Source organism: Theropithecus gelada, chromosome 2 (assembly GCF_003255815.1).
Source record: "Theropithecus gelada isolate Dixy chromosome 2, Tgel_1.0, whole genome shotgun sequence".
Taxonomy (NCBI): Eukaryota; Metazoa; Chordata; class Mammalia; order Primates; family Cercopithecidae; genus Theropithecus; species Theropithecus gelada.
In genome coordinates, this window is record NC_037669.1 from 104,310,891 (window position 1) to 104,455,069 (window position 144,179).

Here is a 144,179-nt window from a genome sequence, read left to right on the forward strand (position 1 = left end):
CACTACACACACACATTCACCACCACCACTCACCACACACACACACCTACACCACACAAACATACCATCACCACTACACACACACATTCAACACCACCACTCACCACACACACACAGCCCACACCACACACACCACACAAACACCACCATCACCACTACACACACACATTCACCACCAGTCACCACACACACACTCCCATACACATACTCTCCTGCACCACACACACACCCCCACACCACACAAACACCACCATCACCACTACACACACACATCCCTATACCCACACACACTTCTCTTACGACACACACTAAACACCACCCATGACCATCACTACCATACCCACACACATATTCACCACTGTCACCACACACTCCCATACGCAAACATACTCCCCACACCACATACACACCACATACACATAACCTACACACACAGAGGCCCATACACACCATATCCACACCACCCCACACACCTCACCCTTGCCCACATACCCCACAACACACAGACAGAATAATGACCTACCTCAAACACTTCGTCTCCTGGGTTCTGAAGCTTATCTTTGTCACCTTGATTTGATTTATTAATATACAGACACTGCTTCTCTCCCCTACCTGATTACGAGCCCCTTGAGGACAGAATGTGTTTCTCTCTTTATTTCTGTAACCAGCATAGTGTTTGGTATATCGTTGGGGCTCAACAAATATTCCTGAATCAATAAATGACTCAACTAATCAGCTCATAGGTGTCTATAGGGCCTAAATGAGGTGAGTGCAGAGAAGCAATTATGTGGAACCAATTGTGCAGGCGCTGAGCAGGCCCAGCGTGGGGCCTGGGGGCCGTCTTTGGTGGCTGGTCCTGCCTGGTCCTGCTCCACTGCCTCGGTCTCATTCCAAGGGAAATATTTGTTCTGTGAGCAAATAAATTGTGAATATGTTCTAATCTGTTGCAAAGATACACAGAGCTGCCTTAGATCTCTGAGGGCAGTTCAAAGAACTGCAAAAATAAAATGTCCTCTGTGGAGCGGGAAACATGGAACTCTTTCCTGCCCAGAGAGAAGGGCAAATGAAGACTGGATGACAAGTCTCCCGCTTGAAGATATGTAAATCAAACCTGCTGTGGGCCCGTCAGGACCCCAGACAAGAGAGGTGATTACAGGCTTCGCTTTCCTATCATGCTATGTACTTAGAAGCGCCGAACCTGCCGTTTGAAAACACACAGGCACACACACCAGAAATCTTTACTTCATGCCCATGTTTAACTAATGAGGGAGAAGTTCCAGCTCCCAGCAATGTGTGTGTTGAACCACATCTTGTCTGCCTTGCTGGCCGGCTGAACTAGCCTTCTGCCCACCCAAGTATCACACACCGTGGACCCTGTGTGCCTACATTTTAACAAACATGCCGAATGGATGGGAGAAGTGAGGAAGAAAAAACAAAAATTCCCAGTCGCAGAAAATTAGGAGGATATCTTTGTATTTTGTTTGTTTCCTACTAAGGAATTCTTAGAAGTTCAGAACCTTCCATAATAAGCTGTCATCGGATACACTGGTTTCCGAATAGGGCCTCGGGTTTGATTGCAGGGTTTTTAAGCTTCTGACAGAGGAATGCAATGTTTCAACCTTGCCTTAGCCCAACCCCGTCCCTTTTCACAGGCTGGGGCAAAAAAAAGAAAAAACAATAGTGTTGAACTGTCCAGTGTGCAAATTAAATCATTTATTCAAGGCCTGAAGAGAGAAGGTTTAAGATCCCTACAGTGGATTCTGAAACTATAACCCAGGACTCCATCTTTACATCCATGTTCTGTACGTGCGAGTCTCCTGTGTTGTGCTGTCCTGAGGTCAGGCAGGCCTGTTTTGAATTCTGGGTTAAGAACAAGCCTCAGCCATCCCTTAGGCACAGCCTTAGTTGCCATTTACTAATCCTTCCTTGGTGTTTAAATCCTCTTAACAACAAACTGCGGGTGAGAAATATTAGTGTCATTATCCACCTCATTTTGTTAGTGGGGAATCTGAGGCTCAGAGACACCAAGCAACTTGCCCAATATGGCCCAGCTAGTGTCAGAATTCTGCTTTTCTAACTCCAACAGTCCTCCTGTTACCCTGGTGAACTCACCAAGGAAGTCAGCCTGCCTGGAACTTCACTAATACTATTCCCACTAGTTTATCATTCAAAGTAACTTCTATTCTCTACTTCATTAGATCCCCCATTTTTTAACATGTGTAATTTAATTTAAAAATCACACAATACTAGTCAAGTCCATTCAAAAGGCTTTTTGAAAACGTCTGTTTCCTTTGAAAATGGATTGCTGTCTATGGCCATACCACCCTGAACAAACCCGACCTCATCTGGAAATGGATTGTATTTTAGGTTCCTCCATTTCAAAGTGGACGCAAGACCTCCCTAATGTGTTTACAACATTCCTGTGCTGAGTGTTATCCCTTCTCCCAGGAGCCGGATTGACAGTCTCTAGTGCAGCCCTCCCTTTGGCTGACAGCTGTCATTCATAATGGCAAGGGGGCAGTCCCATCCCCATCTAAAATAGGCAACAGAATGTAGCCAGATCTCCTGCTGTCATACCTATACTAAAACATACACACACACACACACACACAAAGATATTCATGGTAGTGTTGTTTTTTAACCTCAAAAAATTGGAAACAGCCTAATACTCAACATTGGGGAAACAAGCAAATCATATTATAACTATAAGAAGGTATATTACACAAACCTTAAAAATTGAGTTTCTGAAGAATGTTTAATAACGTAGAGCCACTCCTATGACATAATACTGGGAAAAAATACAAAACTTTTTATCTTTTAAAATCCCCATTATGTAAAACAGCAAGGAAAAAAGACAGGGAGGAAATATGTTTAAATGTTAACAGTATTCATGTCTAGAATGATGGATGTTTAGTTTATTTTTAATTTTTTTTATATTTCCCTAATTGTATACAATGGATATAGAATGATTTTACAATTTAAAGTGTCTTTATAACTCCCAATTTGGGTGAATTGAGAAGATTGATTTTAAAACTTAACAAAAACAAATGCTTTTGGAGAAACTGTAACAAGTGAGATTATTAAATATCTGAAACCTCTCTGATTGGAATTAGGCCATAAGTTTAATTTTTTAAAGTATCATGACAGATAGGCATGCCTACCAGTTGAAAGAACTATTTTACTTCCCACAGCACTCCCTTACAAATAATGTACCAAGTCTTTTTAAAACAACAAATGTAACAGCCTACAGGATTCTGTTACTTGTTTACCCTAGAACTAGGCTCAAAATGGCTTGAATCTATCTCTACCATTCAAGATCAGCCCTGACGAACAAATCCCTGGTGTGCCTAGGGGGAGGGAGGGTGGAGAAGAAGTCAGGGGAGGAGCAAATATGAACTTCCCCAGCCCCCCACTCACACCTGGTGTGGAGCTTAGTCAATTACTCACTGAAGGAATGTAAAACTCTGTTCTTCCTACCGGATCCAAGCTAGCAGAGGCAGAAAGCAGCAGCAGCAGGACGTGCTGGGTTGATTCCAAGACACTCAGAGTGTTGATAGCCCAGACAGCCTTCCCTGTTCTTCCTTGTGAACCCAGTCCTGCTCCTCTGAGCTTTGGGGTGTTCTGAGCCGGGACAAGAAGGCATCTGAAGAATGCTTTTTCTGATCCCCCATCTCTTCAGCCAGGTCTGTGCTCTCTTTCTCTCACCTCTCTGCTCTGATGCGCTTCAAGCCACCATTTACCCTCATCAGGTTTGTCATTCCCAAATTTCCCCCTTCCATTTGTCACTCCTTTACTCTACAACTTACCATGGCTTGAAGAATCAGACCCAAATTCCTCAGATCCCCAATATACAGCCCCCACCCAACTTCCTCCAAACTCACCTCCCTCTGCCAGGCTACCCTCACCCCCACCCCATCCCACCTAACTCCCACCCCACCCCCAGCACCCAACCCAGCTCTCCCTGCAGACTGAACTTCAGTGGCACTCCGAAGTTGGAAAGAAATGTTCCTGCACTAAAATAGAATAGTGGAAGCTTGTCCAAATTATGCTCAAAGATACAATTTTCTCAATGTTAAGTTTTTCCCATCAATTTTTGTTAAACCTTTGGCACTCACAGCTCTGCCTATCTCTAGTGAGAGCCCACAGATGGCAAGGCGAAGGAACAAGTCCCGTGTGAATAATCATGGAAAAGCCTCAGGAGCAGCCCATCACATGTCCTTCAACAGCTTGTTTATTTCAGACACGTGCTCATGGTTGTGATCTTACATGTACACATAAAATAAATTCCCATTCTCTACTAATAAAATTGTTTTGGTTCATACGATAGAATTATATACCACATACTTTTCTGATAGTCTTTTTTTTTTAGAAAAAAAAAAAGTCATAATGTTCTACTAAGAAAATTGTGATTGCTGAGAGCCAGGACATCTCAGTGACTATACAAAGTATTGCCTCAGACACACTCTTCTTCTTCCAACATATCAGATTCATACACATTTATGCCTTCATCATACCATTCTTCTTATGGTCTCCATGACCCCTTTTCTGCCAGAGAATACCTGGGCATTCTGCGAGGTCCCATCCTCCAAGAAAGCTTTCTCATTTCTGTCCTGAGATCCACTAGAATCCCTTTCATTTCTTTGGAAATCAGCGAGGAAGACAGAAACACTGGACATCAGAGAAAAGTAGTAAAGAAGAAAACACTAAGTGAAATCTACAAAGGAGGAAATATCACATTGAGAAGGAAGGTGTGGGAACTATTTAATTTACCCCAGAGAAGACCATTGTGGATCTTACTGAAAAGGTCACTGGTGGTCATGAAAGGTGAGCTCCTAGCGACAAGATTCATTCAGAAAAGTTGGGAGACAGCACAATGTATTACATTTCTACTCTATTCCAGATACTCTGCTAGATGCTTTTCAAATATTCTATTTATTCCTTTTGGAAACTTTAGGGTTTGCATTATTATCCCTGTTTTACAAATGATAAAACTGAGGCTCAGAGAGATTAAATTATTTGCTCAAATTCATCCATTTCACAAGATGGAAACCAGTTTCCACTGCCCACATCTACCTGGCACTGGACATCCTCACATACATTATCTCATTGAACAGTCAAACAGCCCTATAAGACAGGAGTTATTATTCCCATTTTTCAGATAGGAGATTGATGTGCAGAGAAATAAAATAGCCTGAACCCACAGTCCCCTAATCAGTGATGACAGAGATGAGATAGGATATGAGGGTTTGGTTCCAAGTTCATGATCTTTTCACCATACCCCAGCTGCTACAAGGAAGCACAGGAATAATTTAGTAGCTTTGAGAGAAAACAGTACATCCGGGAAGCAGGGGGAGGTGGTTTACGCCACTGAAGATCTTTGGATAAATAGAGAGCTTCTTCCAAACGAGAGTCTATAGAGCTATTACCATATTACCATATGGATTACCTAGTTACCATTTACATTTACAAGGTGTACACATAGTTGTAAATGAATGCTACTCGCATTCCAGTCAGGCATGTGTGGGTTGCAATGGGTAAAACATGGATCCTGTAATGAAAAATTGCATCTTGTCATCGAAAGCAGTTTAACTAATAGGGAGGAAGGGGAAGTCCATATTTAGCTGGTATATTCCCCTGTGACGGAGACAGACCCTGTTGGAGCAGGCCTAAGGTCAGCTCACAGGTTCAAGATGAACATTCCTAGGTGAGAAGATCTAGATGAAACCCAGATAAATATACAAAGCAATTAGGTTATGGAGCAAGAAGAGTGAAGAAAGATTTCAAAGGTAGTTCAAGTCAAAGGCATACAAAATTCTCCCAACCAGGATGCTACTTGATGAAGAAAATTCCTTGATGGTCAGGCAGAAAGGAAAGCCTCGGAATGTTGATTTTTCTTGGCTGCCTAAAGACCCTCCAGATGCAAAGGAGTGTATCACAAGGAAACTGGCAACAATGGTGAGGACCAGGAACACCAGGGGTGAGTGAGACACTCTTTTTAGGGGGGACACTGAAGCCTCCCAGTCTTCCCAGACCAAAGGAGAAGTGGAAAGTGGTTCTTCCAACCTGATCACTATTGCCCAGTCCCAGTGGATAAAGGGGCACCTGTCAGGGAGGGAAAGGGACGTAGGTGGAATGAGTCAATGAGGAGGTAGAAGTCCTCCTTCTGAACAAGACTTAAATGAAGACATGCAAATGGGAGACTTGGGAATTTGGGTGCAGTATGAACTCCTTCTGAGTCGCTAAATGCTAAGATGAGACCCTAGGGTCCCACTGAGCTTCATGCCATTCCTAATCTGACCAAAACGAAATTCTGTGTCCCAGGGTCCAGGTACTGCTGCTAAGGAAATGCGGTGCTTCCCTCCACACACACTCTGAGCTATTGCAGAGGCCAGGTTACCAGTTCCTCATTCCTCTTCCACCATGTGAGCAAGGCAGAAGCTGCGCACCTGTAAAACTTACGTCCACAAAGAGAAGGTAACCCAGCCACCCCCTTTCTCAGGCACAGCGTTTTGCTGTGCAGTAGAAATCACTTGCTCATTTGCTCATTCACATTTTCATTCATCTTTTGGTGACCACCTCCTAAGTGCCAGGTGCTGTATTTGAGGCTGAAGGATTCAGACAAGAGTCTGAGAGGTTCCCTGTAAGAGGAATTTGTGTCACAGGAAATACAGATGCACAAATAATGTGATCTGTGCTTTAATTGAAGACATCACAAAGGCTATGATGTTTGAAGAGGTTTTTATCTTTTGGTTGATTGGTTTTTTGTTTTGTTTTTTGTTCGGTTTGTTCGGTATTTGTTTGTTTGTTTTTTGAGTCAGGGTCTTGCTCTGTCGCCCAGGATGGAGTGCAGTGGTGCACAATCTCAGCTCACTGCAACCACCACTTCCTTAGATCAAGTGATCCTTCCACCTCAGCCCCCCTAAGTAGCTGGGACTACAGGCGCGCACCATCATACCTGGCTAATTTTTGCAATTTTTTGTAGAGATGAGGTGTCGCCATGTTGCCCAGGCTGGTCTTGAACTCCTGGGTTCAAGCCATCCACCCGCCTTGGTCTCCTAGAGTCCTGGGATTACAGGTGTGAGCCACCACGCTCAGCCTGGTTGATTGTTTTTAAGTACCTAAGAGATGTATTAAATGATTCCAAAATGTGAATTGTCACTCCTTTAATGATTACCTAAGACCCTTGATGTCCTGTCCCTAAAATACCCATTCTAGCCCTTTCTCAGTCGTATCTCCCCCCGAGCTAACATTCTACAGTTTAGACACACATGAGGAATCGACAGTCCCTAGATGCGTCAGCTATTGCCAAGCCCCCATATATTTGTGTGTGCTGTTCCCTCTGCCTGGAAAACTACTTGCTCTGCAAAGCAGAGTTGAGTAATTAATCATTCAAGGGCTGTCCCAAATGTCAACCCTCTCTAAAGCCTTCCTTGACCCTCACAGGAAGTACTCACTGCTCCTTCATTTGTACTCCCAGAACCCATTTACAGGGCTCTATTACGACACCTGTAAACATTGTACAATAGCTATTTGTTCCTGTGCCCTTCTTCCACCTCCCACTAGATTGTGACCTTTTCTCAGACAAGTCGTAAGCTGAGGACACCAGCAACTCAACAAATGCTTCTAGAAGTGAAAATGAAATTTACTGCTGTGCAAACTCCTATGTGTCTTACCTTAATAAGAACCCATTAAAGGTGATTGCCCAGGCCAGGCCCCGTGGCTCATGCCTGTAATCCCAGCACTTTGGGAGGCCAAGGCAGATGGATCACCTGAGGTCAGGAGTTCAAGACCAGCCTGGCCAACAAGGTGAAACCCTGTCTCCACTAAAGATAGAAAAATTAGCAGGGTGTGGTGGCGGGCATCTGTAATCCCAGCTACTTGGGAGGTTGACATGGGAGAATCACTTGAACCTGGGAGACAGAGGTTGTAGTGAGCCATGATCATGCCATTGCACCCCAGCCTAGGTGACAGTGTGAGACTCCATCTCAAAAAAAAATAAATAAATAAAAAGTGATTGCCCAGCCTTATCTGATGGAAGGAACAGTCACTTTCCATGGTCAGATACACTCACCCACTTATTGCTGGGACTCTATAGTGTTTGGGGTGGGGTGGAGGGGACCTAAGGGCAGAAATACAGTATAATAAAATTTAATTTATATTTTTAAAAGGTTGTAACACATAGATATAGTTGTTTAGGCAATAAAAAACAGAATGATACACAAGAAACTGTTAATCATGCATGAAAATGGATACAGGCTAGGAGGTTATGTACGGGCTTTGATTTTTCATTCTACACCTTTCTGTGATGCTGAAATTTCTGTCATGAGTCTCTGACACTTTTCGAAGAAATAAGAGACTAAAACAATTCCTGTGACTGCATCTTAAGTGAACCAACTAAAATTAGGTTGATGTTTACCAAAAGATGTGCTAGAGTCTCACTACAATGTTCACAGCAGCATCATTAAAAATAGCTAAAACTGGAAACTGCCCAAATGTTCACTAACAGTAAAATGGGTAAATGAGTTGTAATATACTCATACAATGGAATACTATACAGCAATGAGAATGAATGAAATATAACTACATACTACAAAATGAATGAATAACCCAAACCTAATGTTGAAGAAAAGAAGCCAGACACCACATTATACACTGTATGATTCCATGTATATAAAGTACAAAAACAGGCAAAACTGAGTGGTGATGTCAGAAGCCAGGATGGTGGCTGTCCTCATGGGGAAAGGGATTTAGCAATCGGTAAGGGCTATGAAGGCGGCTTTTGGTGGGATGAGGAAGGGAGCCGGGAGTGTTCTATTTCTTAATATTGGTATTGAATGCACATAGGTGGGTTACTTTGTGAAAACTCATAGAGTTATATATTTACAATTTGTGTATTTTCCTGTATATGTTATACTTCAATTAAAAAGTAAACATGCAAAATAGGCCCAAATTGAGACGGCTGAACATTCCCTTACATCAAGCTAATAATCCCTCTTGAGAGCTGGATGCTGATCTTCCAGCCTCCTAGAAATAAATACAGGTCAGCAGGGAGATGGGAGTGAAACTGTGCCCCCTGATCATTTCATGAGCGCTAGTGTCTTGCACCCAAGTAGAGCCTTAGGGCAGGAAGGAACAGACAGAGAACCTGGATGCCTTCAGGGCTGTCCTGGGATGGGATGCTGTTCTCATATTGTATATCTTTAGGCATATAGTTTGGCCTCTTGAGAGGAGAGAAGGCAGAGAAGGGAGAGGAGCGGGGATGAGAAAAGGTTTTCAGATGGGTCTGGTTTAAATTGAGGCTGCCTCCTGCCCCAGAGCCAAGAGGCAGGCAAGACAGACTATTAGCAAGAAACATGATGGGGAGAGGAGGGAAGAGGATGTATACTTCCGTTTAAACACTCACTGTGGTTATCTGGTTTGACGTGGCCATGAGTGGGAAGATGCCTCAGGCGAAAAGGGCAGACTGGACCCTCCTTTGAAGCCAAGCGATCAAATCCACTGATGGGACATTTGTTCTGGGGGCTCACTTGTCAGTTGGCCATGGTTGATCTTCCCTTTGTCCAACTCAAAATAAATACAGCCCACTCCACAGGCCCAGCAGAGCCTCAGCAGAGGTGGGCGTCTACAGACCAAGCCAAGAGCTGAAAGAACCACCCGCCTTACCACCCGCTCTCCAGCTGCCACGTTGAAGCAGGCCCATGAAGAAGCCCCGCTCCAGCCCTGCCAGCCCCTTAGTCTCTTCCAGTGGAGCTGCGGGAGACGCTGAAGCAAGGCCTTTCGTAGCTTGAGACAGGCAAGTTCTGAGTCAGCCTGTTCCTGCTGTAGGCACCGAAGTCCAAGGAGGGCACCGAAGGGGTTAACCCCTGTTCACATAAAACTCGCCACCAAGGGCATAAAAGGAAGCAAAAAGAGGACTCTGAGCGGTCAAAATAGATTTTGCCAAGTCTACACATCCGAGTTTGTCCACTTCCTCATTGGAGGGGATGCTTTTGCTGCCACTCAGAACCTGTGGACTCTTTCTCTATGCCCATTGCAAACATACTTGGTTTGCTGGTTTCCACGCCCATGGCAGATCACAGGCAGAAAATTACAACAGATGTGAGGGGCTAGAGAAGCATGTGCTGAATGCATCGTGATGTTCTGATTAACAACCTGACATTGAAAAGGGAGCAGGAAAACTCGGAAGATCCAACACAGGATCCACCAAAAGTCCAGTAGCCCGAGGCTCTTTCATGGGGGACAGGCAGTCCTTCAAATTTCTCAGAGGTACGGAAGGATGCAGGCATGTGACTGGCTCTAGGAGCTCTTCCCTGCATGGCGAGACCAAAGGACTCAGGAGGCCTGGGAGGGATTGCAGGGTCCCATGGGTGCTGCAAAGATTCTGCTGCAGAGCTGGACTCAGTTTTGAAGTCAAGGAGAAGCCATGGGAAGTTTCCTAAGATTTCCACCTCTTTCTCTCCCTCCCTCCCTCCTTCCCTCCCTCCCTCCCTCTCTCTCTCTCTCTCTCTCTCTTTCTTTCTTTCTTTTTTGAGGTGGAGTCTCGCTCTGTCTCCCAGGCTGGAGTGCAGTGGCATGATCTTGGCTCACTGCAACCTCCGCCTCAGTTCAAGTGATTCTCCTGCCTCAGCCTCCCAAGTAGCTGGGATTACAGGCGCACGCCATCATGCCTGGCCAATTTTTGTGTTTTTAGTAGAGATGGGGTTTCACCATGTTGACCAGGCTGGTCTCGAACTCCTGACCTCAAGTGATCGGCCTGCCTCAGCCTCCCAAAGTGCTGGGATTACAGGTGTGAGCCACCATGCACGGCCGGTTGTATCTTTTTAAAGCTGTGGGCTTAAGAAATAAACCTGTCAGCCATCAGAAATCTAAATAGGACATGCTCTTCCAGGTTTTCTTGATAGTGGCTGTTTCGTAAGAATTGAAAGTCAGAAGGAGACAGGAGAAAGGATATCTTCAAGCTCAGTCAAGAGCCAGGAGAGGAATAAGGTCCCCCAGGCTGGCTGGATCTGAGGGTCAAGAACATGTATTCTGTCAGAGACCTGACTTGCTCCTTTCTAACTGAGAAAACTCAGACATGGTTTTAAACCTCTCACTTTGAAACTAGTTTTCATATCAGCAAACTGGGTATTATTACCACCTCTAAAAGAGATTGGGCATATTAAATGAAACACTGTAGTATGTAAAGTGTCTAGCACAGAGCCTGGCATATTGGAGATGCTCAGTAAACATCATTTCCATTCTCTTTCTAAAGTGGCTTTCATGAAGACAAATCCTTGCCAGCCCAGGACAATAATTCAGAAGTCTGGCTGGAGTTGCTGAAGCAGGTTCCTAAGAAAGCACAGCAGCTCTCATTGGAGTGGCAAGCAAGCAGCCAAAGCCCTGAGGGCAAGGTGAGGGGCAAGACAACAAAGGGAGAGATTGCAGGAACTAAGGCAACAGAGCAGAGCGAATAAGAGCAAGGACTCTGTTCAAGATCTACATTCAGTGCCTAACTCCAACTCTTACTAGCTGTGTGACCTTGGGCAAGTTACCTAACCTCTCTGTGCCTCACTTTCATCTATAAAATGAGGAGAATAATGATATCTGCATCACAGGGTTATTAGGATGACCAAGTGGGTTAATATAAGCAAAGCCCCTAAACAGAGCCTGGCACAGGGAAGTGTTCTTGCAGTGCTGGCTGCTGTCATTAAGCACACACAGCTTCCACAGGGCAGCAGAGTGGCTACTGGGCAGGCCCTAGGGGAGCGGGCTCTACTGCTTGGGCACACTCCCTTTTTTACTGTGTGCTAGCTATGTGGCCTGGAACAATTGATTGAACCTTTCTCTACCTAAACTTTCTCATCTATGAAAAGTGGAGGTGATGATAATAGTACCTCCCTCAGAGGGCTGTTGTTGGGACTAACTGTGCCAAGGTATGTGGAGTGTTTAGCAAAGTGTCTGGCTCATATTAAGTACTCAGTAAATGTCAGCTATTACTATTCCCCAGCTAGAAGGAACCCTGAAGACAATATGGCCCTATTTTTTAAAGAGACATTGAAGCTAACAGATGTTCTTTTCCCCCTTAAGTTTCTAGGGCCTTTATTTCTGAATTTTAGAAGGGAAGATAGGATTCTTTATGTCTCCCTTAAATAAACACATTTCAGTACCTTTTTTTTTTTTTGAAACGAAATCTCACTCTGTCTCCCAGGCTGGAGTGCAGTGGCATGATCTTAGCTCACTGCAACCTCCATCTCCCAAGTTCAAGCGATTCTTCTGCCTCAGTCTCCCGAGTAGCTGGGATTCCAGACATGCACCACGACACCTGGACAATTTTTGTATTTTTACAAATACAAAAATTGTGAGACGGGGTTTCACCATGTTGGCCAGGCTGGTCTCAAAATCCTGACCTCAGGTGATCCGCCTACCTGGGCCTCTCAAAGTGCTGGGAATACAGGCGTGAGCCACCACGTATGGTCAACATTTCAGTACCTTTTTGACCCTTTCCTCAAATCCCTTCCTTCCCCCCATACAAGAATGGGAAAGGACTCCAGGAGCATTGTAGCCCACACCCCAACCTCTAGGCAGGCCTACACTCACCCCAGCATTTCTAACAGAGAAAGAGGAGGCATTTTCCCAGTATGAGAGACCAAGATCATGATGCTTCCATATTTCCTACCATCATTTTGGTGATCAGCTCAAGACAGGGTTGCCTGCCTTATACGGTAACTTGTTTTTGGCATTTTAGGGGAAAATTCTAAAAGCAGTCCTCTAAAGGGTAACGGTTCTCAGGCTTGGGGCAAGGTCTTTCTTTTCTATTCTTCTACACTGTTTCCCTCTAGACACATTGCAAATTGAGTTTAAAGAACAAGGGTGTGATTATCAAGCTGTGATTGAGTTTTGCTACTGCCAGAGGACAAAGGCTAGATTGACATTAGATGAATGTTCCAGAGGACTGGTCTCTCTTTTTGTTTTCTTTTCCAATCCTGTTTCTCTCCTGGAGGAGAGGGAATGATAATGAGAACACACGCTTGTTCAACAAAACCTCCCATGTAAGCAATGTTCCTAGGAGGGAAGACTCAATGTAATAGACAAAGAACTTCTAAACCCTTAACTCTTATAAAGGCAAAGATAACAAGAGAAGAAGAGGAGCCGGGGGGGTAAATCATAAAGAGAAGCAAAGAGAAGAAGGAAGAAGAGTGGAGAGAAGATATCAGTAAATATTTAACAATGAGGAACCCACCCTGGGCCCAGGAGCTGGCTCAGGTCATCACAGGTTGTACTCTGACTTTTAATGCTTCGGCCAAGATGGCTGTGCCAAGAGTTGTACCCCTTGTCCAGCACAAAGCTCCAAATTCCCAGAATCAGAGACTCTGAGAGATGCAACAATCCTCGGAGTTCTTCTATCCTGGAAAATGCGTTAGTCCCTCTACCCTATCCCTAAATCTTTCTGCATAAATGCTTCCTGTGATGGGAGACTCATGGCCAGATACAGTCTTCCTTTGTTGGACCACTCCAAACATCCCAGAGTCCTTCCTAACCTATTCGGAGCTAAAATCTGCCTGCTTTCACTTTGACCAGCTCTGTCTTTTACCACTCTAGGTTGAAATGATGTTTCCTGGTGGTCGCTGAAGAGAGGCACATGGTAGGTCTCCCATATATGGGCTCTGGAATGTGACCACCTTGTTTCCTATCCAAGTTCAGCAACTGACTTTCAAGCACTGTGACCACTAGCAAACTACTTAATCTCTCTCAGCCTTAGTTTCTCAACTATATATTATAGAATGGAGATATTAATAGTCTGACCCGACCACTTTGGTACTATTATTATGAGAATTAAATGAGATAATCTGTGAAGAATTGTATATAACATGAACAAGTCATATATAAAGTGCTGAGTAAACTTCAGATACTGAAGATACACAGTAGACTGTGGGCTCCTCCAAGGCAAAGACTGGATCTTATTCATCTCTGCAACTTTTTTGCCTGGCACGAGGTCTGGCTGAATATTTGGTACCAGATAAATGTTTACTGGATGACTAAATAATCTAAATAATTAATTGGCAATTACTCTATTCTGGTGTAAATCCCTACACATGATCAAGACAAGCTTTTTTGAAGAAAATCTATCACCCAATCCTCCCCTGCCCTAACTGAGCCACTATTTGTTACTACTCAACCCAGAACTATCCCACTTCTCTTTCCAAGGTGGAATGGAGAGACTTGGCTTGAGGCAAAGGTCACAAGAGCCAAACTCCAGGCATCAGGTCCAACCCTGTGAGGAAGCTGCTGTGAAGCATGCTGCACTGTTTTCCTGTAGCCAAAGTTATAAAGTGTGATTGATGTGTTACGGTTTAGATGGTGAGGATACGTGGCTCTGTGGGCTGTAAGCCTTCCGGAGGGCTGGGGCCTGAGAGACTTAAGGGAAGAGGAGTAAGAAAGCCCCTTTGGAAAAATGAGTTTAGAGAGCAGGATGTCATGGGATGGGATAGGGGAGGAGTGGGAGTGGGGGTAGACAAAGTTGGGGAGGAGGAGGATCTGGGAGCTTACCTGAGCCCTTCATCTAGCTAGGGAGATAGAGCTCTCAGGAACGTCAGCAATAAGCTCGGAGCACAACTGTAATAGTGTAAAATCTCCAGCCACCAAACAGAAACGGTACCACCTGGAGAAAGAAAAAGGGCACTGAGGGAAAACTGGAGTCAGAAGCAAAATGTTCTACCAGGAAACTAGATCTCAAGGAACCGCTAGTTACATGTTTAGAGCACTTTCCATCCATCAACTCATGCCCATTTCAGTCTTTCCAAGTCAACAGCTCCAGCGTGCCTGGTCAGTGCTGAGCCCAGGACTCAACACCTGTGCTGCAGGTTGCTTAGGTGCACGCCAACATTTCAAAGACTATAAACGACAGACCAAGTGTCCACTCTGTTTAAGAGACACAAGTGGAGATAAGAAAGAAGGTAGGCAACCTTTGACTTAAATGTGGGGGTGGCCCCAGAGTTGGCCACCCTGGGACCCCCATTGCTAGGGGCTCTCTTTATCACTTAGCATCTTTCCTCCCCACCGATGGCATGCGGCGTGAATGGCAGGGCACTCCAGCAGGACGAGAACAGAGCTCCGTCACAGGCCCCAGCATCCCCGGGGAGAAGATAGAGCCGCCCGGCGGCCTTTACAGGAGGGGGTAAGGGGGCGGAGAGGGGAGAGGGTTGTTTGTTTATTTGTTTCCTGGAACACCGTGTTAAGAATCTCAGCAATTGCAGTTAGTGCCCTATCGTTTGGCAAGCAGAGCCGCTTCTCGTCGTTCCAGCTGCACGGGATCTAATTCGCAAATACACCATCTTGCATTCAATACTTAAATGGAAAACAAGCAGCCCGGGGAGGGAAGCAAAAAGTCTAACTCTGCATGCCCGTTTCGGAGGGATTTAGGTTTCCAGGTCGGTGGACTGGCTGCTGCTGTCCCCGGAGAGGATTTCTTAGAGCCCGAACCCTGTCTCACCTCGACTACAGAACCCACTCTGGCGGAGGTTACGAGCCGCAATTAAAGAGAAAACGGGATTTGGTTGGGCCTTAGGCCTTGCCAGTACAAAATAGTAACTAAAATCTGTTTGGGAGCTGAGATTTTAAAAGGAGATGCTGCTTATTCTTCCCACTGGAAACCTGGTTAAAAGAAATTAAGGCCTCTCTTAAAGGTAACTAAGATTAGAGGGCTCCGTTTCCGTTTTCTGTGTTTCTGTGGGCTAAACGCCCAGGTCGGTCAGCGAGTTTCTCTGTGTGGAATGACGAATTCCTCTCCCCTGAATTCTAAAATGATAACTTTGCTTGGTGCTGCAGCTGCGAACGTCTGGCGCCAAGCGACCCAATTCTGGTCGGGGCTTTGCTGGATGGAGAAGTGGGGGTGAGTGGGTAAGGGGGAAGAGTCGTGCCTCGGTGAAAAGTCGGCAGAGCGGCGAGAAGGGAAGTAACGGCGGCTCCTCCCGGCCTCGGCCCCTTTAAGTGCTTCACTGACTCAGCTAAGCTTCCCCCTCAGGTCGCGTTTTTTATGAATGAAAAACGTCCTTACATTCATTATATAAACAAGCCTGTGCTGATTGGCCAATGGCCCCCGGTGCATAAATTATGTAAAACAGACCCCTGAGGGGGTGGAGAGAAATGCATCGTTGGCCAATGGGGGCCGGAGTTAATGGGGCGGCTTGGTTGGATTTGCCCGCAGACAGGGTAAACAAGAGGTGATGGACAGCCGCGGGAACGGCCTCGGGCCAATGGGAACAAGGCTGGGCTAGGGCCGCGGGCCAATGGCGGCGGGCGGAGCAGCGGGCCGCGGGGGGCCGGGCCAGCGCTCCAGCCTGGTTGGCAGCTGCGGCGCAGAGTCCAGCCGCTGGTGCGCGGAGCGGTTCACCGTCTTCGGAGCGGTTCGGCCCAGCCTTTTGCCCAGGCGCCCAGGCCCGGTGCGCGCGTGCGTGAGCGCGCCTGCGCCGCCGGGGCCGCTGCGAGGGGAGGAGAGCAGCCGCCTCAGGTGAGGGGGCTTTGCGGGGGCAGGAGGGAGATCGGAAGGGGCGTCCGGCCACGGGTCCGACAGGCCCAGCTGGCTAGAGTTTACGGGTTGATTCAGAATCTTCAAAGTCGGGGTGCAGTACCTGGGGTGACCCCCCCCGGGTTGACCGCCCCCTCCCCCCGCGGCTCGGTCCAGTTTGGTTCCTGGGAGGCGCCCGGCGGGTGCGGCTAACGGTTCCGGAGCGCGGGGAGAGCTGCTTTCCACACGCCGTGGGGGAGGCGCGCGGGAGCGCGAGTGCGGGGGCTCCCGAGTGGATGGGGGATCGCGGAGTTGCGAGGCTTTCACAGTCTCTGGAGATTCGAGAGCCCCGAGGGGACTTGGAGGCTCGCGAGAAGAGACGCTTGGCGGAGCTCCGCAGTTGGGAGGAGGGGGCGGGAAGCAGTTTGAGGGGAATGTCTGAGAGGCGCTGCCCCCCAGAGCACCGGGAGGGAGTAAATGACACAGGCAAGTGCAGCCTGCGGGGGCGGGGGTCGATCAGGAACTTACGCAGGCCTTGCAAGTTTCAGGTAGTGGAAAGTGGACATGCAGTCGCCCTGCTCCCACCTAGCAGGCTGAGGGCGTCGGGCTGTGCTGCGACTCGAGAAAAATCGGGGCGCACCGGAACAGCGGCCTGGGGATGGTGGGGATAACACGGTTGTGGAGGGGGCAGCATCGAAAGATGCTGGAGCCTCGCGGTGGATTAGGGTTCTGGCCGCATTTTCAGAAGGTGGAGAAAACTCGGGGCGGGGAACTGAACTCCTGGTCGAGGAGGGGGCGCCAAGGAGAGATGTTGGGGGTGGGAGGGATTGAAAGCGGTTGGTAGCGCCGGCCGCAGCACCTCGTTTTTATGAATGTGGGTGACTTTATGAATGAAGCGGGTTTCTTTCGTTGGCTCGCTGCTCCCTGCGGCTTTTTTTTTTTTCTTCCCTTTTTGTGAATGAAGCATTGAGCTTTCTTCCTAAAACGCTGGGGTGAGGGGCCTGCGTCGGAGGCTGGGCGTGCGTTGGAAGTGGGGGCGGGGGCGCAGCTGAAGGAGTTTTCATGAATGGGGAAGGCTGGGAATTGGGTGGAAGTGTGTCTTATTTTGTGAATGGGGCCCAGCGCGAGAGATCCAGTTACAGCCTCTACCTGATGTGGCGGCCGCAGCTCGCTCTCCCATTCATAAAACCGGGCCCGCTGCGCGCCACAGGGGAGGGGCCTGGATCGCGCCGCTGCGCTGTGCTAAAGTTTTCCTGGGGGCACCCGGGGCGCGGGTGGGGGGGGGGGGCAAAGGAAGTGGTTTAAACTCCTGGATGAACTCGAGCCTTTCCTTCAGGCTTTTTAAAAAATTATACTTGGAATAAAATTTTTCTAACCTTGGAATGTCTCTTTTCGGTTCGTTTGTGGCAGTTTATTTCTTTTAATTTTTTTCGAATTTTTTTTGCTCTTCCGGGTGAAGTATTTCATCATGAGACTGAAAAATATCTCCCCCTCCCGTCTTCTACTGGTTGTCCCCTTCCCCCTAACAAACATTCACAAAATGTCTAAGGCCACGATTTAATCTGACAGATTTTCATAAGCGACAGAGCACACTCTTTCATGCCCCCTCAACTCACTGCTGAGGTTTCTCAAATTGTGTATACGGTTTGGTGGCATTTGAGAGAGGTATTATTCTGAACGTTTCTTGTGCTGTTTGGACGGGGCACGCAGGCAGGCTGGCGCGAGTGTTTTTCTAGGAAGTTACGAACTGTGTGCTATTTTGCTCCTCTCTTTCCTTTGACTTTGAAAATAATCTGATTCCTTGGGCCAAAGTGCTGAGGAGGAGGCTGGCTGTGAAGGGTTTCCTTGTATCCTGCTCACTTATGAAAAATTTGATATGTTACACATAGTGTGAAAAACAAATTGGATGGAATTGCTTACCGGGGAAAAGTTTCCTGTTTAAAATTTGTGTATATGTTAAACAAAAGAAATTAGCCTTTAAGCATTTTGAATTGCTCAGAGCTGGAGTGAGTGAAATTAATGTTTTTCCACCTTTTGTTGACTTAGCGATGTTTTTATTTGGAGAATAAAAGTGTTTAGGAAGATGGTACCTTCCTAAAATTGTTACTTTATTCCACTCACGTTAGAAGTTTTCTCCCTTCTAACCCCCACCCCTCCACCCCTTTTTCCCCAGACTTAACACTTAACCGGTCCTGAAATGAGTTTCATTTGGGGGTGGGGTGGGGGGGTATGTCTAGAAAAAATGACTCCACTGTAAGAAACAGCCTAAGTTTTAAAAGACCTTTGGTAGAGATGCATTGTACCACATGCAATGGAATTAGTTTTTTTAATCCATTACTTTTCATAGGCATTTTATTCTTTTAGAAGTTGGAGATGTCACAAATATCTCTGGAAGTAACCAGGGAGATATTTGTGACATTACAGATTGCTATATCTGTTTAGACCTCTTTTAAATAAAGAGTTGTGTGTGAAGATAAATATACCTCTGATCAATTTATTCTAGGAACTATATATAGTGTTTTAACACTGACCTACAAAATGCTTTTAGAAACACCATGTATGTCAGGTGTTTAATTGCCAATAATTTGGAATACTTAAACCCAATTTCTCTGCTTCCTGACACTGTACTGTTAAAAATTAAATTATCTCTTTTTTAAAAACTCTACTACAAATGCCCTGGAGTATATGAGAGAATCTTGAAATCACCGTTTTATAATGAAAATAAGGGCTTTTGGTTTGTTTTGTTTTGGTAGAGGACAGACAGTAGCAAATCTGTAATTTTAATGATTTAAAAAACAGAAAAAATGATGACTGGGTAAATGGATTTGGCACGAAGTACATCATGTACCTCTGATACCATTAATCAAGCCTGTCTTTGGTCTGTAAAGCTTGCACCTTGAGTAAGTTTTAAGTACTTCGCAGAAGGGTAATAATTTTGCACAGGCCCTAAAAAAAAGGCAATCTAAAATTGTTTCCCCCCCTTAGTTTATTTTCCCCCCTCTTAGTTAAAATCTCCCAAATTCATATTACAGGAGGATCCCTTTTCCCCCAGAAATTACTCAATGCTGAAACCTCTCAAAGTGGTATTAGAGACGCTGAAAGCACCATGGATGGGTTTTATGATCAGCAAGTCCCTTTTATGGTCCCAGGGGTAAGTTTATGTGGCTTTTGGTTTGTTTTGTCCTCCCTCTCCAATATGACTCTTCCCCCTGTTGGTTTAGTGAGTAGACCCCCTTTGGACCTCTTTACTACACTTGAGCCTTCACTTTCTGTTGGCCTCTTTCAGAAATCTCGATCTGAGGAATGTAGAGGGCGGCCTGTGATTGACAGAAAGAGGAAGTTTTTGGACACAGATCTGGCTCACGATTCTGAAGGTAGTAAAGCTTTCCCTGCCTATGTCGTGGCTTCCCTGCTCCCAGTGACAGTAGCATGTAGATTCTTCCCTGTCTTCTCCCTAGCAGAAGAAATATCCTCATTCTGGGGTCTTCTGTTTTCAATTTCAGAGCTGTTTCAGGATCTCAGTCAACTTCAAGAGGCTTGGTTAGCTGAAGGCAAGTTTCATGGATGTCCTATTTTCCATATAAAACATTTTACTGTGCTTTTTAATAAAACTTAAAGGTCTAAAATAAAAATCTATTTTCCAGCACAAGTTCCTGATGATGAACAGTTTGTCCCAGATTTTCAGTCTGATAACTGTAAGTACCTTTCTGGTGATGGCACATTTGTTCTGAAATTGTTTGGTCTTGGATCATCCATGTCTAGAATATGCTTTTTTCAGCTATGGCCAGATTTAGACAGTAGTATGCATTTAGTTTCTTCTAATAATTCAGAATTAACCCTGAAAACTTTTATTTCTTATTAAAATTATTTTCAAAGTGTTTCTACTGTATTGCAGGTAAGACTTACTGAACATAATTTTATCCTAAATTTCTTTTTCCTTAAGAATATTGTAAAGCTGACTGGGCGCAGTGGCTCATGCCTGTAATCCCAGGACTTTGGGAGGCCGAGGAGGGCGGATCACTTGAGGTCAGGCATTCAAGACCAGCCTGGCCAACATGGGGAAACCCCATCTCTACTAAAAATACAAAAATTAGCCAGGCTTGGTGGCGGGCACCTATAATCCAAGCTACTTAGGAGGCTGAGGCAGGAGAATCACTTAAATCCAGAAGGCGGAGGTTGCAGTGAGCTGAGATCGCGTCACTACACTCCAACCTGGGCAACAGAGCAAGGCTCCATCTCAAAAAAAAAAAAAAAAAGAATATTGCAAAGTTTTAAGCTCAAAATTATAAATTAACTGACATAATATATATGGTGTTGGGCCAAGCATCTATTAATCACACATTGTTTTGTGGCTTTTTGGGGGTTTGTTTTATAAATTAAGTCCTTGATGTGAATCATGAACCTGATATTTCTCTTTTTCTTAAAGGTGCAGAAAATAGTTAATGGAAAACTCCAGTTAACTTTGGCTTCATCCAACAGTTGTCAATTTTGTCTCTACTCCTAAGCTGACAAGGGGTGGTCACAGAGTGGCCTGATTTACTCTTACTTTTCATGTAGTTGCTGTGGCTTTTCTGTTCAGAGAAGAGAAACTTTTCCTTAAAATGGCCACTAAGCGCTCATTACTAGAGATAAAATGCAGTGGGAAGCTCAAAAGATGGTTTTCAGCACTGGCAGGGGCATGGTTACTTTGCACTGATCATTTGGGGCTGTCCTCAACAGGTTTGGGAGCTTTTATGGTCTAGGCGGAGTTATCAAGGACAAAGCTGGCTGATGAAATTTGAGCAGCACAGGGCTGCTCTAGAGAGCATTAGTCACTGGCGAATGAGCAGGTTTAAGAGAGGCCTGGAGAAAATGCTGCCTCTCTTGAGAGTTGCATCATAGAGAAATTCATGTCTCTTAGTCATAGTTTATAATAGCAAGCACCTGAGCCATGCAAGGACTCAATTTCTCATTTTGGACCAACAGATTCTTCCCAGCTTTGTTTTATCTCTGGGTAGGTGGGTGTATGTGTGTAAAAATGCCACTGGAGAGACAGTATCTTAGGTCTGTCTCCAAGTAAAAAGCTGGGTATTCCAAATCTTTTAAATGTAAGAACAGAGGTAGCAGCTAAACATTCCTTAATGATAGGCCTCATGTCCAAGGCACAATGCCATGACACTGTAAAAGGGAATAAACTGTAACACACACATGCATGGTTACCTTAGCTTTGTCACAGCTTGCTGTGGATGTGTTCTATAGGAGAGTAAATGCATGTTAATTATTGCCCTTTGATTGCTTTCAAGTGATGGGGAAGCCTGCCACTGAAAGACTAAATAAAGATAACCCAAATTTTGTGTGTGTGTGTATGTGTGTGTGTGTGTGTTTGCAAGATGAAAGACAGGGTTTGTAATCCAACTTTGTTCTGTGTTGACAATTTGGCCCAGCCTTTCCAGTTCTTGCTCAAAGCAGCATAAACTGCAGTCTGTTTGGGAGGTGGCTTTCTTGGCAGAGGTTCTTTGAAATGCTTTTATGACACTTTTGTTTGTTTCTCTGTAACCCAAAAGAGTTAAAAGGGAGATGAGATGGCTGCATTCAGATTGATTGCATGTGCTGAAGCAAGGGTATGTTCTTTGTCAGCAAGCAGGATTTATATTTGGAGAGATTTTTATCTGTGGGAATAGGCTAAAGTGAAGAAATCAATAAATGTGTTTTGGCTCTTTAGAAATAATTTCTGCTCAGCAAATAGAATGTTCTAAGTTCTTTAATTAAAATTCTGTACCTTAAATGGAGGTAATTTGGGAGAGGTTTCTGCTTACCAAGTATGATTTTTTTTTTACTTTGCTTACTTTTTGTTTTAACTGCCTAAGGTTGAGCCTTTCTATCTTATAAGGATATAAAAGATGGTTGACTAGCCTAGAAAAGGTCTTCTAATGATTCTTTCCCTCTGACTTTATTTCTTGAGGTAGAGCTTCAAGAAGGGATAGATTCAAGTAAAATAACTTGCCTAAGAAGCAAGGCAAGAACACAAATGTGGGTGGTGCATATTTGAGCCATTCATTCTTGCTATTATGTTTTCCTGTAGTTCAGACTGACAGCCAGAAGCATGAGGAGGAGCTGGCAGAGCCCACAGCCGGCTGCATGCACTTACTTTTCCATGAGCACTTTCCACAGCCTTGAGTTCAGGACCAGCTTCACTCCAGTCATTTTCTGGAAGAGCCCATGATTTTTTTCAGGGGAGGGAAAAAACTCATTCAAATTTAATGAAACCTTATGAGTTGGTTTGACTCACTTAACCAATGAATATTAGCCAACCTTAGATTTGCCAGGGGAAAGCAAACCTTTTTTTTTTTTTTTTTGAGAGAGAGTTTTGCTCTTGTCACCCAGGCTGGAGTACAATGGCGCAATCTCAGCTCACTCACTGGGATGTCCGCCTCCCGGGTTCGATCATTTCTTCTGCCTCAGCCTCCCAAGTAGCTAGGATTACAGGCACCTACCACCACACCTGGCTAATTTTTGTATTTTTAGTGGAGACGGGGTTTCACCATGATTTCCAGGCTGGTCTTGAACTCCTGACCTCCGGTGATCCGCCCACCTCAGCCTCCCAGAGTGCTGGAATTACAGGTGTGAGCCACTGTGCCCGGCCTGTAACAAATATTCTTACTGGTGGCCACTGGTAATAGACTTTCCTATTAATAGTGATTTGAAAATTTTCCATTGTATATATATAAATTTATTGTAAACATAAAAGAAAGAGAATAGAAATGTAGGTAATATTTTTATTTTGGAATGTCAGTTTTAAAGATTATGGCCTTTTTTTTTTTCTCTAAACACTAAAAGTTCAACTTCTAAAGAGATTATATTTTGTAAGTTTCTCAGAATTGGGTTTCCTGCCCATAGGGATACCCTTAAGTCTGATTTGAGTGAAAGAAACCATTGCTTTTATATCTTATAGAAATGCCCAGCTTACTTCTAGCTGTACAGATTTCACCTCTACCTCACACATATAGATATCAGTAAAGCATGGAAACTCCTAAAGGTCAAATTCAAGGGATTAGAATAGAAATCTATAGATCATAGGGATTCTACCAGTGTACCTCATTATCCTTTGGTCCTAAGAAGTAACCCTGAAGATCTCAGATTGCTTGAGTTGGATGTCCCTTGTAGAGACAGTCTTGCCCAGCCCCCTCCTTTCACAGCTATTTCCAAATAGCTGGAGAGACTGACCAGTAGTGGGGGCAAATGGGAAGGGTTAGGTGACGTAAGAAAAAGATAAATATTCTTAAAGAAGCTCTCACAAAGCTGCAGAGCCAGGGAGTAGTGGCATGTTCAAGTGTATTCAGGGCTCTCCATTATTTCAGATATCTAGAGATGGCGTTCAGGAAAGCATCAGGTAGACCTCTGACTGTCCAATTCAGCAGTCACTTCTCTTCCTTCTATGATCCTGAGAAAGTTACTCAATACCTTGATGCTTTGAGTTTTTCTGTCTAGGATTTGGAAGAGAGAGAACAATTATAAAAGAAAAAAATTATTAAAAAACTGACATTTAGGCTCACACCTGTAACCTCAGAGCTTTGGGAGGCCAAGTCGGGAGGATCACTTGAGCCTAGGAATTCAAGGTTACAGTTGCAGCAAGCAGTGATCACACCACTGTACCCCAGCCTAGGTACCAGAGCAAGACCCTATCTCTAAAAAACAAAAACAAAAAAAACTGCCATGTTTCCTAGAAGACACCTTTAGTGTGTATACAGATAAAACTGTGTACATATGTCCTACATATGAAGAAGTGTTTGTGCATGTGTGTATATCTACGTAAGTGTGTATGTAGCTAAATGTGTACCTTAACACATAGAGCTACTAAACCAGGGAATCTGGGTCAGTGCATAGATGTGTGTACATCTTTCCTACACATTTTCATAGAACTAACTATGCCTTGGATAAGATTGGAACTCAAGAATGTTTCAAAGTGGGGGTAAGGCGATGTGTTCCATTCATTTTTCTGAACTCTTTGGGTACTTAAAGAGTGTATTACTCGATTTTAGTATATATAAATAGCAGTTTTTTTAATAGACATTTCGGGTCTGATTTTTAATCTCACTTATTTATTTCAGTTATGATATTGTAAATATATACCTGTTAGCATCTTGAATAAGATATTTTATGCTGAGTAGAGAGCATGATAAAAATCTTATTTCAAAATCATGGCCTCTATACCAAATATAGCCTAGAGAATTGTTTTAAGATCCAGATGACCCCATTTTCCCCTTGAAGTGTTCTTTTAAGATCTGTGTTTCAAAAAGAATGGAACAACTGGAGGAAGTACAAGTAATTTCCTAAGGACCGGCTAATTAACTGATAAAATCGACTTTTCATAAATACATTGCAATAGACGGCTGGGGAAATAGGATTAACTGTTAATGACAGCCCTTGAGCCTAAAACACATTGATCTTAATCCTGTTTCACGATGAGATTATTCAGCTGGATTTCTTTATTAATGTGTGAGGTTAGTATAGTAGAGGCAGTGCCTTTCCTTTGGACAGGGTACATCATTTTGGTCTTTGGTCCTAGGTGTGGTGTAGCAAAACACATTTTCCTGCTTGGGCCACCTCTATTCAAAAGGATCATCCTAAAGTTTTTTGTTTGGCAAGGTAAGAAAGAAAACAGTGGGCTTTTAAAAATAAGAGGTTTGAGGGAAAACAAGGCCATCGGTTTATACTTTTCAGGAGTCAGTAGTTCTGAAGGTAGAAAAGAATGCTGAAGAAAGTGTGAAGAAAACACGGAGGAGAGATTCTCTGACTCCAGGTTTTACAGTGTTACTTTCAAAGTCTTTGTTAGCTAGCCCACTACCTTACTGCTGGGAGGGTGCTAAATGATTTGAAATCCTTCCTGTTTTGATAGGCTCAAAGATTCCTAGACTCAGTATTCTCAAGGACCCCAGACCTACAGTACCCATTTACTTAAAGGAGCCATCTGTTTTACAAAATCTGCTTTCGTCTACCTTTAATTCAGTTAGACTTATTTAAACTGAATTTTTCTCTTACCCTTCTGTGTCTCTGTGCTATTAGTCATCTAACAAAACCCAGTAGGCTTACCAGTCCTTTGTATTTGGTGAGAAAGACTTGGGATGGGGAGTTACATCTGTGTCAAGATCACTTGTGTAGGTGCCAGAAGTAACAAAATCCTGGCATCCATCAAGAAATTACCATTTATCCCCTCCTCTTTCAGCATTCTTCAGTTTTACAAGAGTAAGACATGGGTAGCATAATGAAGCCGAAAATGTGTACTGTCTCCCATTTCTACCATCTAGTAGTATCATTGTTTTAATTTCAGCCCCAGAAAAAAAAGTTTCTCGTGGGGTGGGGTGTGTGATTCTCTGCCGAGAAACTGTTCCCTCCACACATTTCTTGGGTTTTAGTGGTGGTAAAGTACATCCAGCCTCAGAGGCTGACAGCCCCCTCTCGGGCATACGGCTGCCCTTGAGGCAGCTTGGGCCCCATCTGTGCCCTGGCACACAGTGCTTCTCCACTTGGAATCCAAGGAGCTCAGAGGCTTGTCATGTTGCAGCTCCCAGCTCTTGGACAAGTGCCAGGCATGCTGATGCCATTACCGGATTAGGTTGCTTTTTTAAAAATTCATTTTGTGAACTCATCAAGCTCATTTAACAGAGGCTTTGGTCGTCAGTTTCTATCATTGTCCTGTCCCTCTAGACTTGGCTTAAAGGAGTGGCAAGATACCAGGCCCCTAGTATGTGCCCGCACTAGTTAGAGGGTGTATGTATAAATTATAACCATAATGTAAGTACACCTTTGGGCCTGGCAGGCAAATGACAGTGGGCTAGCAACTCAGATGTTAAAGGGAAAAGAATTCCACATAAGAGGACTCTGCATAGAAAATAAAGGGCGCTCCCTTGTTTAAAAAGAAAGAAGCATCTAGGGAAAAATTGAAGCAGAGAGTGCAAGATTCCAGGGAGCAGGATAAGATCTAGTTATTAAAAGGCCAGGAGTTTGAGGCTGATCTGAAGAGCCAAGGCATGGATTGGGGATTCTGTGGTCAGAAGAACTTCTTCTTTTGAAGAGAAATGCTTCCAGTGGCACTGAGCTCACTGGAGGGGACATGAGGGCAGGCAGTGAGAAGTATACATAAGACATTTGAAAAGAGCCAAATATGTAATGAAAAAAAGGAAACGACCATGAGCTCAAATGTATCCCCTGCATTTGCTTTTCATAAAGAAGTATGCTTTTCCTTGAAATAAAGTGTGGTTGTCAGACCGGCTCCATCAGCTTTCCCTCAGGGTGATTATTGAAGGTTTGGAAAAAATACCTAAGAAACGAAACCAGTTTTTTTGCCTTGTACTTTGCAAAGTCTCGGCGTAGATTTCACCTTCCAACCTTAGATCTCCACATTCTTCCCTTTTGATGTCTCATGAGCATTCAGGAGGGTATTCCGAACTCTTCAGGCTGGATCCAAAGCTAAAAAAGGAACTGTGAAATTGTTGTAATAGGTAGCTTGTCCCCTCCTCTGCAGCCAGAAAATCTAGTAGTGTCTCCAGAGCCCTCCTCCCCTGGGGAGGAAGCCAGGTGGCGCCCGGCGCAGCTACCAGCAGTGAATGGGAAAGAAAGTCTGGAGAGGCAGGCTTCCAGAGAAAGCTGTCCCCTAATGCAAACCAGCTTACCCTGGGGCAGGAGAAATACCACTGAAGTCTCTTTCTCTCAGCTGGTGGCTACAGCCAGATTCTGAACCGAGTGGCACATGATAGTTTTTCTTTTGCCTTTCCCCTTTTGCCAGAGGGCACTTTCTGACCTTACTTCTAGCGGACTTTTGCACACCCTTGCAGATTTCCACAAGGGTCTTGGCTATTTGAATCCTAGGAAGGGTGCACAGCAGGCAAGAGCCCCTGCAGTGTCTGAATTTCTTACATAAACACAGCGTACTGAGCGAGCAAGCGTCCCTGCGGCGACAGCTGGGCGCTGAGCACTATTAGGTCTGCCCCAGCTAGCAGAGCTGCAGATTCCCCCTCTTGCCTGAATGGAGCATTCCAAATTGGTTGTGAATGGAGGGCGGGGCTCACTTGCAGACTTTTTCAATGAATAACCAGACCCCATTGTGCAGCCTGTGGAAAAACAACCAACTCAAACAACACTGGGACTGTTAGAAATATGCTTGTGATTGGCAGCTTGGAGAGCCTCCAAAATTAGTTTCCTTTGGCTTCCCTGCTGCTCCCTGTTCTCCAAGCCTGGGCTTAATGGGGTTTGAGTTTTCTTTTAAGTGCTCACTTTAACCCTTAAACTGCCGGGCTGATGGCCTGGGTTTCTGGGGAAGAGCTGCTACTGACCTACAAAGCCAGTGAAGCCCACTCCCCTTTCTTTGTCTCTCATTTTAGACGGTAGCTGTCTAAAGGGAGTGATAATAGAGGAGAGGCTGGTTTAGCTTCCCCTGGAGAGGGAGGTGTTGAGACTTGATCTGAGGCTGTTACCCTTTTATCTCCTTCACGTGGGGTTGTGGCTTTAGCTCCCCATTGAGGATTCCTGCCTGCTCTTCTCCTCTGACCTCCAGTCTCCTCCAGGCCTGAGTAGCCCAGGTGTTTGCCTGCCACGACACAGACACTTCTTGCTTAGGCTTACAGTTTTAACATGGGGGAGACAAAGTTGTAGTTTCTCTACTCCTTTGCCTTCACTCCTGTTTAATTTTCCTCTGTGGTCAGGTAAGTATCATTTTTTAAACGACCGTACTCAAACTCTGGTACTGAGCAATGAGGGAATCTCACTATGGCTGTAAACCCTTCCACTGGACACTAATCAAATGCAAAACCTCCCAAAATGAACATCCTTGGAAGTACCAGAAAAACCCAGCCTCTGAGCAACCCCCAAACCAAAGTAGCCTCATCATGCCAAAACTAGGCCAGGTTTTAAGGGTGCACGTGCCTCAAACTAGCATCCACCCTTGATTGATTGATTGATTGATTGGCCAAGGAGGTGGGGTGGGGGTAGTCTTGCTGTGTTGCCCAGGCTGGTCTGGAACTCCTGGCCTCAAGCAATCCTCCCACATAGCTGGGATTACAGGTTCGAACCACCACACCCACCTGCTTCCACACTTAAACATCCTCCAACATCTTACCCGGTAGCTCACCGGCAGCTCACAGATACATGTCCAGTGTGCTCTGTGGGATAGCCCAGGGATGTATGATGAGCATAAAAAGGACAATCAGTTAAAAGGCAAAACAAAACGTAATAGTAATGATCCAGAGCAGCTTCCTCAGGATTTTAAAGAGCTTTTCTTAGTTCCTACTCTTCATCCTCACAACCTTAATAAGGCAGTTTGCACTCGTGTTTTGCCTCAAGGATTTTTTTTACCTTGCTGTAAATTGGCCTTGCAAGCATGCCTTCCCTTCCCTATTAAAAAAGAGCAGGCCTGGGCAGATTGTCCTTTTGTGAGAGAGTTTGAAACCTCTCAGGAGGTAACACTAGATATCAGCTATGTAGGAGGATGCTGATATGTGTGTTTCTCCAGAGGGACTGAGAAGGACTTCGCTTACATAAACACTTTCAGCTGAGTGCCTGGAAATGCTTTGTAATGGCCTGCAAGAGCACTTAATGAGGGTCTTTTATACTTTTTCCACAGAAAAGGTAGAATAGAAGAGGAGGGGATGTCTCTCCCACATGGTCACCCACAGTAAAGGCCAGATCCTGGAGCCTACCCCTAGTTTCCTCATCTGAATTTTAATAGAGAATAATTGAGGGGGGATAACTTTGCTGTGCTGAGGGATATCTTGACTCGAAAAATTTCTGCTTCTCAACTCCATCTTCATTTTTTTTCTTCCCCAGCAGCCATGGAATTTTATTTCTTGCAGAGGAAGGTGGAAACAGCATAGGGCTTTGAGAAGTATTTAGTATTTTGACAACTAATAATCATAGTCCCTGCTTCCCAATTTTTATTCCTATTGAAACAGGAAACAAATCACGTTTCTTAGGCTCTGAGTGTCTGCAAAAGCAGAGGAGCCCTGTCACGTGTTTATGTCCGCCTCGGCCACAGCGCCTGCTCTGCACACTGTGGACACCTGGCGCATACAGCCCGCACACCACCGCATTCCCTACCACAGGCCCTTCCCATCCCAGCTGCCCCAGCCTCCAGCTGGTGGGGAAGTAACACTGTAAAGGGTCTCAAACCCAGAGTTCTGAGTCCTTGGGATGACCTTCTAGATAAGTAGAACAAAAGCTAGTTAGGGCTATTTCTCATTTTCTGTTTCCTCTTTTAAACACATACACTAGCCAAGTGTTGCTAGGCTGCATTTAGACTTTGAGCAGCTAATGCTATGTTTCCCAGTAAGACTGCATGTGCTAGAGTGCAAGTCACAGTTTAGGCACCCTTGACGTACTTGCTGAGTTTCTGCTTTTAGGAGAAGTGGGGCTATAGATAGAAGGGAATGGTTCTGGGGGAAGAAACTCATTTCCCTAGGGTTTGGATTTTCTTCTGTCAGATTTTACGGATGAATTTTCAATTTGAAATTAAAGATAAGATTTTCCACAGTGCTTAAATCCTATTTCAAGTACTGTTAACATTTCACTTTAGTGCCAGTGTAGATGAGAATTATGTAAGTTGGGAGTAAATTATAGAAGGGATGTTAAAGCTTAAGGTTTAGTTTTGCAATTTTTTTTCCTTTCAGGAAAAATGTCCTGTTTCCCCTTATCCTGATTGCGTGATCCACTGAGAGCAGCCCTTCATGGTAAAATCCACTGTGATCGATGTAAGGGCACAGTAGAGGAAGCCGCCCTGTCATCTCTAATGAGTTGGGAGAACAAGGGTTTCCTTAGACCTCTTTCTCAATCTTGAAAGTAAAACCAATAGTTGTCTATCATATTTCTACAGGTTGACTATTAAAATTCTTTGAACAGCTAGCTGCCCAAGGAAAGTAGCAAAACACTGGTTCGAATAATGCTCAGATTCTCCTTTGGTGTAATCAGGCCAGTCCCTCACATTTGTATCCTGCTGGTCTCTTAAGCATGAAAGTAACCAACATGCCAGCTCTGTGGCTATAGGTCTAAAAGCACCCAGCCTATGGTAGTCGAAAGGGGGTGGCGCATTAGAAGTCAGAAGAACCTCTTGTTTTTTATCTTGACTCTCTTGGAGTCAGCTCTGTACTCACAAGCATGTTACTTGACTGTGAAATGCTTTGGTTTCTCCACATCCCACAAATTCTGAGATGCGACACTCTTATGCAATTAGAAATACTCATCCCGTACAAAATGTTTTTAATGGAAGAGCCCCATATCTACTAATACTGGAGCCCTACCTCAATCGAAGTTGGTCTAATTCTTTTCTAGTCTCCTTTACTGACCTTTAATTTCTAACGCTTACATTCAAGCCATCTAGGTTTCCATTTTTGGAGTTCTAAAGTAACAGTCCTAAATTGTTAGGCTAAATGAGTCCTTTGAAGAAAAGGAACTGTACAAATCCAAGCTGTTTCAAGAAAAATGCTGAAGTGTAGAAAGAATATGAACTTAAAGGAAGTAAATCTGAAACTAGTTCATCTGGGTCAAAAAAATCACTCTACTACCATTGGCATTCAGTTTTCTTCTTTATTTGATAACAGAGGTTTTCTGTTTGGAAATGACTGTCTGTCTGAAAGAGGCATTTTTGTCCTGAGAATAAGATGCAGCTATTCAGTGATAGATAATCGTTCTTACCCACAGGTCACCATCTATGAATTAGGACATTGCTGATTTAGTACTTTACACCCGTGGATGGAAGGCTCTCCTCCCATGCCTGACCACTTCTTTTGGGAGGAGGAGCAGTGACGAAGCATTAATACAAAGCATTTCTCTCCTTGTATTTTAGCCAGAGTTAGAATAGAAACCTTTACAAATCACCCATGTCATTCACTGATAGAAGTGAAGAAAGGACAAGACCAGTATCCCAAAAGCCAGCTCTCCTAGTTGATGACCAAAGGCATGACTTGCCAACTTCGCTACCTTGGCAAACTTGCTAGTGCCCCATAGGTCACCTTTGATGACTCTTTTACTCTGAAGGCCTGCAATAGGCCCATTGCCTTGAGCTCTTCCCTGGGCCTTCTCAGGCTTTGGAGAGTGGGAGCAGCTTTCAGCCTCATGCAGCAGAAAAGGTAGACAATGTTCAGGATGACATTTGCTCTTTCCAGCCAAAGCTATCACCCCACCCCATCTTTCCCCTGTCTGTCCTTGGGGATCTGCGTGTCATCTTAGACTGGATCACATTTCTTCTCTGGAAGGAGTACAGAGGTAGGGCAAGTCTTGAGCTCCCCCTGGAGTTTGGAGTGTCCCCAACCCTTTGGCTGGTCAGCCTGAGTTGTACTGTACAACCTGTGGGTTACAATTTTATGTTAGACAGTAACCTCCCAAGCTGACTTTCATGGGCAGAATTTAGTTTTTGTCTTCTAACCAATTGTATTTCAGTTGGGGATTTGATTGCCAGATACCTTGTGCTGGTTCTGCTGTCTAGCTGCTACCATTGCTGTAAGCGGCCAGGGGAAACGGGGGAGGGGAGGGAAGCAATTGTTTGCTGAATGTTGCAATCATTGAGCCAGGCTTAGCGGAAGCAAACCTTTAAACCACCTCCCCTTCCCCAAGGTTATATGAACCCACTAGATAATATAAACCTTATAGTTCAAATAATAAGATTTTTAACAGTGTGAGAATGCTCCCAACTAAAGCCCTTTTCTGTTAAGTGTAACCTCCTTGTCAAGTCATTCCCCCTTCCCACAAAGAAATTAAAATTCCTTTGGAAGTGTAAAATCACCATTTTCATCTTTCCCTGCTTTTACAAAACCCTAACCAGACGGGCTTTGTTCTGGGGTCTACTAGAAGCTACAACCTGTGGGTCCCCTAAGCTGGAATTGCTGATACGCTGGATTTCTCCGTTGTTGAATCTATCCTGTATCTCATATAGCCCACATTCCAAGGAGCAATAAGGGCATAAAATATCATAACACTGGTCTTATATAAACACTTGACTCTCCAGAACTCTGCAGGATCTTGTCTTCAAGCACCAATTCTATATACAGCCAGCATTTCCCCAGAGAAAGCAATGTTCTACAAGCCCAATACATGATATGTGTCACAACCTAGACCCATGTTGCTATTGTCAGCTCGAGGGCATAGCAGAGGCTTAGGGTTATCTGAGGTAAACAAGCAACGGAGGAGAGACTTACAGAGAATGGCCTCATGGTTTTAACTGCTTCTCGGTACCAGTTCTATCATCTATTTTAAAACCCAGTTTTGAGGCTGGGTGCAGTGGCTCAAGCCTGTAATCCCAACACTTTGAGGGGCTGAGACTAGAGGATCACATGAGGCCGGGAGATTGAGACCAGTCTGGGCAACATAGTGAGACCCTGTCTCTTAAAAAAAAAAAAAAAAATTAGCTGCATGTGGTGACAGGCGCCTGTGGTCCCACCTACTCAGGAGGCTGAGGCAAGAAGGTCACTTGAGCCCAGAAGTTTGAGACTGCAGTGAGCTATGATTGCGCCATTGCTCTCTAGCCTGGGTCACAGAGCAAGACCCTGCCTCTAAAAAAACAAACAAAAAAAGATAAAATGAAACCCAGGTGGGGGAAATTTTATCAATAACTCTTAATTCCTGTATTCTGGGAGAAATTCCACTATTTTTGCAGACAACCTCTTAGAGATGTTTCAGATACCATTGTCTACTAATGCTATTTATACATTTTCAAAGTTGGTTCAGTTCTTTTCTAAGCTCCATTTCTTCCCTTTAGTTTCTGTTATATTCAAGGCCATTTTTAGAATTCTAGAGTAATCTTCCAGTGTCCTTAATAATTGTGTTTCTACCACCACCCTTAGGAACTGAGAGTGGGCTCTCTGGAGATAGTCTCTATGCTATCTTTCAAGCAAGGTGCCTAGCATTTTTTAACATAGCACTCACCAGCAAAATTCCTCAGCTTGCATTTCAAAAATCTTCCCCAAAAGGTCTTGGCTCTTGAATTTCCAGACACTTGATACAACCTCATCTATTCTCATGAGCAAGAAAGGTGTCTCCTTCCCTCACTTCCTTTCCCACTGTGGCAAGACCTGGCTCTAATTTCATTGGCTGCTATTTCATCCTGGCATTTCTAGCCATTTTCATGCAAGGCCATCAAAACTTCAAAAACTTGAATCTGGGTCTTAGGTTGGTCTTATTCCTATACCAATGTAACCCTAACCCCATTTTTTGGATCTGTCGTTCCCGTAGTCCATGTCATGATAATACATTCAAAGCCTTTTATTTTTAGCTGATTGTATTACCCCAAGTTTCTAGGTCTAAATCAGGAAGAATAGAGTGTTTTGTTGTTTTTTGGTTTTGTTTTGTTTTTGTCCACACACCAGTTCCTGAAGCCTCTCTTCTGCTGACTGTAGTTTTTTCCCACCGCATGGGAGAAATCTGACTCCTGAAGCCAAGTGTTCCAGGAACTAGCTTTACGACTCCCTAATTTGGCTCTTGCGTTATTTATTGTACAGAAGATGATAATTGGCCTTATAGGAAGGGATTCTATTCTATAACTGTTCATTGATGAATTCTGCTACCTCATGGTTAATCTGATACCCTGGAGCCCTGAAATATACCACCAGGGTGACAGTCAGTCCTTTGGTTCTTGCTGAGAAATAGGACAAATCGCAAAAATACCCCAGAGTCATCAACATCATAACCCCCTTCCACCACCATGATTAATTGCTAATCTAAAGGCCTGAATACTATACAGCTGTGCCAGTTCTGAAGCTTCTTTGCCTGTACCTGCTAATAGCAAACTCTATCCCAAAGCACAAGCACAAAGCACAAGTCTTACTTTCTTCATGTGGGACTTTGCCCAGGACAAATGCAGCTGTTCTTGCAGAATGAGCCTGCCCTGAAATCTCAGCCCTGGCATGTGGTATGGCCAGCCAGTTGTTGGCTTATCAGGTGTTTGTCATGTCCCCTGTGAGTCGTATGGAGGGCCTTGATTCCACACTGAGGTCCAACTGCCATTCTTGGTTCCTAAGACATAAATGCATAGGAGATTTTCCAAACCAGTGTACTTACTTTAATACAGTTTAGGTCTTCAGCCCCATATTCCTTTTTATCTAGCCTGGTAAACTAGGCTGAACAGTGGGAGCCCCTAGGCTCAGAGCAGCAAAAGCCTAGGCCACCTATTTCCAGCTTCCTCTCATCCTGATCCCAGCCCTGCTCAGCGTTTAGGGGTAGAAGGGGCTAACCCAGCTGCTTATGAGGGAAGAAAATGAAGGAGAACCATAAGAAAGAGAACTTTAATTCTGCCAACCTTCCCAGGTTGATGATAGCTGCCTTGCACTCTCTTGAAGACCCTGGGGATGAAATCGAATGGGTTGTCCAGCTATTCTGGACAACCTATTGTCCTAAACCTGTTTTACATATAAATTCACAAGGAGTGGAAATTCTCCATTTTTTCTCAAGAATGGTTGTGGTTGACTTGGGCATATATTTTAGTTCCTGTTATATATGCACTAATATGAATAGAGAGTTACTGATAGGTGTTATTTTAATCATTTTGCATTTGTGTAACTGCTGTCTTTCTACCCAAGCAGTTTGGTGGAAGTATTAGCAGCAGGCAGTAGTCACAGTAACAGCAGTGGCTGTTTTTATTTTGCTGTCTCTGGAGTGTTCCCTTGTCCTTTCTAAGTGGGCCAAAGCCAACAAAATGTTTGAGAACCACTGGCGTAGACATTAGGTGTGACCAGCATTTATCCTTGTGTAAGGCTAGATTCCCAGGGGTGTATTATCCTTCCAATTCAGTAATAGGCCAAGGGTGGCTTTCTTCATGTGTCGATGTATGGTTTCGAAGTTCTTAGCATTTCTACTTTTGATATGTTAGTCAACCATAAGATAAAGGATTTTTTTCTCCAGATATCTCAGAGGAAATGGGACAGAATCACTGTTTTATTTATTTATTTTTAAAACGTATTGCTACATTTGCTTCATCTCTGTGTATGTGTAGTTTTTTCTTGACCATTTGAAAGCAAGTTTCAGGCATTATAACATTTCACCCCAAATACTCTGGTGTGCATCTCCACAGATTGACATTCTGCTACATAGCCTAAGAAAACCTTTATTCAGTAATATTTAGAATTCCCCAATTGTCTCCAGATATCTTTTTAGCAATGTTGATAATGGTTTTGATCTAGGATTCAGTTTAAAATCACACATTGCATTTATGTTTATGCTCCATTTATCCTCTTTAATATGTAACAGTCTCCCTAGCTTTTTTATTTTCCCTGTAACAGTGACTTTTTTGAAGTCTTGGCCAGTCATTGACTTTTTTACGGTCCATTTTTAAAGAATATATAGAAATGCAAATAGCATCCAGAAATGCTGCCCTTAGGCTTAGAAATCTCCAATGTTGTTGATTCTCTCACTTCTCACATTCATGTGTTTGTGTTGGCCTTAAAACAGTGGTGAAAGAACAGAGTGACACAGATGGAGAGAATTGGGTCAGAGATGGTTTGTGCATGTTTGAGGAGAGGGCTTTTGGGGGACTCATTAAAGAGTTTTTAGCACAGCTTGCTCGATGGTTGATTTTATTATGTGTGGGTGATTTTTCACATATTAAATTCGAGAATTTATCCTTACACAGGTTAGCTGTGTGAGATATTAAAGAAAAACGGCACATTCTTCCATACCTACTCCAGTTCTGCTTTTAGAACTTGTGTCCCCTAACTAAATTTGATAACATTGTCGATTTTTATTTTTGGAAACTGTTGCCAGGCAGGATCAATGTTAAACAAGTTTGAGCATGCCTCTTACTTGGTTTGGAAATCCAGACATCTCCTTTTCCAGATGTTCTTTTTTAAGTGCCAGAACCTGTCCACTTAACCTTATCTCCTTGTGAACCTTCTTGTTTCCCAGAACAGGGTATTATCTACTATTAGAGACATTCACTAGTGCTGTTAGAGCAATTACAAAGAATATTGAGGTATAATAGATTTTATGTGTGAAATGAGTTTTTAATCTGCTCAGTCCTAAAATAAATATTTCTGACCCTCTCTGGTAATATAGTAGAACTTAAAAAAAAGGTCTCACCCTATCTACATCTTTTTTCCTGCTAACTAAGTATTTGAGCTTTGTCTCAAAATTCATCAAAAAAGGCAAGAGCTAAGAGTAGACAGCACTATGTTGGAAGCACAAGGTACACTCCCTCTGGTGACTCAAAGCCCTCTGGTCTTTGCCAGTGGAGTCCTCAGACAAGTTAAGGGTAAATCAGGGAAAAAGAGGTCACACTTGCTCTTCCCTGATGGGTTTTTCGGTTCTGTTTTGCCAGTGTCCTTGTTATATTTCCAGGTCCCTCCTCTTGATCATCTTTTCCTCTGCCTTCTTTCCCTGTGTTCTATTCACTCCCACAACCATAGAATATTAATAGTATGGGCAGGTGTCTCGGACTTCTCTCCCCTCCCACCCCCATTCTTGGACTACACAGTATGTAATTCTTCCTCTAGAGGGAAAGGATGTGAGATGGCAGTGGTTAGAGAGAGGAGCAGTGACCCAAAAAGCTGGTGGCCAGGAGACTTAGGAGAAGGCCTTCGTTTCAGGATGGTAGCTCTGGAACCCTGAGCGGTGTATGGTCACTACTATTTGTGTACATTCCACATCATATCTGTTCAAGTGTAATGGGAGGTTCTGGAGACCTAGGCCAGCCCCCTGAGCTGCAGCCTCATGGACACACCATTCAGAAGCACGTGTCAGTGCTCTGGTCAACTTCTGTCATGAGACACAACTTTCCATGTGAAGTAAGAGGATCATGGCTATAGTGTATGACCAAATAAGGTCTTCCCTGGAAGTCAGGCCTGCACAGCTGATTTGGGAAAGATGAGTCTGGCCCAGATGAAAGTAAATGAAACTGAAGAAGGGAGAAGGAAAACCCCAAAACAGAACCTGAAGCATGGCAACTGGTGGAAGGTGGTCAAAGCCTGTGTGTGAAGTAGGAGAAATCCGGATGCGTTTAGTCCTTCTCCCCTTCAAACCGCAGGGTAACTAAATGGCAATTTCTTTAACACTCAGCAGCTACATAAATGTTTTATGTATTCACAACAAAGTCTGTGGCAAACTGAAACTTTGATGATTATGAAACACCAAAGAAAGCCTTATTAGACAAGATGGGTTTTGTCTTTTAAAAAAAAAAAAAAAAATCCTTTTGAATGGAACTGTCGCTCATCATAACATCCAACGAAAGTGTTTTCCTACGTCTTGATCCTTCGGGCTGTAACAGTGAAGTTTACCGTTAGCAATGGGCATGGGGTGGCTGCCTTGAACAGTCCACAGGCCTGTACTTGTGGGCAGGAAACAGATTTTGTCAGCAGAGGGAATTACTATTTCTCTTGAATGGACCAGTTTATTTTTTCTATTTTAAAACAACTGAGTTGTTTCTTTGGAAGACTGTTTCTAGACCATCACAGAAGAAAGATTTTCTAAAATTTGATAAATCTTAGTATTAACTCTGTGGTGCTGTTTGATGAGGACCAGGCTGCTTTTTTTAAAAGTAGAAATGTAATTGAAGTAACATACAGAAATCACAAGAGTACAGCTGCATGATGTATTCTCACAAACAGTGTAAGCATTTAGATCAGAAAATGGAACTTATCAGACTATAAGAAGACTCCTGTGCCCCCTTAACAGGCACCACCCCATCGAGAGTAACCTCCCTCCTGACTTTCAAACACCGTAGATTAGTTTTGTCTTTCTTTGAACTTTATATAAATGGACTTACATGGCAGGTACCCTTTTGTGCCTGACTTCTTTTAGCTCAGCATATTTGTGAGATTCATCCATGTTGTTAAGCATAATTGCAGTTTCTTCATTCTCCCTTCTGTGTAATGCTGAGATTTTGTTGGGGGTTACACTGAACCTATAGATAAATTTGGGAAGAAATGGTATCTTTATAATGTGAAGCATTCCAGTCCACCAGCATGATCTGTCCTTCCCATTTATTGAGAGTTCTTTAATTTTCCTTAGTGTTTTGTGGATTTCAGTATAGGTATCTTTTTTCTTTGTTTTTTCTTTAGATGGGGTCTCACTTGTTGCCCCGTCTGGAGTGCAGTGGCATGATCACAGCTCACAGTAGCCTCAGCCTCATGGGCTCAGGTGACTCTTCCACCTCACCCTCCCTCATAGCTGGGACCACAGGTACACACTACAGTCCCGGCTGATTTTTTTTTTTTTATGTATTTTTTTGTGGAGACGGGATTTTGTTAATGTTGCCCAGGCTGGGCTCAAACTCCTGGGCTCAAGCGATCTGCCCTGCCTTAGCCTCCCAAAGTGCTGGGATTATAGGCATGAGCCACCATGCCTGGCCCAGTGTAGACATCTTATATATCTTTTATTAGACATTTTCCTAGGTATTTGATGATTTTGTTGATATTGTGTATGCTTTTAATTTCACATTGTTTTAGTTACTGTATATTGAAAGTTTTTTTAACATGTTGACCTCATAGCCAATGACTTTGCTTACTGATTCTTATACTTTGTGGTCATTTTTATATTTTCTATGTACCCAACCAGGCCACCTGTTAATAATGACAGATTTCTTTCCTTCTTTCTAATTTGCCTTGTGTTTATTATTCTTGCCTTATTGCACTAGCTAGGACCAGGCTTGGATTTTGATCCCTGTATCAGATAGAAAAATCTAAGGAGTTCCCTAGTCTAATAAGAAAAGCAACTATGAAGTTGGTTGACTTGTGAGCATCACATCTAAATTTAAAATGGTGTTACGGTTGTCTACAAGGCAATACATATACTTGATTGTGCATACCCACAGATACGGACTTAATTACATCTTATCAGCTAGCTGCCCTTCTTTTTCCTACCCCTGACAAGCTAAGACTGTCATACATATATTTGCGCATAGATCCTTAGCAGAGTTCTTATAGTCAAATCGGGGTTCCAGACAGCTCACTCAAGGTCTTCCTGCCTCAGTGGTGGTAGTAGGACAATTGTCCAGAAGCAGTTTCAGGGTGGGGCAGGGCTTCTCGGGAGAGAGACGGCATCCATGGCTTCGGTGCAGAGTCTGGGTAGTAGTGACTGGCTGTAGAAGACAGCAGGTCTTCTGAAGTGCTGGCAGCTGTCTGAATGAGCAGAAGGTTTTGATCAGCTTAACTATAGAAGGGAGAGTGAGACCTTTTAGATGGAATGCTAGAATGGGAGGCAACGATTACAAAAAGTGAAGGCTGCCAGGTGCGGTGGCTCACACCTATAATCCCAGCACTTTGAGAGGCCGAGGCAGGCGGATCACCAGAGGTCAGGAGTTCAAGACTAGCCTGACCAACATGGTGAAACCACCGTCTCTACTAAAAATACAAAAAATTAGCCAGTTGTGGTGGTGCACGCCTGGAATCCCAGCTACTCGAGAGGCTGAGGCAAGAGAATCACTTGAACCCGGGAGGCGGAGGTGGCAGTGAGCCGAGATTGCGCCATTGCACTCCAGTCTGGGCAACAAGGGTGAAACTCCGTCTCAAAAAAAAAAAAAAAAAAAAGGCTACTGGAGTCGGGGATGTCATTGCCTGTGACAATGGAGGTGAAATAGAGATCCTGGTTAATTTTGGTATCCTAGAGCCAGACAAAGGTGTAAGTCCTTGAGTGGATTTAGGGGTATGAGATGTGGCTCGCACTGGGGAGTGTAGGGTAAACGTGAGGATACAGCCCTGAGAGCTGGAAAAAAGTATCCTTCTGTTTTCTTCTCCTGTATTGTCTTCCTTCTCTCTTTCCCTTTTTCTTTTATTCCCTCTTTGATTGGTCTTTTTTCTCTCAGATTCCTTCTGGGAGCCAATAGAATGAAAAGACTAAGAACGGCATAGGTAGGAATCCTGGCCACTGACCAGCTGTGAAACCGTGGCGAGTGACTTTGAGCCTTGTTTTCATGTTTGTAAAATGAAGGCAGTGGAAGCATTAATGGCTTTCTCATTAAATTGGGAAGATTTAATGAAATTAGGTGTATAAGGGCAACTAGGCATAAAGGAAATGGTAAGGGGTCTGGCTGGCTGCTTCTTTCTTGATCAGCCTTCTCTGTTCCCTTCCAGAGGTATTAGTTCTTCTCAACTATTTTCCCTTTGTTCTAGAGCATTTTCTCTTAACCAGGTGTAAGTGGTATTTTTGTTTAGTTGAAAAAAAAGGTTTATGCCTTCTATTTTGAATGTACAAAGTGAGCGAGCGGAATATCTTGCGTTTCTGTCAGTGTGGTAGAAGATGACTACAGTGACAGTGCAGGGGCCCTTGCCTCTTCTCCCCTCGAATAGCAGCAGCCTAAGACCTTTAGTTCCTTTGGGCCTCAGGATCCTTGTCTATAAATGTAAGGACTTGAATTCAGCATACTGAGGCCCTAATCTATCTCTAATTGCATCGTTGAGAAGATGCTAAAAGTCAGATGCCTTACTAAATTATGCAGCCCATGAGCAAAGGACCATGTCTGTTTTGCTTAGCATCATATACCCCTGACATCCAGAATACCTGGCCCATTGAACATACTCTGTGAATGAATGAATGAATTGAATGAATGAATGATGAAGGAAAGAAAGATCTTCATGACAAAGAGGGTAGTCCCCATTCAGCAAGAATTATTGTCAGGACACCCCTGACTTTGTGGGCCCTCTTCTACAATTCTGAATTTAAACTCAAAGTTTCTAATTGCAGAAGATGTTTATTAGCTCAAATGTCAACTCTTTTTTTTTTAGCATTTCTTTTCAGACTTCCTCAAGAGTTCATGATCCCTTTTCAATTCCAATTTGTTGCCATCCTTTATAGTCCTGGGTCTCTGTCATCATCTAGTAAGTCAGCTGTGCAAAGGTAAATACTATTTTTGAAAGCACAGGGTATAATTACACAACATCATAGCACCATCTGCAAGGTGCTGTGCCCTTTTCTTTATTTCTCAAGGCAGCATCGCATACCTCATTTTACAAATGAAGAAACAGACTGAAAGCAAGGAGCATTCCTTGGGCTTCTGAGTTCCTGCTTTAAATACACCACTATCTCTGACTAACACATGCCAGAATTAGGCTCCTTCACACATCCTCTAGTCCTACAGACCTTTAAGGAGCTGAGCCTTGTTCCTCACCACTCATAGGGCCCCTCGTGGCTTTCCTGTCAGTGTAGATCTGTGAAACTTTTTCCGTTCTCGTTCCTGCCGTGTTTTATCCTGGGTAGGGAAAGTATGTATAACTAACATCGTACCCAGCCTTGTAGGGTAGATGTGGTCCCTGCCTTCAAGGGTAAGAACAAATTGGAAATACAATCCATTTGTTCACGCGAATACTTTTTGAACTCCCCCTTTGTATAAAGAATATACTATTCCACATACAAGACATTTTGGGGTAGAAGGTACTATATAATTTAGAGCCAAAATGATGTGGTACACACTAAGTACTGTCTAGATTTGAAGAAATCAAGACATCAGAATTTGCTGGCAATTTAGATCCTTTTAGATATGTGCAGTTCCCAAAACAAATACAAAATGTTTCTTTCTGGGCAACTTTGGCTTACCCTCTGGTGTTAGACTTGTCAGCAGAATTGGTAACTGTTATAATAATATTGTGACAATGTCAAGACACTTCTAAAACCTGAAATCAGACCATTGAATAATACACTAATTGTTTTCTTTCCAAACAATTAGGTAAAGTGATTGCAAATGACTATCATTAGATAAAGCAAGAAAGGTAGACGTTTCAAGGACACGTCTTTTGTTTAAATTGGGTCATCATTACCTTTCCTCATTATTTTGCCAAAACTTTTATAGCAGAAGACTGGTGAGAGGAAGGGCAGTGACCAAGGGGCAGTGCTGAGAACTGCCAGACTATCTACTGCGTTGGAGAAAGGGATTTCTGTGTCAAATGCTCATTTACTACCAACATTCAAACAAGCTTCACTATTTTCTGTGTCTGAATATTTGAAACAATTGATAACAATTGAGTGTTGGCTGCCATGATGTCACCATCAAAAAATCACGAGAGAAACTCTAATGACTTCTAAATATAATCTGCTAGTTCTCAGCTTATTTTATGTATTCAGGAAAAGCAGTTGGCATTATGTAAGAAAGGAATTATGAAAACCTGTCCTTTCAAGTCAGTCACTGGCAGGACTTTGCAGCAACATTGCTTTATAACCTTGTCATCTGTGATAGAGTCATCTGTCTCGTACTCACTCCTGAGTTCAGAATTTGGGATTATAGAGGCACCTGAGAGGCCAGTTGGCTGGAAGATTGTTCGGTCTTATCAGATATTAATAGAAAAGAGATGATTGTTTAGGCTGGGCGCGGTGGCTCACGCCTGTAATCCTAGCACTTTGGGAGGCCAAGGTGGGCGGATCAGGAGGTCAGTAGTTCGAGACCAGCCTGGCCAACATGGTGAAACCCTGTCTCTACTAAAAATACAAAAATTAGCTGGGCGTGGTGGCGGGCGCCTGTAATCCCAGCTACTCAGCAGCCTGAGGCAGGAGAATCATTTGAACCCAGAAGGTGGAGATTGCGGTGATCGCGCCATTGCACTCCAGCCTAAGCAACAGAGTGAGACTCCATCTCAGAAAAAAAAAAAAGAGAGAAGTGATGATTTGTTTAGCTAGTTCTACCTAGTATAATTACTAAGAATTAACCTGACTCCTAAAGATGTTTCAGGTTTAAACATTGAGTCAAACTGAAAATGTTATTGGGTCACCAGATCACTGACTGTAGTTAGCTATTTAATGAGACCTTTGATACAGTGGCCAGCACAGAAGCTTAACTTGCTCTCCTTCCCCACCTTCCAAGGTAGCTAGACAAGGAGTAACTGTTCTAACTCAACTAGAAGGCAGCCCTTATAGCGTGAAATGCATCTTTCCACTTTGGATAAAATGCTGTCTCTGCAACAATTTAGCTCCTAGAGAAGACAGAAAAGGCAAACTCGGTTTTTTGTTCTTTGGGTTTTTTTTGGTTTTTTTTTTTTTTTTTTTTTTTGGCCACTACATGTAAATCACCTTGATTTGAAAAATTCTTGTTACTCTGCCCTCTCAGGATCCTACGTGGAATATGTAGTTGGCTTCCAAACCAAAAGCAGTAGCTCCATGCATTTATTCCATGAATTCAGGAACATTCACTGTACCATCTATGAAAGGACTGGTTATACAAACCCACCCTTGCTGGTCAGTCACTGAGACAGGCCTGGAGCAGATGTAAGCACAAAGGTAGCCAGGCTTTCTGCTTTCTGTATTCATTAGCCTTTTCTAGGTAGTGGATTGGTCTGTTGTTTTATTCCTTTGCTTTTAAAATTTTTGGAATGCCTCTAAAGTTGAATATTTCTTGCTGAGAGCTGATATTTAAAGTTACTTGAGGAAGGACTTTTTAAAAATTCTATATTTAATTTGTAAATATGCATCTGAATAAGAAATATATTTGCCACAGCAATTTTAAGCCTTTGATAAGCTTAAATGTGTTGGTAATGTCTACCAACACATTTTTGGTCGTTTCGTCCTTTTTGGAAACAAAATTCTTCATGTCTGCAGCCACTTGCATTTTTGGTGGAGACCCATTACCTGCAAGGTTTTTAAGGGTTTTGCAGCTTCTGGAAAGCAAGACCCATGACCAAAGAAATTTGGGAAAAAAGACTTGGCTAATTAAAAGTGTCAGATGATGACTTCTGGCTTTGAAGAATTTAATTGGCTTTAGATGGGAGGTTGTGTGTTTAATCGTTTTGCTTTTTCTGACATGTGACTTGACATGAGTTCCAAGAACAATCAGCTAGTTAGAAGGTTTGCAGAAGGAAGCATTGTGCTCCCTGTTAATCAGCTGTTCTCTCTCTATTCCCCTCCTCATCCCTCTTCTGATTTCAGTGGTGCTTCATGCCCCACCTCCAACCAAGATCAAACGGGAGCTGCACAGCCCCTCCTCTGAGCTGTCGTCTTGTAGCCATGAGCAGGCTCTTGGTGCTAACTATGGAGAAAAGTGCCTCTACAACTATTGGTAAGTGGGCAAGTGGAGTCGAAGAAAGGCTGCCCAGAAAGGCTCTGAAAGTAGCCATCAACCTGAATGTTCCTTCCCAGTGTTACTTACCCAGCAGACCCTGGGGTAGAACACATCCTCCTTTCATGGCAGTGTCATCCTCCAGGTGTAGCATAGTCCCCTTGGGATCATCGTACTGCACACGAAAGAAAACCGTTAAAGCCTTGTGTCTCCGCAGGGCACTAAGTTCATAGGGTACCCAGTCCTTCTAGGGAAAGAGTCTCAATCCTGGGATATTTGATCTGTGGCTTTGAGGCAGGTAATATATACTTCTTCATGTCTATCATATGTTAATGTGAACTTTAAGCACCAAAGAAGTAATCTCCAAATCAGAATATATGAAAAAGTCTTGAAGCTTGTGCCCTTTACTTAAGAATATCCAGGCCCGAGGAATGAAGCTTTAATTTTAAATCATTCTTTGCTCTAGAAGATAAACATAGATTTGCCTGAAAGGGGGAGGAGAAGAGTTGTTAATTCAAATGATGTCACAGCACAGACGTACCTTCAACACAGATTCTGACTAATTCCTGGGAACCCTGGAATAGTTAGGAGAGGGGACCAGAGAACACCTGGCAAAGCGTAAATTCTCCCCTCACCCACCCACCCTACACAGGCATACACGGAGAATTCTTTTAGAAGGAGGGAGAAAGGAAACCGGAAGCAGAGGCTAAAATTATCCTTGAGAAAAATCACTAGAAGTGTTAAACAAGTCCCTGTGACGCAGTGTGTTTGTCACTTTTCGGAGGTACAAATATCCCCTCAGGGCTACGAGCGATTTAACTATGTTAATGCTGTTATTTCCTGGCAACAATGGGCTGCAAACTAGCTTTCTGCTGGACTTGGTAACCATGCTAATGGCTTCATTTCAGCTTAATGGTTCCTTCTCTTTTTCTGTTTACAGTGCCTATGATAGGAAGCCTCCCTCTGGGTTCAAGCCATTAACCCCTCCTACAACCCCCCTCTCACCCACCCATCAGAATCCCCTATTTCCCCCACCTCAGGCAACTCTGCCCACCTCAGCACACGCCCCTGCAGCTGGCCCTGTTCAAGGTGTGGGCCCCGCCCCCGCCCCCCATTCGCTTCCAGAGCCTGGACCACAGCAGCAAACATTTGCGGTCCCCCGACCACCACATCAACCCCTGCAGATGCCAAAGATGATGCCTGAAAACCAGTATCCATCAGAACAGAGGTGGGTGTTGATCTGGCCTTCTTCCTTACCTGCCTCCCTCATTCCTGTCCTTTCTTAGTGGGAGAAGGGAAGCAGTTTTTCTTGTTTACCAGGTTCCTAAAAAGTTACGATTGCACTGAGGCAGCTTGTGAAGCAAGACTAATAGCAATATGAATATGACTGTTTATATACTACCCTGTTCCCAAGGTACACCAGATGGTTGATGGACCACGACATCCTTATGAAGTAGGTAAGGGAGAGGTAACTGGTATTCTCCCTTCTCACAGAACTAGAGGAAGAATGACTTGCCAGGATAGTCTTGTCCCTCACTGAGGGCAGGTTTCTGACTCCTCATTGGATGCTGCCTACTATTAATAGAATCGAACTTTGTTTGTTAACATTTCACTTACATATAAGGGACGATTGCTGAGTTATACAAGGTAGTATTACTCATCTGACTTTAACATGTTTTAACAGTAGGAGATTAGCTAAGGACCTTGTTTATACGTCTGCTTTTGAGATAGAAATCTCCTGGTTACACTGCAGGTGGTTTTTATATTTCTACAGACATTGAGGCATCAGGAGTACCTTGTCCAGAGTCATTCATTTATCAAAAAAGTGTGCAAAGGGAACCTTCTCTGTGCACTCCAAACCTGACCTCTTAAAGTTCCAGCCTTCTAAGTTTATTATCTGTGGCGTTCTAGAATCTCTGATGCTTGTGGCCTTCTTTTATAGAAGATGTGCTGGGGGCCTTTTTTTATTTCAAGTTTCCTTGGGATAAGGAGATAACCATGGGTGGGTAGTTGTCAACAATATTACCAAAGGATGCAAGATGGTGTGGGGGGGCGGCAATGGGGCAGGGGTAGGGAAAATACATGAGTGTACCTTTCCCAGGCCTGGTCCATTCCAGATGCCTGCCAGTATTTACTTGGAGATCACTTTATTTCTAGATGAAATGCAGGGAAAAAAATAAGGTCCCTTTGTCTGGTTCTGATCCACTTCCCATTTTGCTCCGAAAGTCACCATTAAGAACAGCAGAATATGGCTAGTTGCTGTTTATTCCTTGGTTAGGCCAAGGGACATGAACACTCGTGTTACACAGGGCTCAAGGGGTGAGCACTGATGGAGTTGGTGGGGGGCTGGCTTGGGAGTGGGCCTCTATTGCCACCCGGGGCTCATCTGGAAGACACAGCTGCCTCTGAGCTTTTGGCAATTGTTACCTTGTACTAACAACCTGTACTTGTGCAGGAGAGTTTGGATACTTGGTTTTTTATGTAAAAATTGTAGATTTTTTTTTTCAAGTTGGCAACTAATTCAAATTAAAAAAAACATCACTCTGCAGACTAAACAAAACTTCTCTGGGCAAAATCACCCCGCAGGCCTGCCAATTTGTGAACTCTGGCCTAGATATCATTTTTATTTCAATGGTTTTTTGGTGTTTTTAAACAGCATCTTGCTGATTTTCTGCAAGGGTTATGGGGAAACTGGGGAGGAGGGGTGGGGTCGGGTATATATCCAGTATTTGAAATTCTTAGCAAACTTCTATTTGTTGTACCATGAAGTATAAAAGAAAATTCCTTTATCCAGTATTTCCCCCTCAATCCTTGTTCTTTATCCGAGGGGCTTATGTAACATACTGTATTAACAGTTAATTGAGTTGGGAGACAAGTATCCTAGTTCTCCTGGAGAATTGGGAGACGGTAGCCCCAGTCTCAGCTGTGAAATAAGCCTGTCTCCAGTCCACCCAGCCTCCTGAGAAGGAAGGAGGTTTGGATTCCTGGGATTGATGAGTTATTTGCCCTTGGGTGTTGAAAGGAAGAGAGGAGGGAACCAGAATGCAGATATTTCTTTTTTGGGTGATTCCTCCTTGAAGTCTGCCTGTGCATTTTGGACTTACTTGTTCTTATACTCTGCCTTTAGGACTGATGGGTCTAAAATTCAAAGTTCTCACACACACTATCCTTGAGATAATTGAGGTAAAGGGGGAGGTATTCTGTAGGCTACCAAATTGATTAAAAACAACACTTTGCACTTGGGTTTCTACACAAGAATGCTGTCCTTTCAAAGTTGAAAGTGCACAGGAGTCCCCACGGAGTGTGGAGGGGGGATTTTCAATGCAGATTCCTTGTTAACATTCAGAGATAGAGTCGGTGGGCCTGGGGTGGGGCTTGGATATAGTCTTGTCACACTTTGAGAAATTGTGATGCAGCTCTCTCTACCCTCATCCTCATTCCACCCCACCTTTATTTAAAGCATATATTACCAAATTTTGTTTCTACTGCCTTTGTCTACTAATATGGTCATCCACGTGATATCTGTGTGACATAAAACGCATCAAAAACATGACTGATTTTGCTTTTAGATACTGGATAGTACACAGAAAATGAGACAGACTAAAATCCCTGGTTTGATTTTTGTAAAAGTAATAGAAATTACAGTCATGGATAATATCAAGCTTAATAATCATACATTTAATAACTTTTATGCTTGCCGAAAAGTGGGACAGATTACTTTTATTGGTGACTAGGTTGTCTCTTGGCTTAGAACTTAAAATTAGAGGGACTATTACTTCAAAACAAAATCCCTAATACAAATACGTGGTATTTTGCATGATAGAAGTAAATAGAGTCTCATTTAAAACTTTTAACAGCCCTGTGACATAGGCAGAGTAAAAAAAAACCATTTTGCAGATTAGAAATCAGGCCTCAGCACAGTTAAGGGACTTTCTAAAGCTCACATAACCAAATACAGGGTCCTACATTCAGCAACCAAACACTTTCATGACGTATAATTACGCCATTTGTTTCAGTTATGATTTTATTTGGGCTGCTGACATCCACTAATGTCTACTATAAAAACTGCGTAATTGACCTTGATAAATTTGTTTTGACCTTGAACATGATCTCTTTTTTTATTATACTTTAAGTTCTATCTATCTCTTCAACTACAAAATCTTAATAAATTCCTATATCATTTAATCCAAACCCATGTGCTTAACATGTGTCCTTTTTTTTCGCTGGGTGTGCCGTATCTGTTCAGTTGAATAGAGTAAGCTCTTTGAGGATAAAAACCTGTGATTTAGACTCCTTTCTTTATGCCATATTTAGCCCTGTATCTTATTTGTCCTCCATTTATGTTTATTGATAGTGATGGAAATTTGCTAAATTATGCCGTAAATAACTAAAATGTAATCTAGTCAAAAGTACATCCTTGCCGCACATGGCGGCACACACCTGTAGTCTCAGTTACTCGAGAGGCTGAGGCGGGAGGATCACTTGACCCCGGGAGTCCTGGCTCTGTAGTACACTATGCCGATCTATCAGGTGTCCACACTAAGTTTAGCAACAATATGGTGACCTCCTGGGAGTGGAGACCACCAAGTTGCCTAAGCAGAGGTGAACTGGCCCAGGGGTCAGAAACAGAGCAGGTCAAAACTCCCATGATCTCACTGTGCCACTGCTCTCCAGCCTGGGCAACATAGTGAGACTCCCATCTCTAAGAAAATAATGAAGAAAGAAAAAAGTACATTGTTAATGTTTTATATAGTCTTAGCATATAATTCTTCACAATTCAGTTTATTTTTAGAAGATAAATACTGTGTTTGAAAGCCATGATTTATACTGGTGATTTCCTCCCCACAAGGAGAGGGGAAAAGATATGTAATTTGACATGTTCAGACATGTTCCACTTATCCTGAAAGACTAGCTGCTCCTGGAAGAGGAGAAATATTTTTTCCTTCAGCCTTCCCAATCTTGAGAGTTTTCTCATTGTATTATTTATGATGTTTACATGTGCTGGGTGGAGGAACTTAGAAAAATATTCCTATGTCATGCCTATAGTACTGGCCGCATATATTTTTGGCCTTTATTAAACTATATCTCATTATATCTTGTGTTGAGGAAAGCCCTACAATTCAACTGAAGAAGCTCCACTAAGAAAAATGTATCTCTAAGAATTTTGGAACACATTGCTTTGTCATTTACTTGACATCAACAAAAGAGGTTAAAACCCAAGAAGCAGCAACATTTAAGGAAAATGCTCTTGTAGTAGAAGAATCCTCTGCTTCTGGATAGCCCCTAAGGGCATCAGTATTGTGGTAGGCTAGCACGCTGTAAATTGACAGAACATAATGTGCCGTGCTGGAGTCATCAGGAAAAGGTCAACTGGGTAGTGTCTTCTGAAGGAGGAAATGGCCTAAGCTGTTTGAGAATGTCAAGAACGTCCCCCTCAGTGGTTATTATTGAGGATTCAAAGCTTAAAGGGATGGGCTAAGTTTTCTGGAATTTTGATTTAACAAAAACTACCAATTCCTTAAGGATGCTAGATAAATTAAGAGATTTAATATACTTGTTTTTCCTCATTTTTTCTTCCTCTCTTAAAGTTCATTACCCTTAAAGTAAATTGCTATTCATTTTTGTCCTTCAGATTTTGTAGTACAATAATTTTTAGAGAGGAATGAACTTAACTGTGAGTCACATTTGTAGCCTGGCCTGAAATAAAGTGAATGTGTCTGATGCATCTCTTCTCCAAGCGCCTGTTAATAGCATGTTGTGTATGCAGCACAAATTCACTTTGGGATCTGAAACTGAGTTTCGTGGATGCTTAATGGAACCTTCTTTGACAGACTGAATAATGTTCTTGCAATGGTTAGAGTGCAGAGATTTTTTTAGTTCTGAGTCTTAAGAGGGTTTGTTTTCAGCATTTCATCATTTTTACAGTAGGCTTCTTATTACCTTTTAACAAGCTAAAGGACACTTCCTTTTATCCCCAGTTTACTGAAAGTTTTTAACATGAATAGAGGTTGAAATTCATTAAACATTTTTACTGCCTCTATTGGGATGATCAAATAATTTTCTCCTTTAATTTCTTAATATGGTGAGTTACATTGATTTATATGAAACCAACCTTGCATTCTTGTGACAAAGCTAACTTGTTTTTTTTTTTATTTTTTATTTTGGAGACAGAGTCTTACTCTGTCACCAAGGCTGGAGTGCAGTGGCGCCATCTGGGCTCACTGCAGCCTCCACTTGCCAGGTTCAAACAATTCTCCTACCTTAGCCTTCCTAGTAGCTGGGATTATAGGCGGGCGCCACCATGCCCAGCTAATTTTTGTATTTTTTAGTAGAGACAGCGTTTCGCCTTGTTGGCCAGGCTGCTCTCAAACTCCTGACCTCAGGTGATCCACCCACCCCATCCTCCCAAAGTGCTGGGATTACAGGCGTGAGCCACCACACGTGGCCCTTGAATTTGGGTTTTCTGATATAAATATGTAAGACTTCCATACCTGTCTTCATGATTGAGAAAGTACACAATTTTTCTTTCTTATATTGTCCTTGCTAGGTTTTAGCATTGAGGTTATATTCATCAAATGAGTAGAGGGTGTCTTCCCTTTTCTGTATTTTAGAATATCTCATGGGAAATTGGAAGTCTTTATTCCTTGAACTTTTTGAAGAATTTACTGGTAACACCATATGGGCCTGACATTTTCTTTGTAGGAAGATTTTTAATTACTGGCTCAGTGTCTTCACATTTTACAGTTTTGCCCTGGATTTCTATTTAGTTGAATAAATAAATAAATTTTTCTAAGTTGTCCATTTTGTGTGAGTTTTAAAATTAATTGACATAAAGTTATTCGTGGTGCCCTTTCTAAAATCTCTATAGCATCTGTAGTTGTCTTTTTCATTTTTTATATTATTTATATAGACCTTTTTTTTTTCTTAGTCTTGGCAGACAATATATTGCCTTTTCAACAAATCTGCTTTTGGCCTTACTTATTCTCTCTCGGGTGTTTTCTGTTTCATTGATTTCTGCTCTCACTAAAATACTTTATTCTTTGTTTTCTTTGGGTTTATTCTGTTTTTCCAACTTCTTTTGTTGTGTGATTAGCTCACTAATTTTTAGCCCTTTTTCTTTATAATATATAAGCACAAAACCATATAAAATTTCTGTTTAGGCTAGGGTGACTGTACATGGAAGTTTGCCAAGTCACTTATGGTCTGTCTATGCCTTGTCTAGAAGTGATTGCTAATAGCTGCTTCTTGTACTCTCCAAAGGATCCTGGTTTGGACAATCAGTTATTTGATCTCCCTATCCAAGTTCTGCTTTAGATACATTGCACAAGTTCTGATTTGCAGTATTTTAAAAATTCAGCTCCAAGTATTTTCTATTATTTCTTTCAACCTTGGAGTTCTTTATAGATATGTTTCTTAATTTCTAAACAAATGGGATTTTTCTGGCTGCCTGGACTATATGATTTTTATTTAAATCTCCTCCAGAGAGTATTTTAAAACGATTGTAGAAATACTGTAGACCAGTGGCTCTGGAGTGGGACAGACTGACAGATCTGGGGTTGAATTGCTGCTCTGCTACTGTGTGACCTTAGGCAGGCACTCACCTTCTCTAAACTTTGGTTTCTTCATCTGAAAATAAGATAATAGACACCACATAGAAGCATTGGGTGGATTAAATAAAATCACGCTTGGATAGAGAAGGTGTTCAGTAAATATTAGCTTCTATGACAATTTTACTTCTTAAAAATCACTTTTATTTTACACAAACTATACTAAAGGACGCTTCCTTAAATGAAGTAGATACCGCAAACTGAGAAACTTCATTGTTTAATGTTAAGTTTTTAAAATGTAATGCTCCCTTTATCCCTAATCTTTCATCATCACACTAATATTTTTTGTTTTGTTTTGTTTTGAGATGGAGTCTCACTCCATCGCACAGGCTGGAGTGCAGTGGTGGGATCTCGGCTTACTAAAACCTCCCCGTCCCGGGTTCAAACGATTCTCCTGCCTTAGCCTCCCTAGTAGCTGGGATTACAGGAGCACACCACCTCACCAGGCTAATTTTTGTATTTTTAGTAGAGGCGGGGTATCACCGTGTTGGCCAGGCTGGTCTCGAACTCCTGACCTCAGGTGATCTGCCTGCCTCAGCCTCCCAAAGTGCTGGGATTACAGGTGTGAACCACCACGCCCAGCCAAAGTTATTAATGTTATATCTACAACTAATACTTTCACTATCTGATATCCTGGGGACATGTCTTAGTTTCATCACCATCCCTCTCCCATATTTGATCTTGAGAAGTCAGACGAACATGTAGGCCTAGAAAGGACATGCTTTTTGTTCCTTATCTCTCAATGTCTTCTCACAGTTTAAGTGGGCCCATTTGAGTCTCAGCAGTGTTGGCAGGCCTTATGGAGTTGTTTCAGAGTTCTTTGGTGTATGTTTAGGGACAGTGTCTGGCTCTTCATTGTATCTCAGGAAAATAAACATTGTGAAGTTGGCACATTGCCACCTCCGACAAAAATCACCATTCTCTTTCTGCAAAAGGAGAATGGATATTGAAAAGGCAAACAGTGGGTTCCTTTGATTTGTGTGTGGCTTGTGTGTATCATAGTCTCCCAGTTCCTTAAGATCTTCTCTTTTATTTGCTTTTTTTTTTTTGAGATGGAGTCTTACTCTGTCACCCAGTCTGGAGTGCAGTGGCGCGATCTCGGCCTCCACCTCTCGGGTTCAAGCAATTTTCCTGCCTCAGCCTCCCGAGTACCTGGGTTTACAGGCATTTGACACTGCACCTGGCTAATTTTTGTGTGTTTTTAGTAGAGACTAGAGACGGGGTTTCACCATGTTGGCCAGACTAGTCTCAAACTCCCGACCTCACGTAGGGAACTCACATGGTGATCTGCCCGCCTCAGCCTCCCAAAGTGCTGGGATTACAGGCCTGAGCCACTGCAACAGGCTCACGCCTGTAGTCCTAGCACTTTGGGAGGCCAAGGTGTGTGGATCACTTGAGGTCAGGAGTTTGAAACCAGCCTGGCCAATGTGGTGAAATCCTGTCTCTACTAAAAATACAAAAAAATTAGCCATGTGTGATGGCAGGCGCCTGTAATCCCAGCTACTTGGGAGGCTGAATCAGGAGAATTGCTTGAACCTGAGAGGTGGAGGTTGCAGTGAGCCAAGATGGTGCCACTGAACTCCAGCCTGGACGACTAAGCGAGACTCCATGTCAACGGTGAAACCGTTACAGGTTTCAGTTCACCGTGTTGGCCAGGCTGGTCTCAAAACTCCCAACATCATGTAAGGAACTCACAAGGTAATCTGCCCACCTTGGCCTCCCAAAGTGCTGGGATTACAGGCCTGAGCCACCATGCCCAGCCATATTTGCATATCTTCTGATTTTAGCTTGGGAGTTGTGGGGAGAAGGTGGGGCAGTTGAAGATAATGTTCATTGAGAACTTACCAGTGTTGTAACAGGGCTGGGCCTTAAAATATACATTATCTTACATCATCTTTACAAGGTATCCTGGCTGTCCTTAGTTTTTTGGAGAGGAAACTGAGGCTTCAGGGCAGTTACATAACTCATACAAGGTCACACAGCTACTGAGTGGTAAAGGTTGGATTTCAGCCCAGGATATTCTGACTTCACAGCCAGAGCCTCTTACCCAGCTATGCTGCTTCTCGATTTTCCATCTTCTTCTCTGAGCCTTAACGGAAGTACTAAGTGCATGATGTTGATTTCTTGGCAGATTTTATGTATCATTTCTCAGCCGGCCTTTAAACGGTCACTGCTTCACCTGGCACCCATAATCACCATATAGCCTTTGTGAGATCCTTTTCTCCTTTTTTTTTTTTTTTTCCTGTAAGCATTTTGTTTACTCTGTGTTCTGGCAGCAGAAACCAAAAAGGAAATGCAGAAAAAGCATCTAACGGTTTTCATAACGTAAACCAAATGTTGGGAGTGTGGGTGAGCTGGTGGGAGGAAAGGCGCTATATAAATCTGACAAATAAATAAATAACTGGTTCTTTAAATAAACTTGCACCGAAAAAGCCTTAAACTGTGACCTATTGAATTTAGGCTTTTTCAGAGTCAGAAGTCTCCCTTTGCTCACCAAATGTGAGTTCCCTACACGTGTGCTCTGTTGGGCTAATGGTGGGAGTGGAGGGAGGGGAGGAAGAAGAGGTTTGGTAGGAACCAGGCTGTGCCTTCACTGAAAGTGATTGCCTGCCTTGGTAAATTAGAGGCATCTTTGTCGTGGTTGTATTATGTATACAACACATTCTCACATACTTCAAAAGGACTGGAGAAGGGAAGGGGGTTCAAATGAAGGTCAGTGAGTAAAGTTCACAGGATGTATTTTGAGGACAAGGACTGAATGACTTTACTAATCTCTGCACATAAAAGACATTATCAGCAGCAAGCTCTGAGAATCTTTCTTCCAAATACACTGGCTTTGTGACCTACCCCTGAGATCCCCCTTGGCCACTCCCGCTCTCTCAAAACAAACCAGTACAGAACAATCCCAATTATAGAATCTGTTCTGCAGATCACAGGCCTCTAAGCTTTGCGCATCCTTAAAGTTATGCTGCGGGGAGGGGATGAGGTTGCTGGCTAGTGCCCATGTGGAAGTACCTTTTCCTGAGGAGGCCATACCAGGCCAACTCTAGAGTTTCATTGTGGAAGGTGAGAAGATGAGCACTAAGCGGAAGTGAGGCCATCGGCCCGCCAGCTGCAGAGGCTCTGGTTACAGAACTGAGCAGCACATGCCGACTCGGAGCTATCAAAGGAACTGATTTATGGAGGTCACCTTCGAAGGTGCTGGAATAGTGGCAGAGGGGAAAGGGAGAGAAAATGGAAGGTGTTTTTACCATTCCTTTCAAGTAGCACAAGATTTGGGCACTTTACAAAACTAAGGCCTTAAGAATATCTTCAGCCGGGTGCGGTGGCTCACACCTATAATCCTAGCACTTTGGGAGGCCGAGGCGGGCGGATCACTTGAGGTCAGGAGTTCGAAAGCAGCCTGGCCAATGTGGTGAAACCCCATCTCTACTAAAAATACAAACAAAATTAGCCAGGCATGATGGCAGGCACCTGTAATCCCAGCTACTTGGGAGGCTGAGACAGGAGAATTGCTGGAGGCTGAGACAGGAGAATTGCTTGAACCTGAGAGGCAGAGGTCGCAGTGAGCCAAGATTATGCCACTGCACTCCAGCCTGAATGACAGAGTGAGACTCCATCTCAAAAAAAAATAAATAAAAAGAGTATCTTCATTGGCCAGGCACTGTGACTTTCGCCTGTAATCCCAGCAAACTTTTGAGAGGCTGAAAGAGGCAGATCACTGAATCCAGGAATTCAAGCAGCCTGGCCAATATGGTGAAACCCCGTTTCTACTAAAAATCCCAGCTACTTGGGAGGCTGCGGCAGGAGAATCACTTGATCCCAGGAGGCAGAGGTTGCAGTGAACTGAGATCAAGTCACTCGAGTCACTGCATTCCAGCCTGGGTGACAGAGCAAGACTCTGTCTTTAAAAAAAAAAAAAAAAAAAACTTCGTCTTTCTTTTCTGAAAGAATTCCCTTTAGGTTTGCAACACGGTGCCGGTGCCTGTGTTCTAAATGTCAAGTGTAAACCTGGGAGTTTACACTTCTTTAAAAACCATTGAAAGGTTTCTTTAAGTAACAGCAACCTGAAGAAGTTCTGCTGCAGGGCATTCAGTGACCCATGAAAGGCTGTCAGCCCACTGAACCTTCAATAGTTGGTAAAACTTGTTTAAGACATTGGCCAGGTGGATTCTGAGGCTTTTGATGTCTGGGATAAAAGGATAAGTATATGTAAATTGCCCAGTAGTTTTCATATTATGAAATGATCTTACCGTGCTGCTTTAGGTAGAGTAGTAAAGACAGAGCATGTTGTGCTGTGCTATACCCTGCTGTAAACAGTATCCTATCTGCCCACAGATCTCTTCAGTTTAAGATTAAATCTTGATGTTCTAGAAATCTGCTGGCCACCTGTTCCCACAGATTGATTCAAATCAAATTCGAACTATTTTATTAAAGCTATTCAAGAATCCTATGAATTAATAGAATTTAAGCTAAAAGTAGAGAATAAGACCTTAATAGTATAGGATTGTATTATTTTCCCTTGAACCTTGGCTCCTACTTTCTACCTGAGGGTATATATTCATAAATGCTTTTCTTTATACACATAGATTAGTGCTTCCTGTGTATTTCATGGACTGAGGGTCACACATCTCTAACCTTCCACAGCCACCTTCCTAAACTCTATCCCAGTCTGTCAATTATGGCTGTGGCAGAAACCATCCTTTACACACATGATTGTATTTCACCATTTCAGAAGCATTTGGAGGATAATACATCCCTATGTCACAGATAAGCAAACAAAGCCAAGAAACTTTGCCTTTGGTCACTTCCCTACTAAGGGATGGCAGGCTTTCCCTTCTACACTGCACACCCAACAGGGAAAGGGCAGCTGGCATGCATCTGGATCTATCTGACAACTGAAGAGTGTTAAGGAAACTCAAATAATAGCAACAGATTTTTATTGTTCTATCTTGTTATAAAAACAGTGCATATTTATTATCAAACTATAGATGAGCAAAAAAAGAAATTCACCTAAAATTATTACCACCCCACAGATAGGCAGTGTTAATATTTAAATGTCAATCTTTCTGTGGTTTTATGTGACACCATACTACTACTATTATTTTTGCTAAGCTTTGATACTCTACTGTTTAGCAACCTTCCTGAATATGTCAAAAATACCTTTCCAAGCCCTTATATATTTACATATTATGTAATTTCTAATGGTTGCTTTCAACTAAATGACTGTATCACAATATATATAGCCGATTTCCTTGTTAGACAGCTGCATTGGTGACCATCTTTGTAGTTACACATCATCTGTGATTGAAGTGCTGTTTAGGTACCTGGCACAGAGTTATTAACTGCCTGCTCATCTTCCAAGCTAAAAGGAAAAAAATACTTCTCTTTTGACTTTGTTACTTTTTTAATTACTAATGAGTTAAACTTTTTGTTTATGACCATTCCTATTCTGTAAGGATATTCCTATGTCCTTTGCCCATTTTTTTCCTCTTCAGATATTCATCTTTTGTTAATTTCTAAAAGCTCTTTATGTCAACAATGAGATTGCTGTATCTGTGGAGATTTTTCCTCAGTTTTACTTTTGGTTTTGTTTCTGGCGTTTGGTTTGATGTGTTTCTTTCCCCTTGGTTTGAGGTGTTTCTTTTGGTTTTGTTTCGTTTCTGGTGTCTTTTTAAGTTACAGAAATTTTTATACAGTGAGGTATATCCAGGTTTATCTTGATGATTTCTGCTGTTGGTATGATACTTAGGTTTTCCCTCACTCCTAAGTTTTGTAAGTTTTCATATATATTTACTTTCATATTATGGTTTCACTTTTTTTTTTTTTTTTTTTTTTTTTGAGACAGTCTTGCTCTGTCGCCCAGGCTAGAGTGCAGTGGCGCAATCTGGGCCCACTGCAACCTTCGCCTCCCGGGCTCAAGTGATTCTTATGCTGCAGTCTCCTGAGTAGCTGGGATTATAGGTGCACACCACCACGCCTGGCTAATTTTTGGGGGGTTTTTTTGTTGTTTGTTTTGAGAAGGAGTCTTGCTCTGTCACCAGGCTGGTGTGCAGTGGCATAATCTCAGCTCACAGCAAACTCCGCCTCCCGGGTTCAAGCGATTCTCCTGCCTCAGCCTCCTGGGTAGCTGGGACTACAGGCATGCACCACCGCACCCAGCTAATTTTTGTATTTTTAGTAGAGACGGTTTTCACCGTGTTGGCCAGGACGGTCTCAATCTCTTGACCTCCTGATCCGCCCACCTTGGCCTCCCAAATTGCTGGGATTACAGGTGTGAGCCACCACCATGCCTGGCCAATTTTTTTTGTAGTTTAGTAGACATGGGGTTTTGTCATGTTGGCCAGGTTGGTCTTGAACTCCTGACCTCAAGCAGTCTGCCCACGTCGGCCTCCCAAAGTGCTGGGATTACTGGCATGAGCCATAATTCCTGGCCTGGTTTCACTTTTTATATTGGAACCTTTAATCCATGTGAAATTTATTTTGGTATCTGTATAAAATGGGGTCTTTTTCCCCAACTAATTTGAAATGCTAACCTTAACAAGTAGTAAATTTTGAAATATACTTGACGGTTTTTGGCTTGCCACTAAATTCCTTTGATCTGCCTATCTCTCAATTCCTTGTATTACTGTTTTAATTAGTGTAGTTTTATGACATATGTCAATAGCTAGTGGGTCCTTTTGTCCTTTCAAAATAAAGTTTAGAATCATTTGGTCAAGTTAGTTGGGAAGGCATTTGCTTTTACAGATTAATTTTCAGTGAATCAATAGCTTCAAAGTCCTAAATATCTTCTCTTAGATCTTTTTTCTTTCTTTTCCTCAGAGAACAATTTTAAGATTTTATTCTTATATGGCCTATACGCTTCCTGATTATTCCTAAGAATGTTATGTTTTTTATTGCTACTGTGAATGGGATTCTCTCTCTTCTTTTTAACTACATTTTCTAACTGATTAGTTTGTATTCAGTCTTTAAAAATTCCTTCTATCTGTAGGTGAGAGAATGGATGAACTAGTGAACAAATGTTTATGTGTATGTTAGTGCTATTTGCAAATAATTGGTCTCATATATTCATATACATAATCTGGCCCATCTGTACAGATAGACTGTGCATACAGTATACATACATGAAAGAAAAAGAGGCTACCACATCATTGCTTTGATTTTTTTTTTTTTTTTTTTTTTTGCCACTTCCTGACTCAAGAGCTTCGAAATACACAATATAATTTTGGGAAGAAGGTAAAAATGTCCAGAAATAAGCATTATTAAGTATCTTGCAAATAATTTCATTAATTGGAACTTCTTCTAGTCCCCAGTGCTCGATCATAGTAGGTATTCATCAAGTCTTTGTTCACCACGAAAACCTCTTTCTTCTTACAGATTTCAGAGACAACTGTCTGAACCCTGCCACCCCTTCCCTCCTCAGCCAGGAGTTCCTGGAGATAATCGCCCCAGTTACCATCGGCAAATGTCAGAGCCTATTGTCCCTGCAGCTCCCCCGCCCCCTCAGGGATTCAAACAAGAATACCATGACCCACTCTATGAACATGGGGTCCCAGCCATGCCAGGGCCCCCAGCACACGGGTTCCAGTCACCAATGGGAATCAAGCAGGAGCCTCGGGATTACTGCGTCGATTCAGGTCAGCATCAAATTGTGCTATTCGTTGCTTCATTCTTGCTTTCTTCTGTCTCATTATTCAGTGTCTTATACATGCAGGGCCTTGGGGACAGGAATTTTTATAAGAATTTTTTGTAATTTTTATAAGAATTGCCCTCAAATAACTTAGGAGCTAGTAGAGCTGACGTGTTTATGCACAACGGAATACAAAACAAAACGGAAAAGGTATGTAAGTGGTAGGAAGTGCAGTAGGCATTCAGAAGTGGTATGAAGTACATCTCTGAGTCCAAGCTTGAAGAGTGTTGGGGTTCAGTTTTGGATGGAATTTGCTCTTGACCTTCTCTGAGATAATACGTAGGTTGATCTATTCAGGCACCAGTTGGTTATGGGAAACACTGATAACATGATGCTTGAAGAAGAGGTCACTTGAGTGTGGTTTAGTTTCAATGTGACAGTCCCAGCATGGCAAAAATGGACCAAACTGCAATCCTGTACCCCCCTTCCAATGCTGGTCCTGGCTTCCTAACTTCAGGTCTGCTAATCCCTTTGGCGTAAAAATACTCCCACCTCTTGGAGCAGAATTGGATGTGACCACCAGGAGTAAAGGGGAGCAAATTGGGAAAGATCTAAAGCAGTCATCTTCCCCTTCCCACCCTAACACCCAGGAGTCAGCATGGGGCAAAAAGCCAGGCTTGGCCTTCTGAAAGCTAATATTTTTTCCACTACCATTGGCTCTTTCACCAGATTTGGTGTTAACTAATTGCTAAAATGAGTGAACAACGAGAGTGAAACATCTTTTTTTTTCCTCCCGTGACTCTTGATTAGGAGAGCCTGCCTTTCAGATGGTGGGTTGTGGTGTTTGCCATCTTGCTTAGTGGTGTGGCACCTCTTTCCCAGGACAAAGCCAAAAAGACATGACCCCAGAGCGTTTAGGGGCTTTGCCACAGAGCTGCAGTTGACCAATGTGCTGCGTCTGCTGCAGAAACTATTGACAGGATTGTGTCCACCTTTGCTTTCCTTTCAGAAGTGCCTAACTGTCAGTCATCCTACATGAGAGCGGGTTATTTCTCCAGCAGCCATGAAGGTAAGGAGCCTGCTTTCTTTCCTCTCCTCTCCTTTCTTCCTTTCTTTCTTTTTCTCTTTCTTTCTCCTACCTTCCTTCCTTCCTCTTTCTTTCTTTCCTTGAATAATACTCAAGCTTAAAATTGCTCAGTTTCCAGGCTAAGATTTGAGATCATAGATTAAACCTTGCTTAGCTCATGAATATAAGAGCTAATTGGTTGCAATCTTCAATTATTTTGCAGGCAGGGTTTAAGGCATGCCCCTGAGCCCTGTGAGGGCTGCCATTTTCATTAGCAATGAGCCCACCTTTTTAAGAGGATAGGACAATTTGGAGAAAAAACAAACCCACCATATTTCCACATTTCCAGAAATGGAGGTTATGTTTATATAACAATATCAGCTTAAACTGGAATTTAGGAGTTATGTCAGTGAGAGTGGTTTTTATACATTTTATAGTTATGTCAGTGAGGGTCCAAGGATGTCTTAGAGTTTTAAAAATGTGTCTCTAGGTTTTTTACTTGGTTTGAGTGCTCGGGGTGGGTAACTCTTCATTGTAATTATTATTATATGATAAATGGTTGCCACTTTTAACATGGGGGGGAAATTGAAGGTATTCTTCACCAACCTTGACACATATCCTAACATTTACTTTTATGTGAAGATGATCATTTTATATCAAGGGTATATGTTGTCTGCTCAAGTTCTTGTGCCCAATCCCTTTGGGACCAACTCAATTCAGTAAGTCTCTGAGATAATCTCACTCTAATGAGGAGCAGGAGCAGTGGGCAAGGTTGAGCCTGTGACTTTGCCTTTATTAGTGCTTACCTACTAATTAGGGTGAAAGTAATTGGGAACAAATAAGATGCATAAATGTTCCATAGCATATGGCTTCAAGGAAGTAGTCAGAATGGAGCTAGAATGTTAGTTTCTTGGAGGAGCTTGCTTTTGAGCTAGTTTCTGTGTTTTGTTTTGTTTTGTTTTGTTTTGTTTTGTTTTTTGAGACGTAGTCTCACTCTGTCACCCAGACTGGAGTGCAGTGGCATGATCTCTGCTCACTGCAAGCTCTACCTCCTGGGTTCTCGCCCTTCTCCTGCCTTGGCCTCTCAAGTAGCTGGGACTACAGGCGCCCGCCACCACGCCCAGCTAATTTTTTTTATTTTTACTAGAGACGGGGTTTCACTGTGTTAGCCAGGATGGGTCTCCATCTCCTGACCTCATGATCCGCCCACCTCAGCCTCCCAAAGTGCTGGGATTACAGGCATGAGCCACTGCGCCTGGCCTAGTTTTCTTTAAAATACAAACTTTTGTAGCTTATTCTTAGCACAAGCAACAAATACTAATTACACAAAATTCAGAAAATACAAACAGGCAAAAAGATGAAAATTAAGTCTCACTACCCAGAGATAACCATTAACTTGCTACATAGTCTTTCAATCTTTGCTGTGCATATGTAAATATAGAATTATACAGATCATACATCAAAACATCCTTGTTTTATAGTCTTTTTTTTAACAATAGTCATTAACTCAAATTGAACACTTACTATGTTTCAGACACTGTTCTGTGTTCTTTACATGCATAAATTCAGTTGTTTAATTCTCATAGCAGCCCTATAGGATAGATATTTCTGGGTTTTTGTGTGGTTTTTTTTTTTTTTTTTGAGACGGAGTCTCACTCTGTTGCCAGGCTGGAGTGCAGTGGCGTGATCTCAGCTCATTGCAACCTCCACCTCCCGGGTTCAAGTGATTCTCATGCCTCAGCCTCCCAAGTAGCTGGAATTACAGGCGCGCGCCACCACACCCAGCTAATTTTTTGTATTTTTAGTAGAGATGGAGTTTCACCATGTTGGCCAGGATGGTCTCAATCTCTTGACTTCGTGATCTGCCCTCCTCAACCTCTCAAGGGATAGATATTTCTATTTGCCCCATAGGGTAATGAAACTGAGGCTCAGAGAGGATAAAAGATGTGCCTAAGGGCATGTGGCTGTAAGAGTAGAGCCAGAACTCTAAGCCAAGCCCTGTGGCTCCAGAGCCCATACTCTTCATCTCCTTCCATACTCCACAGCCAATGTCATCTCTTTAGCACCCAACATTCCCCTGTGATTTCCTCGTTAAAGTACTTATTGCATGAGTATGCATTTAGCTGATCACCTGTTGCTGAAAAGTGGGTACTTCCAGATTATTCTCAAATTCTGTGAACATTCGTCTAGCTGTTTTCTTGTTCTCTTGATTCTTGAAGCTAAGTTTCTGAAATTTCTGGGTAAAAGGGGGTATGACATTTTTTAAGGCATCTGCTGCTGGTTTTTGTGAGGGTCTGTTTTGTTGTTTTTAGTGCATTGTCACAGATTTTTAAATTTTAGGATTTCTCTAAAGACGTCATTAGATGTGAATCAGAAGGAAGTAGGGAGCCTTTTGTTGGGGGAGGATAATTGGGCTTTTAATCTCCTGCATAAATGAATGACAGTAGCAAATCAATGGGCTCATTTGACGGAAAGGAGCCCTGGTAGGGACTGAGATCATGCTTTCCCGGCATGAAAGGCCTGGAGAGGTGGGCTCAGAGCTTAAAGTTACCCTTTTGGGCAAAGGCTAACTTGGGATGGTGGATTGAGGAATTCCCTTCTAAACATTGAAACATTGAAGTTTTTTTATAACACCTTCCCCAGATGTATGTCTTCTTTTTCTCAAATACATTTCTCCCTAAAGATTTAAAGCAGTGTGATTCCGAAAACCTGTGGCAACAGCGTCACCTGGGACTTTTTAGAAATGTACATTCTCGGGACCCATCCCAGGCCTACTGAATCAGAACCCCCAGGGGTGGGGCCCGGCAGTCTGTTGTTTTAACAAGTCCTGCAGGAGATGCTGATGCAGCTTCAAGTTTGAGAACTACTGAGTAGTAACAGTTCTCAAGTTTGGTCAAACATTGGAATTACCTGAGGAGCTTCTAAAAATGTTGACTTCCAGGCTTCATCCAGAGCAATTAAATAAGAAATTCTGGGGTGGGACCCAGGCTTTAGTAGTTTTTAAAGCTCCCCTGGTGATTCCAGTGTGCATCCAAGGTTGGGAACCACTGGTCTGTCATTTTAAATGCAAGTCAAAGGAGCTGATACTCATGAAGCGCTGGGTGGCTTTTATAAGTGATTGGTTCATAAGAGTCGTTTTTATGGGTAGCTGCTTCGCACTCACTTGGTTAGATGGGAGACCGAGTGTTGTTTCCCTGGGTACCCTGTGATGTTCTGAGTGAGTGTCTAGCCCTGGAAAGGAAGAGCTGTCTCCCGGACACTGGCTGTGATGGGCACAGCTGCTTGGGGCTCTCTGAGGTTCCTGAATGTTTCTACAAAAGCAGTTGATGTCTGCAGCAGGCAAACTAGGAGGGAGTCGGGGAAGAGAGGGAGGAAAACATTTTGCATAATTACAACATTTAGGAAAGAGCATGCTCTTAAGGGAAATATTTTTAGCAAGGCATTGGGTTGCTTACTACACACAGACTATCTGGTGCATTTGTGTGTGTTTTCCCTCCACCCTTTCCCATTCCTTTCCCTGACTTCACACACATCAAAGAAGTTAGTTTCAAAGAATCCAGCATTTTTAATTGTTCTAAATTACCCTAACATGCTTTTCCTATCCTTATACAGGCTTGACCACAGATGCCTGTGGAACAGTTAATGAAACAAGTGTTTCTGATTGGCATCTGTGATTGCTAAGATAGCCATCCTGCCTTAAGTGTTCACCTGGAGTCCTTGCATAATAACGTTTTGAGTCTTTCGTTTCTAGTTTGCTCCTCAAACAGGTCTTCCTTCCTGCCACCTTTATTTGAGTGATGAGATGATTGTGGCCACAACTGATATAACTGCTGGCTCAAATTCAACTGACTTAAATTTCACTTAAACCAATAGTATCTTCCAGGTGGTATAGAGGACCGCATGTGGCGATGACTAGAAACCACAAAATACGCCAAAGTGATACTTGTTATAGGCAGACCTTTATCTGATTAGTTTTGAAAACCAAACCGAGAATTTCATCTAGATGTGGGTGGTTGTATTTTTTTTCTACATACTGTGATTACCTTAGAGGAGAAGAACTCAAAAAATAACATGGCAAGTTTGACAGATACGTAAACTTTGAAGTAGTTCACTTGTAATGACTTTATAATAAGACCATTAAAACATCACCAGAATATCAAAATACATATGGAAGATCGGGAAATACATAGCTTTCTGGCAGACAAGGCAAAATATTTGAAGCATAGTGGATTATGAAAGTCTTTTTGGTAATACAGAGTATACCAGTTTGTCATAAAAGTCAGTTGAGTGCCAAATTGGAAAATAAATTTTTCAGGAGTCATTGAATCCCTGACTTGAAAGTTAGCATTATATTCTTAAATATTTTTTAATGAAGACTATAAAACCTCTCATTTATTCAAATATTTATTTAGTACTTATGTGTAAGGTGCCATGAGGACACTAAGATACCAAGATATGATCCTTACCCTCAAGGAATTTAGAATCTTTCATGGAGGATATACGATCAAGCTCTCACATTATTCAGTTAATTTCTTAATAGCACTCAACACAATGTACACTGACTGTTTATTTTTTTAACTATCATTTATTACACACTTATGTACCAGGAGCTACTCTTGGCACTCTGGTATGAAGATAGAGAAATAGATCAGTTGAATGATACTAACTCAATTAAACTCTCATAACGACACCATAAGGTAGGAATTATCTGCTGCAGTGAGGACACTGGAGCACAGAGATTAATTTATTCAAGATCGCACAGCTGACTGGGGTCCATCAGTGCTGTGCCACCTCTTGTTTCTTTTTCTCCTTTATTGTCTGTCTCCCCCAGTTGAGATACAGGCTCCATGAGAACAAGGACCAAGTCTATATTCGCCTGGCTACTGACTCCCTTCTAGCACAATGCCTGGCATAAATACTTAGTGGATTAAATAATATATAAATGTCAATAAAATAGACTTCTTTTGATGTCCTTAAGCAACAGAGAACTAATGCTTAGGGCTGAGAAAACAAAAATGAATAATACAAACCTCAAAACAGTCTCAGTTGTGCAGAGTTTCTTCAGTCCCAGGCCTCTTAAAAATGGTGCTGGTCCTGCCAAGAAGCTACTTGATCTGGGTTGACTGAAGAAACAAAGAATGGCAAAATTATATCTTGGCACCTTTACTCATGGATTTTTCCTTCTTTCTTTTGTTTCTTTTGTTTTTTTGTTTTGTTTTGTTTTGTTTTGTTTTTTTTAGACAGGGCCTCTCTCTGTTGCCCAGGCTGGAGTACAATAGCGTGATCTCCACCCACTGCAACCTCCACCTCCCAGATTCAAGCAATTCTCCTGCCTCAGCCTCCCAGGTAGCTGGGATTACAGGCGCCCACCACTATGCCCAGCTAATTTTTTGTATTTTTACTAGAGACAGGGTTTCACCATGTTGGCCAGGCTGGTCTCGAACTCCTGACCTCACATGATCCACCCACCTCGGCCTCCCAAAGTGCTGGGATTACAGGCTATTTGTCTTCAACAAACCGATCTAAAATCACTTATTGCCTACTCCTCCATAAGCCACATAGCACTTGTTATTATGCCTATCCTCATTCAGAACCCTTGAACCTTTACAGGTGCAGTCATCCTTATAATTGCTCATGGAATTATAATTATAATTGCTCACCACCATGCCCAGCCTCGTGGATTTTTCAAGTCGTAGTGAATCCTTCGCAGACTCTAATGAAAGTCCTTCATTGCAGAGCCTTTTCACCTACCTGCCTGTACTGCATATCCAACACACATAGACCTGTACTATGAGCCAGGTGAACTGAAGGGAAAATAGAGCACAGGGAAGCACCGCTTATCAGACGGGAGCCCTGGGGCATTGTCCTAAGATGTGTGCTGGTAAAGGAATATACACTGGAGACCTTACACCTTGAGACAGGCTAAACTACAAGGAGGGATGGGACCCCCATCAGAGTTACTTGTTACCTGGCTTTGATTTAAACCAGTCTTGACAGGGTGCCTAGTGACATGGTGGTTAGCACTGAATGTATATTAGGGGTTTGTGGAGGAAGACTGTCAGGCCATCCTTCCTTCTTGAGCCCTTTAACTTTTTGCCTTGCCTTCTTTTATTTCCTTTGCATGTGTTGTTGGGCCAGTTCCTCCTTCTTGACCTCTGTTTTGTCATCTATACAATGAATTTGTTTCGTTGCTAAAAAGTCTTTTCAGATCCTCTCCACTGTGTCTGGTAATAATACCTCCAATACTGCTTTCGAAATCCTCTACAGGCCCAAGTCTTTATTCATTTTGGCAACATTCTTTACCCTTCAAGCTCTTTCGTAATTGAATGAGGTATGTGAGTAGCTTGGATGACTTTATAGGAAAGGTTGAAATTAATTTTAGCTAAAAGGAAAATGGCAGGTCTGTGTACAGATGAACCAAATCCATCCAGCTAGGCCAACTGAAATAGAGATGTGTTTTCAGATGTAAAGGCTTAGTCAGAGCAACATTGATCCAGGCAGACCTCAGAAGCAAAATGTGAAGGAACGTCCTGGTGACTCAGCACTTCCCCGCAGCCTTAGCTGTAAAAGCAGGAATTGATGCGGCTCTGACTGAGGCGCAGGTGATTACATCGGAATCGGAATGCCTGAGCCCTCTCGAAGTCCCTGAAAATTCCGTCTGTCATAGATACAGCAGTAGGACTTAGGGTCTGAAATGACAGGATGCCACTCTAGTCCTTAAATCCATAGTTTTTTAGTACAACACAGAATTTGTTAAGCAATGTAGTCTTTCTTTTTAAATTCTCTTTCAGGTTTTTCATATGAAAAAGATCCCCGATTATACTTTGACGACACTTGTGTTGTGCCTGAGAGACTGGAAGGTAAGTAGCCCCATCCAAGATTTGTTGCCAGGTAGAGGTTGGCAGATGTCAGAACACCTCAGCCATGACTCCCTTCCCAAGTCCAGTGATTAAATCAGCATGAACAACTCCTTTTCGTCCCAACCACCTGAGAAACTTAGGACTAAGCTATTGTGTGATGTGTCCTTGTCCTAAACAGGCAAAGTCAAACAGGAGCCTACCATGTATCGAGAGGGGCCCCCTTACCAGAGGCGAGGTTCCCTTCAGCTGTGGCAGTTCCTGGTCACCCTTCTTGATGACCCAGCCAATGCCCACTTCATTGCCTGGACAGGCCGAGGCATGGAGTTCAAGCTGATAGAACCGGAAGAGGTATGCACTGGATGCTGAACTCAGATGGGTTTTGATTTGTTGTTGTTGATGATGGTGTTTTTTGTTTAGATTTCCATTGAGGCTTCGTATTGTGTCAAGTCTGCTTTTCTTTCTCATTCATATTCTGGCCTGGCCACTGGGCTTGGCAGTATCCCTCCTATTAATGGGACAGTTTATAATGCATGCACAGGCAGAGTTCTCCACTGTAGAATACATTAAAAGTATTTGTAACACTTCTGCAAAATCTAGGGAGCAAGATCATGAAGTCTTATATTCAAATAGGATATGGTGTCCCTCTTGGAAAGTCTTTTTCAAGTATTGTTTCAATGATACAGACTTGTTTTGGTCTTAGCCCCTGTAGGCCATAGTCTGTCTCTGAGGCTACATGAACATATTGTATGACATTTTGACAATATATTACAGGATACAGCTACCCACAGTGTATTACAAATGGCTGTGGCCTGGAGAAATAAAATTATCAGAGGTGACTCAATCTTAATGAGCTTAGATTTTTTTTTTTAAAAGGTGTGTTATGGCCGGGCTCAGTGGTTCACACCTGTAATCCCAACATTTTGGGAGGCTGAAGCAACAATATTGCTTGAGCCCAGGAGTTTGAGACCAGCCTGGGTAACATGGCAAAACCTTATCTCTACAAAAAATACAAAAAAAATTAGCTAGGCATGGTGGTGTGTGCCTGTAGTCCCAACTACTTGGGAGGCTGAGGCAGGGAGGATCGATTGAGCCTGGGTGACAGAACAAGACCCTGTGTCCAAAAAAATAAAATAAAAGTGTGTTATGTGACGTCATAATAGAGTAGTTGAGAGATGATACAAACCTCAATTATTTTAATAGGAAAAAATCATTGTTACTGTGTTTGTGCCCAGAACAGAAATAACTCTGTTGACAGAACCAGTACCGTTTCTTCAATGGAGAAGACACACCCTAGAATCCCTTTCCTGAATATCACATAACAAAGTAAATTAAATCAGGCTCTCAGTATAGCATATTCTAAAGGGGTTGATTTTTAATTTCTGTTTGATTTAGAATCTAGAGAGATTATAAATGGAACAGAAATAACTGCCCAAAAAAACTGACATATGCTTCTTTTAGTAGCATGTTCTTAGGCATATAAATTAAACCAGCAGATCAAAAGGCATCTTTGGGTTGGGTATAATTAAATTGGGAACAACACTCTTAGACACTCTTAGAAAGCATTTGAACGAGAATTGCTGTTTTCAGTGTTCAGTTAACTCTAGGGCTCGCTTTAGCACACCAAAGAAATACGTTGGCATGGGGTTAACAGGAGGAGGTAGCAACCCGAGACTTGGTTTGGAAGAAGAAAGTGGTCTAACGGTTCAAACAGGAAAAGGAGGAGAATGTATGGATTGGAAATTTATGAAGAATCCGGATTGATAGAAGGCAGACTTCATTAAAGGCAATTAGAAAACAAGATACGCATATGTGTTCCCTGTTTTACATTCAGTCACAAGAATGGAAATGTGTCAGCATCTCTAGATGGACTAATTAAACAGCTTCTCTTTGGTTCAGTCTACCTTCAGAGCTGGAGTTGAGTGCCACTGTGTTAGTTTAGTGCCTACGTGGTTTTTTCCTGCTATGTAGAAACAGAGCCATGCTTCAGGCTTCTAGCACCCCTAGAGAGCCATCCACCCCACGTGGACCCATGCCTCTGCTCACTGCTTTCCAAATAACGTGGCCTGGTTTATGTGAAGTTGGAGAAAAAGCGTGTCACCTAGGTTCACTGAGGCTTTCTGAAAGTAGTTCTGTCATGTGGGCAGCCTTTATTGATCTATCTTGTTTCACAAACAGGAGCTTTTATTATTTTATTGTCACTGCCTCGGGCCTAAGCACAGGCCGTCCAGCTGCAGGTAAACCTGGTTATGACCCTTGGTAAAGCTGTTATTGAATCTTCTGCACTCCTACCAGTGGCATAGAGAATGATGAACAGATGGCAAAGGGCCCCTGCTTTCTTACTTAATAAAGAAGCTAATATTAATACAGAATGCTCATAAATGCCAGGCAGCCAAGTCATGTGAGAAGCCTGTGGTGTCCTTGAGCCTCCCTCGGTTGACCGGGCAGCTTTGTTTCTTCAGGAAATGGTGCTTTCCACCCCACCTTGAAGTCCCCAAGCTTTCCCTAAGCTCCAGATGTTCTTTTCTCTTCACCCAGGATCAGTTGGGTGCCACATGTGCATGTTAGCCTCAGGACAGGTGACATTTGCTGAGCTCCCCCCCACCCCGCCCCTCCTTGTATACCTGTGAGGGCCCTGTTCTTGTTAATGTCAGGAAGATACCAGCTTCTGGAAAAAGCTGTAAGAAGTCGTCATGGGGGAGCTTGAAGGGTGAAGCGGAGGAGGAAGCTGTTGGGGACGTAATTGTAGGCAGCTGTGTGGCTGAGTAGTGCACTCTGGGTAATTATCCATAATATCCATTACACTGTGCATGGAAATTGTGGTTTTAGAACTGCGTTTTGGCAGGCCCCCTAATCAAATGTCTTTTGATAGTCATCCAGCTTAGCACCCTCTCAATTATGACTGACTCGGCTTTAATCTGGAGCCATTTTAACTGTGAATCTGCATTAATGAATATTTTGGGGGGTAGGGTTGTTTGTTGAACATGTGGCAGATAACTGCTGCTGGGAGGTTTGAAGGGATGGGCTGCTAGAAAGAGCCACTCCCTGGGCTGTGGCTGCTCTCTCTTTAAAGGGGAAGAGGAATAGGTAGATCCGTTAACTCCTTCAGCCTCAGTCCTCAAGATATGTGCTACCAAAGTAACTAATGAGAGAGAAGAAAGATCTGATGACAAGCTATTGCCTGCCTCCCCAATCCCAGAAGAGGGGCAGCCCTAATTCCCAGCTGCTCTGGAGCTGAGCCGCACCATGCATTACTGTAGAAGGAACAGCCGTGGTGAGGGCTACAGAATCACAGGGCTCTGGCCCGAGAGGATGAGTCAGTAACTATGGCTACCAGAGCTGCTTTGAAATCTGTGCATATACCAAACCTTTCTCCAGTAAGCAATTGCATATGCAAGTGACAGCTGAGAGGTGGCCGCTGAAGTTGAAGAATATTCAAAGATTGTTTTCCACCCCTTAACGTAGTAAAATGATGAGGCTGGGCTTCTTTGAAATTTTCCTGTGTCACTTGTGGCAGACAGCAGTTAAAGATTAGTTTTATAAAGCATTTCTGAACAGGGTACAATGACGTATGTTATTAGGTTAGCAGATTTCTCTTCTTACCATTATTTCTATTGGTTTTAAATGTTTATCTTCTCTAACCAGGATGTAATTTTTGGTTAATTTCGCCTTTTCGGCTGTTTCAAAGGTAGAGTTGAGTGGGTACCATATGGAGAAAAGAGGAGACCCAAGACATGGTGTCTGCTGTGGGGACATGAAGCAATTGAATGGAAATTGAACTTTCATAAGGTTTCTTGCAAGGCAGAGTAGAATCATTGCTATTATTGTAATTAAGAGAGATGCATTCTTATCAGATAATTTTTGGTTTTTATTAAAGGCCATTTTAGAATCCTGAATTTAGAAGATGTTGCTTTCATTCTGCCCAGATATTTTAAGGAAAAGATTTATGTGAAATGCTGTTTTCTCTCTGCCTCCTACTCCGTGTCTAACATTTGGCTTTTAAAATATCGAAGGGGCCAGGCGCAGTGGCTCATGCCTATAATCCCAGCACTTTGGGAGGCTGAGGCAGGTGGATCACTTGAGGTCAGGAGTTTGTGACCAGTCTGGCCAACGTGGTGAAACCCCATCTCTACTAAAAATACAGAAATTAACCGGGCATGACGACGGACACCTGTAATCCCAGCTGCTCGGGAGGCTGAGGCCGGAGAATCACTTGAGCCTGGGAGGCAGAGGTTGCAGTGAGCCGTGATCGTGCCACTGCACTCCAGCCTGGGCAACAGAGTGAGACTCCATCTCACAAGATAAAAATAAAATATCGAAGGAATATAGTTTTTTGTTTTTGTTTTTGTTTTTTAAGTTTCCAAAACTGACCTAAAATGCTCAAAACATGACCCCGACCCACGGTTTGCATACATTTGAAAACCTCCGAGTAAAACTCACATTTTCAGGGTTATTCTCCTACCTTGACAGCCATTCTCATGAGTAGGATTTTGGAAGTTGATATGCTTGAGTACAGAAATTGCTTGGCTGCCGTGATAATTGGGTAAACTCTACTAGGAAGTTTTCCTGCTATAAGGCTTCTTTGCCCAGCGCTCCAATTATATTGCCCTATCAGCACACCTCAGGTGGACTGGGTGGATATAATGCATTTCAGAACTGTTTGGAAAGCCCTGTTAATTTTTCATTAAGTGGATAATGGTGCTACATGCTTTAATGTCCATTCTGCAAGTCTGCTGGGAGCGTGGGATTGGATGGCAGCAGGCTGAAATGATCTGATTCCCCCTTAGTCCGTGAGCTGCAATAAGTAAACATCTCCCAGCCCCCCCTCCAATCTTATTAGAATTGAACTTTTGCTCTGCTGGCCCATTAGCAACTCACTAGTGTGTTTCTAATGTTTCAGGAATGACCATTCTAATTATTCCTTATTGACTGCTACAGAAACCATAGCACTTAATGGCAACATGTTAATGGTCTATGGGTATTGGTCAATAATTCATACGTGGAGAAACAGTAGAGGGCCTGCATCCTCTGGGATGTTAGCCAAGCCCTCTGCAATCTTAAAGTGCTAGGATTCTTCCATCTCTAGGTCTCACCTCTTAGTAGTCATCACTGAGTCATCGCCTTTGTTGAACATTTGGTCTGGAAGGAGCTAAATGCCTTCCCTTCCAGGTCAGAGTAGTGGATCATTGACCAAAGCAGTCAGGTTACAGAACTGGCTCTGCTGGGATTGGGAGAGAACACAGGGCCCAGGGAATGCGTTTTCATTGCTCTTCACTTTACTGTCTCTTCAGGTTGCTCGGCGCTGGGGCATCCAGAAGAACCGGCCAGCCATGAACTATGACAAGCTGAGCCGCTCTCTCCGCTATTACTATGAAAAGGGCATCATGCAGAAGGTGAGCCATTATACAAGACCCTTAGCCCACTCTGGTCTCTTAAGGAAAAAGTCCAGGGCTTCTATAGTGAGACTGGTGGTCATCACTAGGAGAAAATGTTAGCCCCCTAAGTGATTCTGTGGTAGGAAACAATCTTGAGAAGACAAACCTGAGACAAGAATCAAATGAGATATAGGGTACGTTTCATGCTCTTGGGCATGTGGAAACTAGAAGTTGCATGTAGAACACACAATGGAAAATTAGGCTCCTCTGCTTTCCCGAAACTGCCTCTATCTATGAGAATTCCCAGAAACTTAGGCCAACTGTTGTATCCAAAAGGGACTCCAGGGAATCAGCTTGAAGGTCTCTACTTCAACAGCTTGGTTGAAGTCTTTAGTTGTTAAAACACCTAGACTTCCATATCTGTTAGTTTGATACGCTCAGAAGTGTTAGAGGAATAAGAACATCTGATTTTTATTTCAGACTTACAGAAACTGGAACTCAAGTTAAAAACCCAAAGTTTGTAGAATGGCAGCAGAATCACCTGGTAGCAGGTTGCTCTTTGTGGAATAAAGGATGAAGCATATTTTGAGGAAATCAGTACAAAAATCTTAGTGGGATAGGTATCGAGGGCCACAGTCTCAGCATCCCATGGAGAAGTAGAAGATGGGAATGGCAAGTCTTTCTTAGCTACCAGATTCGTAATGTACAGTTGCCCAGATCCTGGCATTTATATGTTGAGGCAGTCTACCTGGCAGTAGCCAATGAGATGAACTTGGCAGAAGCATATGGGCAAAACTGCTGAGAACTTGTCTACAAGAAGCCAGATTCCTCTTTCTCATAGGTGGGTAGTAATGTGACCCTATATTCTCTTCACCACCTTAAAAAATACTCAACAACTCGTTGTGATTTTCTAGATAAACTCTAGACTTGTTAGTGCTTCATACAGCCTCTGAGGCTATTCCCACTCTGGTCACCACCCAGCTCTCGTTTCTTCACTCAAACTTGACGGCTTTCACTAGCATAGCCACCTTTTACTTTAATGCAGTATTTGTTTGCCAGAGAATACATGTTACATACATGTACATTATCACGCATACCATAAAATGGAAAACACCTGTTAAACTACATCCTCCTTAAGACCTAGAACATTCCTAATGCTCTCAGTACCTGCCCAGCCCCTCCTTGTTTTCTGTCTCAGTCATCACCTTTCCATTTCAGATTGGGTTAGGTGGTCCCGTTTGCTGCTTCTGATGGCACCAGTACTTGTTCCTACCACTGCTCTTCTCACTGTGTCTCAAATAACTCCTTCCTTGTTTCTACCCGCCACTGGAGTATGAGCTCCCTTGGGTTAGAAATTGAGGTTTAACTTGAGTGCTTGACACAGAGTTAAATGCTGTAGGACAGGTGGTCCGCTACCCTACCCCTCCTTTTTTTAAAGTATACGGTCCAGTGGTTTCACAGAGCTGTACAACCATTACCACAATCAATTTTAGAACGTTTTATCACCCCAAAAAGAAACGCCATAGCCATCAGCAGCCACCCCACATTGTCCCCTGTCCTCCTTAGAGTTGACATCATCAGGTCAAATCCTAAGTTCAGGTGGGAGAGCCACCATCATTCCTTTGCTGTTCCCAACTCCACATCCAACACGGGGAGATGCAACCCAGGATGCAGTAACTTGAACCAATGGAAATGAGCTGTCCTTATGACTAGCTTCTGTGTTTTCTAAGGGAGTAGAAGAGAACTTCGTTTCTGAGAATAAATAGGCAAAGAGTACAGGAAGGCCCAGGAATGAGGCTTCGTGGGCTCAGATCCTAACACTTCAATTTGTTGGCTGTATGATTTGAGGAAACTCACCTAGTCTCCCAGAGCCTCTATTTCTAATAAAAATGTAGATAGTCACTTAATCTCCCAAAGCCTCTATTTCTAATAAAAATGTAGATAATAATTCTTGCTTTAATCCTACAGGGTAATATATTTGAAAATATTTCAGAAATAATAATGTGCCATCCAATGTAAAGAAGGGGTTATTATTGTATTTGTTATATGACTCACAAGTAAATGAGAGCTGATTAAAAGGTGAATGATAGCCCGTCAGTGTGTAGAGAGACTTAGAAAAGCTGTAGTGCCGTACCCTCCATTTTTGAAGGGAAAATTGAGGTTCACAGAGGTTAAGACTCATTAGTGACTAAACCAGGACTGGAAGCTGGCAGCTCCCGGCTTCTGATCTAGGATTATTTCCACTGTGCTCTCCTGCCGCACTCTTCCACACAAACTAATTTTCAGGGTTGGGCTTTAAGGTAAAACTGGCATATAACACTAACTAGAGATGGTTGATTGATAGAGATTTGGAAGCAGAGCCATACTTGTTCAATTAAAAAAAAGATTTTAGAATCACAGCAGAATGACTGAAGGGCAAGATTAAACTCAACAGTTTGAATTTTTAAATCTAAAATGTTTATCTTATCAGTAATTTTGGCTGCCTTCCCTTGCCCCTCTGCGTCTCCAGACAGAAGCCAATTACTGGGTTTGATTTTCGGTATTAGGTGCCTCTTGTACTGTTGCTAAACAACCAGAAAGAAGGTGATCCCATTGACACAGATGGCTCATCAGCCACATACCATGAGGCCCTTGAATAACCAAGACCTTCTGGTTCTAATATTATAATGCAGAAAACCCATAGAAAGGTAGTTAGCGGTTCCCTCAGTGTGACAGAGCCATGCAATGAGTCATTTAAAACTGCAGCGTAAGCCAAAAGCAATTCTTTTCTGTTTCAGAACATACTTAAGGCTTCTGCACAGGCTCTCTCTCATCACATTTCTAACCTTTCAAATAACAAGGCCATACTGCAAAGACTGTAAACTCCGGAGGTGACCAAAAATATGGTCAGGCTTCTGCCTTGCACCTGTCAGTCCTTACACCTTTTTGGAACACCAAACTCCAGGCTCAGTATAACCATGCTTTCAAAGCTGTCACTGGAAGACAGAAAGTGGGAATTTTCTTTTAAGAGTCCATCTAGTGTGAATTCAAAATTCAGATACCTTCTTTTTTAATTGCTGTAGTGTCAGTAAAATACTTGGCAGATAATAGGTTCCCAGGATTTCTCAAAATAAGTCTGAGTGATGGGGATAATCACCTGCTCCTTTGGTCCCTGGCTTTGTGACTTATGAATACCTTGTTCTCTTCCCCTGATCCCATGCCCTGTTCCAACTGGGCCCTGTAAGGTGTGTTTTCTCCCTCAGGTGGCTGGAGAGCGATACGTCTACAAATTTGTCTGTGACCCAGATGCCCTCTTCTCCATGGCTTTCCCGGATAACCAGCGTCCGTTCCTGAAGGCAGAGTCCGAGTGCCACCTCAGCGAGGAGGACACCCTGCCGCTGACCCACTTTGAAGACAGCCCTGCTTACCTCCTGGACATGGACCGCTGCAGCAGCCTCCCCTATGCCGAAGGCTTTGCTTACTAAGTTTCTGAGTGGCAGAGTGGCCAAACCCTAGAGCTAGCAGTTCCCATTCAGGCAAACGAGGGCAGTGGTTTTGTTTGTGTTTTTGACTGTTCCTAAAGCTTGCCCTTTGAGTATTATCTGGAGAACCCAAGTCGTCTCTGGATTGGCACCCTTAAAGACAGATACATTGGCTGGGGAGTGGGAACAGGGAGGGGCAAAAAACCACCAAAAGGCTGGTGCCTCAACTCTGATTCTGATGAGGTTTCTGGGAAGAGATCAAAATGGAGTCTCCTTACCATGGACAATATATGCAAAGCAATATCTTGTTCAGGTTAGTACCCGCAAAACGGGACACAGTATGTGACAATCTGCATCGATCATGGACTACTAAATGCCTTCACATAGAAGGGCTCTGATTTGCACAATTTGTCGAAAAATCACAAACCCATAGAAAAGTAAGTAGGCTAAGTTGGGGAGGCTCAAACCATTAAGGGTTAAAAATATATCTTAAACATTGGAAAGCTCTTCTAGCTGAATCTGAAATATTACCCCTTGTCTAGAAAAAGGGGGGCAGTTAGAACAGCTGTAGCCCAGTCCGTGGTTCTCAAAATCATAAACCATGGCTACTCTTGGGAACCATCAGCCATGTGCGCCAAGTAGAGCAAGCACCCTTTCTCTTCCCAGTCACATGGCTGAGTGTGGATGACTTTTATTTTAGGAGAAGGGCGATTAACACTTTTTGACAGTATTTTGTTTTGCCTTGATTTGGGGGATTGTTTTGTTTTGGTGGTTGTTTTGGAAAAACAGTTTATAAACTGATTTTTGTAGTTTTGGTATTTAAAGCAAAAAAACAAAAAAACAAACCTTTTGGTAACTGTGCACTGTGTCCTTTAGCCAGGGCCGTGCCAACTTATGAAGACACTGCAGCTTGAGAGGGGCTTTGCTGAGGCTTCCCCTTGGCCATGTGAAAGCCCGCGTGTTGCCTGCTTTGTGCTTTCTGCACCAGACAACCTGATGGAACATTTGCACCTGAGTTGTACATTTTTGAAGTGTGCAGGGCAGCCTGGACACAAGCTTAGATTCTCTGTGTATAGTTCCCCGTGTTCACTAACATGCCCTCTCTGGAAAGCATATGTATATAACATGTGTCATGTCCTTTGGAAACCTGGTCACCTGGTGAGAACCCTTGGGATTCTTCCCTGGGCATGACTGATGACAATTTCCATTTCATCAGTTCGTTTTGTTTTCCTTTTTCTTTAAATCTTGGACTTTAGACCCTACCTGTGTGATTCAGTAGGGTTTGAGACTTACGTGTGTAACTGACAGGTAAGCAACAGTGCTAGCATTCTAGATTCCTGCCTTTTTTTAAAAAGAAATTATTCTCATTGCTGTATTATATTGGAAAAGTTTTAAACAACCAAGCTAAAGCTACGTGAAAGCTGAGCTCAAAGTAGAGGAAAAAATTACTGGTGGTACCTTGCTACCTGCTCTGCTGGTAGAATTCTGTGCTCCCCATGACATTTAGCACATTAAGAAGGACTACACTGTTCCTCGTATGTGAAGGAGGCAGTGCTGACTCCGTGAGTGTGAGACACATGTTTGAACTGCTTTTCTATCAATGGAGCACTCCATAGTCTCAAACTGTCCCCCTTATGACCAACAGCACATTTGTGAAGAGGTTCACAGGGATAAGGGGTGCACTTTATAGCTATGGAAACGTGAGATTCTCCTCTATTGGAAGCTAATTAGCCCACAAAGGTGGTAAACCTGTAGCTTGGGCCTTAATTAGCGTTGTAGTCTAATCAAAGGACTCTTTCTAAACCATATTTATAGCTTTCTTAACCTACACATAGTCTATACATAGATGCATATTTTACCCCCAGCTGGCTAGAGATTTATTTGTTGTAAATGCTGTATAGATTTGGTTTTCCTTTCTTTACTTACCCTGGTTTGGATTTTTTTTTTTTGAATGGATTTATGCTGTCTTAGCAATATGAAAATAATCCTCTGTAGCCTGAGCTACCCCCTCCCCTGCTGTAACTTACGTGGCCTGTGCTGTCACCGGGCATAGGACAGCAGCATCACCATTGCATTCCCATCGGACTCATGCACCTCCCGGATGGTTTTGGGTTTTTTCGGGGGTTCTTTGGGGTTGGTTTGTTTGCTTCTTTTCCAGAGTGTGGAAAGTCTACAGTGCAGAAAGGCTTTAACCTGCCAGTTGATTTGAAATACTTTCCCCTGCGCAGGGCCGTATGCATCCTGCCAAGCTGCGTTATATTCTGTACTGTGTACAATAAAGAAGTTTGCTTTTCGTTTACCAAGCACCTGAACCTGCCTCTTTCTTGCCCTCATTGGTCTAATTTTAAAGCAGGCAAAAGCCCTCTGGCTTTCTCTCCACCCCCACCCTAGCCCTCTCAACAATATAACCTTACCAGTGGACAGTGGAATTGAGGGCAGTTTAGGAAACTCTGTTACCTGGAAATAGACATAGACAACTGCTCTTAAACTCCAGCTAAAAATGTAATCCAAAGAGGTAGAAAGTCAAGAGATCCTCTTCCCAGCCAATGGTAAGCTGAGATCACCTCATCCCCTTGAGCCCACCGAGCCACCAATTCTTAGTAACTTTTTTTCTAATTTTATTTTAAAGTATAGCCCATGTTTGGCTTTGGGTTGTGTGAAAAGATGACAAAGTAGTCTAGGACTTTTGAGTCCCAGGATTATTCTCAGCCCCTTATGTGAATACTTTGAAAACCAATAAGAACTTAAGACCATTCATTTTCTAATTTTTCCCCAATAAGTTTTGCTCTTGACAAGTAAAAATTCAATTAATGGTTGATAAATAACAAAAAAAGCTCAGGAACGTTATGCCCACTATGTTTGTTTCTGGCCATGCAGCAGTAAAAACCTTTCCTCCAAGTTTGTCTTTTTCTCGTGAAATATATACCACTCAGGAAATACGTGGAAGAAAATAAAGTTCGCTGGGTTGGATGCAGTATTATTTTGGCTTTTAGTGCTCTTAATTTCACCCTGTTTCTGCACCTCTAATTTGGCCTTTTCAAGACTCCTATTACAGTGGAGAAATAAAGTAGAGCCTTTTCTCAAGCCTAGAACAGAAGGCTTTCTGTCAGTTTATCTGCTATCTTTCTTTACTGTTTTACAAGCCTCTAAGTGTAGAAACATCGAGACTGAATCGGTGCACCGCCACTTGAATTGGAACTTTGAGGAATGAATGTCTGCCACGTAAACCCCATTAGCTTCGACAGATTAAGAAAAGATGCTTGGGGAGAAGGGGCAGGGGTGCGCAGGAAAAAGCCGTCTCTGCCTCTCAGCTTCACCATGATAAGGCTTTAACAATCCGCTCCCCATTATTCACGGGCTCGTTATCCAGCCTGGGCCCAGACCCAGATCGTTAACCTAATGCAGGAGGTCACCAAACACTGCCGCCCTTCTAGTGTTGGGCGCTAGGATAAGGAAGCCCAGAAAATGGGCAGTTTACTCTTCATCAGGGTCCCCTTTCATGAGCCAAGCCAGGGGAACAATGCGTATTCAGTTGTTAGATGACAAAGAGGTAGTGTGAGCACAGAAGAATGTGGTTTTGAGAGCCAGAGTATGTGCAGAATCTAAATTCTAATGCAGCTGGGACAAATGTAAACTAATGTGGAAGAAAAACACTAATGTACCCAGACGGTTGGAAACTTTGGAGAGGCAGTTCATTGCCCAGCGGTGCAGGTGGCTGCTGCTCAATGTGTGGCCTCTGAAATACAAACGAAAGGAAAAAAGTCCAAAAGATCATCAGTTTAATACAAATGCATAGTGTAAGTATTGTTTAGTACAAATACATAGTCTAAGTATTCTATTCAGCATAAGTGTATTGTACTTAAAATAGGGGGAGGGTGTGAGGGTGGTACCAGGCGAGCAGCTATGTCCTTTTGATGCCAGCGAGTACACTGGTGTCCCATTCAGACGGGGCCCTTTGAATGACCAGCCTCAGCTCCTCCAGTTTTAAGCGCTGGCTCCACACCCAAGCCTGGGTTTGTTGACCTTGGCAGTCAGATAACCTTTCGGGTAGCACTTTACAGTTTACAGAGGACTTTTTCATCTCCATTATCTTTTTGGCAGCCTTTCTTAAACAGTAATACTGTTGAAATTGAGTCTGAAGATGCCATGGCTGTTAGCCTCCAAAATTAATTTCTTTTTTGGAATTTTCACAGTGGCTACTGTGGAAAGAGGACTAGTCCCATGGAGGCTATATAGACATTTGGGTTCTGGCCCCAGTTCAGTGGTTGACTGGGTTTAACTAGATGGTCTCAGGGGCCATCTGGCCTAACCTCCCAGGTTCATTGAGGGCACTGATGAAGTACTACTCCCCCGATCTCATAGGCAATAAGGGAGAAAGAAAGGAGTTTCCTAGGGAAGTCAAGAGGGGTTGTGCGTGTGTAGGAGAGTTAACAACTAGTTAAGAACACCATTCTCAAGTCACCATTTTTAAGCAAGCTCTGAAGATGGCTCAGTTCCACCATTAAGGACATGTTTCTTCATTTTCAGTCATCCACTGAGCACCTACCTGCTAGGTGCCAGGCACTGCTGGATGCTAAACATAAATGAGTTAGACGGCATTTTCAAGCGAAAGCCCTGTTTGTGGTATAGTAATTGTGTGACAACCTCTTACATGTTTAAATGCTATACTTTCCAGGTCATACTTAAACACTACTGACACCATCTTATCCAGACCATGTTAACCAGAAGCTGGGAAGGCTGGGGCATTTATCCTCCAACTCCTGCCTCTGTTGGTTGGAGGTTATCCCCAGAGATGTTAACTCTTCAATATATATCCTATCAGGAAGAGAAGAGAGTAGACGCAGATAATCAGTGTGCTAGGAACTGTTTTCAGATGCAGTTAGCTCAGGGGGTTGAGGGTACATGGAACTGGCATCAGTGATGTCTGTGACACCTACCTTTAACAATTAGCCGGACTGTCCTGGATGACCTGTTTCCTAGAGTGAAACAAGGGTGAGTCTGTGCTTTCATCGTTGAGTTATCACGTATCAATCATCTATGATGTGTAAGACACTGTAATAGACACTTTGCAGGTGGAGATAAGGGAGTGACAATGAAGCCCGCCCTCTCCTTCAGCACCCAGCAATCTAGTGGGGAAAACATTTCTCCAGGTGAAACTAGAATACAAGGTATAACATACTGAGTATTACTCATCCAATAAATAGTGCCTAGTTTATGCCAGGTACTGCTCTAGGATTAGTGGAGGGAAATAAATCTCTGCTTTCAAGGATCTTACATCTGGGCAAGGAAGGAAAAAAACAAATGATAGAATTTGTTAAGTATTAAGTACTATGGGAAAAAATAAATCAGGGAAAGGAAATGGTGAGTAGTGGGAGTGGAGGGTTGCAATTTTAAGCAGGGAGGTAGGTCAGGGAAGGTCTCAGTTGAGCAAAGACCAAAAAAAGTAGCTACCAGATGGATATCGGAAGGAAAAGCATTCCCTGCAGGGGGAAGAGCAAGTACAAGACCCTGAAGCTTTGAACATGCTTGGAATATTTATGGAATAACAAGGACTGTGAAACTGGATCCAGAAGTCAGGCAGAATATGGTTAAAAGAAAAGTAACGGGTTGTATCATCTGGGGCCGGGTAGGCTTTTTAAGGACTCTGGCATTTACTCTGTTTATGTCTAGCTGTTAGAGTTTTTTGAGCTAAGAAGTGACATCATCTGATGTGTATTTTGAAAGATCACTCTGACTGCTAAGTTGAATATAGACTGTAGGGAACAAGGAAGGAAGGAAGAAGACCAAGTTGTAGGAGGCTGCAGTAATCCAGGTGGGGTGAGATGGTGGCATGGGTCAGGGCATACAGAGAGCATATATCAATACATTTGTAAGACAGAGCCAGTAGGCTTTGGACATGGAAGGTGAGAAACGAAAGAGAAGTCAATTATGGCTCCAAGGTTTGTGGCCTCAGCCCAAGGATGGTTGATGTTGCCATTTACCGAGAGGGAGAAGACTGAGGAGGAACAATTTGGAGAGAGGTGGGGGAAGAAAAGGTATTCTTTAGGGGGCATATTAACTTTCACATGCCTTTGAGAAATCCAGATGGGAATACATTAGGTTATACAAGTCTGGAATTCAGGGGAGAGATCCAGGCTGCAGATAGCAATTAGGAATTGTCAGTGTGCAAGAGAGTATCTAAAGCTAAAACTGGATTAAATGATTAAGGGAGTAAGTATAAATAGAAGAAAAGTTCCAAGGACTGAGCCTTTGGACACTCCAAGATTAAGAGGCTAGAGAGACAAAGAAGAACCTGCAAAGGAGGCTGAAAAAGAGTGGCCAGTGAAATAGGGGATAACCGGGAGGGTGTCTTCAGGAGGCAGGAGAGAGTGACAATGGCCAGTGCTTCATCATGATGTGTCCAGTATGGTGAGGACTGTGGCTGGATTAGCAATGTGGAGGCCATGTATGACTTGCAGAAGCCATTTCCAGAGTGGCAGAGGCAGTAGAACTGATCAATACTACTAGAATCCAAAGGAGGTTTGAATGTACCCTCAGTTGGGGACAGGGATCAGAGAAGATTCCATGGATTTCAAAATCCTGGATTTGAGTTCAGCTCAGCCTCTCTGACTAGCCCTTCTACTCTCAGACCCTCAAAGGCTGAAAAAGGCCTAGGAACCCCTGCCAGGTAGCCGGACCAGAAGATACAGGGTGGGAAAGAATATCTGAGGATAAAGGAAGAAGGATCAAGATCCTGTTATCACTACCTTTCCCATCCCCTTGGGGCTCTATTTATTCTCATTTTGTGCTCTTAAAATAGATTTCTATTTTTGAAATGTTAAGTGTTTTTAAATAACTTTTTTCATATTACACAATTAGCATATGTTCTTTGTAGAAAACCAGAAAAAAAATCATAGCCCAAATTAAAAACTTTTCTGAAAACTCAACCTAGAGATCACAGTTAACACTTTACATCTTCCCAGATGGCTTTTCTCTATACTGTATTTTAAATATTAAAAATGGTCATGCTGTACACTTTACGAAGTCTTTAAACTTATTTTAAGCATTGTATTTTGAACATCTTTCCATATCAAGAAAAATTCTTTTACACCATTTTTAACGACAGCATGTGATTCCATAGTAGATATGTAATGTCATATATTTAAGAGTCCCCTTTGCTGGAGTTAAAGGGACCACAAATATGATGTGCCCATGCCCACCAAACCAAGTAATCTACACTCCCCCCAGCCCAAAATCAAACAAATGGCAAATAATAATTTGGTCTTTTCTATTGTTTTAATTAGTAACCGACTCCTATTGATTTTACCTTCTAAATATCTCTAAAATCCATCTCCATCATCAGTACCATAAATCTCCCAATATCTCTCACCCGGACTGTTGCAGTCACCACCTAACAGTTCTCACCACATCTACTCTTGCCCCACCCCTGCCCCTTCTCCATGATGTAGTCAGAGTGATTTGTTTTTAAGCACAAGTTACTCCCCTACTTGAGACTTTTCAGCGATACCCACTGGAGTGGCTAAAATAAAAAGGACCAGCAACACCAAATGTTGGCAAGTATACAACGCAGGCAGGAGTGTTAAATGACACAACCAACTTTGGAAAACTATTTGGCAGTTTATTACAAAGGTAAACATACATCTACTCTATGATCCAGCAATTCCAATTCTCAGTATTTGCCAAAAAGAGATATAAACATGTATTACAAAAAGACATATGCAAGAACATTTCTAGAAACTTTATTGATAACAGCCACTAAAAACAACCCAAATGCCCATCAACCAGAGAACAAATAAACAAGTCATGGTATCCATACAACAGAATACTACTCAGCAATAAAAGAAAATGAACTACAGATACACATAGCAGTATGGATGAATCTCAAAAACATTATGTCAAACTAAATAATAACACAAAAGAATACATACTGTGTGATTCTATAATAGATGAAATTGTAGAATAGCCAAAACTAACCTATGGTGATAGAAAGTGGTAGCAAGGGATGGGTGGACAGGTATTGGTTGGAAAGGGGTAGAGGGAACATGCTGGGGTAATTGATAGAAATTGTCTATATCTTGGTTTGGGTGGTAGTTATACGTATATGTTTGTTAACATTCATTGAACTGAACACCAAAGTGTGTGCATTTTATTTTATGTTAATTATTCCTCTGAAAATACTTACAGTCATTGTTTGAGATAAAATAAAAATCCTGAACTTGGCCTTACCAAGCCAATACCTCTTCAGCCTCACCGTGCACCATCCTCTCCCCTATAACATGTGTTCCACGGCCCCTCGCCTTCTTCCAGTGTCTCCGCCATACCTTGCTCCCTCCTGTTTCAGCCTTGACATGAGCTGTTCCTGGAGCTGAAATGTTATACTGCCCCTGAATCCATCCCTAGCCTCCAAGCAGCTTACCCTCCACACACTCTTTACCCCCATTTCTAAGAGCACCCCAGGGAAAACAATCAGTTTATCTTTCAAATAAATGAATAATTTCATTTTCCAAGCCTTCCTGGATTTACTCTCATTCCCCTCCAACACCATTTTAATACTCTTTCCGTGCTTGCTATCTATTTTTTTATAGAATTTCTCACAATTTTTAACCTTTCATTTGCAAGATTAGTTACTTGGCCTTCTCCAGTAAACAGTAGATTTTATGAAGGCAGGACCATACCTAACTGCTTTATCTACGATAAAGAGTAGGTGATTAAGAAATATGTATTGACTGACTGAATGCAGTTATGAGTATCTTTGTTCACTTACGACTTCCAGGATAAATTCCTAGAAGATACATGATTTGGTCAAAAGGGAGGCAAATTTTAAAGCTATTTATATAAACTGCAAAGAGCCTTCCAGAAAAGATTGTGTGGGATTTGTACCTTTACTAATATCCTGCAACTTCTTTTGCCAAGGTTCTTATAATCTTTGTCTACATTGGGCATTATTTATATGTACACCTCTGTTTACCATTCATTCTTTCTTATCTTTATTCAAATAATATTTATTGAGCACTTATTATGTACCATGTTCTGAGCCAGATGTTGAGGACAAATGATAAATTAGATCAGTAGTTTTCACATTTTTTCCTTACATTCTCTCTAAAAGAATTTTGAAAATCTAGGTACCCTTTAACACTATTTTAAGTTGACCCTTAATAATTTCCACCATATTATAAAAATAATTTCCCACTTATTACAAATTCTGACATTTAAAAATATTATCACAATTTAGTGGCCAGGTGCAGCAGCTCATGCCTGTAATCCCAGCACTTTGGGAGGCCAAGGCAGGCAGATCACTTGAGGTCAGGAGTTCAAGACCAGCCTGGCCAACATGGTTAGTCTCTACCAAAAATACAAAAATTAGCCAGGTGTGGTGGTGCACACCTGTAAGCCTAGCTACTGGGGAAGTTGAGGCATGAGAATCGCTCGAACCCAGGAGGCAGAGGTTACAGTGAGCTGAAATCATGCCACAGAACTCCAGCCTGGGCATTAGAGCGAGACTGTGTCTCAAATAAATTAATTAATTAAATTAAATTAAAATATTATAATTTAGCAACGGATTCTGTATACAATAGCAATTTAATTACCACAATCACCAAATTATCACCATTAATTACCACCAAAATACACAATCTCTTCTTCAACAGACTTTTATATCATTCTTTTTTTATCCCTGAATCCATATTTCCATGTATATCCCCAAAAGTATTTTATCCTGATATATTTTTATACTTGGAAGTCTTTACCCTACTTTTTTTTCTTTTTTCTTTCTTTTTTTTTTTTTGAGACAAAGTCTCACTCCGTCACCCAGGCTGAAGTGCAGTGGCACAATCTTGGTGCATTGCAACCTTCGCTTCCCAGGTTCAAGCGATTCTCCTGACTCAGCCTCCCGAGTAGCTGGGTTTACAGGCACCCACCACCATGCCCAGCTAATTTTTGTATTTTTGGTAGAGAGAGGGTCTTGCCTTGTTGGCCAGGCTGGTCTCAAACTCCTGACCTCAAGTGATCTACCTGCCTCAGCCTACCAAAGTGCCAGGATTACAGGTGTGGGCCACTGTGCCAGGCTTTATCCTACTTTTAAATTTTACTCTATCAGCCAGATGCGGGGGCTCATACCTGTAATCTCAGCCCTTTGGGAGGCCGAGGTGGGTGGATCACCTGAGGTCAGGAGTTTGAGACTGGCTTGGCCAACATGGCAAGACCCCATCTCTATTAAAAATACAAAATTAGCTGGGCGTGGTGGCAGGCGCCTGTAATCCCAGCTACTCATGAGGCAAGGCTGGAGAATCGCTTGAACCCAGGAGGTGGAGGCTGCAGTGAGCTGATATTGTGCCATTGCATTCCAGCCTGGGCAGCAAGAGAGAAACTCCATCCCAAAAAAAAAAAAAAAAAAAATTTTTTTTACTCTATCATACTTGTATACAGCAAATTATTTTAAATAATTTCCTTTGACAATAAAGCTATATATGCTAAAAATTATTCTGTATTGAGCAATTATAAGTATTAGTTCACAATTGATCAGAAAATATAAATAGATCACCAAATCTGATATATACTTACTAAACATAGAAAGTAAAAATCTGTCTGAATTGAATCTCTGAATGAGCTACATGGGAGTGTTATTGTTTTTTTCCACTAGTTCACTGCAAGAATGAGATGGGCTTAGCATCTCTATTCCTATTTTCCATTTTAAGTCTAAGAAATATCATGTGGCACAGAGTGCTACCTGTCCACCAAAATCATTTTTCTTCTCTTTTAGTAATAAGATTGTTAGGTAAATACGTGGGTGAGCTATATTTCCCAGCATTCCTTGCAATGTGGCTGTGCCCGTTATCAATATATTGTCTCTTAGCTAAAATTCACCCTTGTCTGTTTGCTCCATAAAGTTGTTCTGGGACCTTTAAACATTTTTCCTTTGGTAGCTGGCACTGAAGCTTTGGGGTGCTAGAGTGATACTGAAAGAGAAAAGCGTTTTTCTTCCTGGTTCCCGTGTGCAGCCTCCTCCAAGGGTCACAGCTTCTCCAGGGTCCATCTACTGTAGTGCACAGTAGTCAGCAGCACCTAGCAGCCTGCAGCTTCTTTTGGTCCCACCCTTCCAGGCAGTTTTGTAGCAAAGTGGGTTGAGCAGCTTTCCCTGGCACCCAATAGGTTAGATTTCCAGCAAGTGCAACCAGCAAGGCACTTCCGTACCCTTCAGTGAACAATAGCCATACCCTGCTGTGCGGTAAAGGATTAACTCAGTTCACATTGTCCAAGCCCTATATGTTCAAAAAAAAAAAAAAAAAAAAAGGAAAAAAGAAAAGTATTGGAATATCCTGCCTGATAAGAGTGTCTTTGTTTACCTAGGACCTTAGGCCACGCCAGGTAGTCTATGCTAATGGTGTGATTTATGGTGGAGGTCTTCGTATCAACTGGCCTCTGGAAGAGCTGAAGACTTGAATAACTATGGTCAGCTGTGAGCACAATCAGCCATGCCTATGGGATCAACCAACCCCTGATACGAATCCTGGACACCAAGCTAGGGTGAGCTTCCCTAGTTGGCAATAATTTATGAGTGTTTTCACACATCATTGCTGAAAGAATTAAGTACTGTCCATATGACTCCACCGAGAAAAGACAACTGGAAGTTTGCATCTGGTCTGTCCCAGCCTCTGCCCTATGTGCCTTTTCTTTTTGCTGATGTTAACTCTCTTTTCATTATAACAAAACATAACCCTGAGTATAAAAGCTTTTTTGAATTCTGAGTCCTCACATATCACTGAACCTAAGGATAATATTGGAGCCCTCAAATACACCTCTTCAATGAAACATGACTCTCAGCCCTGATGAAAGAGAAGGAGGTGGCAAGACCCTGGGGGGATGGTGGAGCCACAGATGGAAGAAACCTGGGTGTCTGATTCACCACATGCAGGAGAACACTTGCCAGTTAGGAAATAAACTTTATGTTTGAACCATGTTGGGGTCTATTTGTAACAGCAATTTAACCTACTCTAATATACCTTGTTCACTAAGCACTTAGGAATAGAAGGAGTTGCGTGTGAGAGTTTTGAATGGAAATGCCACTCCATTCTTGAAAGTCTTTCCAACTTTCAACAAGTTTACTTGTTAAAATTCACATATTCTTTCATCAAAAATTATTTGTAATGATTTATCAATTGGCAACTCTATTGGGTCCCCCTTTAATTTTATTGAAAATAAAAGATCGAAAACAATTTAACTTGCAAAAGGATTTGTTACCAGTTATTACGATCTAATCATTTTCTCAATGACTCAGTACACCAGAAAGCCTTTACTAATACTTAGCTACTGGATGACTCCACACAGTGGCTCTCAAAGTGTGAATTCCAGACAAGCAGCATCGGCTTCCCCTGGCAGATTGATAGAAATGCAAATTCTTGGCTTGGCGTGGTGGCTCACGCGTGTAATCCCAGCACTTTGGGAGGCCAAGGCAGGTGGATCATGAGGTCAGGAGATCGAGACCATCCTGGCCAACATGGTGAAACCCTGTCTCTACTAAAAATACAAAAATTAGCTGGGTGTGGTGGCGTGTGCCTGTAATCCCAGCTACTCAGAAGACTGACACAGGAAAATCTCTTGAGCCCAGGAGGAGGAGGTTGTAGTGAACTGAGATCGTGCCATTATACTCCAGCCTGGGCAACAGAGTGAGACTCCGTCTCAAAAAAAAAAAAAAAGAAAGAAAAAAAATGCAGATTCTCAGAACCCACCCCAGACCTACTGAATCAGAAACTCTGGGGGTGGGACCCTGCAATCGGTGTTTTGCCAACATGCCTTTTGAGTGATTCTGGTGCCTGCTCGTCTGTGAACCACTGCTCTATGGTACACCTGCAATTCTTTCATCTGGACTCCCGTTTAATAGGGCTCGGTTCCAAAGAGGTTCAAATATTGAAATATTAATTTCAACCTACCTTTGCCATTTTGTATTAGTCATCCATTAGTGCACAATATTACTAATTAGTATCCATTAGTGCTAATATTACTAGTGGCTTAAAACAACATACATTTCTGTAGGTCAGGAGTCCAGGCATGACTTGGCTGAGTTCTCTGCTTCAGGGTCTCATGAGGCTGCAGTCAAAGTGTTGGCTGGGACAGCAGTCTCCTCTGAGGCATGGCTGGGAGTGGATTCATCTAAGTTCACATGGCTGTTGGCAGTATTCAGTTCTTTCCTGGTTGTCAGCTGGAGGACATCCTCAGCTCCTTGCCACGTGGGTCTTCCCAGCATGGCCACGCTTTTTCGAAGCCAGAAAGGGAGACTCTCCTAACAAAACTGGCATTACAATCTTATATCACATTATCACATTGATTCCATCATTCTTGCTGTGTTCCCTTGGTTAGAAGCAAGTCCAAGGTCCCATCCACACTCAAAGGGAGGGGATTACACAAAGGCAAGAATACCAGGAAGCAAGGATTGTGGGAGCCAGTTTAGAATCCTTCTGCCATATCACCCAATATTTTTTATTTAAATGCTTTTGTTTTATTGCATCCTTTATTTTATCAAAACTTCAGAGATTCCATTTAGATCGTTCAGTAATAAGCATTCTGAAAAACGTTTGCTAGAACATTTTTGGCAGAGCTGGGTCTCATTATCAAACCAATCAGCCAAATCGGACTCTGACTTAATTTCTGTCAGAAAGAGTCTGATGTCATTTTTCAATTCAAATAAATGTGTCGGCTGCGTGTAGGGGTTCATGCCTCTAATTCCAACACTTTAGGAAGCCAAGGCAGAGGGATCGCTTGAGCCCAGGAGTTCAAGACCAGCCTGGGCAACATGGCAAAACCCTCTTCTACAAAAAATACAAATTATCTGGGTGTGGTGGCGTGCGCCCATAGTCCCAGCTACTTTGAAGGCTGAGGTGTGAGGATGGCTTGAGCCTAGGAGGTGTAGGCTGCAGTGAGTCATGATTGCGCCACTGCACTCCAGCCTGGGTGACAGAGTGAGACTGTGCCTCAAAAAATATATATATTATATATATGTTAACACAAATAGTAAGGAATAATATTTTTAAAACTTGAAATGATGCATTTTGGAGCATAGATTGCAAGAAATATTACTAAAGCAGCCAGGTCAAGATTAAATTCATGTGGATCTAATGTAAGTCGTCACATCCAAGCTACCTAAACAAGAAGATAACATATGTTCTCATTATTTTATAATTATCTAGTGTGACGTGTGGATAAAATTATTAATTATTGCTAATGTGATGAGTATTACAGAAGGCAAGGTACTCCTTTAGTAAATGTGTATTCATGTAGGTATTGAATTCTGGTAGACAGTTTTTGGGGATAATGCAATTAAGTAATGCATTAAAAAGGCCAAAATAGCTCCATTAATTTCATTAGACCTTAAAATTAAATTTCCCATGTATTTAATGAAAAAGAAACCAATTGGTCCGGCAGCTAGCATATAATTTTATTTTTTATTAATAGGAGGTATGAAACCTTATTATAAGCTGAAATAAGAGGAGTATTGACTATAATTGTAATGCACATTTCATAATATGATTTGATGAAATAGGTTTTCACTGAATGACACACACCAAATTTGAAAATACATGAGAGTTTTATATAGTATATATTTTGTGTGCCTTTATAAAGAATATTATATTTTTTTTGCAAATTTGTTTTTGAAAAATTTCAAACCTGTGAAAAGTAGAAAGAATAGTATGATGAACACATGTAAACACTTTACTTAAACTCATCTATCCCGTCTATTTAAACACTTTTTTTTTTTTTTTGAGACACACTCTCACTCTGTCACCCAGACTGGAGGGCAGTGGCGCCATCTTGACTCACTGCAACCTCCACCTCCCAGGTTCAAGCAATTCTCTGCCTCAGCCTCCTGAGTAGCTATGATTACAGGCACCCACCACCATGCCCAGCTAATTTTTTTTCATATTTTTAGTAGAGATGGTGTTTCACCATCTTGGCCAGGCTGGTCTTGAGCTCCTGACCTTGTGATCCACCCGCCTCGGCCTCCCAAAGTGTTGGGATTACAGGTGTGAGCCACCGCACCCGGCCCTATTTATACACTTTTTAATGAACTTCAGCTCCCAAGCACAAGGACATTCTCTAGGCCCATTGTTTAGTAGAATGTCTCACAAGCTGAATTGATTTGATATTTTCTCATGATTGGATTCAGGTTAAATATTTCTGGCCGGAATACTACTTAAGTGTTACTGTGTATCTCCTATCATCCCTCTGAGTGGCACCTAATGTTGGCTTGCTCCGATATTACTGATGCTGAGTTTGATCACTTTGTTAAGGTGGTAATGCCAATTCTTTTGATTTAAAAGTCTATTTTTCCTTATGTGATTAATAATAACCCATTTCCCAACTAAATTTCACCCGGTAGTCTTAGCACCCACTGGTGATCTTCTTACCCAAAGAAAACTACACATTGGTAGTTGCCCAGTGTTGATTATCTGATATATCTTGGATCCAGGAAACTAAGCAGAAACATTTAAAAGAATCAACATCTTTAATCCACATTGCTTCTGTTGTTAGAGGGGCTACTTCTTCCAGTTAGTGACAGCTCTTAGGGATGAGTGTTATGACCACCTGAAAAGAATTCCTTTCTCGCTTAGTTGAGGCTCCTTAGAAGCAGAACCTGCGGCTGGGATTCTTGCTCAAATGGCTTATTGAGAAGTGCTCTTAAGAGACAGCGAGTAAAGGCGGTACTCCAGCCAGCAGGAAAAGCGAAGCAAGAATGCTCTGAAACACAGTTAGTCTCCCTTTAAGACAAGAGGATTGGCCTTTTTGGACCCCATGGAATTCAGTTGCTAGCAGAGTTAGGGGGTTCCTGGAGGGCTCCTGTTTCACCAAGAGCAATTCTCTGAAGAAGGGGGATAACTGGGTACCGTTACCGACCATTACTCACAGCAACATTCAAATTCAGAATGTTTTTAAGTGAGCTAACCAAACAAAAGACATCTGAAAAACAACTTCCTCTAGTTTATGACCCTTGGAATAGATAAATGGATCAATGGGACAGATTAGAGGGACAAGTTCATATCAGAATTTTATATATGATAAAAGCATTATTTCAAATCAATGGATTATTTTAAGTCAAGGGTCTTTTGCTTGCAAGTAAAAAACTCTATCAACAGTTCCCAACATTTTTGGCATCAGGGGCTGGTATTATGGAAGACAATTTTTCTGTGGACGTGTGAAATTGTGGGGGCGCAGATGGTTTCAGGATGAAACTGTTCCACCTCAGATCATCAGGCATTAGCTTCTCAGAAGGAGTGCGCAGCCTAGATTCCTCACATGCACAGTTCACGATAGGGTTAGAGCCTCTGTGAGCATCGAATGCCACCACTGATCTGACAGGAGGCGGAGCTCAGGCAGGGATTAGTTGACTTGCCTGAGGCTCACCTCCTACTGTGCAGCCCAGTTCTTAACAGGCCAGTGACCAGTACCAGTCTGCAGCCCGAGGGTTGGGGGACCCCTGATATTACATAGATAGATGATCAATAGATAAATTGGCACACATTACCAATACATCCAAGGGCAGGACATAGTCAGATCCAGAGGCTCAAATAATTTTATCAGCGCCTAGTCTCGTTTTATCACACAAGGCTCTGCTTTTCACTGTGTTGGTTTTATTCTTGAGACACCCATGGTAGCAGCCTCTGGAAGCCCACACTTACACTTTTACAGCTTCAAGTCCAACAGGAAAAGACTCTCTCTTCTGAAATAATCCCAATAAAGGTCTTAGAACTTAGTCTTCTTGACTCTGATTGGTTTAGCTTGGGTCATGCCCTATCCCTATGGCCAGGGAAATGATACCAAGGTTGATTTACATACCCAAGCCTGGAGCAGGAGCTATTGTTAGTTCCAAACAAACCACATATAATGAGAGGTGGTTCCCCTAGGGAAATAAAGGAGCTACTATTAAAAGAAGAGGCAAGGGATGCTGGGCAGGAGGCAAAAACACCAGATGTCTCCTGTAACTAATTACTCAGTAAAGATGTTTAGACACCTGATAAGCCATTTGAAAAGGTTGGGGAATGGGTAATGAAGTGGGCACCTACTCATTCTTTACATCAAAATTAATTCCAGATTATTTAAAAGTTTTTAATGTAAAAAACAAAACCACAAAAGTACTGGAAGGAAGCATGACTGAATAATTTTTAAAAGCTGGGAGTAGAGAAAGCCTCTTTAAGCAAAACGCAGAAACCATAAAGGATGATATTGATCAAATTTGACCACATAAAACCTTAAAAGTTTTTTTGTTTTGTTTTCTTTTGTTTTGCGATGGAGTCTAGCATTGTCACCCAGGCTGAAGTGCAATGGCACCATCTTGGCTCACTGCAACCTCTGCCTCCCGGGTTCAAATGATTCTCCTGCCTCAGCCTCCTGAGTAGCTAGGATTACAGGTGCCTGCCACCATGCTCGGCTAATTTGTGTAGTCTTACTAGAGACAGGGTTTCACCATGTTGGTCAGTCTGGTCTCGAACTCCTGACCTCAGGTGATCTGCCCACCTCAGCCTCCCAGAGTGCTAGCATTAAGGCGTGAGCCACCACTCCTGGCCTAAAAGCTTTTGTGCATTAAAAAATACCATACCAAATGAGATAAGAAAGATCTACATTAAAGATATAATAATTATGGAAATCTATACACCAAGTAATATAACAATAACCATTATATACTATAAATTAGACAAAATACAATGAGAAATAGAAACATGTTAGTAAGAGACTAATTCACCTCCTTCAGTCCATGACAGGTAAAGTGGACAAATAGGCAAGGCTAGGTAAGACTATGTATATATATATATATATACACACACACACACACACACACATAATGATTAGCAAGGAAGTTCAGATAGATGAAATTTCAGTCCTGTCCTGTGAAAATATAGACTACATTCCCCACACCACAAGGGCTCATAAAACATTCATGAAATTTAACCAAATATGGGGTCACAGAAAAGCATTCTCAGACCAAAACACAATTAAACCAGTACTAATAAGAAAATCAGAAAGTAAAGAGACGTTCCTGTAACTTCAGAAGACGCTTCTACCTTCAGAAAATAAAAAGAATATTAAAATTCTGTCTTAAACTCTTCTTGGGTTTAGGAAATAAAACAAATTGTACTATATCTCGAATCAATCATAATGAAGACAACGACAACAAGGAACTAAAGCAGTGTACGGAGAAAACTTTATCTTTATACTAATAAAGAAGAAGGAAGAAAAACAAATTGTCTAACTCCGAACTCAGAAAAAGAACAACAAAATTAACTAAAGTAGAAAGAAAAGCGGCCGGGCGCGGTGGCTCAAGCCTGTAATCCCAGCACTTTGGGAGGCCGAGACGGGCGGATCACGAGGTCAGGAGATCGAGACCATCCTGGCTAACCTGGTGAAACCCCGTCTCTACTAAAAAATACAAAAAACTAGCCGGGCGAGGTGGCGGGCGCCTGTAGTCCCAGCTACTCAGGAGGCTGAGGGAGGAGAATGGCGTGAACCCGGGAGGCGGAGCTTGAAGTGAGCTGAGATCTGGCCACTGCACTCCAGCCTGGGCGACAGAGCGAGACTCCGTCTCAAAAAAAAAAATAAAAATAGAAAGAAAAGCATAAATTAATGCATTAGAAAGCAGAAAAATAGTAGAAATAAGAATAAACCAAGACAATGAATAAATTAAAGGAAAAAAATGAAATGTTTTTATTTCAGATAAAAATTTAGCTAACCTTAAGTCCAGGCACAGTGGTTCATGCCTGTAATCCCAGCACTTTGAGAGGCCGAGGTGGGTGGATCACCTGCGGTCAGGAGTTCGAGACCAGCCTGTCCAACATGGTGAAACCCCGTCTCTACCAGAAATACAAAAATTAGCCGGACGTGGTGGCACGTGCCTGTAATCCCAGCTACTTAGGAGGCTGAGGCAGGAGAATTGCTTGAACCTGGGAGGTGGAGGTTGCAGTGAGCTAAGTCCAAACCATCGCACTCCAAGAAAAAAAGATTAGCTAACTTTATAAAGAAAAAAAGGGCAGAACAGTGGCTCCTGCAAAGATGTCTACACTCTCATTCCTGGAATCTGTGAGTGCAATAGCTTATGTGGCCAAAGGACTCTGCAGATGTGATTAAGATACAGGATCTTGAGATGGGGAGAGTACCCTCGATTATCCACGTGGGCGCAATCTAATCACATGAGCCCTTAAAATTAGGAAATCTTTCCTGGCTGAGGTTAGAGAGATGTGATGTGAGAATCTGACCTGCCATGGCTGGCTTGAAGATGAAAAACAGAAGGCTGTAAGCCAAGGAACACAGACGGCCTTTAGAAACTGGAAAAGGCAAGGAAAGATACTGTCCTAGAGCCTCCAGAAAGGAACACAGCCCCGCCAATACTTTGACTTTAGCCTTGTGACACCTGGTTAGACTTCTGACCTAAGGAAATGTGAGATAATAAATGTGTATTGTTTAAGCTACTAAGACTAAGCCACAGCAACAGAAAATTAATACAAGGATTAACCTTACAAAATAAGAAATGACAAGGAAGAAGCAAACCTAGAATTAGAGAAAATAAAAAATAATTATGTTACTTTACTAACTCTATGCAAGTAACTTTGAATATCTGAATGCTAGCTGCATACCAGTTACCAGAATACAAACAAACAAAAAAGAAAACCTGAGTAAAATGGGTGAGTTTCTAGGAAAATATAATTCCCCCAAACCAATCCCAAAATAGGTAGAAAATAAAAATAGACCAATTTCTATTAAAAAAAAAAAAAGAAAGCTAAAAAATTTATCAGAGGCCCCCCAAAAGCAGCAGGCCCAGACAATATCACAGGGATTTTTTTTAACCATAATTTCTAGATTTGATAATGCCAATGCCATTTAAATTGTTCCATAGCTTAGAAAAAAAGGTAACCCTGCAAATATCTTTTTATAAAGAGAATATAGCATTTATACTGATAAATAACAAAGCTTTCACATACAAAAACTATAAATCAATCTAATTTGTAAACATGGATACAAAAAATTCTAATAAATCCAAATAAAAATAGACCTCAGCTGCATTTAAAAAATAGTAATAATAATAATAAACCAGGCATGGCAGTACATGCCTGTAGTCTCAGCTACTCAGGAGGCTGACGCTGAAGTATTGCTTGAGGTCAGGAGTTCAAGGCTGCAGCTCACTATAATTCTGCCTATGAATAGCCACTGTACTCCCACATAGAAAGACTTCATCTAAAAAAAAAAAAAAAAAAGAGGCCAGTCATGGTGGTTCACACCTGTAATCCTAGCACTTTGGGAGGCTGAGGCAGGAGGATTGCTTGAGCCCAGGACTTCAAGACCAACCTGGACAACATAGCCAGACCCCATCTCTGCAAAACATAAAATTTTTTTAAAAAAGAAACAAGAAAAAAAAAGTAATGACTTTAAAGTTTAAGAATGCAGGGATGGTCCAATATTAGCAATTCTATCAGTATAATCCATATTAATAGATCTAAAAGAAAAAATAACCATTTTTATAACACTGAAAAGGCATTTGACAAAATAAAAAGGGCATGTATGTAAGTCATCAATAAATGTAGAAGGAAGGAGAGGATCCAAGATGGCCAAATAGGAACAGCTCCAGTCTACAACTCCCAGAGTGAGTGATGCAGAAGATGGGTGATTTCTGCATTTCCAACTGAGGTACTGGGTTCATCTCACTGGGGCTTGTCGGACAGTAGGTGCAGCCCATGGAGCAGGGCACGGCATCGCCTCACCCAGGAAGCACAAGGGGTCAGGGAATTCCCTTTCCTAGCCAAGGGAAGCTGTGACAGATGGTACTTGGAAAATTGGGACACTCCCACCCTAGTATTGCACTTCTCCAACAGTCAGCAAAATGGCACACCAGGAGATTAGATCCCACGCCTGGCTCGGAGGGTCCCACACCCACGGAGCCTTGCTCACTGCTAGCACAGCAGTCTGAGATCGAACTGCAAGGCATCAGCAAGGCTGGGGGAGGGGGCGTCCACCATTGCTGAGGCTTGAGTAGGTAAACAAAGGTGCCTGGAAGCTCGAACTGGGTGGAGCCCACCACAGCTCAAGGAGGCCTGCCTGCCTCTGTAGACTCCACCTCTGGGAGCAGGGCATAGCTGAACAAAAGGCAGCAGAAACTTCTGCAGACTTAAAAGTCCCTGACAGCTTTGAAGAGAATAGTGGTTCTCCCAGCATGGAGTTTGAGATTTGAGAACAGACAGACTGCCTCCTCAAGTGAGTCCCTGACCCCCGAGTAGCCTAACTGGCAGACACCTCCTAATAGGGGCTGACTGACACCTCATACATCCGGGTGCCCCTCTAAGATGAAGCTTCCAGAGGAAAGATCAGGCAGCAACGTTTACCATTCTGCAATATTTGCTGTTCTGCAGCCTCTGCTGGTGATACCCAGGAAAACAGGGTCTGGAGTGGACCTCCAACAAACTCCAACAGAACTGCAGCTGAGGGTCCTGACTGTTAGAAGGAAAACTAAGAACCAGAAAGGACATCCACACCAAAACCCCATCTGTACGTCACCATCATCAAAGACCAAAGGTAGATAAAACCACAAAGATGGGGAGAAACCAGAGCAGAAAAGCTGAAAATTCTAAAAATCAGAGCACCTCTTCTGCTCCAAAGGAATGCAGCTCCTCGCCAGCAATGGAACAAAGCTGGACAGAGAATGACTTTGACAAGTTGAAAGAAGAAGGCTTCAGAGGATTGGTAACAACAAACTTCTCCAAGCTAAAAGAGGATGTTCAAACCCATCACAAAGAAGCTAAAAACCTTGAAAAAAAAGATTAGATGAATGGCTAACTAGAATAAACAGGGTAGAGAAGAAATAAATGACCTGATGGAGCTGAAAATCATGGCACGAGAACTACGTGACGCATGCACAAGTTTCAGTAGCTGATTTGATCAAGTGGAAGAAAGGGTATCAGTGATTGAAGGTCAAATGAATGAAATGAAGCGAGAAGAGAAGTTTAGAGAATAAAGAGTAAAAAGAAACAAACAAAGCCTCCAAGAAATATGGGACTATGTGAAAAGACCAAATCTACGTCTGATTGGTGTACCTGAAAGTGACAGGGAGAATGGAACCAAGTTGGAAAACAATCTTCAGGATGTAATCCAGGAGAACTTCCCCAACTTAACAAGACAGGCCAACATTCAAATTCAGGAAATAGAGAGAACACCACAAAGATGCTCCTCGAGGCCCAGGTGTGGTGGCTCACGCCTGTAATCCCAGAACTTTGGGAGGCTAAGGCAGGTGGATCATGAGGTCAGGAGATTGAAACCATCCTGGCTAACACGGTGAAACCCTGTCTCTACTAAAAATACAATAAATTAGCTGGGAATGGTGGTGGGTGCCTGTAGTCCCAGGTACTTGGGAGGCTGAGGCAGGAGAATGGCGTGAGCCCAGGAGGCGGAGCTTGCAGTGAACCAAGATCAAGCCACCGCACTCCAGGCTGGGAGATAGAGTGAGACTCCATCTCAAAAAAAAAAAAAAAAAGATACTCCTCGAGAAGAGCAACTGCAAGACACATAATTGTCAGAGTCACCAAAGTTGAAATGAAGGAAAAAATGTTAAGGGCAGCCAGAGAGAAAGGTCGGGTTACCCACAAAGGGAAGCCCATCCAACTAACAGTGGATATCTCAGCAGAAACTCTACAAGCCAGAAGAGAGTGGGGGCCAAGATTCAACATTCTTAAAGAAAAGAATTTTCAACCCAGAATTTCATATCCAGCCAAACTAAGCTTCATAAGTGAAGGAGAAATAAAATCCTTTACAGACAAACAAATGCTGAGAGATTTTGTCATCACCAGGCCTGCCTTAAAAGAGCTCCTGAAGGAAGCACTAAACATGGAAAGGAACAACCAGTACCAGCCACTGCAAAAACATGCCAAATTGTAAAGACCATTGATGCTAGGAAGAAACTGCATCAACTAACGAGCAAAATAACCAGCTAACATCATAATGACAGGATCAAATTCACACATAACAATATTAACCTTAAATGTAAATGGGCTAAATGCTCCAATTAAAAGACACAGACTGGCAAATTGGATAAAGAGTCAAGACCCATCAGTGTGCTGTACTCAGGAGACCCATCTCACATGCAGAGACACACACAGGCTCAAAATAAAGGGATGGAGAAAGATCTACCAAGCAAATGGAAAACAAAAAAAAGCAGGGGTTGCAATCCTAGTCTCTGATAAAACAGACTTTAGGCAACAAAGACCAAAAGAGACAAAGAAGGCCATTACATAATGGTAAAGGCATTAATTCAACAAGAAGAGCTAACTATCCTAAATATATACACACCCAATACAGGAGCACCCAGATTTCATAAAGCAAGCCCTCAAAGATCTACAAAGACACTTAGACTCCCACGCAATAATGGGAGACTTTAACACCCCACTGTCAACATTAGACAGATCAACAAGACAGAAACTTAACAAGGATATCCAGGAATTGAACTCAGCTCTGCACCAATCAGACCTAATAGACATCTACAGAACTCTCCACCCCAAATCAACAGAACATACATTCTTCTCAGCTCCACATTGAACTTACTCCAAAATTGACCACATAGTTGGAAGTAAAGCACTCCTCAGCAAATGTAAAAGAACAGAAATTATAACAAACTGTCTCGCAGGCCACAGTGCAATCAAACTAGAACTCAGGATTAAGAGACTCACTCAAAACCGCTCAACTACATGGAAACTGAACAACCTGCTCCTGAGTGACTACTGGGTACATAATGAAATGAAGGCAGAAATTAAGATGTTCTTTGAAACCAATGAGAACAAAGACACAACATACCAGAATCTCTGGGACACATTTAAAGCAGTGTGTAGATGGAAATTTATAGCACTAAATGCCCACAAGAGAAAGCAGAAAAGATCTAAAATTGACACCCTAACATCACAATTAAAAGAACTAGAGAAGCAAGAGCAAACAAATTAAAATGCTAGCACAAAGCAAGAAATAACTTAGATCAGACCACAACTGAAGGAGATAGAGACACAAAATAAACTTCAAAAAATGAATGAATCCAGGAGCTGGTTTTTTGAAAAGATCAACAAAATTGATAGACCGCTAGCAAGACTAATAAAGAAGAAAAGAGAGAAGAATCAAATAGATGCAATAAAAAATGATAAAGGGGATATCACCACTGACCCCACAGAAATACAAACTACCATCAGAGAATACTATAAACACCTCTACGCAAATAAACTAGAAAATCTAGAAGAAATGGATAATTTCTGGGACACTTACACTCTCCCAAGACTAAACCAGGAAGAAGTTGAATCCCTGAATAGACCAATAGCAGGCTCTGAAACTGAGGCAATAATTAATAGCCTACCAACCAAAAAAAGTCTAGGACCAGATGGATTCACAGCCGAATGCTACCAGAGGTACAAAGAGGAGCTGGTACCATTCCTTCTGAAACTATTCCAATAAATAGAAAAAAAGGGAATCCTCCCTAACCTATTTTATTGAGGCCAGTATCATCCTGATACCAAAGTCTGGCAGAGACACAACAAAAAAAGAGAATTTTAGACCAATAACACTGATGAACATCAATGCAAAAATCCTCAATAAAATACTGGCAAACCGAATCCAGCAGCATATCAAAAAGCTTATCCAACATGATCAAGTGGGCTTCATCCCTGGGAGGCAAGGCTGGTTCAACATATGCAAATCAATAAACATAATCCATCATATAAACAGAACCAAAGACAAAAACCACATGATTATCTCAATAGATGCAGAAAAGGCCTTTGACAAAAATTCAACAGCCCTTCATGCTAAAAACTCTCAATAAACTATGTATTGATGGGACATATCTCAAAATAATCAGAGCTATTTATGACAAACCCATAGTCAATATCATACTGAATGGGCAAAAACTGGAAGCATTTCCTTTGAAAACTGGCACAAGACAGGGATGCCCTCTCTCTCACTACTCCTATTCAACATAGTGTTGGAAGTTCTGGCCAAGACAATCAGGCAGGAGAAAAAATTAAAGGGTATTCAATTAGGAAAAGAGGAAGTCAAATTGTCCCTGTTTGCAGATGACATGAGTGTATATTTAGAAAACCCCATTGTCTCAGCCCAGAATCTCCTTAAGCAGATAAGCAACTTCAGCAAAGTCTCAGGATACAAAATCAATGTGCAAAAATCACAAGCATTCCTATACACCAATAACAGACAAAAAGAGCCAAATCATGAGTGAACTCCCATTCACAATTGCTTCAAAGAGAATAAAATACCTAGGAATCCAACTTACAAGGGATGTGAAGGACCTCTTCAAGGAGAACTACAAACCACTGCTCAACGAAATAAAAGAGGACACAAACAAAAGGAAGAACATTCCATGCTCACGGATAGGAAGAATCAATATCATGAAAATGGCCATACTGCCCAAGGTAATTTATAGATTCAATGCTATCCCCATCAAGCTACCAATGACTTTCTTCACAGAATTGGAAAAGACTACCTTAAAGTTCATATGGAACCAAAAAAGAGCCCGCATTGCCAAGACAATCCTAAGTCAAAAGAACAAAGCTGGAGGCATCACGCTACCTGACTTCAAACTACACTACAAGGCTACAGTAACCAAAACAGCATGGTACTGGTACCAAAACAGAGATCTAGACCAATGGAACAGAACAGAGCCCTCAGAAATAATACCACACATCTACAACCATCTGATCTTTGACAGACTTGACAAAAAAAAGAAATGGGGAAAGGATTTCCTATTTAATAAATGGTGCTGGGAAAACTGGCTAGCCATATGTAGAAAGCTGAAACGGGATCCTTTCCTCACTCCTTATATGAAAATTAATTCAAGATGGATTAAAGACTTAAATGTTAGACCTAAAACCATAAAAACTCTAGAAGAAAACCTAGTCAATACCATTCAGGACATAGGCATGGGCAAGGACTTCATGACTAAAACACCAAAAGCAACGGCAACAAAAGCCAAAATTGACAAATGTGATCTAATTAAACTAAAGAGCTTCTGCACAGCAGAAGTAACTACCATCAGAGTAAATAGGCAACCTACAGAATGGGAGAAAATTTTTATAATCTACCCGTCTGACAAAGGGCTAATATCCAGAATCTACAAAGAGCTTAAACAAATTTACAAGAAAAAATCAAACAACCCCATCAAAAAGTGGGCAAAGGATATGAACAGACACTTCTCAAAAGAAGACATTTATGCAGTCAACAGACACATGAAAAAATGCTCATCATCACTGGTCATCAGAGAAATGCAAATCAAAACCACAATGAGATACCATCTCACACCAGTTAGAATGGCGATCATTAAAAAGTCAGGAAACAACAGATGCTGGAGAGGATGTGGAAAAATAGGAATACTTTTACACTGTTGGTGGGACTGTAAACTAGTTCAACCATTGTGGAAGACAGTGTGGCAATTCCTCAAGGATCTAGAACTAGAAATACCATTTGACCCAGCCATCTCATTGCTGGGTATATGCCCAGAGGATTATAAATCATGCTGCTATAAAGACACATACACACATATGTTTACTGCGGTACTATTCACAATAGCAAAGACTTGGAACCTACCCAAATGTCCATCAATGATAGACTGGATTAAGAAAACGTGACACATATACACCGTGTAAAACTATGCGGCCATAAAAAAGGATGAGTTCATGTCCTTTGTAGGGACATGGATGAAGTTGGAAACCATCATTCTGAGCAAACTATCACAAGGACAGAAAACCAAACACCACATGTTCTCACTCATAGGTGGGAATTGAACAATGAGAACACTTGGACACAGGGTGGGGAACATCACACACTGGGGCCTGTCGTGGGGGCATTGGGGAGCATTAGGAGATATACCTAATGTAAATAACGAGTTAATGGATGCAGTACACCAACATGGCACATGTATACATGTGTAACAAACCTGCACGTTGTGCACATGTACCCTAGAACTTAAAGTATAACAATTTTTAAAAAGTAGAAGGAATTAGTAAGTCATAATATCATAATATAATTCATTTATAATATAATAATACAATTTATAATTCAATCATCACAATAATATAATTCATTCAAGCTAAGTATTATTAATGGAAATTAGTAGGTGAAAAATTTGAGGACTAACAGGATATTTGCATAATCTCAGAGTACCTCCTTACAGATACTTATTAACTGCAATGGAAGCAATAGTAACTTCACAGTGAAAAAATCTGGCTAACATCACAAAGTGATCACAATTAACATGACTAGTTGTCTTAGTTCAGGCTGCTACAAAAAAATGCCATTGACGGGGTAGCTTACAAACAACAGAAATTGAAGTCTTACAGTTCTGGAGGCGGGAAGTCTGAGACCAGAACTCCAGCATGATCAGGTTCTGGCGAGGACTATGTGCTGGGTTGAGGACTATCTGCTGGGTTGAGATTGCCATCTTCTCCTTGTATTCTCATGGATGGAAAGAAGATGAGAGAGCTCCCTGGGGTCTCTTTAATAAGGGCACTAATCCCATGCATGAGGGCTCTACTCTCATGACCTAATCACCTCCCGAAGGCCCCACACACTGGGGGTTAGGATTTCAACATATGAATTTGGGGGGAGCACAAACATTCAGTCTATAACACTAGTGGCAGGACAGATCAACATTATGTGCTCAAGATGTGACATTGAGAGAAACAGCATCACTTCTGTGGTGTTCCTGCCGAAGCAGCATAACTTTATTCGAATCATGAGGAAACATAAGACAAATTAAAATTGAGGAATTTTCTACAAAAAAAAAAAAAAAACAAGCCTCTACTCTTTAAAAAATGTCAATGTCATGAAACACAAAGAAAAAAACAGAAACTGTTCTAGATCAAAAACAGCTAAGGAAATGTGACAACTGAATGTAAAGCATGATCCCATATAGCTTCTTTGCTATAAAGAACATTACTGGAACAAATGACAAGTCAGAAAGAAGGTCTGGAGAATATTATATTAATGTTAGCTTCCTGATTTTGATCATTGTACTCATGTTTATACGAAACACACACTGAAGTATTTAGGGACAAAGACGAAACCTGTTTGCAACAGTCCAGGAAAAAATACATATATATTTATATGTTTATATTAAACTATATGGATAGAGATAGATAGGGGCCGGGCGCAGTGGCTCATGCCTGTAATCCCAGCACTTTGGGATGCTGAGGCAGGTGGATCACCTGAGGTCAGGAGTTCAAGACCAGCCTGGCCAACATGGTGAAACCCTGTCTCTACTAAAAATACAAAAATTAGCCAGGCATGCCTGCAGATCCCTGTAATTCCAGCTACTCAGGAGGCTGAGGCAGGTGAATCACTTGAATCCAGGAGGTGGAAGTGGCAGTGAGCCAACATTGTGCCACTGCACTCCAGCCTGGGCAACACAGCGAGACTCTGTCTCAAAAAAAAAAGAAGAGGGAGAGAGATAGGGAGATAGTCAAAGCAATATGGTAGAATGTAAATGTTGGGGAAATCTGGGTGAAAGTTATATGGGAATTCTTTGTACTAGTCTTGCGAATTTCTGTAAGTATGAAATTATGGAAAAATAAAAAAATTTTTTTAAATGGCACATAATTTTTAAAACTGCTGCGATTGTAATGACGAAAAGAGAGAGATGTTGGTCAAAGGTTTTTGGTCTTGTTTCTTTAGTGAAAGAAGCTTGACTAGCAAAGGAACAATCTCCGCTGGTAGAGGGGAGAGGGTGAGGAATGACAGGGGGCTGCGGGGAGGCTAGTCCACAAGAGTGAGAATGAGAACAAGAGTGCGAGAATAGACAGATGAGGAACTATTTGTGTATCAGTCCATTTTCACACTGCTAATAAGACATACCCAAGACTAGGTAATTCATAAAGGAAAGAGGTTTAATGGACTCACTGTTCCACATGGCTGGGGAGGCCTCACAATCATGGCAAGAGGCGAAGGAGGAGCAAAGCCATGTCTTACATGGCAGCAGGCAAGAGAGCATGTGCAGGGGAACTGCCCTTTATAAAACCATCACATCTCGTGAGAGGGATTCACCATCACGAGAACAGCACAATAAAAACCTGCCCCCATGATTCAATTACCTCCCACCAGGTCCCTCCCATAACACATGGGAATTATGGGAGCTACAATTCAAGATTAAATTTAGGTGGGAACACAGTCAAACCATATCAATTTGTGACTATGAAAAACAATATATGTTCAATGTATAACATTTAGAAAATATAGAAAGGTGTATAAAAGAACCCAAATCACCTATCATATCAAGACCTAACATGAAAGCTCACTGATAGAGGCATTTTGGGTGCAGGCAGTCCAGAGAGGAAGGCCTGGGACACAGATGCGTGGAAGAGCCCTCAGAGAGCCTCTGGATGTGCTCCCTCGTTCCATAGATGGGGAAACTAAAGCTTAGAGCCATGAAATCATTTTCTTTAGATCACAGAGCTGGTTAAGGGCAGACATTATTTTCTAACTCCTGATCCAATATTCTTTCCACTTTACCGGACGTATCACTAAAGTTCCCAGTGGTTGTCAACCAGGGGAAGTACTGCCCCCAAAAGCAATGGCAGGTATGTGGGAGCCTTTTTAATAGCCTTAAGACAAGGGGCTGCAACTGCCATTTAGTGGATGAGGACCAGGGATGTTAAATTTGCAACAGTGATCCAGGAAGTCCTGCACAATGAAGATTATACTATCTGACATAACAACTGCACCTCTGTCAGAAGCCTCGCAGCAGCTGTGCCTAGAAATCAGGCTTCTAGGGTCACAGTCCAGCCCACCGTAGTGAGCCATAGGACTGGGCAAGTTGCCAATCCATCTTATTCATCTTGAAAATGAGCATTTTATTCCAGATGAGAACTCACATCCTCAGCCTCCGACTTGCCCAGATTCTGTCATCACATTGCAGTTTTCCCCTCAGAGGAGGCCACGGTGGCCACAAGCTGACTGTGCCAATGACACATAGGTACTGGCAGAGTAAATCCACAAACTCTCCACTTTGTAACCTCCTTGGGCTGAGCTAGTTCAGATTTACCAAGCTAGGCATCTAGCATCTTAGATGATAACTATGCTGTTGTTTGTAAGACTCTTTCTAGTTACAAAACATTTCGACCTGCATTATTTCATTCAACACTCCCATTAGTCCGATGATGTAATTACACCTCCAATTTTATCAATAAGAGAAGCTAGACTCAGTACAAATGACCCAGATTACTGGGTCAGTAAGTGAAAGATGGAGCCGGGACGAGGCCCTGTCTTCTGAGGTCAAATGCAGAGCTCTCTCTAGGCTACCTCATTGCCTCTGGGGGAAATGCCAGTCTCAGACCTGCTCCCTTTAGTCCCGACTGGGCAATGATCTCTTCTCTTTTCCATCCTCCTTCTTCCCTCAGGCCGTTCTTTTCACTCAGATGGACACTAACTAAAGAGCAAGCAAGGGGACCTCAAGCTTGCTCTCGGCTTCCTTAGGAAACACCAACAACGGTTTGAAAGAGAGTGAGCTCTCTGTCATTAGGGGCATTCAAGAAGACATTGGATGACCATCTGGCCAAGATGTGGTAGAGGAGATTCCTGATTATTTTGCAAAACTAAAAAGATTTCCGAGGACCTTTCCAAATTTGAGAGCAGAGGGACTGTGTGCTTAGGGAGACAGCACGTTTCGGAAGCTGACTGGGCAGAGGCCCAAGCTGAGGGAATAGAGACAAGTCTGGAGAAGGAAATAAAGAAAGAGAGAAGAAAAAATCTGAAAGTGATTGTGAAGACGAAAGCAGATTCTTCGCTTCCAAGAAAGAGACTTGGAGCACCAACAGGGATGAGGAGACAAACTGGGTTGATGCCTGGAGAGGAAGTTAGGGGAAATGTCAATGTTTCTCAAATAGCCTTGCCCAGAAAATGTGTCAACAAACACCCAGCCAAACTTCACCGAATACAACTCAGATAACACAGCCGAGAAGCAGAGGAGGAGCAGTCTCTGGAGAGAGAAGCACTTGAATTGAGTTAAAAATACTTTAAATTCACAATCAATCAAAAATGCTAAAGGCCCAGAGAATATATTTGGACTGGACGTCTTCCATTTCCCTGAAAGTAGGTGGTGTGGGATTCTTTTTTGAGCATTATCTGAATCAACATTGGGGTTGAGGAGGACTAGCCTTGTAGTGAGAAATCACCTTTTAGCCAAGCAGTATCCTGAATGCAATTCCAGAGGGAACTCTAGGGACTATTCCTAAAATGGAAACCAGGTCCAGGATGCATCTTTGCAGCCTGGCAGGCTGAAGGGATAAACAGATTCAGGTGAAAAAAAGGATTCCTTTTCACAGTATCCCACAGGATGCCTTTTTTTTTTTTCCTGAAATCCTTCTGAAATCTCCTTCAACTCCTCTTTTCAACCATGGGTACAAAGACTTTAATAAGTTTAGAATAAAATGTTTCAAAATAACTCCTTTCCTACACATGTAAAACATTGAGAAAATATAGATGCACCAAGAGAAGGGAATACATATTCTCTGTTTGTCTCCTACCCAAAAATAAGCATTTTGCTATGTCTACCACATTTAAAATTGTTTTAATTTTTGGTTTTGGCATGGTTCAAAATCAAAGTGGCATTAAAAAGATATTCCTTGAGAAGCGTTGCCCCTACCCCTTCCCCCTCCATCATGTTTCCCACCCACTCCCACCTTCTCAGGTAAACTCTGATTGTTTTTACATCCTCCTAATGTTGTCTAATGCAAATACAAGTACAAACATAAATTCTTATTTTACACCTGTCTTACTACAAAAGGTAGCACATCACATACATTGCATTCAGCTTTTTGACTTCACAATATATTCTATTGCTTTTTATTTTATACGTTTGTGCAAACATTAGTTTTTACTGAAATGGGATCATACTTCTGTAACTTGCTTTTTTTTACTTAAAAATTGTTTGTAGACCTCTTTGCATGTTTTCAAATATTCTTCCAGAGTATCATCTTCAAAAGCTGCAATGTCTGGAAAAAGCCCTGGAATATTGCTGTGGCTGTTTTCTGCCTCCCCCAGGATACTCTGAAATAGAAAAGAAGAATGTGCTGGCCCTTGGAGTGGAGAGGTCTGTGGATGACTTCCAGCTCAGTCAGTTAGCAGATGTGAGAATTTAGGCAAGGCCGAATTTAGGCTCTGAGCCTCAGTTCCCAGTACCAACACTTCTCACTCATAGTAATGCCAGTTTCGCCTCTAACCCAGGGCTGTAGTGAGAATTCAATGAGACAACGGTTAGGAAACCATCATTCAACATGAGACAACAAGGTGTTAAAATATCAATCTAGCTACACCATTCCTAAACTCACACACACACACGTGTTTGCATTTTAATAGGTAACTTTTTTTGGTTACTTTTGAGAACCAAACGTTTAAGAGTAAACACTTTTTCTCAAAATTTTAGTTTTCTAAAAGCAGTTTTCCTATTACATATCTAATGTATATGCATTATAGAAAAATTAGGAAAAATAATAAGCCAAAAATAGTAATCAAAATAATCCATAGTTTATTTGCAAAAATCCTTTCAGACAGTTCATATATATACATATATGTGTGTGTGTATATATATACTTATATGTGTGTGTATAAATCTACATACACAATATGTAATTACAAACCTTATTCATATTGTACATTTTGTTTTTGTAACCTCTTACTCCCACTCAACAATATATTTAAATAATCTTCCATATTCATAAATGTAATATTTATTGTTATTGGCTACATCAAATTCTGTTGTACTTGTGAACATAGCCCACTTTTTCTAACCAACCTGAAAGCGTAAGGTCTATTGAGGTTTTTATTGTTGTATATAATGTTATGCTGCATGTCTTTATAGTCAAATATTGGCATATGTTGAAGAAGTCAACTTAGAATGCGTGTTGCATGTTTTCTTTTATTCACTCAGCAAATGCTGGGGAGCACCTACTGTTCTGTCTGGGTGCTAGAGTTAAGAAGATGAATCTGGCACAGGAACTGTTAATCTGGGAAAGAATACTAAATCGTTATTACATTTTGGGTTTGCTGACCTGTCTAGGGTTCCTGATGTGCCTGGTGGGACTTTTCACAAGCTTAGGGTGAAACTTTCCCAACTTGAAGTGACCCTTTCTCCGCCTGGCAAACTTCTACTCACTTGTCAAGACCCAATCCAAATATCCCCGGCTCTATGGGGTTTTCCCTGATACCCCAAAAGAGAATAAGACTATCCTAGAGAATTATATGGCTCCAGAGTACCGGTTACATTCCATTTATAATCATCCATATACCTTCCTATCTTACCTCTTCCTCTGCACTTTAAGTTTCTAGGAGTTGGTTCCTAGCTTTCTAGTTTCCTGTCTCGCTTATTATCTCCAGCCGTGCCCAGGGAGATGCCTAACACATAGCAGATGTTCTCGCTGAACACTTATTGAGTGAATCACCAGTACCACATGGTTAGTAAAATAATAAATACAACAACTGAAGTTACATTATTGGCAAAGAAGGGCTGTTAACAAAGGCCGGTGGTCAGCAGCCAGCTTAAGGGATGGCTCAGCTGTCCTGGCCCATGGGCTGGGCCAGCTTTTTCTCCATGTCCCAATTTTGTCACTCTCTCTCTTGACTATGACTGTTGAAAGCCTAGACTTCATTCCTTGGTGCCGTGGCTCACTTTAGGCAGCCAAGGGGCAGCAGAGGCTCAGCAGGGAAATATCTATGGCCTAAAACTTTTACACAGTTATAAAAGTTACAGTTTATACAGTTATACAGTTATAACTGTATAAAAGTTTTAGGCCTCTTGCAACAAACATCCAAGTCATAAGTACAAAGGAAAGGTCTCATTTATTTATTTATTTATTATTTTTGTGTGTGTATGTGACAGAGTCACTCTCTCGCCCAGGCTGCAGTGCAGTGGCGTAATCTCGGCCCACCACAACCTCCGCCTCCCAAGTTCAAGCGATTCTGCTGCCTCAGCCTCCTGAGTAGCTGGGATTACAGGTGCCCACCACAATGCCCGACTAATTTTTTGTATCTTTAGTAGAGATGGGGTTTCACCATATTGGCCAGGCTGGTCTCGAACTCCTGACCTCAGGTTATCCACCTGCCTTGACCTCCCAAAGTGCTGAGATTACAGGCATGAGCCACCGAGCCCGGCCGGAAAGGTCTCTTTTAAAGGAAAATCTGTATGGCTGGGTGCGGTGTCTCATGCCTGTAATCTCAGAACTTTGAGAGGCCGAGGCAAGCAGATCACCTGAGGTCAGGAGTTTGAGACCAGCCTGGCCAACACGGTGAAACACCGTCTCTCCTAAAAATACAAAAAATTAGCCAGGCATGGTGGCAGGCAACTGTAATCCCAGCTACTTGAGAGGCTGAAGCAGGAGACTAGCTTGAACCCGGGAGACGGAGGTTGCTGTGAGCAGAGATTGCACCACTGCACTCCAGCCTGGGCAACAAGAGCTAGACTCTGTCTCAAAAATAAATAAATAAATGAAAATATATATAAAATCATGAATACCAAATTTGGTATGAAAATGTTTGTTTCGGCCAGGTGCAGTGGCTCACGCCTGTAATCCCAACGCTTTGGGAGGCCGAGGCAGGCAGATCATGAGGTCAGGAGTTCAAGACCAAACTGGCCAGCATGGTGAAATCCAATATCTACCAAAAATACAGAAATTAGCTGGGCATGGTAGCACATGCCTGTAATCCTCGCTGCTCAAGAGGCTGAGGCAAGAGAATCGTTTGAACCAGGGGGCAGAGGTTGCAGTGAGCCGAGATCATGCCACTGCACTCCACCCTGGGCAACAGAGAGAGACTCCGTCTCAAAAAAAAAGTTTACTTCAACTAAGAAAATAAATCAAAACAACTTACAAATCTTTAAAGCTGGCCCATATCGCAAGACCCTAACTATCTGACACACCATTCTAATATTTTTTTAAATTTTTCAGCTATTCTGAGGGAAAAAATACAACATTAGTCTGTAATTAAGGAGTACAAAAGAACAACACAAGTAAATGGCTACAATCTGGGGCAGGAAATAAACACAAGACTGTAGCATCTTGCAGTGCCAGAAAGTAAGGAAATGCTAAAAAATAAATAAATGTTAAAAAATTGGTGGTCATATTTCAAAGGAACAAGAACTAAGTGAAAGAACTCCCAATGGCCAAAGCTGGAACAACTTAAGCAACAAAATTAACAAGTACAGGAATATCTCATTGTATTGTGCCTCACTTTTTTTTTTTAACTTTTAAGTTCAGGGGTACATGTGCAGGATGTGCAGGTTTGCTATATAGGTAAATGTGTGTCACAGGGGTTTGTAGTACCTATTAATTTCATCATTCAGGTATTAATAATACCCATTAGTTATTTTTCCTGATCCTCTCCCTCCTCCCACCTTTCGCCCTCCAGTGGGCCCAATGTGTGTTGTTCCCCTTTATGTGTCCATGCGTTTTATCATTTAGCTCCCACTTGGAAATAAGAACATGCACTATTTGCTCTTCTGTTCCTGCGTTAGTTTGTTAAGGATAATGGCCTCCAGCTCCATCCATGTGCCCACAAAGGACATGATCTCATTCTTTTTATGGCTGCATAGTATTCCATGGTGTATATGTACCACATTTTCTCTATCCAGTCTATCACTGATAGGCATTTTGATTGATTCTGCATCTTTGCTATTGTGAATAGTGCTGCAATGAAAATATTTGTGCATGTGTCTTTATGGTAGAATGATTTATATCCCTTTGGGTATTTACCCAGTAATGAAATTGCTGGGTGGAATGTATTTCTGTCTCTAGTCTTTGAGGAATTGCCACACTGTCTTCCACAATGGTTTAATTTACACTCCTACCAAAGTGTAAAAGTGTTTCTTTTTCTCCACAACCTCACCAGCATCTATTTTTTTCTTTTTCTTTTCTTTTTTTTTTAACTTTTCAATAATAGCCATTCTGGCTGGTGTGAGATGGTGTCTCACTGTGGTTTTAATTTGCATTTCTCTAATGATCAGTGATGTTGAGTTTTTTTCTCAGATGTTTGTTGTACACACGTATGTCTTCTTCTGAGAAGTGTCTGTTCATGTTCTCTGCCCACTTTTTAATAGGGTTGTTTGGGTTTTTTTCTTATAAATTTGTTTAAGTTCCTTATAGATGGTGGATTTTAGACCTTTGTCTGATGCATAGGTTGCAAACATTTTCTTCCTTTCTGTAGGTTGTCTGTTTACTCTGTCGCTAATTTCTTACAGAAATTAGCAGAACCTCTTTAGTTTAACTAGATCCCATTTGTCGATTTTTGCTTTTGTTGCAGTTGCTTTTGGCACCTTTCTCATGAAATCTTTGCCCGTGCCTGGCTCCTAATGGTATGGTGTTGCCTAGGTTTCTTCTAGGGTTTTATAGTTTGGAGTTTTACATTTAAGTCTTTAAATCATCTTTAATCGATTTTTGTATATGGTATAAGGAATGGATCCAGTTTCAATGTGATGCATATGGGTAGCTAGTTATCCCATGTGCTTCACTTTCCAGTGCCTCACATACATTGTATATGTATGTATGTGTTTTGTTTTGTTTTTTACAGATTGAAGGGTTGTGACAAACCTGCATCAAACAAGTCTATTGGTGCCATTTTTCTAAGAGCAAGTGCTCACTTTGTGTCTCTGTGTTGCATTTTGGTGATTCTCACAATATTTTAATACTCAGTTCCTTTTCATTATTTTTATATCTATTGCAGTGTTCTGTGATCAGTGATTTTTTTTTTTTTTTTTTTTTTAGATGGAGTCTCACTCTGTCGCCCAGGCTGGAGTGCAATGGTGCAATCTCGGCTCACTGCAACATCTGCCTCCTGGGTTCAAGCGATTCTCCTGCCTCAGCCTCCCCAGTAGCTGAGACTACAGGCACCCACCACCACGCCCAGCTAGTTTTGTATTTTTAGTAGAGACGGGGTTTCACCATGTTGATCAGGCTGGTCTCGAATTCCTGACCTCAAGTGATCTGCCCGCCTCAGCCTCCCAAAGTGCTGGGATTACAGGTGTGAGCCACCGTGCCTGGCCATGTGATCAGTGATTTTTGATGCTACTATTGTAATTGTTTCAGGGCATCACAAACTGTGCCCATATGGCAAACCTAATCGATAAATGTGTGCGCTCTTACTGCTCCACCAGCTTGTTGTTCCCTGTCTCTCAATCTCTCTCTCTCTCTCTGTCTCTCTCTCTCTCTTTCTCTCTCCCCTCCCTATTCCCTGAGACACAACAATATTGAAATTAAGCCAATTAAAAACCCTACAATGGCCTCTGAGTGTTGAAGTGAAAGAGTCACACATCTCTCACTTTAAATCAAAAGCTAGAAATGAGTAAACTTAGTGAGGAAGGCATATTGAAAGGCAAGATAGGCCAAAAGCTAGACCTCTTGCACCAAACAGTTAGCCAAGTCATAAATGCAAAGGAAAAGTTCTTGAAGGAAATTAAAAGTGCTACTCCGGAGAACACATGAATGATAAGAAAGCAAAACAGCCTTTTTGCTGATATGGACAAAGTTTGAATGGTCTGGTTAGAAGATCAAAACCAGTCACAACATTCCCTTAAGCCAGTCTAATCCAGAGCAATTGGATTAACTCTCTTCAGTTCTATGAAGGCTAAGAGAGGTGAGGAAGCTGCAAAAGAAAATTTGGACGCTGGCAGAGGTTGGTTCATGAGGTTTAAGGAAAGATGCCGTCTCTATAACATACAAGCGCAAGGTGAAGTAGCAAGTGCTGATGGAGAAGCTGCTTATCCAGAAGATCCAGCTAAGATTGTTGGTGAAGGTGGCTACACTAACCAACAGATTTTCTTTCTTTGTTTTTTTTTTTTTTGAAATGGAGTCTCGTTCTGTCACCCAGGCTGGAGTGCAGTGGCATGATCTCTGCTCACTACAACCTCCCCATCCCGGGCTCGAGAGATTCTCCTGCCTTAGCCTCCCAAGTAGCTGGGACTACAGGTGCCTGCCACCATGCTTGGCTATTTTTTGTATTTTTAGTAGAGATGGAGGTTTCACCATGTTGGCTAGGCTGGTCTCCAACTCCTGACTTCAGGTGATTTGCCTGCCTCGGCCTCCCAAGCCTCCTGTTTGAAGAATATGCCATCTTTTCTTTTTTCTTTCTTTTTCTTTTTCTTTTCTTTTTTCTTTTTTTTTTTTTTTTTTTTTTTTGACAGAGTCTTGCTCTGTCACCTAAGCTGTAATGCAGTGGTGCGATTTTGGCTCTCTGCAACTTCCACCTCCCAGGCTCAAGTGATACTCTCACCTAGTAGCTCCCTAGTAGCTGGGACTACTGGCACAAGTGATCCTGTCACCTAGGAGCCTCCCTAGTAGCAGGGACTCCTGGCGCAAGCCATCTCCTGGCTAATTTTTATTTTTTTTTAGAGATGAAGTTTCACTATGTTGCTCAGGCTGGTCTCTGACTTCTGGGCTCAGGCAGTCCTCCCGCCTCAGACTACCCAAGAGTTGGGATTACAGGCATGAGCCACCAAGCCTGGCCTAAAACTTTAACAACTAGAGAGAAGTCAATGCCTGGCTTCAAGGCTTCAAAGCTTCAAAGGACAGACATACTCTCTTGCTAGGGGCTAATGCAGCTGGTGACTTTAAATTGAAGCCAATACTCATTTACAATTCCAAAAATCCTAGAGCCCTTTAGAATGATGCTAAGTCGACTCTGCCTGTGCTCTAGAAATGGAACAACAAAGACTGGATGACAGCACATCTGTTTACAGCATGGTTTATAGAATATTTTAAGCTCACTGTTGAGACCTACTGCTCATAAAAAAAAGATTTCTTTTCAAAATATTACTGCTCATTGACAATGCACCTGGTAACCCAAGAGCTCTGATGGAGATGTACAAGGAGATTAATGTTGTATCCATATCTGCTAACACAATATCCATTCTGCATCCATGGATCAAACAGTAATTTTGACTTTCAAGTCTTATTATTTAAAAAAAATAAATCTTTTGAAGGCTATAGCTGTCATAGATAGTGATTCCTCTGATGGAACTGGGCAAAGTAAATTGAAAACCTTCTGGAAAGGATTCACCATTTTAGATGCCATTAATAACATTCATGATTCATGGAAGGATCTCAAAATATCTACATTAACAGGCATTTGGAAGAAGTTGATTCCAACCCTCATGGATGACTTTGAGGAGTTCAAGACTTCAGTGGAGAAAGTAATCTACAGTTACTGGTAGAAATAGCAAGAGAACTAGAATTAGAAGTGGAGCCTGAAGATGTGACTGAATTGCTGCAATCTCATGATCAAACTTGAACAGATGAGGAGTTGCTTCTTATGGATGAGCAAAGAAAGTGGTTTCTTGAGATGGAAACTACTCCCAGTGAAGATGTTATGAACATCATTGAAATAACAACAAAGGCCTTAGAAATTACATAAACGTAGTTGGTGAAGCAGCAGCAGGGTTTGAGAGCATTTGCCTCCAGTTTTGAAGGCATTTAACATTTTACTCTGGGTAAAATGTTATCAAACAGCATTGGGTGCTATTGAGAAATCTTTCATGGAAGGAAGAGTCAATCGACGCAGCAAACTTCACTGTTGTCTTATTTTAAGAAGTTGTCGACAGTCGAGGAGGGCGGAGCAAGATGGCCGAATAGGAACAGCTCCAGTCTCCAGCTCCCAGCATGAGTGACACAGAAGACAGGTGATTTCTGCATTTTCAACTGAGGTACCAGGTTCATCTCACTAGGGAGTGCCGGACAATTGGTGCTGGTCAGCTGCTGCAGCCCGACCAGTGAGAGCTGAAGCAGCGCAAGGCATTGCCTCACCTGGGAAGCACAAGGGGGAGGGGAATCCCTTTTCCTAGCCAGGGGAACTGAGACAAAAAACACCTGGAAAATTGGGTAACTCCCACCCCAATACTGCGCTTTACCAAGGGTCTTAGCAAAGGGAACACCAGGAGATTGTATCCCACACCTGGCTGGGAGGGTTCCACACCCTCGGAGACTCCCTCATTGCTAGCATAGCAGTCTGCTATCTAAGGGCAAGGCAGCAGCAGCGAGGCTGGGGGAGGGGCGCCTGCCATTGCTGAGACTTAAGTAGGTAAGCAAAGCCGCTGGGAAGCTCAAACTGGGTGGAGCCCACAGCAGCTCAAGAAGGCCTGCCTGTCTCTGTAGACTCCATCTCTGGGGACAGGGCACAGCTAAACAACAACAACAAAAAAAGCAGCAGAAACCTCTGCAGACGCAAACAACCCTGTCTGACAGCTTTGAAGACAGCAGTGGATCTCCCAGCACGGAGGTTGAGATCTGAGAATGGACAGACTGCCTGCTCAAGTGGGCCCCTGACCCCTGAGTAGCCTAACTGGGAGACATCCCCCACTAGGGGAAGACCGACACCCCACACCTCACATGGCAGGGTACACCCCTGAGACGAAGCTTCCAAAGCAAGAATCAGACAGGTACACTCGCTGTTCAGCAATATTCTATCTTCTGCAGCCTCTGCTGCTGATACCCAGGCAAACAGGGTCCGGAGTGGACCTCAAGCAATCTCCAACAGACCTACAGCTGAGGGTCCTGACTGTTAGAAGAAAAACTAACAAACAGGAAGGACACCCACACCAAAACCCCATCAGTACGTCACCATCATCAAAGACCAAAGGCAGATAAAACAACAAAGATGGGGAAAAAGCAGGGCAGAAAAGCTGGAAATTCAAAAAAATCAGAGCGCATCTCCCCCTGCAAAGGAACGCAGCTCATCACCAGCAATGGATCAAAGCTGAATGGAGAATGACTTTGACAAGTTGAGAGAAGAAGGCTTCAGTCCATCAAACTTCTCAGAGCTAAAGGAGGAATTACATAATCAGCGCAAAGAAACTGAAAATCTGGAAAAAAGAATGGAAGAATGGATAACTAGAATAATCAATGCAAGAGAAGGCCATAAACGAACTGACAGAGATAAAAACCATGACACGAGAAATACGTGACAAATGCACAAGCTTCAGTAACCAACTCGATCAACTGGAAGAAAGAGTATCAGCGATTGAGGATCAAATGAATGAAATGAAGTGAGAAGAGAAGTCTAAAGAAAAAAGAGGAAAAAGAAATGAACAAAGCCTGCAAGAAGTATGGAATTATGTGAAAAGACCAAATCTACATCTGATTGGGGTGCCTGAAAGTGAGGGGGAAAATGGAACCAAGTTGGAAAACACTCTTCATGGTATCATGCAGGAGAACTTCCCCAACCTAGTAAGGCAGGCAAACATTCAAATTCAGGAAATACAGAGACCACCACCACAAAGATACTCCACGAGAAGAGCAACTGCAAGACACATAATTGTCAGAGTCACCAAAGTTGAAATGAAGGAAAAACTGTTAAGGGCAGCCAGAGAGAAAGGTCAGGTTACCCACAAAGGGAAGCCCATCAGACTAACAGCAGATCTCTCAGCAGAAACTCTACAAGCCAGAAGAGAATGGGGGCCAATATTCAACATTCTTAAAGAAAAGAATTTTCAACCCAGAATTTCATATCCAGCCAAACTAAGTTTCATAAGTGAAGGAGAAATAAAATCCTTTACAGATAAGCAAATGCTTAGAGATTTTGTCACCACCAGGCCTGCCCTACAAGAGACCCTGAAAGAAGCACTAAACATGAAAAGGAACAACCAGGACCAGCCATTGCAAAAACATGCCAAAATGTAAAGACCATCAATGCTAGGAAGAAACTGCATCAACTAACAAGCAAAATAACCAGTTAATATCATAATGACAGGATCAAGTTCACACATAACAATATTAACCTTAAATGTAAATGGGCTAAATGCTCCAATTAAAAGACACAGACTGGCAAATTGGATAAAGAGTCAAGACCCATCAGTTTGCTGTATTCAGGAGACCCATCTCACATGCAGAGACACACATAGGTTCAACATAAAGGGATGGAGGAAGATCCACCAAGCAGATGGAGGAAAAAAAAAGCAGGGGTTGCAATCCTAGTCTCTGATAAAACGGACTTTAAACCATCAAAGATCAAAAGAGATAAAGAAGGCCATTACATAATGGTAAAGGGATCAATTCAACAGGAAGAGCTAAGTATCCTAAATATATATGCACCCAATACAGAAGCACCCAGATTCATAAAGCAAGTCCTTAGAGACTTACAAAGAGACTTAGACTCCCATACAATAATAATGGGAGACTTCAACACCCCACTGTCAACATTAGACAGATCAACGAGACAGAAACTTAACAAAGATATCCAGGAATTGAACTCATCTCTGCACTAAGCAGAACTAATAGACATCTGCAGAACTCTCCACCCCAAATCAACAGAATATACATTCTTCTCAGCACCACATGGCACTCATTCCAAAATTGACCACATAATTAGAAGTAAAGCACTCCTCAGCAAATGTAAAAGAACAGAAATTATAACAAACTGTCTCTCAGACCACAGTGCAATCGAACTAGAACTCAGGACTAAGAAACTCAATCAAAACCACTCAACTACATGGAAACTGAACAACCTGTTCCTGAATGACTACTGGGTACATAATGAAATGAAGGCAGAAATAAAGATGTTCTTTGACACCAACGAGAAAAAAGATACAACATACCAGAGTCTCTGGGACACATTTAAAGCAGTGTGTAGAGGAAAATTTGTAGCACTAAATGCCCACAAGAGAAAGCTGGAAAGATCTAAAATTGACACTCTAACATCACAATTAAAACAACTAGAGAAGCAAGAGCAAACACATTCAAAAGCTAGCAGAAGGCAAGAAATAACTAAGATCAGAGCAGAACTGAAGGAGATAGAGTCACAAAAACCCTCCAAAAAATCAATGAATCCAGGAGCTGGTTTTTTGAAAAGATCAACAAAATTGATAGACCGCTAGCAAGACTAATAAAGAAGAAAAGAGAGAAGAATCAAATAGACGCAATAAAAAATGATAAAGGGGATATCACCACTGACCCCACAGAAATACAAACTACCATCAGAGAATACTATAAACACCTCTATGCAAATAAACTAGAAAATCTAGAAGAAATGGATAATTTCTGGGACACTTACACTCTCCCAGGACTAAACCAGGAAGAAGTTGAATCCCTGAATAGACCAATAGCAGGCTCTGAAACTGAGGCAATAATTAATAGCCTACCAACCAAAAAAAGTCTAGGACCAGATGGATTCACAGCTGAATTCTACCAGAGGTACAGGGAGGAGCTGGTACCATTCCTTCTGAAACTATTCCAATCAATAGAAAAAGAAGGAATCCTCCCTAACTCATATTATGAGGCCAACATCATCCTGATACAAAACCTGGTAGAGACACAACAAACAAAGAGAATTTTAGACCAATATCCCTGATGAACATCGATGCAAAAATCCTCAATAAAATACTGGCAAACCGAATCCAGCAGCACATCAAAAAGCTTATCCACCATGATCAAGTGGGCTTCATCCCTGGGAGGCAAGGCTAGTTCAACACACACAAATCAATAAACGTAATCCAGCATATACACAGAACCAAGGACAAAAACCACATGATTATCTCAATAGATGCAGAAAAGGCCTTTGACAAAAATTCAACAGCCCTTCATGCTAAAAACTCTCAATAAATTCAGTATTGATGGAACGTATCTCAAAATAATCAGAGCTATTTATGACAAACCCACAGCCAATATCATATTGAATGGGCAAAAACTGGAAGCATTCCCTTTGCAAACTGGCACAAGACAGGGATGCCTTCTCTCACCACTCCTATTCAACATAGTGTTGGAAGTTCTGGCTAGGGCAATCAGGCAAGAGAAAGAAATCAAGGGTATTCAGTTAGGAAAAGAAGAAGTCAAATTGTCCCTCTTTGCAGATGACATGATTGTATATTTAGAAAACCCCATCATCTCAGCTCAAAATCTCCTTAAGCTGATAAGCAACTTCAGCAAAGTCTCAGGATACAAAATCAATGTGCAAAAATCACAAGCATTCTTATACAGCAGTAACAGACAAACAGAGAGCCAAATCATGAATGAACTTCCATTCACAATTGCTTCAAAGAGAATAAAATACCTAGGAATCCAACTTACAAGGCATGTAAAGGACCTCTTCAAGGAGAACTACAAACCACTGCTCAGTGAAATAAAAGAGGACACAAACAAATGGAAGAACATACCATGCTCATGGATAGGAAGAATGAATATCGTGAAAATGGCCATACTGCCCAAGGTAATTTACAGATTCAATGCCATCCCCATCAAGCTACCAATGAGTTTCTTCACAGAATTGGAAAAAACTGCTTTAAAGTTCATATGGAACCAAAAAAGAGCCCGCATTGCCAAGACAATCCTAAGTCAAAAGAACAAAGCTGGAGGCATCACACTACCTGACTTCAAACTATACTACAAGGCTACAGTAACCAAAACAGCATGGTACTGGTACCAAAACAGAGATCTAGACCAATGGAACAGAACAGAGTCCTCAGAAATAATACCACACATCTACAGCGATCTGATCTTTGACAAACCTGAGAAAAACAAGAAATGGGGAAAGGATTTCCTATTTAATAAATGGTGCTGGGAAAACTGGCTAGCCATAAGTAGAAAGCTGAAACTGGATCCTTTCCTTACTCCTTATACGAAAATTAATTCAAGATGGATTAGAGACTTAAATGTTAGACCTAATATCATAAAAACCCTAAAAGAAAACCTAGGTAATACCATTCAGGACATAGGCATGGGCAAGGACTTCGTGTCTAAAACACCAAAGGCAACAGCAACAAAAGCCAAAATTGACAAATGGGATCTGATTAAACTAAAGAGCTTCTGCACAGCAAAAGAAACTACCATCAGAGTGAATAGGCAACCTACAGAATGCGAGAAAATTTTTGCAAACTACTCATCTGGCAAAGGGCTAATATCCAGAGCCTACAAATAACTCAAACAGATTTACAAGAAAAAAAAAAACAAACAACCCCATCAAAAAGTGGGCAAAGGATATGAACAGACATTTCTCGAAAGAAGACATGCATACAGCCAACAGACACATGAAGAAATGCTTGTCATCACCGGCCATCAGAGAAATGCAAATCAAAACCACAATGGGATACCATCTCACACCAGTTAGAATGGCAATCATTAAAAAGTGAGGAAACAACAGGTGCTGGAGAGGATGTGGAGAAATAAGAACACTTTTACACTGTTGGTGGGATTGTAAACTAGTTCAACCATTATGGAAAACAGTATGGTGATTCCTCAAGGATCTAGAACTGGAAGTACCATATGACCCAGCCATCCCATCACTGGGTATACACCCAAAGGATTATAAACCATGCCGCTATAAAGACACATGCACACGTATGTTCATTGTAGCACTATTCACAATAGCAAAGACTTGGAATCAACCCAAATGTCCATCAGTGACAGACTGGATTAAGAAAATGTGGCACATATACACCATGGAATACTATGCAGCCATAAAAAAGGATGAGTTTATGTCCTTTGTAGGGACATGGATGCAGCTGGAAACCATCATTCTCAGCAAACTATCGCAAGAACAGAAAACCAAACACTGCATGTTCTCACTCATAGGTGGGAATTGAACAATGAGATCACTTGGACTCGGGAAGGGGAACATCACACACTGGGGCCTATTATGGGGAGGGGGAAGTGGGGAGGGATTGCACTGGGAGTTATAGCTGATGTAAATGACGAGTTGATGGGTGCTGACGAGTTGATGGGTGCAGCACACCAACATGGAACAAGTATACATATGTAACAAACCTGCACGTTATGCACATGTACCCTAGAACTTAAAGTATAATAATAAAAAAAAAAAAAAACTGTTGGCCGGGAGTGGTGGTTCGTGCCTGTAATCCCAGCACTTTGAGAGGCTGAAGTGGGTGGATTTCTTAATTCCAGGAGTTCAAGACCAGCCTGGGCAACATGATGAAATCCCATCTCTATTAAAAATACAAAAAATTAGCCAGGCATGGTGGCGCATGCCTGTAGTCTCAGCTACTCGGGAGGCTGAGGTGGGAGGATCATCTGAGCCCAGAAGGTTGAAGCTGCAGTGACCCAAGATCGCCACAGCTTCCTCAACCTGCAGCAACCACCACCTTTGACTAATCACAGTCATCAATATCAAGGTAAGATCCTCCACTGGCACAAATATTATGACTTACTGAAGACTTGGGTGATCACTGACATTTTTAGCAACAAAGTAATTTTAATTAAAGTATGTGCATTTTTTAGACCTAATGGTATTGCACACCTATTAGACTATAAACGTGTATAGTGTAAACATAACTTTATACACCCCAGGAAACCAAAAAAAATTATGTGACTTGCTTTATTGTGATATTTATTTTATTGTAGTGGTCTGGAACTGAACTCACAATATCTTTGAGGTATTCCTGTATTGGATTGCAAACCAAAATATAAAATAAATATCCAGAGTTCACACTGACATAAATGATGGAAGGAAGGAAGGAAGGGAGGAAGGAAGGAAGGAAGGAAGGAAGGAAGGAAGGAAGGAAGGAAGGAAGGNNNNGAAGGAAGGAAGGAAGAAGGAAAGGAAGGAAGGAAGGAAGGAAGGAAGGAAGGAAGGAAGGATCTTCCATGGAGAAGAATTTCAAATAATGTACACAGATGCTGCCCACTCGAGGAGGGTTATGTAACTCCCCACTCCTAAAGTGTGGGCTGTGCACAGTAACTTCATTCTAAAGGGCACAGTTAGGTCAAGGGGAGATGGGAAAAGTAGCTTTACCGTGGAGAAACCTGACAAACGTTACCTCAGCCAGCAGATCAAGGTCAACATTAACGGTGACAAACTATATTAATAGATTGACATGATGCTAAGAAAATGGCACTTTACCTCTGCAGACTTCCTCCCAAAAACCCATAAACCCAGTTAAACCATGAGAAAAGCAAATTCCAATACAGGGACATTCTTCAAAACTTGACCAGTACTCCTCAAAACTGGTCGTCATAAAAAAAATGAAAGTCTGAGAGATTGCCATAATTAAGAAGAGCTTAAGGATACATGTCAACTACAAATATAATGTGATATTTTGGATGAGAGCCTGAGACAGAAAAAGAACATTAGGCAAAAAGTAAGGAAATCTGAACAGAGTATGAACTTTAGTTAATGATAATGTATCCATCTTGGTTCTTTAACTGTAACAAATGTACCTTACTGATATAAGGTGGTAGTAGTAGGGAAAAACTGGGTGCAGGGTATATGGAAACTCTGTACTGTCATCTCAACTATTCTGTAAATCTGAAACCATTCTAAAAAATAAAGGCTATTATGAAAAATGGCTGTAACCTATTGAACTCTATAATTGTATAATGAAATTATTCTTAAGCTACATAACTTTACTCATGAATGATCATGCGTTGAAATTTTATCACAGGAATTCTTGTTCTTCAGGCCATTCTGCTGCATCAGGAGACATGGCCCCTGTTCTCTTATGTAGAACCACCACACTCTATCAGTAGTGAGGGGTTTCCTTATCTTACCTGGAAGCTTTCTTGAAAATTAACAGATAAAACTGAGGTGCTCCTGTAAAAGTAGGAATGGGGGCCTAGCGACCAGAAAATTGGCCCTCTTCTCCCCAGCCCTGCATGAGAGTCAGGGACTCCCCAGGGCTTTGAGGAGTGGGTCTGATCATTCATTCAACAAATATTTGCATTGCTAGGGGAAACAGTGGTGAACAAGAGAGACATCCCTGCTTTCTATAAGAGGTGGTCTGCAAAATCCTAGACTGAGGAAATTGTTCTTAATCGTGGTGGAACTTTAGGATCACCAGGGGAGCTTTAAAAACATACCAATGCCTGGGCCTCTCCCCAGGCCAATTACGTGAAAATCTCCAAGGGTGGAACCCAGAAATCTGTATGTGTTAAAAGCTCCCCCAAGAGATTCCAGAATGTAGCCGGGACTGAGACACATTGACAAAATGATCTAAGAACAGCTGACTCTAAAACGGGTGTTCTGGGATCTTTGTCATCATGCAACAAGAGGAGAAAAGGGCTGAGGACCAGACCGTGGGGCGTGTCCCCTCCCCCCCTGCCCAGGGAGTCTGGAGAGAAAGGAGCCATGGTTGCAGAGGTTCCTCAGCTGAAGGCAAGGCTGGTGCTGGCAGAAGTGGGGGCGAGGGGAGTGTGCTGAGGAGCAGTGCGTAGCAACCCACACACTTGCTCGTTTTAGAACAAATCAGCGTTTCTCAGACATATGTACTGAAGAAGCCTCCTCCTGGAATTTTCCAGAGGACTACAGCGCTGAAGACAACTTCCAGCATAAAAAGCATCAAGCCTAGATTCTGCCTATCTTGATACAAAGAATCTCAAGACTGGAAGGTCTGTAAGGGGTCACCAATCTCTCTCTCTCTCTCTCTCTCTCTCTCTCTGTCCCACACAGGCACACACACAGAGACAAGGTCACACAAATGCACACATTGTGAGCTGTGTATTTAGAGCAAGTTTTCATGGTGCATCTGAACATACCGTGTGGGTATTTGATCAGTCTTTTGGCATTTTTACAGTCACAAACAAGAACAGAGCTAAGGAGAAACCTGGAAAACATGGGGTAAGGAATAAAGAAAGGGAAGATCAGACGACCAGTGGCCTAGAGCTGAACAACTACCCCTCTTCTTACACCCTTGTGAGGAAGGTATGACTCTCTCTACTTTACAGAGGAGGAAACTGTACCTGAAACAGGGTCATTTAGTTAGCATAGGACAGAGCAGGATCTACTCATCTTCACAACAATTTCATCCCTGTTTCCAGATGAGGAAACTGAGGCAGGAAGATGGTGGAAGCAAAGCTGGGCTTTGATGTTGAGAGTAGGTCAATACTTTCTCCTGGGTATCACAGATGCTATCGATCCGGGAAGCACCATCTGGTTGCCGCACCCCCGCCATGCACACGCCACAAGGAAAGGCGCAGGAGAATTTTCTGCACTATCTTTACAGCTTTTCTAGAAATATAAAATTATTCCAAAATTTAAAGTTTATTTTAAAATAGCACATATTCAAGATTATTGCTCTCAAAACTCTTTTATATACTATAGATAAACAAGATAAAATTTTTTCAAATATTGGTTTATTTATCTTTATGCATTTTTCAATATCAATATCAATATTATAAAGGTATATGCTTTATAATATACATATCAATATAATAGCACATATACAAGTTGTATTCATCTCTTAAGGCTGCAAAACAAAGCACCACAAACTGCATGGCTTGAAACAACAGAAATTTATTGTCTCACAGTTTGAAATCCAAAGTCAAGGTGTCACAGGGCCATGCTCTCTTTGAAGGCTCTAGGGGAGGATCTGTTTCATGCTTTTCTCCTGGCTCCTGGTGTTGCCAGCAATTCTTGGTGTTCCTTGGCTTGTAGACACATCACTCCAGTCTCTGCTTTGTTGTCACATAGCCTTCTCCCTGGGTAGGGTATCTCTCTCTGTTTGCCTTCTCCTCCTCTTTTTTTTTTTTTTTTTTTTTTGAGACGGAGTCTCACTCTGTTACAATCCCCAAAGGCTGTAGTGCAGTGGCCCGATCTTGAACCACTGCAACCTCTGCCTCCCAGGGTCAAGCAATTCTCCTGCCTCAGCCTCCTGAGTAGCTGGAATTACAGGCATGTTTCACCACGCCTGGCTAATTTTTTTGTATTTTTACTAGAGATGTGGTTTCACCATGTTGGCCAGGCTGGTGTCAAACTCCTGACCTCAGATGATCCACCCACCTCATCCTCCCAAAGTGTTGGGATTACAGGGATGAGCCACTGCACCTGGTCATTCTCCTCTTCTTATAAGGACGCTGGTCATATTGGATTAAGGCCGACACTACTCCAATATGACCTCATCTTAACTTACATCTTAGCTGTATCTACAACTACCCTATTTCCAAATAAATCACATTCCAAGGTTCCAGAAAGGACACAAATTTGTGTGGGGGAACACTCACTAACCTGGTATAGTCTGCCCCAGGGCACCACAAAATTCGTGTTCATCTCATGCAAAAATACATTCACCTGATCCCAAATTTTTTTTGAGATGGAGTCTCACTCTGTCGCCCAGGCTGGAGTGCAGTGGTGCAATCTAGGCTCACTGCAAGCTCCGCTTCCCGGGTTTACTTACGCCATTCTCCTGACTCAGCCTCCCGAGTAGCTGGGACTACAGGCGCCCGCCACTATGCCCGGCTAATTTTTTGTATTTTTAGTAGAGACGGGGTTTCACCGTATTAGCTAGGATGGTCTCGATCTCCTGACCTCGTGATCCGCCCACCTTGGCCTCCCAAAGTGCTGGGATTACAAGTGTGAGCCACCGCGCCCAGCCGCCTGATCCCCAAATTTTAAGCCATTCCTCTATCAACTCCAAGTTCAAAATCACATCTAAATATCAACTTTTAGGCGAGGCGGGGTGGCTCACACCTGTAACCCCAGCACTTTGGGAGGCCAAGGAAGGAGGATCACTTGAGGTCAGGAGTTTAAGACCAACCTGGCCAACATGGTGAAACCCTGTCTTTACTAAAAAATACAAGACTTATTTAGGCATGGTGGCAGGTGTCTGTAACCCCAGCTACTCAGGAGGCTGAGGCACGAGAATCGCTTGAACTCAGGAGGCAGCGGTTGCAGTGAGCCGAGATCGTGCCACTGCACTCCAGCCTAGGCAATAGAGTGCGAGATTCAGCCTCAGAAAAAAAAATCAACTTTAAAAGTCCCAAATTTCATCATCTAAATCAGTTATGGGTGAGATTTGGGGTATTTTACATACTGGGAAAAATTCTATCTGTGAACCTGTGAAATCAAAAAACAAATTATCTGCTTACAAAATACAATGATGGACAGGCATAGAATAGACACTTCCATTCCAAAAGAAAGAAAAAAGGAAACAAAGGGGTCATGGGTCCCAAGCAAATCTGAAACCCAGTACACAAGTCTGTACTAATGTGTGATAAAGGGACTACTATTTATATATACGTATTTATAGATATATATATTTAAATATATAAATGTATATATTTAACTTAAAAATATTTAAATTAAATATAAATATAAATAATATATAAATATATTAAAATTTATATATTTAAATAAATATGTATTTGATTATTTAATGTTTAATGATTTAATATATATTTAATAATATATATTTAAATATATATATATTTTTTGAGACCAAGTCTGGCTCTATCACTCAGGCTGGAGTGCAGTGGCAAGATCTCGGTTCTCCGCAACCTCTGCCTCCCAGGTTCAAGCGATTCTCTTGCCTCAGTCTCCCGAGTAGCTGGGATTACAGGCACGCGCCACCACGCCCAGCTAATTTTTTGCATTTTTAGTAGAGACGGGGTTTCACTATGTTGATCAGGCTGGTCGCAAACTCCCGACCTCGTGATCCACCTGCCACGGCCTCCCAAAGTGCTGGGATTACAGGTGTGAGCCACTGCATCCGGCCTATATATATTAAATATATGTACAATGCTATCTACTTTGTCCAAGCAGGTTGTGTCCTGCACCACATATTTCCTAGCCATTGTTACAAATAGCCCTGTTGGAAGAGGTGGCTGCAATTTCAAGCGAATTTCAAGTGGTCGATAATACAATGTTGGAAATTATCCAAGATAACTCCTAAAGTTCCACCTACATGTTTGTATCTCCAAACTCTTGCTCAATAAATATACTTTTTAAAGTTAGGATTTGGTAATAATGTTTAAGTTCAACTATTTAATAGAATGTTTACTTTTTAAAAATAAAATCGGCCAGGCATGGTGGCTCATGCCTGTAATCCCAGCACTTTGGGAGGCCAAGGCGGGTGGATCATGAGGTCAAGAGAGCGAGACCATCCTGGCCCACATGGTAAAACCCTGACTCTACTAAAAATACAAAAATTAGCCGGGCATGGTGGCACGCGCCTATAGTCCCAGCTACTGGGGAGGCTGAGGCAGGAGAATCGCTTGAACCCGGGAGGCAGAGGTTGTAGTGAGCCAAGATTACACCATTTGCATTCCAGCCTGGTGACAGAGTGAGACTCCATCTCAAAAAATAAATAAAATAAAAAATAAAATCGCAGCTAAATGCAAAACTTCCAGCAACCTAGCATCAATCAGTGCCCCTTCTGTTGGACCATGTATCCTTCACGCACAACTGTTTTTATTAACTGGGATACTATCCATCTCTGTGTAACTTTGTGAAATGTGTTTTGGCTTGGAGCACAGAAAATCCATTTAGACATTAACAGTGTAGTTGCCAGTTATGTTATTCATTCACAAGAGTAAAACAGTGTGCTGTGATTTTTTTCCAGCATTTTCCCCCTAATTTTATTGGCTAATAAAATCCAAACACTGGAAGCTTTTGCCCAGAAAGTGGTGCCAAAGGAAAGCAGCTACCCACCCAGACCCCCAGGGGCTCTCCAAGTAAGGCCTCGGAGACCTGGGTGAGGCCCCAGGGGAGAGAGGAAGTCCTGCTCTCCAACTTCCCTACAGGGTCAGCCAGAGGTTTTCCTATGGCTTCCTGGTTGAAGGAAGAAAATTCAGGTCTCCCTCTAGTTCTTGAAATTGAAAATGGTGGTATCACTGCAGCACACGCCTTCATTTCATTCTTTTGCTCAAATGTTTTTTTTTTTTCCTGTAAAACCTCAACAAGCAATTTTGAGCAAATATTACATACTAGACCCTATGGAAGATGCTGGGTATATAGAAACGAGCTCATAGCTCCATAGGAGAAGACAAATAAACCAGTAATTACAGCACAACCTTATGAGTAGCATAGTGAGATATGAACAAAGTACATGGCAGCCTGGGTCAGATTAGCACAAACCTAACTAAACCGAGATTTAAAAGCAGAAACACCTGACCAGTATACCTTTTTTTTAATTGTCAAAAAGTTACTACTTATACCATATAAAAGTAGGTAAATATATATACGACAGCATTACCTCAATCCCAGGAGACAAAATGGTGAAAGACATAAGTAGGCAATTAACACAAAAAAAAATAAAAATAGTAAACAAAGCTGGGTGCGATGGCTCACATCTGTAATCCCAACATTTTGGGGAGGCCAAGGCGGGAGGATTGCTTGAGCCTAGGAGTTTGAGACCAGACTGGGCAACATGACAAGATCCTGTCTCTACAAAAATTAAAAAATAAAAATAAAAAATTTAGGTTGATATATTTCTATATATTCATCAAATTTATCTTTTATTTGTGGTGGCATTAGCTTGTGGTCCCAGCTACTCGGGAGGCTGAGTCAGGAGGATTGCTTGAGACTGGGAGGTTGAGACTGCAAGTGAGTCAATGATGGCACAACTGCACTGCAACCTGGGCAAGGCAGACTCTGTCTCTATTAAAAAATAATCATAATCAGGCCGGGCACAGTGACTCATGCCTGTAATCCCAGCACTTTGGGAGGCCAATGCAGGCGGATGACCTGAGGTCAGGAGTTCGAGACCAGCCTGGACAACATGGTGAAACCCTGTCTCTACTAAAAATACAAAAATTAGCGAGGCATGGCAGTGGGCACCTGTAATCCCAGCTACTCAGAAGGCTGAGGTAGGCGAATTACTTGAACCCAGGAGACAGAGGTTGCAGTGAGCTGAGATCATACAACCGAACTCCAGCCTGGGCAACAGAGCAAGACTCTGTCTCAAAAAAAAAAAAAAAAAGTAGTAATAATAATAATCAACAAGCAGTTTTTAAAGATCTTCTGCTCTATTAACCTTTCAAGATTAAAACAAAAATTAAAACAATGAAAACAAAAATCCATAAAGTCCAGTTCTCAGAAGTCTGCAGGAAAACTGAAACTCCCACTTAATTTGGTAGCAATGTGAATTCGTACAACCTGTAGGAAGACAATTGGTCAATATGACACAAGTCACAATAATAATCTCTTTAAACTCAACATTCCCAAATTCACAGAATTTATCCTAAAGAAATAATTGTAATGAAGAAAACAAATTGTATGTATAAAGATATTGGTCACAGTGTTATTTATATTTGTGATAAACTGGATCTAACATACATACCTAACACAAGGAAAACATTTCAGTAGAATACGAAAAATAATTATGAGGGCTCTCTGTAGCAACACAATAAATGTTCTGCTTCTTAACATAAAATTTCATCAAAGGAAAACAGAAATGTATACACATATAACTCAAGCCCTCAGATCTAGTAGGGTCTCCAGCATTAGAAGTCCTTAGCAAATTATTTGAAAGTCAGAAAATAACAGATGCTAGCAAGATTGTGAAGAAAAGAGAACACTTACGCACTGTCGGTAGGAGTGTAAATTAGCTCAACCATTGTGGAAAGCAGTGTGACAATTATTCAAAGAGCTAAAAACAGAACTATTATTCGATACAGCAATCTCATTATTGGATATATACCCAAAGGAATATAAATTATTCGGCCATAAAGACACACGCACGTGAATGTTCGCAGCACTATTCACAATAGCAAAGACATGGAATCAGCCTAAATGCCAATCAATGACCGATTAGGCAAAGAAAATGAGGTACATATACACCATGGAATACTATGCAGCCATAAAAAGCACAAGATCATGTCCTTTGCAGGAACATGTATGGAGCTGAAGGCCATTATCCTTAGCAAACTAACGCAGGAACAGAAAACCAAATACCGCATGTTATCACTTATAAGTGGGAGCTAAATAATGAGAACACATGGACACATAGAGGGCAACAACAGGCACTAGGGCCTCCTTGAGGGTGAAGGTTGGGAGGAGGGAGAGGAACAGAGAAAAATAACTATTGGGTACGAAACTTAGTTCCTGGGTGGTGAAATAATCTGTACAACAAACCCCCGTGACATAAATTTACCTGCATAACACACCTGCACATGTACCCCTCAACCTAAAATAAAAGTTAAAAGAAAAGAAATTTAAAAAAAAAAAAAAAAAAAAACTGCTTTAAAAAAGAAACCCTCAGCGAGAACAGGTTTCAAAGGGGTTTTGGAACCTCGAGACTGGAGAATTCCACAGTCTATATTAATCAGGCCTTCCCCTTCGTGCTTCCTTCTTCCTAGACACCCCCACTTGTCATCCTCTTCTCTCTTTATTCCATTTTAAGATTCTCCTTTACCTCTCAGTGTCTCCCTACCCCCCAGAGAGTAGAAACTATGAGAACTATGAAACTATCAGAAAATAAGAAAACTCATTTTTATAACCACCCACCCCTTAACCAGCCTCTAACAAGTTCAATAAAGTCAGGATTTATTTAGTTTATTTAATGTAAAAGCATGTATGAGAGAGAATGCAGAGAAATGATCATGCTTTTGTTAGGCTGGTGGAACTGAGAGAGCATTTTAAAATTTTCTTTTTATGTTTTGTTTTACAGCCTTTTTTAAAGGTAGAGTCAATTCTCAGACAGGATTTCACAGTAGTATCTGAAATCAGTCTCTGGGCATTTACATTGCATATAAGTAAGCAAGTTTATCTGGCATTAAGACAAGATAAAACATTTTTAGAAAAAAGTAAGAAAAGAGACCTTATTCTGTAGATATTCTAACTTCTTTTAAAGTTGCAATAATCATGTGGGTGAGAAAGAAGCCAAACATTCAGACACCTTCACATTCAGTGTGACTGTGTTGTTTTATTATCACTGGAGTAGGTCTGACTGTCAGACACAGAGCAAGCACACCGAAGTGTGCGATGGTGCTGGACACCCACACATTTTTCATTGTGAACCACAGTGAGTCGGAAGGGTCACACTTGGCAGAGTAGCAGAGGACCTACCTTGGCTAGGACTCAAGTTCACAGTGAGGCTTCATTTATTTCTTTTCTCCTGTTGTCAGTAATTCTGCAAAATGTTCCAGTTTTATGATATGGCTTTTAAGGGAATTAAATTTGAATAGCACAAAATTGTATAATTATCTTACAATTCCATTGCAATTATTAGCAGATCCAAGTCTGCCACATCATTATTAGGTAATAATGATGATGATGATAATAATGAGAGCTAACATCCATAGTCTGTTTACCATGCACCAAATACCATGCTAAGCAATTGGAAAGACGATTAGGCCTACTAGCCTGCTATCATGTGTGTTAGTTACTTAGCTTAAAAAAAAAAAAAATCTAAGAATTTCAGGTCAACCACAGTTTGGGGGCAGATGAATCACATTTAGCTCCCAGAATACATAGCGGATGCATGGCCCCTAAGGCAGTGCTCACGTCCCCTCATGGCAACAATGGGCAGGAGCTGAATTTTGAGGTTCCCTTTAGACAGGGCATGTGCTTCCTAATTCACCACATCCCCACTGCTCCCTGTTGGGCTTATATCCAGCCCTCTTCATTCACTTACATAGTTTGCCTGTCTTCTATATGTTTGAGTTTTTAACCCCCAAACCTAGACAATATACCTGCAATTCAGGCATCTGCCACTAAATGGTACAATGCCAACAGGCAAACATAAGGCTAGCAAAAGACATTGGCAATCATATGGCCCAACAGTTTTCCCAACCTTTTTACGGGAGTCGAGTATTTCTTCTAACAAAATGTTACTCAAAGGTCCATTGTATTAGTCCGCTTTCACACTGCTGTAAAGAAATATCTGAGACAGGGTAATTTATAAAGGAAAGAGGTGTAATTGACTCACAGTTCCACATAGCTGGGGAGAGCTCAGGAAACTTACAATCATGGCAGAAAGTGAAGGGAAAGTAAAGACCTTTTCACATGGTGGTAGGAGAGAGAAGAACAAAGGAGGAACTTGCAAACACTTATGAAACCATCAGATCTCGTGACAACTCACTCACTATCGTGAGAATAGCATAGGGGAACCACCCCCATGATCCAATCACCTTCCTCCCTCAACACAATGGGGATTACAGGTTCCCCCCTCAACACGCAGAGATTACAATTTGAGATGAGATTTGGGTGGGGACACAGAGTCAAACCATATCACCCATCTCTGAACACAAAAAAGAAGCTGTTTTGGCTGAGGATGGGGTTAACTCCCAAGAAGTACCCAACCTGCTTAGCCCTCCATCCTTCTCCCCAGCACCCCTTGACATTTTAGGGACACTGGCAACAGAATTTAATCTCCTCATCCAAAGTAGAGGGCACAAACAAGTGAAGTCATCTATCCTCAGTCACACAGCTAGTTAATGGTAAAGAAACCAAATCTCTGATAAATAACTCAGTATTTGGCAGTTCCATCCACTAAAAATTTGTTACATTTGTAGAAAGTAAAAAATAATAGCAATGGCTAATAATAATGACTATCCATCTACTTTTTTCGAAGACCTGTTGTTATTCCTTGTCATATACCAGCAGATATCTTTATTAGAAAAGTTTAAACTTAATAGTCAATTATAGAATTATAAAAATACGCAGTTTTATACTGATCTGAAAAGAACATTGAAAGTTTTTTTTTTTTTTTGGTCTCACCTCTTCATTTTACAGACCAAGAAAATGAGGAAGTGCTTGAAACCAATTCCCCCTCTTAAATGTTCCAAGTTACCGTCCTGTTCAGTATATCAAGTACATACTGTTACATCTGGACTTCGTGGTCAGAAGCCAGAAATTTCTATTTTAACCAGTTACTCCATGAAAATCATGAACCGTTAAGATATAAATTAAAGTTGTGATTTCTTTTTATGATTCTCTTCCATTTTTGAAGCACACACTCTCAGCTGGGGATTCAAACATCTTTTTACTCCAGAAAGTGCATTTATAAACTTATGGGAAGATATTCCAGACTGAACTTTTTCAAGAGAACTCAAGTCAAACTATCTGTGCTAAAAGAGCTTTTATGTTAAAATTTCCAATTCATTGCATTGTATACCAATACTTTGATAAAATACAATAGAATCAAATTATTATACACAGGTACAGAAAGACAAACATGGCATGTTCTCACAAATATGTGGGATCTAAAAATCAAAACAACTGAACTCATGGTGATAGAGAACAGAACAAAGGTTGCCAGAGGCTGGGAATGGTAGTGGGGGTTGGGGTGGATGGTTAATGGGCACCAAATAATAGAAAGAATGAATAAGACCTAGTCTTTCATAGCACATCAGGGTGACTATAGTCAATACTCATTTAATTGTACATTTTAAAATAACTAGAAGAGAATAATTGGATTGTTTGTAATACAAGGATAAATATTTGAGGGGGTTAATACCCCATTTTCCATGATGTGATTATGTATTGCACACTTATATCAAAATATCTCACATACCCTCTAAATATATATACCTGCTATGTACCCACAAAATTAAATGTTAGAAAAATTTTTTTAATTATTAGACAAATGAATTTTTATTTTTATTTTTTAATTAATTAAATTTTTTTTGAGATGGAGTCTCACTCTGTCAGCCAGGCTGGAGTTTAGTGATGCAATCTCGACTCACTGCAACCTCTGCCTCCCAGGTTCAAGCTGTTCTCGTGCCTCAGCCTCCTGAGTAGCTGGAATTACAGGTGCACACCACCACACCTGGCTAATTTTTGTATTTTTAGTAGAGATGAGCTTTTACCATGTTGACCAGGCTGGTCTCGAACTCATGACCTCAGGTTATCTGCCTGCCTTGGCCTCCCAAAGTGCTGGGATTACAGGCATGAGCCACTGCACCCAGCCAACAAATGAAATTTTAAAAGATAGAAAATACAAATTCATTTTATGATTAAACACAAAATTTCTTTATTAAGTTGCTATAACCATTTCTAAATGCCTGCTTCCTATTCCTGTATTCACTCCATCTTGTACCAGTAACAAGTATTTCACAGACTAACCAGCTGCTTTAAAGAGTTCTGGGGCAAAGCACCACCCAGATGGTTGGTTTGGATACAGGGAAGTTTAATATGGCCACTCATGTAACTGGGTAATGCTTCCCATCATTTAACCCCAGCCCTAGACGGCCATTTTGAAAACGTGGTTGTAGTCCCCAAAGGTGTGGGGGCACAGTCACCGTATGGTTCATGGGAAAACAGAAATATGCAACCTTCCAATTGCACTACTCAGAAAAGAGTAGGGAAGGGTTCAAATCATACAGGGCTTGCAAAATGGATTAAGGAATTTGGGGACTTCATCCTAAAAACTGTTGAAAGTTGTTTAAAAAAAAAAAAAAAAAAAAAAACTTGAGTCATATTAGGTTTTTTAAAGATAGGTCTGCCTGCAATGTGAAGCATGATTTGGAGGAAAACAAGACCCAGCAGGAAGCGCGTGCAATTGTTTAGGGAAAAGCTGATATGGCCTGAACTAAGGTAGTAGCAGTAAAGATGGAGATACAGCTTCAAGAGCAGCTTGGGAGGCTTGGTGGATATAGGTGATGAAGAGCAGGGAGGTGTCCACAGTGACACCCAGGTCTGGGTGTGAACTATTAGATGGCTAGGAGTGCTATTCCCTAGGATGGGAGGCCCAGGAAGAGGAGGCTGCTGGAAACAATGAGTTCAGCTCCTCACAGGCTGTGTTTGAGCTTTTCTGACCCTGTGCTGCTTGCTGCTCATGGTGGTCTCTCTTTTTTTTTTTTTTTTTTTTTTTTTTTGAGAGGGAGTCTTGCTCTGTCGCCCAGGCTGGAGTGCAGTGGCGCGATCTCGGTTCACTGCAACCTCCTTCTCCTGGGTTCAAGCGATTCTCCTGCCTCAGCCTCCTGAGTAGCTGGGACTAAAGGCACATGCCACCACGCCCAGCTAATTTTTTGTATTTTTAGTAGAGACAGGGTTTCACCATGTTACCCAGGATGGTCTTGATCTCCTCCTGACCTCGTGATCCGCCCGCCTCAGCCTCCCAAAGTGCTGGGATTACATGCATGAGCCACCGTGCCCGGCCTGGTGGTCTCTTACTGGATTGCCGTACCTGTAATGTTCACTCATCAAATCTCAACCATAAAAGCGCTTGGCAATCATAAAAGAGTTTATCAAGAACTTTGAAGAAATATGGGGAAAAAATTTATTAGGTAATATTAGGTAAAGTAATAAAAATGCAAATTATAAGAAAGTAAAGTTCTTTTCCTGTTAAATTGGCCAAAAAGAAATTTTTTTATTAAAAGACCCAAAACTGCCAAGGGTGTGGGAAAGCTGGCACTCTCACACATTGCTGGTGGCGATGTAAAGTGGTACAAACGTTTTGGAAGAAATCTGGCAAAATGTATCAAGAACTATAAAAAAGTGTGTATCCTGTGACCCTGTAATTTCTCTTCTGGAAATCTATTCTACAGAAATAACTCAAAATGTGGGAAAAGACACTTCATACTCGAAGATATTTATCACAGCAGAAACTGGAAACAACCAAAATGATTAATAATAAGAGATTGGTGAAATAAATCATGATGTTTATTTGCTGACTTCTTATACACAATGAAATTTATGGCCATGAAAACTGTTCAGTAATGGAGAGGATTGCTTGTACTATAATGTTAAGTATATATGTATAATATATGTCTACTCTTATCCTAATTATAAAAATAATCTACATAAGAAAAAGACAAGGAAATTATAATAATTATTGGGCTAGGGTGGTGGGTCCACAGATAACTTCTAAAATCTTCTTTAATTAGTTTCCTCAAATTTATTATAAATAGTTAAAATGCATATGTAATGGAAACCATGGAGTATTATGCGGAAAAATGTTAAGTGAAAAAAGTAAAATAGAAAATGTTATCTACGTTAGTTACAAATACATATATATGTTTGACCAAGAATGAAAAGAACCATGGGTAAAAAGAAACAGTTGATTTGTCTGTGTGAAGGATTTTTGAAAATTCTTTATTGCAATTACAATATTGGTTGTGAAATAATATTCATTTCAGGTCATCTACCCAATCTTGAAAACCTGTCTCAGAGACTTCCTCTCCTCTTTTTTTAAGACTTTCCTCATCTTCTGACCAGACATTATTGCTTCTTTGAACCACCGTGATATTTGGTTTTAGTTGTTGTATGATGGTGATGCAATGGTTCTCAAACTTTAGTGTGCATTGAAACACGTAGAGGTGATTGCTGAGCCTCACCTCCAGAGTCTCTGATTCAGGAGATCCAGGGTAGGGTCCAATAATTTGCATTTCTAACAATTTCCCTAGTGATGCAGACATTGCTACTCTGGGGAGCATACTATGCAGTAGGATACTCACCCTCAGGACTAATGTCTATTATCTTCCTCCTTTAACTTTTGCCCGTGGTCAATTAGTCCAAGAGTAGAGATAATTAACCTAAAATGTACCAAGTCCCTGGGCAGACAGCTGGTCCAAAAGTCCAAAGCTCCCAGACCAATCAGAGCCCTTTCCCATGATCTTTCAGAGACATTAAGATGTATGCCTGGAGCTGGGCGCAGCAACTCACGCCTATAATTCCAGCACTTGGGAAGCCGAAGTAGGTAGATCACTTGAGGCCAGAAGTTCAAGACCAGCCTGGCCAACATGGCGAAACTCTATCTCTACCAAAAGTACAAAAATTACCCTGTAATCCCAGCTACTTGGGAGGCTGAGACACAAGAACCACTTGAACCCAGGAAGCAGAGGTTGCAGTGAACCAAGATTGGGCCACTGCCCTCCAGCCTGGGTGACAGTGCAAGACTCTGTCTCAAAAAAAAAAAAGAAAAGAAAAAGAAAGCTATATGCATGGAGCTGGCCACTTATGAGCCTTTCTGTAGTGGAATGAAGCCAGCAGGTAGAAAGAGACTCAGATAAAATACAGAGCCCCAAAGGTGTTTGTTTGAGCCTGTACCAATTTGGATTCTTTGAGATGAAAGTAGCAGATACTGAACTCAAACCATGAATAAAATAAAAATAAAATTCTAAGAAAATTAAATGCCTCACACAACCTGAAATAAACTGGGTTCCAGGGCTGTCTAATACAGCTACTGAAGGATGTCACCAAAGACCTGGGTTTTTTCCCATCACTCTGCCCTTAATTTGGATATTATGATTGGCTTAGTCTAGTCAGTGGGGTAGAACATTAATGGACATGCGAGAGTTAGACAGGCAAAGACAGTGAGTATAACCAACACAGCCCCAAGCTGTGTTACGGAATCATTCACAAAGATCTCCATAGAATCCAGGGACTATCCTGGAAAATCTGTCATTCAACTCTTCACTTGATCCTACGACTCCTCTAGTATCTTTCCTTTTATTCTCTCGGTCTCTCCACTTTCATTGGGTTGCTGTTCATTGTCCTCAGAGTCCCAATATCAAAGTATACCTTGGAGTATCTCATTTTTTGCCACCAGTTTCCATTCACCCTTTAGTTAACCGCAACCCTATTCTCCTTCCCAGTCTTCAGCCCATGGCTTCAGCTGGGGTCCTATCCTTGGTTCAAAGATGGAGCATGTAACCTAGACCTAAGCTCGTCAGCACATCATCTTCTCTCCCCAACCAGTACAATGTTTGGTTGAGAAATGGGCACATGGCCTGGTTAGAGCTAGTGATGCATTATTAAGCTTTTGCCAATAATCCCAGGAAAGAACTGGGAAAGATATTCTGCCACACCAATCAGAGCCATTCAGAAATTCTCTATTTTCCATTAGACATGAGCCAGAGAGGTAGTGCAGTAGCTGCTAGGAATCATCTTGCAACCACAAGGGTAAAGCCTGTCTGAGAATGGCATCAACCCAGAAAGAGAAGACCTAGGTCCTGAGCCGCTAGCCCCTGGCCACTGGCCCCTGTTGTGCCTATCAATGCCTCTTTCTTTGTTTAAGTCATACGGAGGCAGAATTTTCAGCATGTACAAAGACAAGAGTTACAACCGAGAAGTCCTTTTCCCCACCTCTCTTGTGGCAATTAGATAGTATGCTTTTTGAAAGCAGAGACTAGATCTTGTCTGCAGTTGCATTTCTCCACAGTCATATTGGTGCTCAGCACACAGAAGGCACTGAAGCAGAATTTCTTGGATGAACTTGAGGCGGACTCCAGAAGGCATTTCTAATCAGGCCCCAGAGCTTGGGGTAGCTAGGAGAACCTTTGTGCCTGCCCTAGGCAGTTACTGATGCAAGGCCAGGACTCTTCCTCTGGGTCATCATCAGAGATGCACAGGTTTTGGTAATGAGGGAAGCTCAGTGTGGGTTATCAATGAGTGTTAAACTTGAAGATTCCAGTTGCACCTATAGAGGCCAGGTTCACCCATCTGAATTCCCACACTCACCGAAAATAGGCCTTGAAAGGCGGCAGTTTTCACAAGAGCTATTTATTTGGCAGCTAAGCAGGAGGCCTTTCTTACATGTTTTGCATAGGAGCTCAATATTAAACCCAAAGTCAAGGACCCCACGACTGCCATGCACCTTGTTTGCCAGACCCCTGTCAGGATTCCCACATTCCAATAGATCTTCATTTCTGGCAGAGCCTGGGGCTTAGAGCAGAGAGAGAATTCCTGGAACAACTTGAGTTTCCTCCAAGTCCAAAGGACAATATCACATCCCTCTCCTTTGGGCTCTGGCCTAAGACTCCTGTAGCCCATGTGTAGGAGGCTCCGGGGGCCTCTCGATTCCCAACGTGTCTCTGACCCATCAGAAATGTTTGACATAGGGAACTTTACTTTCTAAGAACAAACTAGCCTGGAAAGGAGTGCTGGGGCTGTTCTTTCAGGGGAGAGATGTTTAACTGATTATTTTTTGAGAGAGAGGTTCATGCTTTGTCCTTGGACAGCATTGCAGCATTGCAGGGCCCTGGGTTGCTTTAATATTGACTCGGCTACCAACAGGTGAGTCAGCTTAATGATCTTAATGTAAGAACAGAGAAGATGAAAGAAGTGATTAACCTGCAGCAGTCTTGCTGGTTAATATTAGAGCTGACCAATTCCTCAGGCCTTCTATCTCCCGGTTCTGCAGACACCACTGTTAATAGGAGATCATCAGAATCTAGCTAAAAAGTATGCTCATCACATCACCCTAAGTTACTCTGGAGACATTTAGACCCTTCATAACCTAGACCCTTGCCTCCCTCCAGCCCCATCTCTCATCATGATTCATCTCTCAGCTAACGTTCCAGTGATAACTGTTTTGGAGCTGATCACGTAAAGCAAGCTGCATCCCTCCTCTATGCCTTTGTTTATACTGTTCCTTTGCCCAGATTGTTTTTCAACCTGTATCCTATTCATCTCTCTCTCTATCCAAAGCCCTCTCATCTTTCAAAGCCCAGCTCATATATCATCTTCTCTATGAATATCTCTATCTTTCTTCAACTGATCCCCTTCCCTACACCACCATAATCTTTCAGTTCTGAATGCTAATGGTAGCTTGAAGCTATATTGGTTATATTTACTGCCTTTGTCCATCTAACTCCTATACAACCTTTAATATTCAGTTCAGTTTTCACCTCCTCCAAGAAACCTACCCTGTTGCTCCCAGGCTTAGCTGAGAACCCCATCAAGGTTCATGCCTTGTGTGTGTGTGTGTGTGTGTGTGTGTGTGTGTGTGTGTGTGTCTTCCTCACTAAGCTGTGAGGACATCCATGGCAGGGACAGAGTCTCACAATTATGCATATCTCTGCAGAACCTAACAGAAGGTCTGCCACATAATGGGGATAACCCTTGGGAGCTCAACTGAGCCAAAAATCCTTGCCAGCTGGGACATCTTCTCAGAGATGACATATTTGTAGGGAGCAGTTACCTGTGGCCAACAAGGAGATGTTTATCCAGGACCCATTACCCAGTGCACTGCTTTATTCTGGAGATTAAAGAAAGCAAGCCTGAAGCCAGGCACAGTGTCTCACGCTTGTAATTCCAGCACTTTGGGAGGCCAAGGTGGGTAGATCACCTGAGGTCAGGAGTTTGAGACCGGCCTGACCAATAGGGTGAAATCCCGTCTCTATTAAAAATACAAAAATTAGCCAGGCATGGTGGTGCGTGCCTATAATCCCAGCTACTCAGGAGGCTGAGACAGAAGAATTGCTTGAACCCGGGAGGCGGAGGTTACAGTGAGCCGAGATTGCGCCACTGCACTCCAGCCTGGGTGACAGAGTCATACTTTGTCTCAGAAAAAAAAAAGAAAAAGAAAAGAAAGAAAAGAAAACAAGCCTGGGCAACATGGTGAAACCCCTTCTTTACTAAAAATAAATAAAATTAGCCAGCCAAGTGTGGTGGTGTGCGCCTGTGGTCCCAGCTACTCCAGAGGCTGAGGTGGGAGGATCTCTTGAGCCTGGGAGGTGGAGGTTGCAGTGAGCCGAGATTGCACCACTGTACTCTAGCCTGGGCGACAGAGAAGACCCTGTCTCAAAAATATTAAAAATAAAAATAAAGAAAGCAGAACCAGTCAACCTGACACAGCCAAAAACTGAGCAGGTGTCTCCCTGGTGTCAACGGAGACTGTCCCATCTGCTTTCAAAAATTCAGATACAGTAACAGACACTGAACAAGGCACTTGATGTGGTGTAGAAGACACATAATTATAAATAAGGCATTGTTCTGTCCCCAAGGTCCCCTCGTGGCAGACACAAATGAGTGCAGTACACAAGTCCCATGGATGAGCTTGAAACATCAGCTTTGCCTGGAAGAGTTGAGAGAAGCCTCACAGAAGAAGCAATATTTGACCTGGGCCCTCGAGGATGAGAAAGAATCTACTAGGCAAATATGGGAACTAGGGAAGGATAATCTAGGCTGAGGGACCCGTCCGTGCAAAGGCTCACAGACTGGTATGGACATGGCATGTCTGGGGGATGGCACATATCTAGCTGGTAGGTGTCAGAGGCTTCGTGGAAGGTGAAGGAAGAAACAAGGGCAGAAGTGGAGCTTGGGACCTGCTTGTGGGGAGCCTTGAGCATTGTGCTAAAAGATGAGGCTCTTACTTGACAAGCACTGGGGAGCCTTGAATGTTTCTAAGCATAAGAATAAAAAAACTGGCAGCAGTGCTCAGGACAGACAAGAGGGGCAAGGAGGCGTAACAGAGAGTATTGCTATAGTTGGTGAGGATGATAAGGATCAGGACAGGGTGCTGTGCTAGAGCAGAGGACAGCGCATGGCTTGAGAGATGTTGTGGGGGTGGAACTGCAAGGAGCCAAGCCTGTTCAGCATCCCAAATCCTTCCAGCACTACCCACATGGCCCCTATTCCCCAGCTCCCCAGCACATCCTTCTTCCCTCCTTGGCTGTTAAACCCTAAGGCAAGGAGATTCCAAATGCTGACTACATCTTCCTTGGCCCATCTCAGCTTTGGCAAATAAATTGGTGCCATTCCCCAGAAAGCTTTTCTTGAACTTCATAAAGTTAGCAAAGAGGAGAAGTGTTAACAGTATGATCTGTTGAGTACCAAATTCTAATCCCAGCCCTAACACTAACCCAGCTTTTTCACTCCCTGAAGTCCTGCCAAAATCAAAAGAGAAGGTCTGTGCCAGACACAAGTAATTTCAGCTGAACAAGCACTCCGAGGGTCACAGAGTGCTGTTATGCTCGAAAAATGTTCTGCTGCTTCAGAACTGGCTTTGGGCTGCTGGTGGTGGCGCATGTGGATGACACAGTCAAAGGAGCTTGGAAAGTATTTTTCTTTGGTAAACAAATATTTCAGTGTTGATGCTGAATTAAATCAGAAGCTCCAAGAATACAGGTGTCATTCATTTATTAAAAGAATGGAAGAAGAGAGAAGGCATGATTCTGGACGGGCCCCTTCTAATGAGAATCAAAACTGATTCATCCCCAGCAGCTAGAGAAAAGCCAAGGTTTGGGGGAGACAGACAACACACATTCTTCAATGCTTATTATGCATCTAATTCTTTTAAAACACTATTGTTGGCGGGGCGTGGTGGCCTACGCCTGTAATCCCAGCACTTGGGAGGCCAAGGCGGGCAGATCTCTTGAGGCCAGGAGTTTGAGACCTGCCTGGCCAACGTGGTGAAGCCTTGTTTCTACTAAAAACACAAAAATTAGTCGGGCATGGTGGCTCATATCTGTAATCCGAGCTACAAAGGAGACTGAGGCAGGGGAATCACTTGAACCCAGGAGGCAGAGGCTGCAGTGAGCCAAGGTCACACCATTGCACTCCAGTATGGGCAACAGAGTGAGACTCTGTCTCAAAAAAAAAAAAAGAAAGAAAGAAAATTCATTAAATTCCCAAACATTTTCAATAAAGCAGCTGGTATTATGCCCATTTCCTAGATGATGAAGCTGAGGTATAGAAAGATAGTCATATGCCCAATGGAATGTATAAGCAAACTTTGCTCTAGTGATATTCAGACTGTATAACAACATTCTTATTTTGAGAAGCCAGAGGAAAAAAATGATGTTGATTCCTGTACATTTGTATGGGACTGCAGTTTTCCAAGCACACTCACATGCATTATTCTCACATCATACTCAGAATGGCTGTGTGAGGAGAATAGTAATATTCCCATTGCAGAGATGGAAGAATTGAGAGTCAGGGAGAAGAAGGGATTTGGCAGCCAGAAACAAGATTTGAACATCAAACTGAGTCCAGACCAAGTTCCTTTTCCACAGAAGGTGGCTCTATTTTTATATGTAAACAAAGCCTTCTATAGCTTTTGATAAGAAAGAGAAGGGCATTCTCAGGGGAGAGGGGACCACAAAAAAAGGTCTTTGGGGAGAACTTAAGGTGTATGGTAAAGAGTCTGAAGTCCACACAGCCAGGTTACACTGACACACAATGGTGTCATCGTCACATGCCAACCTGGGAGCCATATCACCTGGATTTGAACCCAGATTCTGCCTTTTAGCACTCATGCCTCGGTTTCCCCTTCTGTAAGTGGTGCTAATCATAGTACCTGTGCCTCCTTCATAGAGAATGTTGTGGAGAGTTAACATAAGAAAAGTACTTAGAAGAGGGCCTATTATTTAAGATAAATAAGCTTAATGAAGGTTTGCTATCACTACTATCATTATTACTACTAACTCTTCCACTAGAGGTCCTGAAAATGGGGCTGGGTTGACAAGGAAGGCCTTAGAATC

At 42.2% G+C, this 144,179-nt stretch overlaps 1 protein-coding gene across 2 annotated transcripts; it reads left to right on the forward strand.

Moving 5' to 3' along the window:
• The first annotated feature begins 16,313 nt into the window (after nucleotides 1–16,313).
• On the forward strand, nucleotides 16,314–78,701 carry ETV5 (ETS variant 5). Of its 2 annotated transcripts, none has more exons than XM_025376244.1 (13): nucleotides 16,314–16,486; nucleotides 19,516–19,634; nucleotides 19,770–19,857; nucleotides 19,987–20,034; nucleotides 20,128–20,178; nucleotides 44,273–44,402; nucleotides 45,343–45,630; nucleotides 59,387–59,646; nucleotides 60,649–60,708; nucleotides 67,497–67,565; nucleotides 67,744–67,913; nucleotides 72,854–72,955; nucleotides 76,180–78,695. In XM_025376244.1, exons 2-13 carry the CDS (start codon nucleotides 19,590–19,592, stop codon nucleotides 76,399–76,401), a joined length of 1,533 nt encoding a protein of 510 aa, XP_025232029.1. In that variant the 5' UTR covers nucleotides 16,314–16,486; nucleotides 19,516–19,589; the 3' UTR covers nucleotides 76,402–78,695. The 2 variants fall into 2 exon arrangements, with proteins under 2 accessions (XP_025232029.1, XP_025232028.1); XM_025376243.1 differs by having other exon boundaries at nucleotides 16,343–16,969; nucleotides 76,180–78,701.
• Nucleotides 78,702–144,179: the final 65,478 nt, after the last annotated feature.

Coding starts and splice junctions, on each gene's coding strand:
- ETV5 (XM_025376243.1), top strand. CDS start 16,780: ATGGGGGATCGCGGAGTTGCGAGGCTTTCACAGTCTCTGGAGATTCGA. Junction 44,403..45,342: donor AAGTGCCTCTACAACTATTG/GTAAGTGGGCAA, acceptor TTCTGTTTACAG/TGCCTATGATAGGAAGCCTC. Junction 45,631..59,386: donor CAGTATCCATCAGAACAGAG/GTGGGTGTTGAT, acceptor TTCTTCTTACAG/ATTTCAGAGACAACTGTCTG.